The sequence below is a fragment of the Pongo abelii genome, chromosome 4 (genome assembly GCF_028885655.2).
Source record: "Pongo abelii isolate AG06213 chromosome 4, NHGRI_mPonAbe1-v2.0_pri, whole genome shotgun sequence".
Classification (NCBI taxonomy): Eukaryota; Metazoa; Chordata; class Mammalia; order Primates; family Hominidae; genus Pongo; species Pongo abelii.
Genome location: NC_071989.2, coordinates 110,546,429 through 110,690,607, shown reverse-complemented (window position 1 = coordinate 110,690,607; position 144,179 = coordinate 110,546,429). Strand labels below are relative to the sequence as shown.

Sequence of the window (144,179 nt, the reverse complement as noted above, 5' to 3'; positions counted from 1 at the left end):
ACACTAGGAAGATCAGTTTTTCTTACTTTATTTAAAAGGTGAATTTCCACTGTGTGGAACTGCAAATATCCAATCTCATTGCCCAAACTCTGGGATGACATCTGGGAAATAAATAAACATTTTGGTACCATGTCAGATTCCCTGGTTGCAGAGGCACAGATCGATCTATGAGTCCTAGACTATTCACTGATAAACCTGGTTCCTAACATGGATTGCGGGTGACCTTTGGAGACTGACTTCATGAAGGGCCCATGGAGTTCACAGACTTAGCTACAGAGGGTCCAACTCTACTGGTGTTGCCCTCACTAACTTGAACAAATAAAAACTGGTTTGTACAGATCTCAAATTACCTCCTGATATGAATGTCCAGTGCCTCTTCCAAGGGCCCAGATCCAAAAATCTGTCAACAGATCACAGGAGTTTTTGCTGAGGCTGGTGGGTATTCAGATTTGTTTGGATCATTTAGAAGCCTTTAAACAAAATATCACAGGCCTCTAAATCTTCAAGTATAAACTAAACAAAATAACTCATGGTTAATAAACTCCAACAAAATGTGTGTGACAAAATGGAAATTGTAAAACATTTCAGGAAAAAATGCACTAAACTCTCTGATAATGAGGTTGGAAAAGATTCCCTTTTCTGCACCCAAAACAAAGGAATGTAAATCCCTGCTTTAACTGAAGAGAGTTGCCATTTATTTTATGGTTGAAGACCAAATTATACATATTTTTGTGATTTTCAGTTAAGGATCAAGGTCAATCACCAGATTTTCTCTCACACCAACAACACGGCAGCAGCACAAATACGTATGTTCCTCATCCCTTTCACTGTGAATTTTTAATTTTGGTTTTCCCTCTCAGAGCAGCTAAGATTTCTTCATTTGTCAAAAGGGTAGCCATTAAGAAACTCATTTAGTTAATAAACAGGGAAATTAGCTAGCCTGATACAAAACAGATAGTAACAACACTAACAGCAATCTGTACACACAAATTAAAGCAGCGAGAGTTGCTCTGATAAGCACTTTTAAACTGTTAGTGGTATTCCAAAAACGGCATCAACAGTATTAGAGATTAGACAGCAGTTTAAAACATTTCTTCCTGTCTCATTTGGTTCCTGCAAAAATCTCAATAGTAATTTTTGAGTTTTACCTAAGGATGTGCAGAGAAAGACATCAGCAGAAAGAGGAAACAAGAAGTATCAAAGTAGGATAACTCATCTCCCATTCCATTCCAAGCACTTTTTCTTTTTCTTCTCTTCTTTTTTTTTTTTTTTTTTTTTGAGACATTGTCTCACTTTGTCACCCTGGCTGGAGTGCAGTGGTGCCATCATGACTCACTATGGCCTCAACCTCCCGGGTTCAAGTGATTCTCCTGCCTCAGTCCCACAAGTAGCTGGGACTATCAGAGCCCACCACCACTCCCGGCTAATTTTTGTATTTTTCGTAGAGATGGGGTTTCCCTATGTTGACCAGGCTGGTCTCCAACTCCTGGGCACAAGTGATCTGCCCGCCTCAGCCTGCCAGAGTGCTAGGATAACAGGTGTGAGTCACCGCACCTGGCCCCAAGCATTTTCCTGCATCTTCTTTTGTTACTCTTTGGAACAACCAGCTAATGCTTGTTTAAGTTTGAGGAAAGCCAAATAACCTAAGTAAACAACACAATGGACACAGGACTTGTAAATCTCATGCAAGACAATGCCAGATTTTAAAGTACATAGTCATCAAACAAAAAAATTAGCATCAGAATGTTCATAGCCACATGTAAATGTTCTATATTTTTTAAGCTGATAATCTCTATTTAATTTGTATATGTAATAATTTTTTGGTGGTGGAATCAGCATAAATATAAATATCACTGTTTCATATTGAATCAAAATATCTTCAGTTTTCCACAAAAAAATAAATCTTTTTTTTTCACCTAACCTTCCTTGGTACAAAAATTAAATCTTTCTTAATATAGAATAGGAAGAATCTGCTAATTCAATAATGCTAATTTCTTTTTGCTGATTAAAAAAGGAATGAAAAAAATCTCCTCATCTAGTCACTTCTTATAAAATGCTTGAAATGCTTTGTTCACCATTGGCTTTAATAATTCCTTCCTTCAGTTGGTGGAAAACGTATCTGAATCAGTTAAGAACCTACTTCTGCCAATTCCTTTCAGGAAAACAACCTTCCACCTGCTGAAATCATACCTCCACTCCAGGCTATAACCATTCCCAGCCTCCCTCCTTCAGCTCAGTGGGACCCTGTTATCCTGATCCGCACAGCATTATGCTGAACTCCCAAGATAAGGGGAACAGAAAATAACCAGTAACAGGTATTCATGTTTAAACTATCATTAAAATAGTTCTATAAAATAGAAAGCCAGAGTCTCAAGGGGGTAGCTGGCCAAGGATAAATAAACCACTTCAAGTATAATATAAATACAAAAGTGTTAAATAAATAATAAATTTTACTTAAATTTACCAAATAAAAAGATCAGTAGTTATATAAATATGGTCAATACATTTTTAAAAAGAAAAAAATATGCATTTAATTTGTTAAACCAAAATACTCAGATAAATATAGCATAATATATTCAATACATATTTCACATATTGCTGACTTTAAAAGTTTTTTATTCTAAGTATAAAAGTAATCTTCTCTTACTATAATCACTACAAATTGATAAATTAATTGTGTATATAAACTTAGGATAAAATACTTGCTATAATTACTTAAAGCATTTAATATTTTCAAAATTGTTTTAAAATCTATTCCTGGCTCAGTTTCTTAAATGACCAGGGATATTTCTATATTGCTGCTTGTCTGAGCTTTGAAAAAAACCAGTACTTAAAATGCTGCATTTAAGCAATAGCTGTTTTAGTTAAATACATTCTAATAGTTCCAAAATTTCAAACATTTCCACTGACAAGTGTCTTTGGTTGTTGTTGTTTTGTTTTGAGACAGTGTCTCACTCTGTCACCCAGGCTGGAGAGCAGTGGTACGATCAGGCTAACTGCAGCCTCCACCTCCCAGGCTCAAGCAATCCTCCCACGTCAGCCTCTCAAGTAGCTAGTACCACAGGTATGTGCCACCATGCTCAGCTATTTTTTTTTTTTCATTTTTTTTTTTAAGAGACAGGGGTCTCCCTTTGTTGCCCAGACTGCTCCCAAACTCCTGGGCTCAAGGGATCCTCCGAACCTGCCAAAGTGCAGGGGTTACAGGCATGAGCCACTGCACCCAGCCCACTTACAATAAGTCTTTGACTTCAACATTAGAAATGGAAAAGCCTAGACACTTTGGACTTAATTTATATGGAGGGAATTTTAAACGCAAAGAATCTTAGGTGTTCTATAAAAAAAATCACACATTCAGAGAAGGTATCTTACATAATTTTTAAAGGAAGAAAGGAAAAAGTATGAGTAAAACATTATTTTAGTGGAGAATGTTGTGCTCCTATGAGGCCCAAGATTCATAACCAACCATGATGCCAAAGGGGAGATTTTTTTAGAGGAATGAAAAAATTATTCCAATGTTACTCGATCAACACTAGACTCCACTAGGAGGCACTCTGAACTTAGATGCTACTGTATGACCTAATACTTTCGTGTCACTTTTTGTGTGTGTATGGCTGCAGAAAGCACATTTCCTGCTCATAATCAAAGTGTCAGCCAGTAAGAGGCCACCATAATAACTGTGGTAGGAGCCTCAAAAACTGAAGCTGTATTCTGATTTGTAAGAAAACCAATGGTAATCATGTGTTACAAACTCTTCACTTGATAAAATGATGGTTTCAGGGTTCCTTTAAATAGGGAAGACTTCTAATGTACTGAGAAGAGATTCCAAATTACAAATACTAAATTTGTCATCAGCCTTTCATGTTATTACACTGCCCCATTCCAACTCTTCACAATGCCAGTCAGTGGCAAATGGGTTACCATGCATTATGTTTTTAAAAGCACAAAAGAGTGCACACAAAGTGCCCAAAGGCAACCAAAAAGACATTAACAGTCAATTGCTTGGCAAATAGATAAAGAAGAAAAAAGTTTATGTAATTGCTACCTGCTTTTTATACAAATACACGCATTTCCTGGAACATGGTAAATGTTTGTTTTGAAAGTAACCTCCATAGTCTTTCCCCATGTCGTTTATCAGTACTGGATTGGAGAGAAGTTTACGACAATAAAGATTTCATTTATCTTTAATATTTTTCTCAACATTATGATTTTAGATTACTTTTGTCACTTCCTATTCCCTCCAGCATATACACAAACCCACATATACACACACATTAATGTTAACCTTCATATGTCTAAGGTGAATTTCCTAAATTCCATACATACCCACGTTTAAATATAAATTACAACCCCCAAACAATAAATGGCTCTAATCTCCATTCGTGAAAAAAAAGGATCAAAGAGTTTCTCAAACACTCCACTGTAAAGAACACAAATCTAAGCAATAGTCCATTTTTTATTTTCACCCTTATTAGTATGGGTACACCTTCTCTCAATGTTTGTATATTGCCCAGTAAAGATGACAACTGGTGTTGTTTCAACAATATTTGGAGTAATGAAGCAGATCCAAATTAAAATGTTCCCTATAGCTATATTTTCCTTCAAGAAACTCCTACGACGTCCTAGATTAAACCCTAGAAACAAGCTATGTGAAACTACCTGGTTTATCTATTGTAAGACTAAATACAACTAATTAATTGACAGGATTCAACCCAGGGTTGAAAAAAGGGAATTTACTACAGTATGCCTATATTGCATTCAGAAACAAACCCCAAATAAAGTTAGCTATCTAAAGAGGTTTTTTGGTTTGGTTTTAAAATTTATTTTACTTTTTCTTCAGTAACACTTGGCAAAATGTTGAAAACAGAAGAATCTGCTGGAGAAAAAGTAGTTGCAAAAGAAATAACATACAACTGGGTTAATGTCTTTAACACATAAATAAGTCTTACAAATATAAAAGAAAAGAGGAAAACATCAACAGAATAACCACATGTAGAAGTAAAAATAATATAAAAATGTTCAAAAATAATATAAAAAATGTTCACGTTATCAATCCAAATTATAATGTATTCTTGAATTGGCAGTTAAAAAAAAGAAAACTAATTTCAGGTTGGGAAATGGGTGTTCTCATACAGACTGCCACAGAAATATAAACTGTCACATGGCTTTTTTAAAGAACAATTTGGCATATACATATCAAACACATAAAAATATCCACACTCTTTTACTTAATTTTACTTCTAGAAATTTATTTTAAGAAAGTAGAGATAGGAAAAAATTAATCTAAAAGTATTTTCATCAGAGTGTCATTTATAACAGCAAAAACAAATTTCTAAGATCCCAATAATAGACGACTGATAGAGGCATAAAATAAAATGTAATGCAGCTACTTAGATGCAGCTGTAAAAGAACACTTAGTGACAGGAGAAAATGTTCACTATCTAATACTCAGTGAAAAATATTGCTCAGTTATCTTAATTTTATGTCTTATGGTTTTGAATCTCTGTATATGTGCATATATGCATGAACAGAACAGCAGAATGGCTGACACACAAACAAATGATATCAGTGCTTATCGTTGGGTAGTAAAATAATAGGTAACTTAAAAATATTGTCTTCTTTGTGCTTATGGTTTTTTGCATTTGACAATTTTTCATAATGAACAAGTATATTCAAGAAAACAATAGGGGGAATATAATTGCTCAGAAAAATAAAATTATGTGACTTCTCATATCTGATGCTCAGTTTCTGATAACTAGAATAGCACTGCTGAGAATAATGAAAATAGTGTTTCTGTAAGAGGCTAAAATTGATTCTATGCCCACAGAAATGAGAGGCATCGCTTCTCTACCTGGCAAAAGTATCTCTGTCTAACCTAATACCGTATGAAGAAGCTCTATCTAACCTAATACCACACTATTAGGAGAGGTTTCTCATCTTATCACTTAGATCTATTCCCAGGATAATAGTCAAATCATCCTCATAAGAACCATAGGTTTATTGAAAGCTACTGTCATTGTAAAATAAGCAGTAAGATGGCTACAAGCTCCCCTGTGATCTCTCTAAACCTCTTTGTGCATCTATACAATGGGAATAACAGCACTATCGATCCTAGAGGCAGTCTTTCAGCCAGACCAACTGCCCATTCTCAGATAAAGTTACTGTTTTTTTATATCAACAACAAAAATTTGTGGCATAGCCAGGACACATTCATTTCCATAATCTACTATATCGGACAGGACATGTTTTGATTATTTGTATTTTAAATGCTGTGTTTTCTATCTGTTCACTGAGCATATAAGCAGACTTTAAGAGTTGCAGTTAAGCTGATTATTTTGCACATGAAGCTGTGACTATAATTTCCTGAATAAACAAATAGCAATCAACAAATATTTACTGAGCATCTTCCATGTTCCAAGAATTATGTCAAGTACTGAAATAAAATATTTTTTAAATATGGGCAAATCATTCCCCAGATCACATACAAGATAAGAAAATTGTATTTTTCCCAAATTTAGTCTAATGATAACTACTGAATATTTATGAATATGAATAATTAGCTAACCCTTACATTTGTCTTGTTAGTTTCTTCTCTAAAGGACTGGAAGCATTGTATTACTTTACAATGCCATTTTAGTAAGTTTTACTATTTTATTGTGGCAAAGTATACATAACATAGAATTAGCCACTTTAACCATTTTTAGGTATACAGTTCAGTCGCATTAATTACAGTCACACTGTTGCACAACCATTACCACCATCCATCTCCAAGAACTTGTTTATCTTCCCAAACTGAAACTCTGTACCTATTAAATAGTAACTCCACATTCTCTCTTCCTCCCAGCCCCTAGCAACTAGCATTCTATCTTCTGTCTTGAATCTGACTACTCTAGTACTTCAAGTAAGTGAAATCATACCACATTTGTCCTTTTGTGTCTGGCTTATTTCACCTAGTGTAATGTCTTCAAGGATCAGCCATGTTGTAGCATGTGTCAGAATTTCACTCCTTTTTAATGTTGAATGATATTACATCATATGCATATTCCACATTTTGTTTATCCATTCATCTGCTGACAACCACTTAGGTTGTTTCCACCTTTTGGCTATTACGAATAATGCTACAATAAACATTGTCATACAAATATCTATTAGAGTCTCTGCATTCAGTTCTTTTGGGTACATATCCAGAAATCAAATTGCTAGATAAGTTTTGCTTTTAAAATTCCCACTTCCAGTAAACATGTCTTCTGATTTTTAAAAAATCAATTATCATCAAATTCAGTCTCTATACTGAATTTTTAACAGCCAAGGATCTATTTCATTATCTTTCACCATATGCTTTTAAAACCCAGATTAAAAAACAAAAGTGCTGTTTATACCTATGACGTAAGGTATAACTCCCAATAATGCCAGTATTAGCTAACTTTTCTCTATCAAAGTTCATCACTCTTTGATAACGTCATCCATAAATACTCTTCCAGTTTCTTCACACCTAGTCTCTGACCATTAGTGTCAACCAACAGAGCACTGAGCCACCAAATTTGTCACTGCATCTGACATGTTCCCCTGACAATGAACACATTTTATCTCCACTTTCAGATGACACATATGTATTTTAATAATGCCACCACAACACTCACAACTTTGTTATTAAAATAATAGTTACTTAATAGGAAGAATTCCAGCCAAATGGAATAAGAACAAAGCAATATGTCTCAGGTAAAAGTATGACCCTCCTCCAGCTAATATTTAACTTCATATCATCAAAAATCAGATGTAACACCGTTGGTCCATAATACAGATGTTATGATCTGTTACTCAGTGGTGTCAAAAAAGGATTCCACTATACTTAACAAAAATTAATTTGTGAGGATCCTTTGTGCTTTTTAAAATTATATAAAAATAGGTAAGGCATTTCATCTCTATTGTGAGAGGAAATATAATCTAGAGACACAAAGCAACCATTTTAAAATTCTTAAATGTGAATTACTGACCAGTTGAGGAGAGAAATGTAGTTTTTATAAAAAATAAATAGAGTTATTATGTCTTGCATACATTGCATAACTTTATGACACCAGTGGCATGAAGAAGCTATTAAAGTCTTTCTGACAAAGTAAAGACCGTAATAACTCACTGCCACCTTCATCAATGCTGGTGAATTATGGAGTATATGAAGGGTAATTACCCTTCAAATAAAGTATGTGGGCAGTTTCTTATCATAAATGTTTATTTTAAGTATATAAATTATCACACCTTGTTAACAATTCAAAGCAGGCTGTGGTTAAATTATAAAAGAAAATTACTTCAGATCTGTTCATTTCTCATCCCAGATATCAAATATATGATGATTTCTGTTACTAGATTCCAGTGAGTTGTACTGAAGTAAAGCGGAGCTGTGTGAGTGCAAGTGAACGGAAATAGGACTTTCCTCAAGTATTTTTACAGTGAGGAATAGCAAAGGATTTTTCACAGATATGATACTATTTTAGTTCTTAAATCAAAAGCAAATTGATCTATTTTGCCAAATTTGCCAATAATGATAGCAGCAACCTGGAAATATCTACCATACATGAATAATTTAATAAATCCCAAGCTAGAGACTCACTATAATGGCTTAGAGAACTCCAGTTCCATAGACGGGAGATATGAATACTGGAAATACCCAACATTTCCTGAGAATAGCCAACATTTTTTTCTCTGAAATGCTCTATAATTGGTTGGATCTTTCATTCACTCACCAAGGGATTCGTAACTCTGAAGGAACTACGGGTCCCCTAGGAAGTATCAAATACAAATTTCCTTGCTGAGAGCTGCACAATAGTTCTCTTCCAGGAGTGAAGCTGACTGGGCTCTTGTTCAAACTGAGTTCAGGCATTTAGACCATAGAGTAGCCTATTTTCTGTACCTTTCACTAAGCCCAGGAAATCTGTCCCCATAATTGGGCACAGATTTCCTGGGCTTAGTGAAAGGTATAGAAAAATTTACATTCACGTTTTAGCTGTTAAAGGAAGCAGTTTTGTCCCCACAGTTGGGACAGATCTGTCCCCATAGTTGGGATAGATTTCCTGCGCTTAGTGAAAGGTACAGAAAATATGTCTCAGGTCCCAGAACATGAGAACTCTAGACAGCACGGGATGATGGTAGCTACATTTAGAACATGGCTGGAACATGCTCAAGTCAGAAGAGCTGTGTGGGTCTGGCGGGACCTAGAGATGCAAATACCAAGAACTACATCTATTCTTCTTCTGCCAGCTCCCAACCCCACTTGAAATAGATTGAAAAATAAGGATGGTAAAACTATTTTGAGGAGGATAAATAAAATGCTAAGGATGAAGCATTTCTCCTTGGCCTTTCCACCAGCATAATGATTTCTAAATTAAGAGATTTTAAGTGAAATTCAGATCATTATAATTCAACAGCAGTAATGAACAGCCTTAATTTACAAATCTCAGATGGAAGAGTAAGATTTTTTTCTGCTTCCAGAGGTGTTGCCTTCTTCTCATTACAGGGGTCAAATATATCTGTTGGGATTTATCAGTATTATTATTAACTATAATCACACTTTGCTTGGTAGTTATCTTATTTGTAACTTTTGATATAGAGTTTTTAAGATATATTCTTGACCTCTATACCACATATCAAAAGAGTAGTAAGTTACTTGTTTCTTTTCAGAGTAAATTATTGATTTGCTACTGACTATGCTCAGAATGATGAATGAAGTAAGATTTAAAGCTGTGAAGAATTTGGAGCCCAGTACCTTTCTGACCCACAACTTTGAGCTAAAAAATGGCATGTGTCTAACTTGGAAAGTAATTTTTAATTGCTATTTATTTAGAAATTATACTACATTTTTGATGCCTTTCTCCATTTTCTCCATGAATGGTTCAAAATTTAATTCCTAGAAATCACTAGCTTATAATCATTCCCTTTGATGTTCAGCAGTTCATAAAACTAACAGAAACCACATTTAAAAACTCAGAAACTGTTAATAGCAACGATTTAGAAAATAAGACTAAGTAGAGAATAAAAAAATTGATATTAATAAGAGCTTACATTAATGATTGTGAATTAAATTCTAGGCACTATTCAAAGTACTTTTACAGGTTTTAACTCATTCAATGCTTACAAAAAGCCTGAGATGAATAATACTAATTTCTCCATTTTGCATATTAGGAAATGAAGACGCTGAGAGTTTAAGTAACGTCTGTTCAAAGTCACACTTTCTACATGTGGACAGAGCTCAGTCTGGCTCCAGGATCTGTGAGCTTACATGACACAAAACTGCCTCCTTTAACAGCTGAAATGTGAAATGTATTCTTGCTTGTGTCCTCTCAGTTCTTTCTCTGAAAATGAATGTGTTCACTGTACACTTGACCCAAGAATGGAACAGTAAATTTACAAAATGCAAACTTTGCTTTACCATAATTCTGCTAACATATTCCACAAATTCTAATAATTATTAAAAATAACTTCATATAAATGATCCAATGTAAGAGATTATAGTTTGTGTAAAGTTCAACATCTTTGGCTCAATTTGAAATAAAACGAACATGTTAAAAAAATAATTTAGTACATATATAACCACTTGAATGAATGATTTTTAAAAAGTTAAATACAATGGTGAGAACTCCCAACACCACACTTACTCCCCATTTGTTTCCAAAGTTCCAGAAACCAAATTTCCAATGAGGCAAAAACATCTCTTACTAGATGCTTGAAGACACCTTATATTCAATACTTCTATGGCTTCCCCCAACTTACACTTTCTAAACACATTCCTGCCTTGTTTCATGATGTCACTTAACTAACTCAGAAAGAAACTATATTTTCTTTGACCTCGCTCTCTCCCTCAACCTCTTCAAGCCAATCAGTTACCATATTTCACCATTTCTGTTTTTGAAACATCTCCTGATCCCACCACCTCCCTTCCTTCCTATAACCACCACTCTAGTTCTTATTGCCATCTTCTTACCTCCACATGATACTTCTAAAGGTAACAGCTCTAACAGGTTGCCTTACCCTCTGGTTTGTCCCTTATTTATTCAGTCTCCCACATATCTACCGAAGTCCTTTTGTAAAACACAAAAGTACAAAGCTTTTTAAGTTTCCAATTGTTTATAACAGAGGTTCTCAAACTTTAAAAGGCATGAGATTCACTTGAAAGGCTTGCTAAGATACAGATTGCTGGGGACTCCCCCTCCCTTTTCTTATTAAGTGAAACTGGGAAGGGGCCCAGATATCTGCATTTCCTACAAGTTCACAGGTGGTGTTAATGCTGCTGGGCTAGCAACACTACTTTTTAGTGTCCCAATCAGTGCCGTGCATTAAAACTACTTGGGATACCTATGTAACAAACCTGCATGTTCTGCACATGAATCCCAGAACTTAAAGTATAAAAAACAAACAACAACAACAAAAAGTCTATTTGGGAAGTTTTATAAAATGACTTGCTGAATCCTAAACCAATTACATGCGGGCATTGCTTTTTTGTTGTTTTTAATCCTCCAGGTGATTCTGATTTCCAAAAGTATGGAGAATCACTGATGTTTAGTAAAAAGTTCCAAATCCTTAACATGGCATTTAAGACCACTCGCCTGGTGTTTATGCACTTGCTTTGCCTAAAAAATTCCTAGTCAACGAATAACAACAATAATAAAGTTTGCCTATCTAAAAGCATGTATTCCCAAATGATTTTGTGAGAATTAAATGAGATAATATATGGTAAATGCCCGCCAGTGACTGACACAAAGTCATGTTTCACATAAATGTTAACATCAATTCAATTCAACAAATATGTTGAATATATTTTTAATTCAATTCTACTTATATGTATGGCTCACCCTTTATATGGAAGAGGCTATATTCCCTGCTGGGAATGTCTGGTTAGATAAGACAGAGACGGTACCTGTCCTCAGAAAGTGAACAGCACAACAGTAATCAGAGTTTAGGGTAATCAGTACCAGATGTTAGTGACTTTTGTAGTAAGTGCTGTACAAGGAGGAGGCCAGGGTCGTATGAGAGCTTACAACAGCGATACCTAAATTTGTCCAAGCTTAGGGTGCCAAGAAAACCTGAAACCTGAGGTGTGTGGATGCAAGAGGGGAAACTGAAAAGCGCATTCTAGGCCACCAAAACAGCTTGACCCAATAGCACACAGGCAGGAGCAGCTAAGGTGTGCTAGGGACAGAAAGGCTGGTATGATTGGAGCTTAGAGGTTACACAGGGAGCAGAGAAGCACGAGGTAAGAATAGAGAGAAAGATGGTGGGAGATCAGCCGGGCGCAGTAGCTTGCCTGTAATTCCAGCACTTTGGGAGGCTGAGGCGGGCGGATCACAAGGTCAGAAGATCGAGACGACCCTGGCTAACACGGTGAAACCTCGTCTCTACTAAAAATGCAAAAAATTAGCTGGGCGTGGCGGCGGGCGCCTGTAGTCCCAGCTACTCGGGAGGCTGAGGCAGGAGAATGGCGTGAACCCGGGAGGCGGAGCTTGCAGTGAGCCGAGATCGCGCCACTGCACTCCAGCCTGGGCGGCAGAGCCAGACTCCACCTCAAAAAAAAAAGACGCGGGTAGATCATGAAGAATTTTGAACTTGATCCAAGAGGAGGGGGAAACCATTCAAGTGTTCTACAATTAGGTCTTCCTGAGGCTGTCACCCTCCAGCTAGTATGCTCCCTGATGGCAGACGCTGGGCTCTATTCATCTTCCCCTTTTCCATCCTACTCAAGTGGCCCTCATACTGCTGCATGTACATCCCAAGGGATACTCAAAGACATTCCAGTATGCAAACTGGCACAGAGGTAGTTTAAAGACAATTAATTTCTAGATCTCTGGTCTTCATATATATTCGTTCCTAAAATTGTACTGAGACTGAATTTGGAATCTGCAAATTATTTTCTCCCACCCAGGCCTTCAGGCTTAGTTTTACTATGAACCTTGTCTTATGGTGGGAAAACTTCAGGGGGGACCAATAAAGGGATGATTCCAAATACTGGTGTTGGTATTGAAAAAATCAATGATTCTAGGCAACACCTTCTATTGCCAACTCAGATGAGTTTTAACCTTTGCTTTCACTGAAATTGAAGACAGATCTAAGCAATGGTCATTTAAACTAATTTATGGTGATAGAACACTGAATCATATTTGTCCCAGGATATTCTGGACATAATCAAAATTATTTGTTGTTTATTTGAAATTCAAATTTAACTGGGCATCTTTTTTTTTTTTTTTTTTTTTTTTGCTAAATCTGGCAATACACCCACATTTTCATTTTGAACTGGGTCCCACAAACTGTGTAGCTGATCCTGGTCATGAAAACAAATATAAACATTCATTTCATGAGAGAAATAACTGGGTAATTATATACGACACCAGCTAAGATCATACTCTATGAAAATACCTCTTATTTGAGCTTTTTTTTCTTTCCTGCCCTTGCAACCCCACACAGAAATACACCCTGCCATACAATTTTCCTGCCAAGTTTCCATCTTCAAACTGTAAAAGTGGTACTGCCAACTGGGAAATAAAAACTTGAAAATGAAGGCCCATTAGCATCTCAGATACGCCAAAAATATGGGGAGTATAATAGAAGGAAAGAAAACTTTGAAAAGGCAGATTTTTCACAAAAGCACAATTTCTCAAAAAAAAAAAAAAAAAACAACTGATTGACAAAAAAGCCAACATGTTGCCTGTACCAGTTTCACCAGTAATAAATAAAATTACACACACACACACACACACACACACACACAGAGACAGAGAGAGAGAGAGAGAGAGAGAGAGAAATGGAGAAAGGAAGGGAGCAAGTGCTCTGGGAACTTAACTGATTCTGACTTTTCCACTACCTGGAACTTAAGAACCAAATATTGACTTTGGGAATATCTCTAAATCCTATGATGTGATTTTCACTTTTAAATATTATGTTTGAAAGATTTGCATCTACTTCTCACTTCTCAATAAATATAGATGTTTTCCTTTCAAGTATCTTTCTAAAACAAGAGCCAAGTTTTTTCCTTCTCCTCTATAGCTGTCAATCATATTTATTATTTGTATCTATTTCAAACTCATTTTGCAATAAAGGATTTCAAAATCTCTCCTTCCTCTGGGGGAAAAACAAAGGGTGAAACAAACAAGGAAGATGACTTTGTATAATCCTTTCATTTCAGATCTGGATTCGTTCCTGCTATGAACTTCATACCAGAGTTCTGCTTTAAGTGCTTCAGATATGGACAAGATGAAAGAAGCTCTTATATCCTATAAAGAGCAAATTCACCTTTGGTGTAAATGTTGGAGAAGTGTGAGGAATGATTTACTCTTTGAAGAAAATATAATGTGTTCAAAAGTGTTCAGGTTTGAAATTCTCCAAATGTTGAGCTCCTAGGAATATCCATTTCAAAGGCAAGGATACAAAACCAGTCCATCCTTATTCAGTTCAAAGTTTAAGGCTGGAGTAAGTAGTGGACAAGAACATGGATGTGGACTGCAGACTGGCTGTCTTCAGATCGCAGACCAGCCACTTATCCTTATGACCTCGGGCAAGTTTTTTTAAGTTCCTGATGCCTCATTTACATGAGGGAGATGATTATAACAGTATCTATTTTCATAGGGTTGTTATAAGCATTAAAAACATATAGTTCTTAGAAGAACATGGCTAATCCACAAGAAGCACCATGTAAATTGTTGTTATTACATTAGTATTAAAAATATTTCTGGGCTTAATCTATGAATGCAAGTCCCTGTATATAATAACTGACCTTCTCACTTATTTTTCCTGGCATGCATTCTAAAGATCAAGGCTTTAAAGAAAAATGTTATTTTGTCTTTTATTTCCTATCAAGACTTAGAGCTTGCAGAAAGCTAAAAATATTTTATAAATATAGCCTTGCTGAGCAGCATTGTAATGTGGTAAAAGGAACAGCACAGGGGACACCAAAGCCATGCATTAAAGTCCTGATTCACAACTAAGCTGTGAACTGCACTTTAGCATTTAGGTTTTTACTCACTTGTAAAATGAGAAGGTACCCACTAAATTTCTATTACTTCTTACAAAACTAAAATTCTGATTTTGTAACCTTTAACATGAATGTCAAACTTGTCAGAAAGGAATTCAATGAACTCTTACTTGCCAAAGGACCTTCTTGGAATAGTCTTTCTTGAAATTCTAGTTCTCCTATGCTCTCATACTACAAAATTTATCACCCTATACTGTACATAACTTCAACCCTTCTAAAGCCAGGCAATAATATAATCCCAGTGTTAAATGACCAAAAAAAAAAAGAATGAGTATTTATTAAAAGCTTTTCTTACTGGCTTCACCTGGCACAAAAATATTAACAATATCTAGAAGTATAGTATGCAATGTTTGCATATTAATGAATACTGTATCATTCTCATCACAGATTTTTGGAGCTGATAGAGATCTCAGAGTAGTGCTTTTAAACTTGGGGCAACTTTACCCTCCAGGAGACATTTGGCAATGTCTGGAGTCATTTTTGGTTATCACAACTTGAGGAGTAAACTGACATCCAGGGGGTAGAAGCCAGAGATGCTGCCAAACAGCCTCCAATGCACAGGACAGCCCCCCACAACAAAGAATTACCTGACCCAAAATATGAAAGGAGAAAGAAAGAAAGAAAGAGAGAGAGAGAGAGAAAGACCGAGAAAGAAAGAAAAAGAAAAGGAAGGAAGGAAGGAAGGAAGGAAGGAAGGAAGGAAGGAAGGAAGGAAGGAAGGAAGGAAGGAAGGAAGGAAGGAAGGAAGGAAGGAAGGAAGGAAGGAAGGAAGGAAGGAAGGAAGGAAGGAAGGAAGGAAGGAAGGAAGGAAGGAAGGAAGGAAGGAAGGAAGGAAGGAAGGAAGGAAGGAAGGAAGGAAGGAAGGAAGGAAGGAAGGAAGGAAGAAAGAAAGGTGCTGAGGTTAAGAAACCTGCCTTAGAGCAATGATTTTTCATGGGATGCAGTACTGCCCCCTAGTGTGAGATTCAGAAATCTGGTTGTCAGGGCTGGTGTGGGGAGAGCTGCCAGCAAGAGTAGGCAGGAGTTCAGTCCGGAGGTACATCATGCAATGTGCACGACCTTTTCTTAATGAAGTATGGCACCACATCCTACTTAACTCTCAAATGTCCTACCAATCACATAGGTAATAAATGTCTTTATGATGAGCTAAGCTTATGACCCAAATCCATTTTACATAAAAACACAAGTATTTTTTACATGGTTTAAAACCCCTTATGTTTAGAAATGAAGTTACTACATGAATCAAGAAAGACAATATTTAGTTCTATTTGAAATTTTGCCAAGAATTGCTCATCATTTTGGAAAAATCACATCACCAACAACAATGCCAATTGTGGTACAGTAGTCTTCCCTGATCCTCGGGGTATATCTTCCAACACTCCCAGTAAATGCTTGAAACTGTGGATAGTGCTGAATCCTATATATGCTATGTTCTTTTAAAATTTGATAAGCCAGATGGCTAACAGGTGGGTACCATATGTAATGTGGATACAGTGGACAAAGAAATAATTCACATCCTGGGTTGGATGGAGCAGGGGGCACACGTTTTCATCATGCTATTCAGAATGGTGTACAATTAAAAACTTATAAATTGTTTGTTTCTGGAACTTTCCAAATTTTTGGACCATAGTTGACCAAGGATAACTATATTAGGATTCCCTAGAGGGTCAGAACTAATAGGATATATATATAGATAGATAGATAGATATAGATATAGATATAGATATAGATATAGATATATAGAGATATATACATATATAGATATATATATGTGTATATATATATATCTATATGGGAGTTTATTAAGTACTAACTTACATGATCACAAGGTCCCACAATAGGCCGTCTGCAGGCTGAGGAGCATTGAGAGCCAGTCCAAGTCTCAAAACTGAAGAACTTGGAGTCTGATGTTTGAGGGCAGGAAACATCCAGCATCCAGCATGGGAGAAAAATGTAGGCTGGGAGGCTAAGCCAGTCTCACCTCTTCACATTTTTCTGCCTGCTTTATATTCGCTGGCTGCTGATTAGATTGTGCCCACCAGATTAAGGGTGGGTCTGCCTTCCCCAGCCCACTGACTCAAATGTTAATCTCCTTTGGCAACACCCTCACAAGGACAATACTTTGCATCCTTCAGTTCAATCAGGTTGACACACGTATTAACCATCACAGCAAATGAAACCACAGATAAGGGAGGACTACTTTATCTGAGTGGTCAATATAACAAAGACATCAATCTGCATTTGTAGCTGTCACACACACTGTTATTCTACATATAGGCTCAAGATTTTGAACACCTCATTAGGTCTTACGGTGTAATCATAACAAAACATTTACATATTGAATGAAATACATGTTATCTTATTATAAATTACTTATTCCTGTATTGCTGTTTTATATTAAAGTTAGGAATTTTATATATATATATATACATGTATATATATGCATATTTTTTAATTACACACTTAGGCAGGTTATATTACACATAAATTTCATTTATTGGTAATAAAGAGGGCACTGCAAAACATATGCTATGAAAAAGGAGACACTGGATCCAATAGGGTTGAGAATCTTTGTATTATAAAGTACCTCACTCAATTCCTTCACTTTGCAGAAGACAAGTTAGAGGCACAGAGAGAAGCCCATCAGGTTTTCTGAGGGGAAATCCAAGGAGTTTTCCACAAAAGGTAATTCTATTCTATTCTGATCTTATATTCATACTATCAGTAGATCTCTGAGAATTAAGGACTGCCTGATTCAAATGCACACGAAGTATTCCCTCCAAAAACACAAACAGGTAAACCTGACCTGTATAGCATCTACATATAAAATATTACCATGGGAACCATGACAACTACAAATTGAGAAAACTGTCATCACCAACCCACCAGAAAACTAAGCTTCGTTCATTTGGTTGTTTGTCTATGCAATCTTCCATGTAAAAACGAAGTGAATGAAAATAAAAATGACTCATTTCAGAGGTTTCTAATTTGGTAAGATTTAATCACCACAGCTCTCAAGTTTCCTCTGGAACAAAATGCCACAGACCAGGCTTTGGAAGGAAAACAATAATAATAATCTACTTGAGCAGTCCCATGATTCATTTTATCCATCATATGGGGTCTAGTTTTTATTTCATTCTAAATGCCAGGGAGACCAAATGCCAGTTTTGATTATTCTGAATCCTTAATATGATTTTTGGTAATGTTACAATCTCTTTCCTGAAACCTTAATTTTTCCTGTTGTTTACTTGTCAGGTAAACATTAATTGAATGCTCCTTGTCTAAAATACTATATAGAATGCTCTGGGGAATTTTAAAGTAAAGACAAACTGTTTGCCTTTGACAATGTTACCATCTTATGGGGAAGACAGAACGAATATAAACATATAAATACAAGTATAGGGCAAAATCAAGGAGCATGCAAAAGTGCAAATGCAAGTATTACAGGGGAACACAAATCAACTCTTCAAAAAAATATACGTGGGGAGGTGAGAACAGAAAGGCAACTCTCCCACCTCCTTTTTAATTCTCTATGATGCAGGCTTTCTCCTTTAATTTTTTTTCTGTCTAATAGGGGTCCAAGAGGTGCTTACTTGATCTCCAGCAGGCTGACCCCAAGACAGCACAATGCCCATTCAGGTGTTAAGTCACAAGTAACACAATTCCGCCTGCAGAAGAAATGATTGCAGTTCTCTCAAGGGCAAACTGAAATTTGGCAGGTGACCTTTCATTTACAGCATCACAGAAGAAAAATACATAGAACCATCCCATATTAATCGCTAATCTAGCAAACCAACTTTCTCTCTTTTTATAATCCGTAAAAATAGAAAACAATAGCTTAAATGACCTCTGCTTTGTAGGGAAAATTAAAAAGGGCTTAAGCCAATATGCTCTCTATTTCTGGGGGAAAATAAAATACCTCCACAGAGGAAAACAGGCCCGGGAATGAATGGTGACATTCCCTGTTCCTCACATATTCAAGTATAAATCACTTAACCTCTTAGCTGAAGGGCTGTTTTCTTATCGTGAATTTTACCTACAGATTCCTTCTGGGAAGAAAGGGCCTCGTTTAGGCTAATTTTTAAATTCTCTAGTAGAATCCCTCTCTCAGACAATTAGGTCATTTTTTTCCAGAAACTCCCACTTAAATACTTGATTTTACTAGAAAGTTTTATTCATTTAACTAATATTTATAGAGCACCTGGTATGTCCCAGGAAACTGTTGTGAAAATCCCAGCCTAAGGAGCTTCAATTCTAGTGGGAACAGATAATAGGGCTGGGGGAGTAAATTATATGTTAGATAATAACAAGGTTTATGGGGAAAAAGGAGAGCAGGGCAAAACAATCAAGTAGTAGAAGTGAATGTTTGCAATTTTAAACAGCGTAGTCAAGGTAGATCTCAATGAGTAACAATGAGATTTGAACAGTCTTCAGTTCCTAAAAAAACTCCCCTTTCTCTCTAGATTATATCCATTCATAATGTTGCTTCACTTTTTCCATATTTATATTACCCACTTTTATTGCTACATGGTGATTTTGAAAAAGATCCATTTCGAGTAAGATAAAGTCCCATGTTCAGAAAACTGCCCTACAATACAAATATCCCTGAATTCCAGTATTAAGTAGTTAAGAATAAAAAGGTGAAATTATAAAACAATTAGAATAAAAAACTTTTCTGCATACTTGCAAAAACAAATCAGAAAATACAAGGAAGCAGGGAGGAAGAAGCACCCATTCACAAAATTTAAAAACAAAACCCCCAAAACACCACTAAATATGAAGAAGTAACCCTAATAAGAAATGTGTGACATACAAAAGGAAAACAAAATTATTCTGAGAACTATAAATGTAGTTATAGTTACATAACAATGTGAAATACATATTGTTGGCCAGTATTGTAGTACTATAAAAAGGGTTCCAGAGATATTCTGCAGAACAATGTGAAGAAACCTAATACTACTGAACTGTACATTTAAAAATGGTTAAGAGAGTAAATTTTATCTGTTTCTTTACCACAATTTTTTAAAGTTCTAAAAATAGACAAACCTGACAAAAACAACAATGGGGAAAGTGTTCCCTATTTAATAAATGGTTCTGGGAAAACTAGCTAGCCATATGCAGAAAATTGAAACTGGACCCCTTCCTCACACCTTATATAAAAATTAACTCAAGATGGATTAAAGACTTAAATGTAAAACCCAAAACTATAAAAACCCTAGAAGAAAATCTAGGCAATACCATTCAGAACATAGGCATGGGAAAAGATTTCATGACAAAAACATTAAAAGCAATTGCAACAAAAGTAAAAATTGACAAATGCAACCTAATTAAACTAAAGAGCTTCTGCAAAGCAAAAGAAACTATCTCAAGAGTGAAAAGATAACCTACGGAATGAGAGAAAAGCTTTCCAATCTATCCACTTGACAAAGGCTTGATACCCAGAATCTACAAGGAACTTAAAGAAATTTACAAGAAAAAAAAACCCCATCAAAAAGTGGGCACAAGACTTGAACAGACACTTCTCAAAAGGAGATTTATGTGGCCAACAAACATATGAAAAAAGCTCAACATCACTGATCATTAGAGAAATGCAAATCAAAACCACAATGAGATACCATCTCATGCCAGTCAGAATAATGATTATTAAAAAGTCAAGAAACAACAGATGCTGGCAAGGCTGTGGAGAAATAGGAATGTTTTTACACTGTTAGTGGGAATGTAAATTAGTTCAACCATTGTGGAAGACAGTTTGGCAATTCCTCAAGGATGTATTACCAGAAATGCCATTTGTCCCAGCAATCCCATTACTGGGTATATACCCAAAGGAATAAAAATCATCCTATTATAAAGATACATGCACACATATGTTTGTTGCAGCACTATTCACAATAGCAAAGACATGGAATCAACCCAAATGCCCATCAATGATAGACTGAATAAAGAAAATGTGGTACATATACACCATGAACTATCATGCAGCCATAAAAAGGAATGAGATCATGTCCTTTGCAGGGACATGAATGGAGCTGGAAGCCATTATCCTCAGCAAATAACACAGGAACAGAAAACCAAACACCACGTGTTCTCACTCATAAGAAGAAGCTGAACAATGAGAATGCATGGACACAGGGAGGGGAATAACACACACTGGGGCCTTTCAGGGTGTGGTGGGGAGGGAGAGCATCAGGATAAATAGCTAATGCATGTAGGGCTTAATACCTAGGTGATGGGTTGATAGGTGCAGCAAACCATCATGGCACATGTTTACCTATGTAACAAACCTGCACGTCCTGCACATGTATCCCAGAACTTAAAATAAAATTAAATTAAATTAAAAAAATAAAGTTCTAAAAATAGACAAAAATTCTTAAAGTAACACAAAATTCTTCATATTACACCAAAGTACCAACACTGCAGACCAAAGAATAGTGTCATATTGACAACCTTGCTTTAAAAATTTTTTTTTAGGCCATATTCCATTTAACCAAATTATCTAAAGTACAATAAAAGTGGTATTTTAAATCAATAGGGAAGGAATAATTATTCAATTAATGATGTTGAATCAATTTGTAAAATCCATGGAAAAAATACATAGATAATATATCATAACATATATAAAATTAAATTCCAGAATTAAGTAGTTAAGCATAAAATGTGAAATTACAATACAACTAAAATAAAACTGTAGGTAACTATTATCTGACCTCACAGCAAGAATATTTTTATAAAAATAAAAACAATAGAGGGAAATGAAAGAAATAAAAATGAGAAGATATTGAATTTATCTTCACTAACTGAAATAATTATCTTTAATAATTGAATTACACAAAAATTAAAACATTAAGTATGTTAAAAAATAATCCACCATGTATAAAACCAAAAGGCCAACAAAGAGACAAAATGAATTGCAAAATATCTGACAATGGGTTGATAACCTTTATAAATAGTTCACATGTAACAATAGGTAAAAAACAAATAACACATATGAATACAGAAGTCACAAAAGAATAAAAAAATTAAGATGTTCAGTAAGTACATGAAAAACTGTACCATCTCAATAGTAATTAAAGAAATAGCAACACTTATGTACAGACTTCTTACTTCGTATCATACATAGCTTTAACTGTTGTATGTCTGCTTTCTATCTGCTTTCTAATTCCATCCTCCCACAAGTGTTTTAGGTAGAAAGAAATTTTCTGCTATTTTCCAGATGAAAAAACTGACTCAGAAAGGTCACATTCCAAGGCAAGGTAGTCTCACTTTGGAGTGGCTCTGTTAATCCCCACACTATACTGCTGCCATAAATAAAGATAAGGGAACACTTACACACTTTTGGTGGGAGTGTAAATTAGTTCAACCATTGTGGAAAGCAGAAACAGTATGGCAATTCCTCAATGAGCTAAAAGCAGAACTACCATTTGATCCAGCAATCCAATTACTGGGTATATACTCAGAGGAATATAAATCATTCTATCATAAAGACACATGCACATCAACGTTCACTGCAGCACTATTCACAATAGCAAAGACATGGAATCAACCTAACTGTTCATCAATCAGACTGGATAAAGAAAATGTGGTGAGATACACCACGGAATACTACGCAGCCACAAAAAAGAATGAGATCATGTATTTTGTAGGAACACGGGTGGAGCTGGAGGTTTTAACCTTACCAAACTAATGCAGGAACAGAAAACCAAATATCCCATGTTCTCACTTATAAGTGGGGGCTAAATGATAAGAACTATGAACATGAAGAATGAAACAACAGACACTGGGGTCTACTTGAGTGGGGAGGGTGAGAGGAGGGAGAGGAAGAGAAAAGATAACTATTGTGTACTCGGCTTAATACCTGGGTGACAAAAAGTCTGTACAACAAACCTCTGTGACACGAGTTTACCTATGTAACACACCTTCACATGTACCCCCAGAACCTAAAATAAAAGTTAATAAAAAGTAAATAAGTTAATTAACTAATGAATTAAAAATAAAAAGGAGAAACCTTTTTACTGTATTAAATGTTGTCTAGGGCTGGCCTCCACAACTAGGCCCACAAGCCAAATGCCCTGCTCACTGTTTCTGCACTGCCTGCAAGCTGAGAATGAATTTTTTTTTTTACATTTTTTAATTGTTCAAAACAAATTTTAAAAAGAGCAATACTTTGTGACACATAAAAAGCATATGAAATTTAATTTCAATGTCCCTAAATAAAATTTTATGTATTGTCTATTGTTGCTTTTGTGCTATAAGAAAAGAGTTGAGTAGTTGCAACAGAGATCACATGTGGCCTACAAAGCCTAAAATATTTACCACCTGGTCCTTTACAAAAAAAGTATGCTAACTCCTAATACAGGATATGGTAACTGTGAACTCCTCTACGTTGTCACTGCACTGTAAATAGCAATCAAATACAATACAAAGCAACAACTATATATCTTCATACTTGTAGACCCAGTAATTTTAGTTTATCACAACAAAACGTAAATTTCATAGGAATTTGTATGTAAAAACACTGTAGCAACTGTGAACCCAGGAAGTCTGACTCTAGGCCTCCTAAGCTCAGGGCTGGGTCTAGAATGAGATCTGCACTTAAATATTGAGCCAGTGTCTTGACTCCCAAGGAAGTAAAATAGTTTTCCAAGTTTGTCAAGTAACATCCATTAAAATTGGCATTCCTGAAGTCCTATTGCTCTGAACTGCCAAAACCTTGATATTATTACCACCAAGGTATATGACATATTTATTTCAAAATACATTGTTTTGATAGGTTGAATCACATGAAACTCCAGATATTTGAAAATCTGTGATACATTAAAATCATGAAATTAAAAGGTAGATACAGTTTGAACATAAAATCTATCCTAACTATGGATGAACCCAAAATTGAAGTTTACTTTCAGCAAAATATCCACATCTGTCACATAAATTAATGTAATTTCTCAAATTGTATGTGTTATAGTTTTGTTGGCATTTAATTTGTAAATGTGTTTTATTTTATAGCTGTATAAGTGCTATAAACTAAGACATTTACTCCAACTTTGAATATATTTAAGTAATACTATGACAAGTATAATTAAGTCAAACTGGAAGTGAGGGTATTTTCCTTTGAAAGGGGCCTGTATAGTTTACTTATTTGAGAACCACGTGCATATCTCTTGAATTGCACAAGCATCCTATCACATAAGTTTGAGAAAACACAAAATGCAATCCCCTTTTGCTCTGTTTCACAAGCTCAGTGTTAGTGGAGAACCACAGAGGGCAAGAATCAGGATGAGGAAGACAGCACAAAACAGGCCATTTTCAAACATCCTCACATGCAAAACAAAACAATTACCTTTATGAGCCTCAATTTTCTCCTCTGTAAAATAAGGATGAAGGTTTACACTGCAGGGTTATAGAAAACATTAGAGGTACTCTAGGTAACGTATACAACATATAATAATAATGATATCCAACATTTATTAAGCAGTTAACCCTGTGCCAGGCATTTTTTATGCATTTTATGTGCACTAATCTCAAGAATAATTACAACCACCACACTGTATGAAGTGGCACCAATACATCCCTGTTTCAAAAAGGATAAAGCTGAGGCACTCAGAGGGTTTTTCAGTAATTTGCCCAAGGTCACACAGCTATTATAGTAAGAGGCAGAGTTAAGACTTGACCCAAATGTCTAATGCCAGAAGGAAGCTGGTTTTCTTCTCCACTCTACAAAATGACCTCAACAAATGGGAACAATTATTATGATTCCGATGTCTATAGTTTACTAGGACAAGAAAACATAAACATTTCTTCTTTTAAACCCAGCCACAGCCGTTCTAGCATATCACAGACCCTTTAGGGGCAGGTGCGTGGCAGGGGGATCCAAGCCACTGGGGTGACAAACCATTACAAAACATTACTTTCAACTTGGCACTAGACTTCTCTCTATAAAATCTGGGGCATATGGAGCAACTTTATTTTTGAAAGGCTTCAAAATTCTAGCCAACAACAGTGTAAACATCCATTTCCTCCTCTCAAGAATTTGAAAGGTCACTCCCCCAGTTTCCTTCCTTTGTGATCCTGTAGTTGAAAATGCTAGACCAAGCCACCAGATATGAAGACAAAGTATTTAGGAGAAGGAGCGAGACATATCTTCACCAAGGTTGTTGTACAGATGAAAAACTGCTTGGTAAACATTGTGAAGTTGGTAGCTTGAATACCAGGAGGGCTGTGCTTTCAAAACTAAGACTACTTTCTTCCTATCTTCTACGTTTCCCCTGTTTAGAATGCAGCACTAAGAATAAACTTCAACTTCATTCCCACTTGGCAAATGGGTTTGTTTTCACTTTGAAAAGACAACCAAAATGATTACTATAACAGAACTATAGAACGTTTAGCAAGGGAAACCAAAAAGGTTATTAGGTGACATAGTTCCCAACCACCCCTAAACTCCATGCCCTGGAATCAAGTATATATTGTAATGAAAAATAAAGGTTTTAAATTTACAGTACTGACCTCTCTCAACTTCTCTGAAGAGAATCTAAAATGGCCAATAGGAGTTTATAACTCCCAAAATGCTTAACGAAAACTGGCTTTTTTGCTTTCTCTACACAGCTGCAATCTTCAAATGGTGCCACTGTACGAAATATTATATAACATGCTGTAACAGCAGGTTTAAAAACAAATATAAACCCCTTCAGGGATCAATACAGCTCTTATCACCTTAAAACAAACAAATGAAAAACCTAGAGACACAATCAAAGCTATTTTTCATGGACTACAGAGAGTATTTGGGGGAAATTATTAACTATTATTAAAACACAGTTCCAAACTCATTCTGTGATGCCAATATTACCATGATACACAACCAGACAAAGACACATTAAAAAAAGAAAACTATAGGCCAATATCCCTGATGAACATTGATACAAAAATCCTCAACAAAATAATAGCAAATAAAGATCATTCATCATGACCAAGTGGGATTTATTCCAGGGATGCACAGAAGATTTAACATACACAAATCAATCAATGTGATATATCATCTTAACAGAATGAAGGACAAAAACCATATGATCATCACGATTGATGCTGGAAAAGCATATGATAAAATTCAACATACTTTCATGATAGAAACTCACAGAAAACTGGGTCTAGCAGGAACACACTTCAACATAATAAAAGCCATATGTGACAGACCCACAGCTAGTATCTTACTGAATAGGAAAAAACTAAAAGCCTTTCCTCTAAGATCTTTATGACAAGGATGCCCACTGTCACTATTGTTATTCAACATGGTACTGGAAGTCCTAACTAGAACAACCAGACAAGAGGCAGAAATAAAGGGCATCCAAATTGAAAAGAAAGAAGTCAAATTATCCTTGTTTGCAGATGATATGACCTTATACTTGGAAAAACATAAAGACTCCACCAAAAAACTAATAGAACTAATAAACAAATTCAGTAAAGTTGCAGAATACAAATCAATATACAAAAGACCAACATACAAAAATCAGCAGCATTTCTATATACCAACAGCCAAATAATCTGAAGAAGAAATTTTTTAAAATCCTATTTAAAAAAGCCACAAATAAAATTCACTACCTATGAATTAATCAAACATGTGAAATATTTCTATAATGAAAACTATAAAACATTGATGAAAGAAATTGAAGAGGACACACACATACACAAAACGGAAAGATATCCTATGGTCATGGATTGGAAGAATCAAAATCAGTAAAATGTCCATACTACCCAAAGCAATCTACAGATTCAATGCAATCCCTATCAAAATACCAATGGAATTCTCCATAGAAGTGAGAAAAAAAATCCTAAGATTTATATGCATTCACAAAAGACCCAGAATAGCCAAAACTATCCTGAGCAAAAAGAACAAAACCAGAGGAATCACATTAACTGAGTTCAAATTATACCACACAGCTATAGTAACCAAAGCAGCATGGTACTGGCATAAACACAGACACACAGACAGATGGAACAGAACAGAGAACTCAAAAAGTCATTCAAGCATCTAAATGAACTCATTTTCAACAAAGTTGCCCAGAACAAACATTGGGGAAAGGACAGTCTCTTCAGTAAGAAGAAAACTGGATACTCATACGGAGAAGAATGAAACTAGACCCGTATCTCTTACCATATACAAAAATCAAATCAAAATGGATTAAAGACTTAAATCTAAGACCTCAAACTATGAAACTTCTACAAGAAAACATTGGGAAAATGCTCCAGGACATTGGTATGGGCAAAGATTTCTTGAGCAATACCCCATAAGCACAGGCCACCAAAGCAAGAATGGACAAATAGGACCACATCAAGTCAAAAAGCTTCTGCACAGCAAAGGAAACAATCAACAAAGTGAAGAGACAATCTGCAGAATGGGAGAAAATATTTGCACACTATCCATCTGACAAAGGATTAGTAACCAGAATACATAAGGAGCTCCAACAACACTGCTGGAAAAAAAATCTGATAATCCAGTTAAAAAATGGGCAAAAGATCTGAATAGACATTTCTCAAAAGAAGACATACAAATGACAAATAGGTATATGAAAAGGCGTTCAACATCATTTATCATCAGAGAAATGCAAATAAAAACTACAATGAGATGTCATCTCACCCCAGTTAAAATGGCTTTTATCCAAAAGACATGTAGTAACAAATGCTGGTGAGGATGTGGAACAAAGGGAACCTTTGAACACTGTTGGTGGGAATGTAAATTAGTTCAACCACTATGGAGAAGTTCGGAGGTTCCTCAAAAAAACTAGAGCTACCATAAGATTCAGTAATTTCCTTTCTTTGGGGTAAATATGTCCCACTACTAGGTATATACCCAAAAGAAATGAAATCAGCATATTGAAGAGGTATCTGTACTCTGATATTTACTGTTCACAATAGCCAAGATTTGGAAACAACCTAAGTATCCATCAACAGATCAATGGACAGAGAAAATGTGGTACATATACAGAATGGAGTATTATTTAGCCATAAAAGAGGATGAGATTCTCTCATTTGCAACAACATGGATGTAATTGGAGGTCATTATGTTCAGTGAAATAAGCCAGGCACAGAAAGACAAACTTTGCATGTTCTCACTTATTTGTGAGAACTAAAAATACAAACAATTGAACTCATGGAGATAGTAGAATGACGGTTACTAGAGACTGGGAAGGGAAGTGGAGAGGTTAGAGGGGGAGTTGGGATGGTTAATGGGCATAAAAAATGGAAAGAATAAGTAAGATCTAGTACGTGATAGCACAACAAGATGACTATAGTCAATGAGAATATAATTATACATTTTAAAATAACTAAAAATGTACAATTAGGTTGTAACACACAAAAAATGTGTGAGGTAATGGATGCCCATTTTACTCTGATGTGATGATTACACATGGTATGCCTGTATCAAAATATCTCATATGCCCCATAAATATATATACCTACTAGGTATCCACAAAAATTAAAAATTAAAAAAAATTAGAAAAATTTTTAAAAGACATGGTTAGGTATGAATCAGAGGGGAAAATATTAATGGTAATAACAGTAGTTAACAACATATAGTAATTATAGAACTAGCAGTAGTCTTTCTCACTGTCATCACAGTAGTAGACTGAGTGCTTGTTGTGTACTGGTCTCCATTCTAAGGGCATTACATCGATGAGCTTATTAATTCCCACATGACAAGCTTGCCAGAGTGACACAGGCCCCCAAGCCAGAGTCTGTGGATTCAAATCCTGCTCCCAGCACTTACAACCTATATGACTTTGGGCAAACTACTTTAACCTCTGTGAGCCTCATTTCCCAACATCTACTTGAGAGTACACCAAGAGGAAATTTATTTCTACAACAGCAGTGAAATCTAATATGTCTTTTTCCTTAATTTTTTTCTACAAAAAACAATAAACAGAAATAAACGATCTATGGCTGTTTTTCCTTTAGTGAAAATCTTGATGCAGCAATAATAGTGAAGCAATTTAATGAAAGTACAGCAATTAAGAATCTAGCTATTTGGAATATAGCGGCTGTACTAAGAAAGCTCTTCTGGTTGACAACAAAACAGCAACTTTTCTAGATAAAGGTCAAGTATTCAATTTCTATTCACTAAATCTGGGTGAATTCCTACAATAGGCTTCTTAAATATGCTCTGTGTGCCACTCTGTTAGGAAACTTAAAATGGTGAAACTTTTAAACTGGCAAGCCAGGTACATAAGGAAGCAAAACAACAGAGTCAGATACCTTCTTCAACATCAAGCAAAGGCTGTCCTAACACCAGAATAAGAGGCCAGATGAAGATTAAAGCATGCTCATCTGATAAAACGGGACAACTTAATGCCAAATCTAGATAAAACGCCACAAAAGATGCACTTATATATTCTTGAACATCAACAGTTCAAAATTTGTCCAAGTCTTTTCTGCACTATCAAAAAACAGCAATGCAAAATAAAAACAAAATGAAAACTGATGAGAAAAAAATGTATATAATATTAAAGAAAGTTTTAATTCTAAGAGAAAAGTAAATTTTTATAACCAAAGGCTAGGGCATTTAATAAGATAAAAACCATAAACCCTTCTGGTTGTTTAACAGAGGGAGGTCAATCTGTTTCATGAAACCACATGTGGCCTTCCAGAAAGTCAAAGGGTCTGCAGGAACTAGATTTTACGGAAAAAGAAAAGAAAAGACAAAAGAAAGACCAGAAAGTCAAAGGGGAGCATGATAGCCAAAAAAAAAAAAAAAAAAAAAATCCACAACTGAAGCAATAAAATAAATCACACACAAAGTCCACATAAAAATTATATGAATAAATACATGAATTGCATATTTTTTCACTAATATCAGTATAAAAACTGAATGTACTATTAAAATTTGGAGGAAAAATTAATGAGTACTTTTGCTCCTTCTCTTGGCTGGCCTGCTGTACTCTAATTTAGACCAAGTTAAAATTAACAGGAGTTGTTGAATTCTAAAATAAGTTACGTGAATGTTCAGAATTTCACATGCAACTTTTATCAAGTACTTCATTTATTTTTCCTTATATCAGGTGTTCCCAGCCCCCTGGCCACAAACTGATACTGGCCTTGGTCTGTTGGAAACAAGGTTGCACAGCAAAGAGGTGAGCAGTGGGCAAGCAAGCTAAGCTTTGTCTGTATTTACAGCCACTCCCCATCACTCACATTATCACCTGAGCTCCACTTCCTGTCAGATCAGCTGCGGCATTAGAGTCTCATAGGAGCAGGAACCCTAACGTCAACTGCACGTGAGAGGGATCTAGGCTGCAGGCTCCTTATGAGAGTCTAATGCCTGACGATCTGTCACTGTCTCCCATCACCCCCAGATGGGACAGTCAAGATGCAGGAAAGCAAGCTAGGGTTCCCACTGATTCTACATTATGGTGAGTTGTATAATTATTTCATTATATATTACAACGGAATAATAATAGCAATAAAGTGCACAATAAATGTAATACACTTGAATCACCCCAAAACCTTCCTCCACCCCAGTCCGTGGAAAAACTGTCTTCCATGAAACCGGTCCTGGTGCCAAAAAGGTTAGGGGCTGCTGCCTTGTGTCATATGGGAAACTAGCTCTACACCTAATTTACCATTTAGTAACACAGAACTAATTCACCACATTTGTGATTACCATTTCTTGTATGTGTATTGTATCATGCCGATATGGGTTGAGTTGTGTCCCCATAAAAAAAAAAAGATGTTCAAGTCTTAACTTCCAGTACCTGTGAATGTGATGAATTGGAAATAGGGTCTTTGCAGATGATCTAGTTAAGATGAGGACATTAGGGTAGACCATAATCCAATATTACTGTGTCCTTATAAAAAGAGGAAACTTGGACACAGAGACAGACACACAAAGAGGAAGACAGGAAAGATGATGTGAAGACACAAGGAACCATGTATAGGCCAAGGAACATCTGAGGCTATCAGAACAGGTTCTCTCTCACAGCCTTCTGAAAGAACCAACCTTGCCGATATACTGATGTTGGACTTCTAGCTTTAGAACTCTGAGACAATACATTTCTGTGGTTTAAGCCACCTGGTTTGTGGTACTTTGTTACAGCAGCCCCAGGAAACTAATATGCAGGTTGTAGATGAAGTCGGCCCAAGCTTGCATAGTGTGGCTGGAAGCTTAAGAATCCTCACAGAGTTCCTGCAGCACACACATACATGACTCTACACTGTGTGAAATGGTGTGAAGAACCTGCAATTTAGATGAGGATATGGACTACACCCACTTAAAATATTAAAAATAATGTCGTACATTTGCTTAAAACACTTTGTACATGTTTTACTTCACTTTTTCTTCACAACTACACTGAATGAAAGAAGGGAGGCTTGGTATCTTCATCTTATTGACAAGAAACCTGAACGTTGACTGTTTTGGCCAATGTCACATATATACATGGCAGGGCAAGTACTGGCCCCAAATCTTTTCTAGGAAAAATGAATACGATCATGAATATTTTAACTTGGAACAAAGGTGGCACTTTAAAAGTAGTGCTTCTTCAAGTGACTCAAGGAAGAAGGACAAAAATAACATCACATAGACTGAGTAGGCTGAGGGGTTCTGTGATCCAGGTAAGCTGGAATAAATCAGAAGAAACTGGTAGAAAAAGTAACTCTTGAAGAAGTGACGGAAATAGGCCAATAGAAAGAAAAGAGACTTCATGATGAATAAAAACAATGCCAAAAAAGAAAAGAATAAATTATGTGGAAAGCCTAAACAAACATTAGAGGGAAGGCTTCAACTGAATAAGAAGTACAGAAAGGTTTGTAACAGCATGTGGGTTTGAAGTAAGATTGGGGACTTTTAGCTGGGCTGATGAAGGGGTTGTCGTTGACAAGATAGACAAGCAGTTACCACTGACAGTTTTCGAGCAGGGTTTGCTGTTGTGGTAAAGAAAGCTGTTCTAGTAGCTGTGTTAAAATCAGTTTAGTGGCAGAGCAACCTGGGATTGCAGCTGATATAGTAAGGGACTTTGAAAAACTGGTCAGGACTGGAGATAATTACCCCATATAGGTGCTTTAAGTTTTAGCTACCAGCAAGACATTCTTGAAACTTTTCTTCCCTCACCCCCCATATCTCTGGACATACTGGCCTTCTTGGTATTCCTTGGTGGTGGAGGTGTAAAGGCAGAGTTCCTTTGTTCCAGCCTCAATATCTTATACCTGTTACCTCTGCTTGGTAGAGAATCTTTGCACAGTTAGCTCCCCGACTTCATCTGGGTTTTTGCTCAAATGCTACCTCTGCAAGAGGTTTTGTTGACCATCCTGTGTAAGAGGACCCTCTGCTATCATTCTCCATTCCCTTATTTGCCTAATTTTTCTTTACAGGACTTAATAGTACCTGAAATTATATATATATTTGTATATTATATATATGTTTTCAATATATATATATATATGTTACACTTAATGATTATCTGTCACTCCCATTAATAAGTAAGCTCCATGAGTCCAAGGACATATTATGTACTGTTCAGAGTTTTATTCCTAGAGCCTGGCACAGAGATTAGCATAAAGTAGGGAGTCACTAAATATTTGTTGAATAAATAAAACCCCAACTTATTCCTGAGTTCAATTAATGGTATTTCCCCCAAAACACTTTCGATCCATCTTCACTGCCACTTCCCAGTATCCACCACCAGACTGGTATACACTGTCATGTCAAATTAAATTAATGCAAGAGCTACCCAAATTCTCCCCACTGACACTCACACCCCAATCCAACTCACACCCCCACAGATGATCTTACCAAAACACAAATCACATCAAGTCCCCAGCTCCTACCTAAAACACTCTCCTATGTTCTTATGAGGAAAACCAAATTCTTCACGTGGCCAGCAAGACCCTGTGTGGACTGGCCCCAGCCAAGGGGTCCAGCCTCACAGTAGCTCTTCTCACTCCTTGATCTTCCTCAGTTACTTGATTTCATTCGTTCCCTTCTGTAAAGGGCCTCTGCACAAACGGCAGTTCTCTCTGCTTTCTGGAACACTTTTCTTCCTACCCTATCTCACATTCTCCTACTCATACTTCAGATGTCAATCAAGTGTCACTTCCTCAGGTTCCTATTATATAAGCCCACAAAACTGTACTGTTCTATTCAGAGCATTTACTTCTGCTTGTAATTATACATAATTATTTGTTGTTGTTGTTGTTGCGGTCATGTGTATATTTTATTAGGGATTGTCTTGCTCCTATACTCTTCACTCCATGATAATGCAGACCAGGAATTTTTGGCTCATTATTGGATCTCTGGGGTCAAGAATAGTGCTAGGTACATGGCTGACACTGAATGAATATTTGTTGAATAAGTGAAACCCAAGAGCTAGAGGTCACTGTCAAATACATAGATAAAAAATTTTTCCACTAATACTGACGTAAAGCTGAAGGCACAGATATTAGAGAAAATCTATAATAGGACTTAGAGCTATTATTAAAACAGAAGGAGAGTGGAGGAACCCAGGACAATGCAAACTGAAACAGTGCTAACTATCTACTGGATAATCATGGGACCAAGAGAGTCTGTTTAATTAGGGAACTAGACAAGAACTAGTTCAAACAATTTACTGACACCAGGTAGTTATGACTTAGGTAGTAACAGTAACTAGGTGAAAGGTTACATTTACATATCCTATTAACAGCTCCTTGACTCATCATCAGTCTGCTCTGGAAATATTTATCTGTGCAGAGAAACAATTAAAACTTTCCTCTCCTTGGCATTTTCTATTATAAAAATTCTGCAAAAAGTCCTTAGTTCCCTGGAAAATGTTTTAAAGACATTTCACTCTGGTCGATTAGGCATACAGTAATAGCTAAGTGAGGCAGGGGCCACAGAGGAAATGGCATATAATAGAAAGAACCACTTCACTCCTGATTAAAGTTACTCATGTGCAGCTTGAGAAAATGTACATACCAGAAAGCTCTGAGCACTACAGGGTATCACGGGTTAAAGGACAAGGCCTAATTTTTTTTAACCCTCATTGTTACTGCTTTATTCCCCAAACACTAGAACCAATATAATTCTAAATTCTCCCCAGGGAAAGAAGGAGTTTATTAGCTTACTTTTATTTCCTTATTTCAGGCTTCTTTTAAAATAAGATGTAGCATTGATGAGCATGAAAAAAAATCTAATATTGCTTCCATTCATTGAAACCCATCAGTGACTCATGCAATAAACAGCAAGTCTCCTGGTTTTGTTTCTGAAGAGGGCACACCAACAGTTTCAACAGCATACTCCAGTTTTACTGGAAACAGTTCTCAAAAGATGACTTACCACACCCTGCCTGAGAAAGGACAGCATGAAACTGGGGAAAATTCTGATCTTCAGAAATATAACAGACAATGAATATTTCCAATTTCATGCTGTTTATATGAAGAGAACAGAGGCACAAGGCAAGACAAGCCTGAAGCACAGGTAAGAACTGTGGCAAATAAAAGAGAAAGGAAAAATGAAAGCACACTGAACAAGTGACTTTAACAGATTCAGAAGGGCTGAGGAAGGGGAATTTGGGGGAGATAACCAGCGTTTTCTACCCCTACAAAAATAATATTTCAAAACTCACAATTAAAAGAAAAAGACATTTAACAAAGTAACGTTTTTAAACTAAATGGGGAAAAATCTCACTAGTTAACAAATGCCTGCTTTATGCAAGGGACTCTACCTTTATACAAACCCTAATAGCATATGACCTCGGCTCTCCCAGAATTTACTGAATTTGAAAGAAATGTCTATGAAAATAAGGATTTGTTGATGTAATTAGTAATGTAAATAACAGGCATACATATAACCTACAAAAAGTTTTCTTTAAATACTATAGAAGCCTCCAGTTACATGCAACAATTATCATGCTATTCAAAATTAACTAATATCTTCATAAAATTTCCTTCAAAAGAGTTCTAAAAGATAAGTGCTTAAAAATAATAAATTCTATCTTTAAAATATTCTAAACTTCAGACTTTTAAAAGCTTGAATTAATCTTTATATAAGTAAAATTTTACTGCACTATAAATGAATACTATTTTAAAACAAACTTTGGCATAAATAAGTGAAATTCTCAAGATATGAAATTTATAAGGCATTTTTAGCCACGGAAAAAGCAGGTAGTAGTATCATTCTTCCATAAGGGCCCCAGACTTGACTTTTATTTATTTCTACCACTGTTTTTGTTTTGCTTATGTTGTACATGCAGCAGTGAACTGTACACTCAATGCAGGTAAAAACTGTCCTTTGTTACTGCAACTGTTGGCTGGACCTATTACTCTTTGTGCATTCACTTCCCAGTACTTGTGGTCCACACTCTCCACAAAATGAGCTTCTCCTATCTGATAGGGAGCAGATCTGCTGCTTTGATTGTTTCCTTAATTCTGCGGTGTCATTTAAAGTTGTACTTTAAAGTATTATGTTTTCCATTTTTTGAGTCCAGTTCCCTCCTGTCTTGAAGCTATCCTCTTAAATTCCCTGAACAAGAGCCATCTGGAAATCCTGTTCCTGTCCTCCATCCTTTCTGTGAAACCACACCAGCACAGCTGAGTTGCAGCAGGCACTGCCTAGGTGCTGCTGGACTGGCTATGCTCCAGACCCTCACTGTTAACGTGCAACTCTTGTCCTTTTGTGTTAAGCATGGTTAGTAGATGAAGCTCAAGACAGTGTTCAGCAGTTCAAGCTCCTTTGGGCACAGATCCTAATCTCACAATCACACATGATTTGAGTAACGCCGTTTATATGTACAACTTCTGTTGTCACATGGTCCCAGTCTGCCCAGTCTCCAAATTGACAGTGTAGATACTTTTCCACTTTTCTTTTCCCCAAGAGGCCTGAACTAAGTACTGTATAGGTTATCCAAACAGAAATATTTTCTTTGTATTAAAGGGACTCCTATGAATCTAACATGAAGCCTAACATCATTTTTATGCTGTCAAAATCAACAATTTCTACTGTTTCTACTCACTCACCAACACAACAAAATTTGAAGCTTTAAACCAGCAATGTCCAATAAAACTTCCTGCAATGATGGAAATTTTCTATATCTTCTCTGCCCAGTACAGTAGCCATTAGCCTTATATGGCTATTAAGCATTTGAAATGTGGCTAGTGCAACTGAGGAATGGATTTTTAAAATCTTATTCCATTTTTAATTAATTTATACTTAAATTTAAACAGACAATGTGGCTAGTGGCTCTCAATAATTAAGGGTCTGAGATTTTCACCCTACTTGCAAGCTAACGAAATCAGTGTGCCAGTTTCATGGGGATGCTGGAAGAAGACAGAAAATTCTAGGGTGAGAAACAAAGGACTATACTACTCACAAAAATATCAGTAGCAATAGTATCAGCATAGTTGTGCCAATCTCCTGAAACTCAGTTCCCTCCATGTGATGTGAAGCGGATACTCGATGATCTGCATTGTCAGAGGGGAACCCTGAGGTTAGGGTACTTGAATCTTTTAAACTGGACAGTAAAACCTACCTGCCCTTTGCTTCAGAGGGAAAGAATACCTCTATCTTCCAAAACTACCTACCATACAAATGTCTTTAAGAGAGTCTGGGATGAAAGCAGTAAATGCCTTTGCTCACAAGACATGCAAAAGTCTGAGTGACTAATGGAGAATTGAATCCCAACATAGGGGTATCATACATATCTCTGAAATCCACTCATCTCCCGCCTGCTTGAATACCTTGCTTTTAGCCACACTTAATTTCTTCCTATGACCACGGTAAGCTTCCAAATGGTTATCTTTCTTCCACCACTGCCTCCTCCCACTCATTCTCTATATAGTAGCTAGACTGCATCTTGTCACACAAATCTCATCTTGTTTCAGTCTTCAATGTCACCCACTGTCCTTAGAATTAGGCCACCCCTCCTTAGCAAGTTCCACAAAGCCAGTACTTCCCTTGCTTGTCCGTTTAAGGTTTATGCCTTTAGCCACATTAAACTCCTCTCATTTTCTTACATGTAGAGGTCACAAAGTGGTGGCCCTAGGTTGAATTCCAACTACAGATTTGTCTGGTTTGGCCCACAGAATAGTTTTTAAAACATTTGGGCTATTTCATATTTGAGAGATTTCATATTTATAAAATATGAATTTTAAGCTCCTCTTTAGAAATCAAGGCATCTGGCAACACTTGGCCTGCATCCCAACCTGACAATACTTGGCTGAAACTGAGTATCTACTTTTCCCTTTAGACAGCTTGGATTCTCCAGATTGCCACGCCTCTCCCTCCTGCTCTTACCTATGTATTGTTTAACATTTTCTGCCTGATTCCATTCTAAGGCGTCATGCTCCCTTTGGTCTCTTTCAATCTTCCCACTTCTTCAGCTGCTAACTACCACTCATGCTTCAGGTCTTCGTGTATTCATGCCACAAGGAAGTTTTCCTTCACCACCACCAACCCAATTAGGATGAGATGATGCACTGTGTGACATTCACCTACCCAGGACCCTGCCATCCTATCATATCTTCTGAGGTTCTCTTCACTACCCTTATCGTGGCATGAATCATATGGCATTATAATTTTTAAACAATTTTCTTTATAAATTTATAATTCTCTGTTTACAGATCTGCATCCCTCTCTAGACCTTTCAGTCATAAGAAAGTGACTATGACTGTCTTGTATACCATTGTATGTCAGTGCCTAGGAAAAAGCCAAACATTTAGTGTGGGCTGAATAAACACTTGCTGCATAAATGAATGAAACAAATTAGCTAAGGAATGGCTACTTCAAAATATTGGGGAAGAGTGTATTTATATTTTTATATATGTATTTATTTTTAAAATGTGGACCACTGAAATTCCATTCCTTCCCCATCTCCCCCTACCCTGGAGAAACTAAAATAATTACTTGAGTCGTAGAGCAATAGCTATATACTGGCAATGTGCTAAGAACCACACATGGATTAGCTCATTTAATGCTGACAACAGTCCTTTCAGGTTAGTACTTAATTATTCCCATTTTGGAGAGGTAAACATTCAACCCCGGATAAGATGAAGGCCTTATTCTCCACAACACTACAGTAAATTGTAGGGATACATGATGACTGAAATTTCTGCCAGGATACCTGAGAGCACATGACACCAAGAGCAGCTTTATTCACAGCCCATCTTTTGAGCTACTTTTATGTGGTTTTAATAATTAGCTTTCACATTCAAATGGTAAAGAAAGTTCTTATACACACAAGAAGCGTTAATGGCTATTATACCAGATGACACGGCTTCCAGGGCAGTAAGAAGGATTTTTAATCTCATTTCACAAATAGAAAAACAAAGGTATGGAACAATAAAGCCAAGTGTAAAGTTAACGTTATGTCCCTCAGGCTGCCCCTCAGCCTGCCATGCCTTAATGTGAGAGTCCAATCAAAGCCTCAAAGCCCAGTATGTAAAGCCTAATACATTCTGCACATAGCAGATAGATAAATTCTTCCTAGGAGGAGGAAAAGAATCAGAGATGTCACTGAGTCACACAAAATACAACCTAGACAGAAAGTCAAGATCCCTGGTCAATCTTTTCCAGGTGGAATTCTTGCTCATTCTTTGCCCCAAGCAAAAAAAAAAAGCAAAATTCTAAGTCTTTTTTTTTGAGACAGGGTTGGAGTGTGGTGGCATGATCACAGCTCACTGTAGCCTCAACCTCCCAGTTTCAAGAGATCCTCCCTCCTCAGCTTCTTGAGTAGTGGGGACTACCGGCGTGCACCACCACACCTGGCTTTTTTTTTTCCTTTTAATATTTTTTGTAGGGAGAAGGTCTCACTATGTTGCTGGTTTCAAACTCCTGAACTCAAGCAATACTCCCGCCTCAGCCTCTCAAAGTGTTGGGATTACAGGCATGAGCCACCACACTCAGTCTCACCAAGTCTTGTAACTTTTAAAGTCAAATTTCCAGAGTCATTTCAGGACCCACTAGGACTTTAAGTCACTTTAGGACCCACCAGGTCTTAAGATCTAGCTTATTAAAAATCTTACATTAAATCTCTGTATATTTTTTCTAGGCATTATAATTTCCTTCCTCAAGGAGTTGAGAAAAAAACTGTATGTGGGAACCACAATTTTACTGACTTGTTGAATGAAGTCAGAATTAAAATTTCTATAGCTTTTAACATTTGATTAGCACATCATACATATGTAGAATGTTTTCCTAAGCTTTCATTCTAAAAACACAGAATTCATTTTATTTCCAAGTGCACCTTGATGAAGTAGAAGCACATGGCATTTTATTTTAGAAAGCAATGTCTTAGCAAATTTGTTATTTCTTCCAATTATGTAAACTCACCAAATGATTTTTTATCTATTTATTTATTTAGTTTTATTGTTTTTTTGAGACAGAGTCTCACTCTGTCACCAGGGCTGGAGTGTGTGGAGTGATCTCAGCTCACTGAAACCTCCACCTCCCAGGTTCAAGCGATTCTCCTGCCTCAGTCTCCCAAGTAGCTGGGATTACAGGTGCCTGCCACTATGCCCAGGTAATTTTTTCTATTTTTAGTAGAGATGGGATTTCACCATGTCGGCCAGGCTGGTCTCGAACTTCTGACCTTGTGATTTGCCCGCCTTGGCCTCCCAAAGTGCTGGGATTACAGGCGTGAGCCACCGCAGCCGGCCAAATGATGATCTTAAAGGGCCTTTGATAATGCATTCTTGACCTCATTCTACTTGCCATGTATAGTCATTAGAAAACTGTTCATATAAAAATATGAAATAAAACTACATAGTCTTTAAGTTACATTGGAAGGCCCTTTAGGACAAGGAACATACTCTATATCTTTATATCTTTAAAGCATATAGCAGAGTGCATCGCGCAATGAAAATGCCTATTAAGTCAGGAATGCAGGAACGACAGGGCTTACCATTTAATATCAATTCTAAAGCTGATTATTTATTTTTGAGACAGGGTCTCGCTCTGTCACCCAGGCTGGAGTGCAGTGGTATAAACACAGTTCACTGCAGCCCTGACTTCCTGTAAAACTGATTTTTTAGGCCATTTACTTGCTTCATAAAGTAACTAGAATGGCATGAACTATGCTTTTTTGTGCCTGTGATTATAAACTGAAAATTTACAAACAATATGTCACATGTTATTTGAGCTAAATGTCTGATTTTACCAAAATGAAAGTATCCTTCCTGGATTATTAGAATTAGCAGTAAATTTAAGTTTGCACCTAGAATAGAAAAGCGATTGTAAAGAATGTAAAACATCTGAAGCAAACAAAGTCCAATAAGATCTTCCTTCTACTTGAATTTCTATGACCACAAAGGCACAGGATGTAAGGTCCACAGCTTTGTACACAGGGATTGGTGGGGACGAGAGGATTTCAACTCTGAACCCTAATGACCAGCTCCAGGAACACACGCCTTTTTAGCCCCGCAAAGCTACTGACCAAATCACCCAGAGAGATAATCACATCTCAGCCAAAGGACCCGAACTCAGACGATCAGAACACAGGACCTGCTGCCATCAGGCAGCTGCACGAGACAAGAGACCGTGCTCAAAATCACGTAATACCCTAAGTCATCCCAAGGGAGCCCCACAACTACCCTCAACGGCAGGCAGAGCTGACGCATATTTTGCAGATGACAACACAGAGGTTCCGATGGGGGGGGGGTCCCAAGGCCACAGAGCTGGGAAGGTGACTGAACCTAGACTTAACTAGTATCCCAAGTGGTGGATACTTCCCATTCTGCCTTGGCGATCGCCCTTCGCCCGCGTTTTACACTCCGAGGCTGGCAAAACGGCAGGAAGAGAGCAAAGCTGGGCAAGGACTGGAAAGAAAGAGGGGAGGGAATTTCCACTGCTTCCTGGCACTCGCCCCTACTCCACACCCCAGGTTGCTACTCCGCGGCGGCCTCTACTTCCCCAAACTAGACTGAAGGGCGGGCGGAGAACCGAGGAGGCTTTCTAGGCGTCACGGAGAGTTCTCCAAGTTGGGGGCAGAAAAGCCGAATGAACAAATTGTACCCCCTAGGGTGAGGGCACAAGGAGAAGTGCGGAGGTGAGAAGGACCGGAGGGGAGGGCGACCCCTCACAAAGTGGCCAGGGACTTAATAATGGTGATGAAGGGTCGTGAGAGAGGTTTGGGAAATGCGAGAATAGCTCAGTCCCCAAAATCCCCTCTGGCCACAGCGCTGGATCCCCGCCCCATCCCCCCACCCCCGACCCGGGCAGCCCGGGAGAAAAAGCAACAACCTCCTGGGGCACCAGGAATTGGTGGCAGCAGGATCCCGAGCCCAGGCCCTCTTCCGCGCCCCCACCCTCACCCTTGCCCTGACCGCCTCGCAGTGGCGGCGGCGGCGGCGGCAGCGACACCAACCTGCGCGGCCACGGGCTCTGTCCGGGACGGAAGCCGGAGCCTGCGGGCGGCGGAGCGGCGGGCGGAGTTAGTTGGAGGCTCCGGCTCCCTGGGCGGGGACAGGCTGAGCACGCGGAGGCAGCGCCGGTGGCGGGGGCTCCCTCCCCTCGGCGCGCGCGGGGCCCAGCCGGGTCCGCCGCTCGCCCTCGACTCCTGGGGCAGGTCTCAGTCCTTCCCCGGGGACGGCTCCCGGGCCAGCCCCGCGCTCGCCTCTTCCACGCCGGCGGCCTCTGCTCCGCCCTGCCTCTTTGGGCGCAGGGGGCGCGGAGCTTGGTAACTGGAGCCCCGGCGAGTCCCCAGCGATTGCGCGCAGCTTCCCGGGGTTTCCCTGCGGGGGTCGCGTGTGCTGGGTGTCTGAACTCACGTGCGGGCCAGAGGTAGCCAAGAGCTGGAACTCTTGCCCAGGTGCCCCGGGGAAGGGAGTGAAGGCCCGGCCTGAAAGTCTCTGACCCTCCCGAGTCTCGTGTCCCTAGAAGCAGCCCTGCGAGGCGGCCACGCCAGCTGCCCGGAGAGAGGCAGAGGAAAATGTCCGACTCTCCCTCCGCCCAGCTTCGGGCCAGGAGAACGTTTCCCGAGAGAAGGAAGGACCCGTTGACCCGCCGCCCTTGCTCCAGCCCGGAGACCTGGCTGAGTGCTTGGAACTGGAGGGATGGCAGAGCACCGGGGCTGAACGGGTGGGAAATGTGCTATTTCTATTCACACCACCCCCTTGCCCGGCCCCTGGATTCAGGCCACCTCGCTCAGGTCTGCGCAGTGCTTCCCAGTTCACACCTCCGACCCGAGGAGGGAGGTCGGTATCCCTTTTTTAGCGTGGCTTCCCGCCTCCATCTGCATCCCTTTCTGCTAAACCTTTTTAACTCGCAGAGTGCCCAGCGCGCACACACCGATCACTTCGCCCCTAAACTGCAGGCAGGGAACTGTGGAGCCACCCACATCCCCAGCCTCACCCCAAAGCAGGAGAAAGCAGGGAGCCGCGCGTGGGGTGGTGGGGGCGGGGCTGGAGAGTTCCAGTAGGAAGGTTTTATACCGAAGAGGCTTGATGATGTGCAGTACTGACCCCACACACAAATTGATATGCGTTTAATTGAAGGCAGGTATTTGCCACTGTCTCTCCCTGTCTGCAGGTAACCGCTTGAGTGCGTTCACCGCGCCTCTTTCATCCCCAGCGCCAGCCCAGACGCCTCTCTTTCTCCCAGAGTCCCATCCTCCTCTCCCTCACGCTCTCCCATCCCAGCTCCCCGCAGCGCGGGTCCCGAGCTGCTCCAGATCCTCGGCACCCAGCTCTGGTCTTTCCAGACAACTCCTCCCCTTCAGAACCTGGTGTGGTAGCGGGGAGGTTGGGAGAAGGGACACTGAGGAAGATAAAGAAGGAGAAGCCAGTGGACTGGTAAGAAGGTAGGAAAGTGCGAACTGAAGGGGTACGCGGGAGAGGAGCTATGGGAAACAAGGCAAAGCCTTCAGGCTATAGGGGGATTCCCAGAAAGAAAATCAGTTTCTCCATAGGGAAACCACCGATGCTCGCTGTAGACCAATTGGAAAATCTGTTGTGCAGCCTCCCAACAAAATTCCTAGCGAGCAGTGGCGAGACTGGTCAGGGCCTAGAGCATGTGTCCAGGAACTCCATCCACTTTCCAACCCAAATTCCAAGGCGGGCCGATGACCCTCATTCTGGAAACTGATTCTGAGAAGGTGCGAGAAGACACGGAGCTGAGTCTGTTTAGGGATCCCAGGCTGTTCTTCATCTTTAGGCATCTCCTAAGTCACTTTCTCTCTTCCTCCTGGTCTGGGTTGTTAAGGAAAGCAAGCACTTGAGACCCTCCCTCAAATACGTCTCTCCTCTCTCTCTCTGTGTGTGTGTGTGTGTGTGTGTGTGTGTGTGTGTGTCAGAGAGAGAGAGAGAGAGTTTGTGGTGTGTGAGAGAGAAGAAAATGTGGAGGGGCAGGAATTCTAGGCTATGGTGTTTTGTGTTTTTTCTCTTTTTTTTCTTTCTTTCTTCAGTTCAGTACATTTTTGTGCCAAGATGATTTTCTTGTTTAGTGGTGACTATATTTTTGCCTTAAATGTGGGAGAGTAGTTGGGACAACACTTCTAAATGTAACCTGATGGTAACCTCTCATACTCTCAAGGTCTTGGTGTGTCTGGAATTGGTGGGTTCTTGGTCTCACTGACTTAAAGAATGGAGCCACAGACCCTCACAGTGAGTGTTACAGTTCTTAAAGGCGGGGTTTCTGGAGTTTGTTCCTTCTGATGTTCGGATGTGTTTGGAGTTTCTTCTTTCTGGTGGGTTCCTGGTCTCACTGGCTCAGGAGTGAAGCTGCAGACCTTTGTGGTGAGTGTTACAGCTCATAAAAGCAGCATGGACCCAAAGAGTGAGCAGCAGCAAGATTTATTGCAAAGAGCAAAAGAGCAAAGCTTCCCCAGAGTAGAAAGGGACCCCAGCGGGTTGCTACTGGGGCAGCCTGCTTTTATTCCCTTATCTGGCCCCACACACATCCTGCTGATTGGTCCATTTCACAGAGAGCCGATTGGTCTGTTTTACAGAGAGCTGATTGGTCCGTTTTGACAGGGTGCTGATTGGTGCATTTACAATCCCTGAGTTAGACACAAAAATTCTTCAAGTCCCCTCTAGATTAGCTAGATACAGAGTGCTGATTGGTGTATTCACAATCCCTTAGCTAGACATAAAGGTTCTCCAAGTCCCCACCAGATCAGCTAGACACAGAGTGCTGATTGGTGCATTTACAAACCTTGAGCTAGACACAGGTTGCTGATTGATGCATTTACAAACCTTGAGCTAGACACAGAGTGCTGATTGGTGTATTCACAATCCCTTAGCTAGACATAAAGATTCTCCAGGTCCCCACCAGATTAGCTAGATACAGAGTGCTGATTGGTGCATCCACAAACCCTGAGCTAGACACAGAGTGCTGATGGAGCAGGGGGCAGCACTCCTCTAGGAGGCTCAGGCAGGCTCGGCAGTGCAGGAACCCACAGCCATGGGGGAGGCTCAGGCATGGCGGGCTGCAGGTCCCGAGCCCTGCCCGGCAGGGAGGTAGCTAAGGCCCGGTGAGAAATCGAGCGCAGTGCCAGTGGGCCAGCACTGCTGGGGGACCTGGTGCACCCTCCGCAGCTGCTGGCCTGGGTGCTAAGCCCCTCACTGCCCCAGCCCGCAAGTCCGGCCGGCCACTCCGCGTGTGGGGCCCGCCAAGCCCATGCCCACCCGAACTCTAGCTGGCCTGCAAGCGCCTTGCACAGCCCTGGTTCCCGCCTGTGCCTCTCTCTCCACACCTCCCTGAAAGCTGAGGGAGCCGGCTCCGACCTCTGGCATCGCAGGAAGGGGCTCCCACAGTGCAGCGGCAGGCTGAAGGGCTCCTCAAGCGCGGCCAGAGTGGGCGCCAAGGCAGCAGAGGTGCCCAGAGCAGGCGAGGACTGCCGGGGCTGCCAGCACGCTGTCACCTTTCACTGGTTGGCACAGCCAATTTTAGCTGTGCTGTCAGACACCCAGTAGTGCACCTCACCTCAGAGCCTCAGACTTACAGCCTCAAGGCATTCCATTCTGTGTGCAGGCCAGCTTGGGAATGGAGCCAACCACCTCCACTTAGGTGAGGAGAAGCCTCCCTTTTCACTCTCCTCAGGGCTCCACCCCACCTGAAGTTGTCTCTGCACTCTTGGGTGGTTACAAAACTAGTCCTTCGTGTCCCAGTTTTACTTTCAAAAACACTATATCGAATTTAATTTAAAAATCTCTTTCCCTGCCCCCTGCTTGTTTCCTCTAATGCTCAAAAGGCTAGGCCATTGAAAGTTCAAGAGGGTAGAAATTTCTCCTTTTCTTCTCATCAAAAGAGAAATAGTCCTTGAAAGAACCTTATTAAACTTATATCCTTTCTGAACATGGTAATCCCTTGGTATTGATTAGTTATTTTAATTTTATATTAATGGTATGATCTTATTGCAAAAGGTGACCAGTCAGCTGATGAGCATAAAGGGTCTAGTTTCTTCCTGGAGAAATTCTGACAGCTAAAAGAATGGGAGGGTTTATTTACAGACAAGAGAATTGTTCTCCGGTAGTGTTACAAAGTAGATGGAGATGGACATTCCTTTGTAAACGTCTCTCTTTTTTCAGTTTTATTTCATAGCAGCCTTTTCCAACTAATACTGCCAGTTCTCCAAGCCAATTTACCTCACACAAAAGTGTTAGGGACTTCAGATGCTACTTCCTACTAGTGTTTGCCTTGAAAAAGAGTGACATTTCAAGCAGAAGTCAGAGAGTAAAGGAGGATTCATGGAAAAAATTTCCTGTACCCTTTATTTTTAGACTTTTCTCATAGTCATTTTGTGTAAAGATGGGTCCGATGGACAGAACTTACTCTGAACAACTTGGCAACTGTTCAGGCCTACAGGCTTCTTTGAAAATTAAAAAAAAATGCACACTTTCTCATTTCCCAGCGCTTCCAACATGATCTAAGAGTACAGAAGATTACATTCAAGTAGCAGAATAAGCTTCAAAATGGTTATATCAGTCAAATTTGCTTATGCATATTCAGAACGACAAGAGAAAATATTAATTTCAATTTAGAAGTCATCAAAAAGCACCTTGTGGGCCATATAATGAATAGCCCCATGTTAAAGTAATACATGTTTGTTCTTTAACAAATAAATTTTCCTCTGAAATACAGACATCTGTCATGGAGTCAATTATCTTGCACAGCATGTGCTATAAAAGCACATAAAAGCAATAATATACTACATTGCTTATTTGAAATTGATCAGGAATAGGCAGCTCCTTGCTGGCATGTCTTTAATTTCATGGTGTTAAGAAAAGACTATAGAAGTATGAAATAGCAAACCCTTTCCTACTGGAGTACTAATTCAATTACCTATCATGGTGTATACAGGAGGAAAAATTTTCCTCATTAGCTGGCAGAAACACTATGGGACTATTTTCTCGTCTTACTCTGCTAACCCCTGTAGCCAGAGTGTGAACAGAAAGTTTCCTTTGAAAACAAAGGGATCACCACACTCTGATCAGCTCCAAGGGTGTGCAGAAGAACAAAGCTAGAAATGGTATTCTAAGGACATAAATTATCATTTAAATGAGGTGAACATTTATGAAATTTATGCATCAAATAGATCTCAAGATTTGAAAAGTGGAATAAGGGGTAGTTAGACCAAGTTGAACCTCCTTGATGTAATGCAAATGTGAAATCTCTTTCTTTTCTCAGGCCGACTCACATTCTCCCCTCTATCACTGCATGATGAACACATAAATAAAACAACAAAATATTTTGCAGAAAGCTCTGCCAGATTAAGTATACAGAGCCTTCTTGAATATCCCATATTACTTTCTCTTGTGACACTTTAAAATAGATTTGAAAAAAAAAATCTTAAGGGGAGTATTTTAATAGCTTCCCGGAGAGTAGAATGTATTATCATTATGGTACAAAGGGTATCATTCATTTTTAATTCCTTGCTCCACAGGTGTTCCCTGCCCAGACTGTGGTTGATACTTAAAGGGCCTAATTATGATTCATATATCCCACATTCCCCAGAAACTGGCCCCTCTAACTTCACACAATGCTGTTATTCAGAGGAGAAAAATATGTTTCAGTACTACTGGCTAGACATAGTGATTCTCAATCTTGTCTACATATTAGAATCACCTGGGGAGCTTTAAAAATCCTGCCACCTCAGCCCTGCCTCAGACTGGCCTCAGACCCAATAAACAAAACTCTCTGGGGGTGGGGCCTGAGGATAGGTGTTTATTTAATTCCCCAGGTGGTTTTTATGTATAGTAAGGGCAACCATCTGTAGGGTATAAACACTTAGCAAGTAAAACTATTCTTTGTTAATATACTATTAAATATGAACTACCTACCTACTAGATGCAGTTAAACTTTTTTTTTTTAATTAAAAAAGTTAATTTGGTTTGACAAGGTAAGTTCTCCATGCCAAGTTGTCTCTACCTACCTTAGGTTTCTGGCTGTGCTAGCAAGGCTGATTCACAAGGAAAATCCATGACTTCTCAAAAAAAGACACAGCAACATATTCATGACCTACCCTTATTTTGGTGAATCTGTGACTGGAATCAAAGCCATAGATCACTGTAGGAAAAGAGACATGGGGCAAATTGAATCTTACAGGTCTTAAATTCCCACAAGTAATCCCCTTGAGCTATTAAGCCATTATCCAATTTCGCAGTTAAAAAACAGATACATGCTATAATTAATTCTTTCTATAAAGTCCAGGGTTTAGAAACAAAATAATTACAAGGACAACCAGGGTAATCAATTTTATGTAGATTCAGCACTAATGAAGAACCAAATATTTGATTCTGAAAAAGGAGTGTTAAAATGTTGCTGGCAGTTTCACATAAGTAGTTAATACACTCAGTATGCTTGTGGAATGAAAATAGCCTAACACAAAGAGAATACATGATAGTTTATATAAATAAGATAATATAAACCATAAAAACTTTGTCCATACACAGTTTAGTATGATGAGATAAGGTGGACTGAGGTGAAGTAGGAAGATACAAGGGGAAAGTCTGTTGACAGAAAGTGGATATACTGGATAAATTGAATAGGCTAATGTTATTTGACTGGACAGTTGAGATTACAAGGTCAAGTGAAGTCTAAGTAAATACTGCTTTTCTCTACTGCCTGATATGAAGAGATTACTAGCAGTCTAAGAAATTGGTATGATGGTGATGAAAGCTAGAAAAATCATGGAATCACTAGAAGTTTCTGGAAATCAATGTCTACGACACTCAAAGCTCCAAAAGCTTTGATTTTTTAAATAAGAAATTTACTTAGTTTTTCACCAGATGGATGAATTTAATTTCCTAATAAAAAGGGAAGAAATCCCTCATATTTTTCAAGTGAAAAATGGAAAAATGTACAAAAAGGTATTCATGTGTATAAATTAAATTGGAAGGATTGATAGATTCCTTTAAAATATTTGAGTGGTCTCAATTTTGTGAAATTTAGAAAATGCATTATACTTTTCTGGATTTTCCCCAATAAGCACGTGATACATTTACTGTTGGAAAAAAATGATGAATTTTATGTTCAAAGGACACAATCTGCCTCCTTTGTCATAATCTATTTCTTTTCAATAACTTGAAAACTGAAAATGAAGTATATATGCAACACAAATGTAAAACTACACAAATAGTTTTCTTGCTTATCATATTTGTATTCTTTTTTATTTTGCAGCTTTAGATTTGTGTCTGTATTTTAGGTTCTTAATGGGATGGCATTGGAGATTTGTTTTCAACAAGAAAAAAAGCCCAGATGTACAAAGAATGACATAGATTTTCCAGTCATATTTAGCAGCAACAGAAAACCACATAAGGGTATTGAAATTTTTTGGTTTTAACACAAATAGAAAAAAGCTTTTCAAATTAGCACACAGGAAATCAGAATACCTGCTTCTCATTATTGTACATTTATTGGTAATAAGCTGTGTGACGTATACATTACTTCCCTCTAGGTGTCAGTTTTTTCATCATACATTGAGGTGTTGGCCTAGAGGACTGCAAGTTTCTTTCAACATAAAATTATTCTATGAGAAAAATAACATAAAAATTAATGCAAGGAAATGCCTTGAGATTAGAGCTCTGTTTTCAGAAACACTGACGTCTTAAAGAAACAACCATTTTTAAATGCCAGTGTTTTCTTAATGCTTGACCTGCCAGCCGTGATGCTGTTGCCTGTTGTGAGAGGTTGTTGTGCCTGGGGGCTATTCACCAGCAGGAGTTTGACTCTTCAAAGATAAGGGTCACAGCTTCCTCAGGAAAGGACACCTGAGAAATTGGCTGCTTGTATACTTGAAGCAGCTATAGGAAGGGATTGGTCAAAGTGTACTCTGGCCATTAGCAGCCAGGTTGGTCCCAGAAGCAGAGAGATAAAAGAGAGATGGTCACTAGGGGAATCATTGTGTGGGGGTATGGATGAATGACTCTGTGGACAGCAATAATGAACATCCAAGTTTATATTCCCTGCCTGCATTGTATTCTTTTTCTCATTCCTGTATACTGGTCTTTGCTGAGCTTAGAAGAGCAAAAAGAAAGGTGTGGGTCAGTCCTTGCGGAAGAGATTAAGAGCTATTTGTTACCAGCCATGGCAGTAGGGAAATGTTGGTGACATGATCTGACTTACAGAGGAGCCTGGGGTAGCAGTGCAGAGGGAGAAGCAAGAAAGAACACTAGAACTAACTTGTGGAACATGTCATGATCTTTGTGAATTGCCTGGGAAGGGGAATCTGATAAAAGGCAGGTCTTCTTATCAATCTAACTAGGTGGAAGATTGGATTACTGCATGAGTATTAAAGGGAAAACACTGGAGGGTGGTATTAGTGAGGGCGTTTGGGTTACAGGAGATCTTCTATTTGTTGAATGCCTACTATGTGTATTGTTGAATGCTTATTGTGCTATGCCCCTCACTTATTGTAACTTTCTTTCCAGAAAAAGAAACTGGAGAAATACACTACATCAAATGGTAGATTTCATTCATTCCTGGCATGGTTGCTCCATTAATCAGTGCTCCATGGTTGCACATTAATAAGCATGTAGCTTTTATTTTCCATTTTAGTTTTTTTTTTAATCCATTGTAGCAGTAGATTAATGGCCTCCAAAGATGTCCATGCTCTAATCCTTGGAACCTGTAAATATGTTACCTTTAGTTACCAAACGAAAGAGAGTTTGCAAATGTAATTAAGGTTAAGGACCTTGAAATGGGAAGATTATCCTGGATTATCCGGGTGGGCCAAGTCTAATCACATGGGTCCTTCAAAGTAGAAAAAGAAGGCAGAAGAGTTGGCCAAAGAGATTCAAAGATGGAAAAGAGGTGGGAGAGATGAGACATGAGGTGGACCAGACTACTATTGCTGGCTTTGAAAATAAAGGGAACCACGAGCCAAGAATTGCAGGTGGGTCTAGAAGCTGAGAATAACTCCAGGCCAACAGCTAAAAAGGAAACAGGTTCCTTAGTTCCACAACTGGAAGAAACAAGTCTGCCAGCAACCTAAGTGAGGAAGGATATGGAAGCGCTTCTAGAGCCACCAGAAGGGAACACAGCTCATCAACATTTTGATTTTCACCTGGAGAGACACACTTTGGACTTCAGATCTACCGAACGATAAGATAAAAATTTGTATTGTTCTAAGGTGCTAGGTATGTTATTTGTTAAAGCAACAATAGAAAAGTAGTATACCCACTACATCTAGTATGAAAGCTAAGACGCATGCCTCTTCACCTTTGGCTCTCAGTACCTTATACAGGATTGACATTTAGTTTGTGCACAGTCAACACTGCAGGAGAAAGGAAGGTAAAAACAGAGGGCAGGAGAGAGGGAGAAAGACCATAAGCCTTCATTTTCTATAAATATTTTTGGAAAAGTGAAAGAGAAATTCTATAACTAGTCAGGGAATCAATACCTGGTATGGAATTAGTGGGACAGAGGAGTGGGATGGAACACCACCAGGTTGCAGCTCATATTTTGAGAAACTTACTGCATTATACTTCTGAGTGGATAAATACACGCTAGCATGCCTTAGTAGTTCATGCCTGCTATCTATCTACCAGGCCACCCTTTGCCAAAAAGCCTAAGAAAAGATTATTAGAATTCTTACTCTTTCATTCCAAATCCAAGTAATAGTTTTAGAGCATAACTGATTTGGAGCATTTATCCTCTGCACTAGTATTGCCACTTCAAAATTGACTCTTGCAATAATCTTATCCAAATGATTGAAACGTGCATCTGATGACCGATGCGTTCCCTTACATGTCCACAATTATCATTCTAGGTCACGTCTTTATTATTTGTTTTAAACATTTTAACTGGTGAAATATATCACAACTACTAAAGGGTATATAAAAGTACCTATATTATATAAATATATATGGTAAATATATAGTATATATTATGTATATTTATATTAAATATAGTATATATTAAATATAATATAAAATAGTATATTGTATTAAACATATATAATATATTTAACATAGTATATAAATCAAAAAGTGAATTCTTATAAAAACCTCCAGCTTAAGAAATGGAATATTACTAGAACCTCAGAAGGCCCTGCCACTTCTTAGTCGTGCACTCCTTTCCTCAGAGGTAAATGACGTCCTGAACTTTATTATCATTCCCTTATAGGGTATGCATTTGTATGTATTCCTAAACAAAATATAGCCATTTTATGTTTTTGAAATTCATAAGCATGAAATAATCAAGCAATCCACATTTGTATGTATTCCTAAACAAAATATAGCCATTTTTTGTTTTTGAAATTCATAAGCATGAAATAATCAAGCAATCAGTACAATTTGCAAAGTTTATATATGTGTACACATAGAGATAATTAACAACATAATTAATATATATAATTCTTTTGTGAATTTTTTTTTTCAGTCAACATGTTTTGGTGGTTCTTACATGTTGGTGTAGCTGTAGTTACTTATTTTCATTGGTCTGTGTGCATACACTGCAATTTATTTATTCTACTCTTAATGAATATTTGGGTAGTTTCCAGGTTTCTACTGATACAAATAATGCTTATATACATGTTTTCTGGTGCACCTGTGAAGAGTTTCTCTAGGAATGTACCAAGGAACAGAATTGTTGGGCCATAGCATATGTGCCTGTGCAGCTTTACCAGGTAATCCCAAATTGTTTTTTAAAGTGTTTGCTGATTTCATCCTTATTACTTTTCTAATTGAAAAGACTCTTAACTCGTGTTTCTGCCTTCAGTTTTTCTCCAAATTAGGCTACCCTGTCCACCACCATTAGTCTGGTCTTCCTAAAATGCTGTTTGCAGAGTATGTTTTCCTCACATCCTAAACTCCAGTTTTACTCAAGAGCCCACTGTAACAACTTACTCTCTGCATCAGCAATCCCCAACCTTTTTGGCACCAGGGACTGGTTTTATAGAAGACCATTTTTCCACAGAGCAGAAGGGAGGGTAGGGAGAATGGTTTGGGGATGATTCAAACACATTACATTGATTGTGCAATTTATTTCTATTATTTTTGCATTGTAATATATAATGAAATAATTATACAACTCATGATAATGTAGAATTAGTGGGAGCCCTGAGATTGTTTTCCTGCAATATGACAGTACCATCTAGGGGTGATGGGAGACAGTGACAGATCATCAGGCATTTGATTCTCATAAGAAGTGTGCAACCTAGATCCCTCAAATGCCCAGTTCACATTAGGGTTTGCACTCCTATGAGGATCTAATGCTGCAGCTAATCTGACAGGAGGTGGACCTCAGGCAGTAATGCGAGTGATGGGGAGCGCTGTAAATACAGATGAAGTTTCACTGGTTGCCCGCTGCTCACCTCCTGCTGAGTGGCCTGGCTCCTAACAGGCCACAAGCCAGTACCAGTCCGTAGCCCAGGGGTTGGGGACCCTTTGTCTACATCAAAAAATCCAAACTCTTAATATTTTTCAAGGGTGTTCACATTCACTGTTCTCAAAAACTTTGTGCTAATAGGCTGATCTTAGTAGGTTTTTCTCCTTTAATGCATATTTTTTATTGTCTTCAAGCTTCAAGCTCATAAAATCTCCTTGCCTAGAAACTTTCCCTTTCCTCTCTGCACTTAAATACTACTCGTGATTCAAAACCTCATTGAAATCCTCTTTTTCTGTGATACCACCCCTAGCTAGTTCCATCTGCTTCCCCTGAAGTCTCCTAGCACTAAATGTATGTTATTCAGTCAGCTTTAAACCCAAATTTGAGAGTTCATGGTATATGAATTCCTGGTGTATGCAAGGAAAAAATATGAGGGCCTTAAGAAAAGTAAGGAGTTTGCTTCAGAACAATATAGCCAGCAGTTACACGCCTTTCTTCAAGCAGACTGGGTGACGATTTGTCATGGGTGCTTGAAGAAGGAATCACAGGTAACCTAGTGGCTTGGACCTGTTCATCACCACTGTTGTGTGTAATGTGTGATTCTATGAATCACAAGAGATTCGGCATGGAAAGCCCTTCACATTCTGATCTCAGCCTTCCCTTCCTCCTTTATCGGTCATCAGGCACTGACAGGACCATTTGTTCTAGTCCAGCTGATCCACTTCCTATCTTCCAGAGACATCATTCTGCCTTTTTTCGAGTTTCTGCATGGGCACCTCCCTCTACATCAGGGACGTCAACACCACACCCTGCTGAGTGAAGTGCTGTCCATCCTCCGAGAATCATTTAGGAAGCCTTTCCAGACCACTTTAGCTTACTGTGATGCTCTTCTCTCAGAAAATTATTGGTGCCTCACATATATTGCCTTATATTGTATGTGTAAACCTGAAAATAAGGAATTATCACTGAAACTCAGCCTAGCACAGTGACTACAACAGTGATGTTATTTAAAGACTAGCTCTTGATTGACACATGATTGATACTGCTGAAATAACTCTGATCTGTGTTTCTATTTTGGTTCTGTAGATGGCAGATCCATTTTGCATTCAAAGAATATTATCTTTTCTATGCTGAATTTACCCTCATCAGCAAGATTTATGCTTGAATTCTTAACCGGAATATTGTTTTGTGATGATTATTTTTATTTTATTTTGTTTATTTTTTCTTTACTTTTTCAGCACACCAGTATTAAATACAGAATAAATATCAGGATTTGTGGTAGATACAATCCATGGATGTTGCCAGACTTCTGTGTGTTCCTACAGTAGAAATACCTGGCATCTGTGATATTTCAATATGATATAAGTTTCCTATTTCTGACCTAATCTTTAAGTTGTTTGAACATTTTCTATTGTTGTTTTCTCTGTTGGACCTAAGAAATACCTGTTTGTAATGCAAGATGGCATGACCTAAGATTATTGAAAAAATTGTATCTTCATTTTCAAATCTTAGTATTTTTTGATGCATAAATTTTCTTTTAAGCCTAGCCTCATTTAAATGCTAATATCTGTTTTCATGCGGCCAGTTTCTTGTTCTCCTCTATGTACCCTCAGAGCTGATCTGAGTGTGGAGATTCCGTTCACTTCAAAGGAAGCTTCACGCTTGGATCTTCTCCACAGGGGTGCTTAGACTAAGATGAGAAATGATCCCTATAGCTTTTTTCTCCCTGCATTTGTGAAAAAAATAAAATGAAAATACAGAGATTTCCCAATAGATTTATCATTTTAAGTAATTGAATCAGTACTCTGTACTGGATTATTCATACACTATTGCTAGTTTATAGTTATGAAAAGCCTTTTTTAACACTGGGATATTAAAGGTATGTTGGGATGGTAGAATATGCTAGTGTACCTGTTACTTTCAAACTAACAGTATAGTGTGTTGTTTCCTTCATGTGCATGTATTGGGAATGGTCTCATGCTGTAAGAGATAATTGACTGCATGAGAGACAGACATAATTTATATGCAAAAAATATTTTAAATGAAGGAAAAAATATATTACTTTAATGAGGTCATTAAGTGCCCAATAAGATGTTTTTTCAGTGGTTTGTAAATTGCGATTAATGCTTTCTTCATCTCTGATCTTAGATCTTAATTTTTTTTTCTGTTTTTATTGTGAGCCTTAGAACATGCATGATTTTTACAGCTGATTAGTATAGAGATAGAAAATGATTATCTAAATTTCCACTACTCTTTTTTTGAAAAATAAAAGGCATTTTCCTTTATTTTTAATATTTATAATTAAGACTGTTTTCCCAATATTAACATGCCTTAAGAAGACTTTAGGTGTAACCAGACTTAATTTGAATTGGAAAATGGTAATAAATATAACTATCAATTGAATTTTTATTACAATTTGTAAACCACTTTCACATACATTACTTCATTGGAAACTCACAGAAATTCTATGAAATTAAATTAATTTTATTCTTTTCCTTTTATACATGAGGGAACTCAGGATTATATAAATCAAACTCATCCAGGTACTTACAGATCTGAAAAGAGCAGAGCAAGGATTCCAACCCGGATTTTGTTTCTTTTAACCCCAAATTCTATTTACTATTTATTGTTGCCTATGAATGGTATGTGTGTTATTCAAAAAAGCAGGTTTTGAGTCTTGCTTTTTATTCAAATAACTACATTGTATAACTATCTCTATGTCTTAGGTGAAGAAGTGGCATGTTTTGGAATAAAAATATGTATATAGTTTAGTAAAGAATAAAATTGAACATACAGTGTCATCTACTCACATTAAACCTATAACAAAAATAAAGGTAATCATAATAAGTGTATTAGATGTTTGAGTAATAATGCTAAAGGGATACTGTTTTAGACACTTTTTTCTCTCAGAATAATCTAGTTTAACAGACTTTTCTAAAGTAATCATAAAGCTCGTATTTTTATAATGAATTTATCATCTGATTCATCTTAATGAAAGGGTTACTGCCATTTCCCTTTGGACTTGCATGGACATTTGAGATAAGAAAGAACCCATGGTTTCTATGATGCCTTATGAATATCTCTGTCTTATAGCCATAATATGTTTACTTCTTTGTTTACATCTGCTTTTATATACTAAACCTCAAACTAAAACTATTCTTATTGTTTTCTTTTTTGAAATATTTGTCTTTGTACATTTCTGGGGTGGTAAAGAAATTTCAATCAAATGTCCACAGGGTAAATTATTTCTTTTCTTTTTTTAGAGGTGGGATCTGGTTTTGTCACCCTGTCACCCAGGCTAGAGTGCGGTGGCACTATCATAGCTCATTGTAGCCTTGAACTTCTGGACTCAAGCAATCTGCCCTTGTTAGCTTCCTGAGTAGCTAGGAGTACAGAAGCACACCACCACGCCCAGCTCATTAATTCATTCTTTATTCAACAAATATTTATTGGGCACCTACCATTTGCTACTTACTGCTGTAGGAGATGGTAAACACGAGTTGAACTAAAGAAGGAAAAGGCTTGTTATAACAGAGCAGTGGGCTGTCAAAAAGTGATCCCTAGGGCCCTAGGGGTCTCATATACTTTCAGGGTGTCTATGATGTTAAAACTTCTTAAATAATTTATTATGACATTACTTGCTCTTTTCACTGTGTTGCCATTTCAATGATGATACAGAAGAAATGGTGAGTAAAACTGCTGGTGCCTTAACAAGAATCAAGTCAATGGCACCAAACTGTGTTAATAATCATTGCCGTTTTTTATAGCTATACACTGGCATTAAAAAAATTAATGCCATTTCCACTTATGGATATCATAGATGTAGCAGTTAAACTAATTTTATTGCATTTTACATGTGAATACCATTTTTTCATGTTCTGTGTGACAAAATGCAAAGTATTCATGAAGCACTTCTGCACACGAAACACAACTAATTATTGTCTTGAGGAAAAGCACTTGTGTGATTATTTGAGCTGTAAGCTTAAATAGCCACTTTTCTATGCTGCCCCATTTTTACTTGAAAAAAATTACTGACAGAAAAAATAGTCATTTAGGTATTTGGCAGATGTTTTCTTCCTAATGAACAACGTGGGCCTGTGATTTCAAGGAAAATAGAAGTATTTGTTGTTGATAAATACCAAAATTTGAAACAAAAAACATAATTTGGGAAAGCCTGTATTTGCCAATGCTTAAAGACAGCTTTTATAAAGTCAGTGATGATATTACGCTGACTATAACGGAAGGTGTCAACACGGGAAGATTTGCATAAAATAACTCAGTGAACAAATATTTTTCAAATTACCATTCACGATGTTACAAAGTAACTCTTGGGTGAAAAGTCTAGTTAAAATGCAAGATGAACCAACTGATTTTAACTAAAGAGTACAAAATACTCATTGATATTATTAGTGATCTCATAATGTCACCAATCTTTAGGAAGCTACTTGTTGAGTTTTGGTACAGTATCAAGAAAGAATATCAGCAATTAACTAAAATGAGTATTAAAAATACCCTACCCTTTTTCAACTATACATCCATGTAAGACCACGTTTTCTTTTATTCTTCTACCAAAACTAGATAGCTTGAGAAACTGAGTACAGAAGCAAATAGGAGAATCCACCCATGTCTATTAAACCGCATGAAAGAGATTCGCAAATATATAAAACAATGCCACTCTTCTTACTAAATTTTTTGTTCTAGAAAATACCTTTTTCATAAAACTTGAAATGTATGTTAATGTGTAATGGGTTTATCATTGCTAATTTTAAAGATGTGATGAACATTTTAAATTTTTCTGTAATAACTTCCAATATGATAAATATTAATAGATATAATGTATATAAATGAGAACTCTTAGTGAAGTCAACCTAAAATTTTTTAAATTAAACTTTTTATTATTTATTATATTGATTCACATACAGTTATTAGAAATAAGACAGTACCAACGCACCCCCAATTTTTTCTGTAATGATTTCCAATATGATAAATATTAATAGATATAAGGTATATAAACAAGAACTCTTAGTGGTGAACTTAAATTTTTTTTTTTTTTTTTTAGATGGAGTCTTGCTCTGTCATCCAGGCTGGAGTGCAGTGGCCCAATCTTGGCTCATGGTAACCTCTGCCTCCCAGGTTCAAGCGATTCTCCTGCCTCAGCCTCCCGAGAACCTGGGACTACAGGCGCCCGCCACTACATTTGGCTAATTTTTCTATTTTTAGTAGAGACAGGGTTTCACCATATTGGCCAGGCTGGTCTTGAACTCCTGACCTTGTGATCCCTCCGCCTCGGCCTCCCAAAGTGCTGGGATTACAGGCGTGAGCCACCACGCCCGGCCTTAAAATTTTTTTAACTTAACTTTTCATTATTTATTTATTATATTGGTTCACATACAGTTGTAAGAAATAAGGCAGTACCAATGCACCTCTTACCCACTTTCCCTGATGATAACATGTTGTAAAACTACAGTATACTATCATAATGATAATATTGACTTCATTGCAGTGAAAATACAGAATATTTCCATCATCACAGAGATTCTGCATGTATTTATTTATAGGCGCACCCACTTCCCTCCCACCCCGCCCTCTCCTTAAGCCTTGCTAACCACGAATCTATTCTTCATGTTATGTAAATAGAACCATACAGTATGTAACATTTTGGGACTAGCTCTTTACACTCAGTATAGTTCTCTGGAGAGTCATTCAAGTTGCTGTATGTATCAATAGTTTATTCTTTTTAACTGTTGAGTATTCCATGGTATGGATGTACCACAGTTGGTTTAACCATTCACCCGTTGAAAGACATCTGGGTTGATTCCAGGGTTTGACTATTACAAATAAAGCTGCTGTAAACATTCGTGGAATTTCTGAGAACATATGTCTTCATTTCTCTGGGGTAGATAGATACCAAAGGGTACAATTGGTGGGTTGTATGGTTTTGCATGTTTAGTTTTTAAAAGAAATTTACAAACTGTTTTCCATTCAATTCCACCTAGCAATGTGTGAGTGATCCAGTTTCCATGCATTTTTTGCCAGCATTTAGTGTTGTCACTATTTTTTATTTTAGACATTCTGATGGGTGTGTGAAGATAGTCATTGTGGTTTTAATGTGCATTTTTCTAATGGCTAAAGATACTGAACACCTTTTCATTTGCTTATTTGCCATTTGCATATCATCTTCAGTGAAATGTCTCTTCATTTCTTTTGCCCATTTTGTAACTGGATTGTTTGCTTTTTTACTATTGAATTTTGAGATAGTTTACTATTTAATTTTGACTATTATTTGTGTATTTTTTATTACTAATTGTGACTTCTAAAAAATCTTGCTTGGATTTTGATAGGGATTGATTAAGCCTGTAAATTTGGGGATAAGTAACTTCTTTACTATGTTGAGTCTTTTAATCCACAAACATGGTCAGAGAACATATCTTGTATGATTTCAATTCTCTTAAATTTGTTGAGATTTGTTTTATGCCCAGGATATAACCTATCTTGGCATCTGTTCCATGGGTACTTGAAAAGAGCTTGCAGTCTGCTATTGTTGTGTGAAGTGTTTTATAAATGTCTATTAGATCCTGTTGATAGATTGTGCTGTTGAATTCTTCTGTATTCTTGCTGATTTCTTTCTAGTTGTTCTATCCATTATTGAGAGAGACATAATGAAGTCTCCAACTCTGATTTTGTGGATTTGTCTATTTCTCCTTCCTTCCTTCCTTCCTTCCTTCCTTCCTTCCTTCCTTCCTCCCTTCCTTCCTCCCTTCCTCCCTCCCTTCCTCCCTTCCTCCCTTCCTTCATTCTTTTCTTTCTTCTCAGTAATCTCCACAAATCTGTGAGCCAATAGTTTATTTTATTGTTATGACAGTTTCAATTGGATTTCTGCCACTTACAATCCTAAGAGTCTTGGCTAACTTTCTACCTGAAATGTGATTTAAGTCCTAGACTATAGAGACATTCCAACTAATCATTTCATGGTAACATTATTTCTCAAACTGTGACCTACAGACCTGTTCGTAAGGTGTCAAGAAAACTGTATATTAATTTAAGCATTTTCCTTTCAATTCTAACTTTAATTAATTAATGTAAAAATAGTCTGATTAATCTGGATGTTTCCCCTCATTAACTGAGGATAGACTGCCGTGTGATTTCATCACTTGTGTTCATCGCGTCATTTTGTGAACCAAAAAGAAATAAATAGTGGTGGTTATAGTTAGAGTACAAGCTCTGGAACCTGACTGGCTGGATGTGGAAACTGACTGTCTGGATCTGAATCCTGGCAATACCTCTTGCAACTTATTCTACCTTCAATTATCAGCTCTTTGTCTGTACAATAGGAAATAAAAATGATAGTAACAATCACATAGGATTGGTGTGAAAATTAAAGGAGTTGATATGTGGAGAGCTCTTAGAATATTGTCTGCCATATAATAAATATTCATTAATGATTGTCTATTCATATTCATAAATAATGTGTTTGAGTCAAGTGAAGGGCATTAACATCAGGTATGCTATAGGTTTTGCTCTAGTTTGAATAGAGAAAAATGGTAGAAGAAATGACCTATTTTACACATGTACACGAGGAAATGTAAATAAGAATATTCAGAGCAGCACTGCTCACAATAGAAAAAAACAAAGGAAACAATCCAGTGCCCACTCATAAGAAAGTGGATGAATTAACTGCCGGATATCCACATAATAGAATATTATACAGTAGCCAAAATGGATGAAGTGCAGCACCATGCGGCAACATCATATGGATGGATTTTAGTGATACAATATTAAGTGAAAAAAAAATAGGCATCCAAAGAGAGAGGTATATATACATACACATATATATATTTCTCTTTCTATGAAGATAACACAATAAATATATATATATTTCATTTTCTATGAAGATAATGCAATAAAAATATATACTTTTTTGGAATATATAAACACTTAAAGGAATACATGAGATTATGTATATGAAGTAAAACTACATTTAAAAAAAAATAAAGCATGATACACAAAGAATTTAGGATTATGATTGTTGTGGATAGGAAAAGCCCAGGAAATGGAATGGGAGGGCCCTATCATTAGACGTAAATTATTGTTGGGGTCCTCAGTTTTATTTTGGGCAGTGGATTTAATGTTGTTTATAACATAAAAATCATAAAACCTAATTAACTTGATAAATAAATAAGTGAAAACTAAATAAAAGAGGACCATGAATTGATCAATGATGAGAATGTGTCCTGAACTGAGGACTGTGATTTATCTGATTTGGTGCACCCAAATTTCAATGAGAGACAGAGAAAGAAAAGAAGATGTGTTACATATGGCACGTATTACTACCTACATGTTGATGAACCTGGCTGCTAGAGCAGTGAGTATTATATTCTTGTTAGAAGGAGCAATTTCGTTTCAGCAAAACATCATCTGTTGCATTAAGCTAATGGTAACAATTTGAATGACATTAGTTTTATAATTTTGTTTATGTATGCTTTTTAAGTTTATTCAGTTTAATAAACTTGTATTCAGTTTAATATTTGTCCCAGTGCTTATGCAATGTGATTTCTAGCTAGTTGTAGTTTATACTTATATTAGAGATTATTTAAGTAACCATTGGAGAATCCATGGAATTATTTTTACTTCAAAGGGATTCCATTCCTTATTCACCTTTAGGAGGCACTGCACTATACTCTCAACAGTTCCTTTCTCGGGTTTCTTTATTCCAGAGATTCTCAAAATGTAATCCAGGGTTGCTTGACATATGCCAAGACCCCTTCTGGGTTATGTCACAGAAATTATGAAAGACCCCAGAATCAGTGAGGTTAAACTATAACAAGACATTTATTTGCTCTTATCACTCTCTCACAAGTGTACAATGGACTTTTCCAGAGACTATATGACATGTGATATCCAAGAGATTAACTGCAGAAACAGTAGGAGAAGCCAGAATTAAACTTAAATTCTGGCTGTTAAGTCAAGCATTAGAGACATTTTCCAAAATGTAAAATAATGACACTTTTCTCACTAACTTTCTTTCATTGTAGAAAATATAGTTTTTCTCCCATAAATATATTATTAGAGTGACCAAGTAATGACAACAGGGGAGAGGGGAAACGAGAATATGGTCATAGATGGCTGCCCTTCATTTGGCAAGTCACCATGCTTTCCATGGCCTGCTGAGTGATGTCTGGTGGAGGGACTGTGGTCAGTTTGCCAGGAGGCCCAGAACATTGAGAGCAGGGTAGCATTTTTGTTTCAAATATATGTGCATGTAAACACACACACACACACACGAACACACAGACACACACACAGACAGTGAAGAATGGTCAGATCACTACCAGATACATAAGAATCACTTTCCATAAACTCCTGGGGGAAAAACTGGATTTACTAGATAATCTCTATTTCAATATTTGATGAAAAATTAAATGTCTGGATCTTTCTTCTTTTCTTTTGGCACTCATGTCACTGCAGTGAGACGAGCCATATTTTAAGAATTTATAAAACTTTCTAGTTTTATAAACTAGATTAAACCCCATGGGGATATAAATCTGGATAATAAACTCAACAAGAAATGCATTTTAAAGGGAACTGTATCATGTGTGGAGGGTTGGATAATGAAATCTGTGTATGGAGGAGAAATATATATATATATATTTTTGTTTTTGTTTTTGTTTTTTGTTTTTGAGACTGAGTTTCGCTCTGTCACCCAGGCTGGAGTGCAGTGGCACGATCTTGGCTCACTGCAACTTCTGCCTCCTGGGTTCAAGTGATTGTCGTGTCACAGCCTCCTGAGTAGCTGGGATTACAGGCATGCGCCACCATGCTCAGCTAATGTTTGTATTTTTAGTAGAGATGGGGTTTCGCCATGTTGGCCAGGCTAGTCTCAGACTCCTGACATTAGGTAATCCACCTGCCTTGGCCTCCCAAAGTGCTAGGATTACAGGTGTGAGCCACTGTGCTCGGCCATTTTAGTATCTAATATGAGCTTAAAGCTTTTTATTTCATGAAACTAGTTAGCATCAGTACCATCCCACACCCTGCTTTTTTGGCCCTTCAACTTTGTTGTTTCCTCAGAAAAAAAATAGACACTGTTCATTTTAGGAAGATTTGTAATATTTTTAGACATGTGCATCCCATTCCTCATGTAACTGACAAATTACTTCTGACTCAGAATTTTTAAAAGAAGTTATGCTTCCTTGGGTACTTTGCCAGTAAACTTTGGTTACCTTTATTGTGTTTTATGTGATTGTTTTACACAGATATTAGTTTTAAGCATACAAATACCATCCACATAACTGAATATATGAGAGGATTCAGAGTCCCTGGCATGTGCAAAGTTTGTCACTTTTCTTTGTCCTCAACTCAGGTTGTCATTCTGTTTGATATCTAAGAAGGAATGTGTCAACGTGACTATTTTTTCCTCTTACTCCTTGGAGGTTTGCAAACACAGAAATTATCTTATTTCAACAGAAGACCCCGCTGGCAACAAGAAAGTGTGAAAATCTTTAAAGATCTCGTTTAAGGATGGAAATTATCCCATAAATTCCTGCAGGCTTAAGAACCCTTCAGGATATTTTCTCTGGCAATCCCTCACACTTGCCTCCCTTTGCCCACCTCAAGCCCCCAGTCCTAATAGCTCATCCTAAGTTTCATTGCTTTTAGTAGAAAGAGAATCTTGCTGAGATCCAAACTCTCCATCCATCAGGGCACATTTCTTTTAAACTGATGTGCTGAGCCTCTAATATCAAAGAGAGGAACAAATTGACTTAAAAAGTCAATAAAATACCAACTATATGAATTCTAAAGCAGTGTTTAGGATTTCTATATTCCATTACATTTTTGTATCTGCACAAACAAGGCACTGCAGATAAAGTCGAGTAGAAGAAGGTGCGATGCTTCTCATCTGTATCTACCATAAACAATCAGAACAATATTTTTTTCTGTGAAGCAGTTAATATAGTAGTTTTCAGAATTCTAGTTTTGTTTTAAAATGCACTCAGTGGAAAACTGAAGCAAATATATGGAAATGGTTGGAAAATGAGATTTAAAAAAATTGATACAGAATTGTAATTGCCCATCTAACTAAATGCTTTTCTTTCTGCCTCTTGTCAATATATATTTTTATATTTTTGTCTCATAAACTCCATTCAAGTAGATGGACTTGAGAGCTATTGTTTTGATACTATACTCTTCTCTAATTATTTGAGAAAAGAAAAATACTTTCACTTAGACAAAGAGTTTAATTGGTTCTAGGATCTCTATGTTCACAGATTATTTTGAGCTTCATTAGCAACCTGCTCCTTCCTGGGTCTGGTTTTCTTTTTTCACATATTGTCCATCAGAAAGATAAATCATCCCTTGTTTTTATTATGATGATTCAAGTTTAAGTTGTATTGGTCAAAATGGTAAGGCATTCATCGAGAATGCCACATAAGAGATTATTTATTTCCAAGATGTCCCTCTGAATTAATCTAAGAGCTTGAAAAGAAAAGTATGTTTTACTGATAAGGTTAAATAAAATGGTGACATGTTATGGTAACATACTCTGTTCCGCTGGAGACTTGTTAACATAACTTAATTGTGTGTAAGTGTGTGTGTATAATGAAAATGTAAATGACCTTGCACGATTTCTAAGTTTTTATTTATTAATTTTTTCAAAAAATCTTTTAAACCAAAATGTCAATAATCCTTATACTGATGTTGCAAATGAACCAAAACCATGTTTTTTCCTGTAAATTGCATTGGCTGGGGTCTTGGATTTGCAGTGGTTTTTAATGTACTTTCTTCTTAAAGTACAATCCTTTCTTTCTTTTGGAATATGCCTGTAAGATAAAACCTACTTCGTTTTGGGCCAAGGATAGATGGGCCAATGCAATTCCAATACCAGTCAACATTTATGGAGTGTTTGCGGGTGCAAATTGCTGTGAAGATTCAGGAAGGGGACAAGAGCAAGAGCAATAGAATTAGATGGCTATGTGCAAAGCCTGGCTCCATCCTTACTATCTTTGAGAATTTGAACATGTTAGTGAATCTTTCTATTCCTCTGTTTTCTTATTTGTAAAACAGTGACAATAATAGAACTCATTTCTTATGGCTGCGGTAAAGATTAGATGAGATAATGCATTCAAAGTGCTTAGCAGACTGTCTGGTACGTAGCTGTCCAGTAATTATAAACTCTAGTAGTAAGTTATGAATTGTTGATGTTACTCATTATCGAAAAGAGAGAGTCCTTACTATCCAAGAGTTCCATCTAGTGATAGGGGCCTCCAAATACCGAGTTAACTAATATCTTCCAAACCAAGAGTCACCTTCATTATAGGAAGAACAAATAAGTGCAATTAGAGAATAGAGAGGTCCCGGGAAGGTCATATGGAGAAAAGGAAAGTTGAAAATGTGCTTAACACATTAGGAAACAGTAGACCTTTAACAGAAGAAGCAGAGGAAATACATTCCTGGAAGAATGAGATATAAACCAGGATAAGAAAGGTATTTATAGAACTTAGGCCAAAAAAAAAAAAAAATCATGCGGCTAGAACACATACTGACTGTTATGGTAGAGTGGACATTCCTGGTGTCAGTCCTGAGAAGAAAGAAAACTGAAGTTGACCCCTGGAAAGGTAAGAGAGGAAACACTTCTCTCTGAATCCCACTGTGATATGGTTTGGCTGTGTCCCCACCCAAATCTCATCTTGAATTGCAGTTCCCATAATCTCCACCTGTAGTGGGAGGAATCTGGTGGGACATAATCGAATCATGGAGGCAGTTCCCCCCCATGTTGCTGTTCTCATGATAGTGAGTGAGTTCTCACAAGATCTAATGGTTTTATAGGGAGCTTTTCCCTGCTTTTCCTTGGTACTTCTCCTTGTTGCTGCCATGTGAAGAAGGACTTGTTTGCTTCCCCTTCTGCCATGATTTTAAATTTCCTGAGGCCTCCCCAGCCACGCTGAACTGCAAATCAATTAAACCTCTTTCCTCTATAAATTACCTAGTAGTCTCAGGTATGTCTTATTAGCAGCGTGAGAATGGGCTAATACACAGTGCCTTGGTCTATTCCTGAGGAGGGCACATATTCAGATGTATGCTCCTGAATGCTGTTGGTTTCTGTGCAGAGCCCAAGAACCCAAGAAGATGGGACCCCATAGTGGGCCATAAACTGAAGATGAGTCAGTTATATTGCAAATAAGATTCTCCAATTACACATATCTCTTTGGAATTTTTCCCTTTTATTATCCCCTAGCCTTCGGTAAAATCAGGTTTAAATATTTCGACTTTGTTTCTGATGTGCTATGAGTTGTAAAGTGAAGACTTGCTTGTTTATGCAGAGTAAATGTTACAGGTGAAGCAATGTTACTTCTTATGTGCTGGAAAAATTCACCTTGGAATAGAATGATATCTCGTCCTTAAGATCACAGAGGAATTAAAAAGAATACGTTTCTGAGAAAATCTGAAATGATGAATGAATACCAGAATAGGAATTTGCTTCAGAAGGCTTTGGTCGTCTTTGTAATTTAGGTGTATGGCAAAGTTATTTACTGAGATTAAGTATGACAGGTGTGAGTTAGGTGCCTTGAGATGCATTTTCAAACAATTGCTGTGGCAAGTGCAACAGGGAATCAATTGGAGTTAAATAAAAGAATTGCTGAGTAGCACTTGGGGCCCAGCTGAGGACTATGATTCAATGAATTTAAAAAAAGAGCGAGAGCCAGAAAGAAAGTACACAGTATTCTTTACATTACTGATAAAGACAGTGAAGATATAAGAGAGATCTTTCTAGAAGGGCTCAGTTTAAAGCCAAAAAGAAGGAAACTGTTATCACCAGTAATCAGGGCTGATGTTGAAGAGGTATAATAAGAGAGTATAGTTTTCAGTTGAGATTAGGCAGAAGGTTACATATTGGCCATACATTTAGTGATATTTTAAAGTAGGATAATCTAAAATAAACTGTCAAAGTCCATTGAACAAACAATTAAGTTGCTTAATGGTCTGTGCCTTTGTTTAATTGGCTAATTTCTGAAGATACTCTACTGTAGGTTATAGGCAATTTCAAGGGAATAATAAGTATAATGAAACTAGTAGCAGGGATATGAAAAAAATGAAATACAATTAACCCATTGAGATGTAAGGATGATAATTAAAATTAGCCATTGAATTTTAAGGTGGGATGAAAGTTTTATACGTTATTGTTCCTACTGTGTTTTGCTTTTTCTAAACTTTTTGAAGCATTGCTGTGGAATGTGAACATAAGTGGGAATAAATAGACATGGGAATAGTCAGAAAACAATAGGCTACTTTACAGTTTCTGTGTGGTTTCACTTATTAATCAGGTAGCAGGAGCTATAGGCCATATATAGGCTCCACTGCTGACCTTATGAATCGATTTTGGAAGCAAACCAGGATTCATGTTTCAGAGATTCAGAGATGCCTTGTGGCATCATAGGACCTTGAATTCTACCATTATTCCTTCGTTCCCTGTAGGTACTGACAGCACCAGAATTTTAAAGAGAAGCCTGTTAAAATGAAACTATCTTGGTAAAGAACAACCTGGCGTAAGGAAAAATTGCATGTTCATTTTCTAACTCTAGTATAGAGCAAATCCCTTTGGAGAGAGAAAAATCAAGAGAATGGGTACTGGTGGAGAAAGTGTTAGTGCATCAAAAGTAAATTTCTCCTTCACGTATTTTCCTAGGATTGGGAAATATGAAGGTTCTTTTGTAATTCTTTTGCTAACATAAGAATGTCAGCAAGCACATCCTTCAGTACATATTGTTAGAATCTCTCTTTACCATTTAAAAATTCATTCTTCGGTATCAAATTGTTCTTTAAAAATTGTTTCTTCATAGATACACAATAGATGTACATATTTTCAGGGTACATGTAATAATTTAATACATTCTTATAATTTGTAAAGATAAAATCAGTATGATTAGGATATTCATTACCTTAAATATTTGTCTTTTCTTTATGCCAGAAACATTTGAATTATTCTCTTCCAGCCATCTTGAAATATACAATCAAATTATTGTTAATGGAGAAAAAGAATCAGTTTTTCATTGAAGTTTTTGATTTTATATATTAAAAACCATTATAATTGAATATTAGGACTAATACAAAATTGTAATTTAACTTAATTTATACAGTAATATATAATAGTATGTACAGTAATGACAAAGGCTTATGATTTTGGGGGGTCACCTGGCTAAAAGCTGTTTTTTTTTTCAAGAATGGCAACATCTCTATTTTAAAGCTGTCAAATATGCATTCATCTCCCTGCTTTCCAATACCTTATTATAAAATGTTTAAAAAATATAGACAAATTTAAAGAAATAACGTAAAATGAACACACGTATACCTATCTGTCAGATTCTACAATTAGCATATTGCTATTTTTGCTTTATTATATATATTTACTACATATATAAATTAGATCAGTATATATTTATTTATAGATATATATGTGCCCATCCTTCTATTCATCCATCATTGCATCTTATTTTTCTTGATTATCTGCATCATTTCATAACATAGGAATATAATTACCAGTATGTGCAATTACTTTGACATTAACCAGAAGGACTATAAAAAGTATTTTGTATTATTCAACAAATGTTCCTTATAGAGGGTTGTATTAGATTCCCATTGCTACTGTAAAAAATTACCACAAACTTAGTGGGTCAAAACACCACAAATTTATCTATCTTACAGTTCTGGAGGTCAGAAATTTGAAATAGGTTTTATATGCTAAAATCAAGATGTCAGCAGAGATGCATTCCTTTTGGAGGTTTTAGATGAGAATTTTTTCCTTACCTTTCCCAGATTCTAAAAGGACTCCTTCATTCCTTGGCTTATGGTCCCTTCCTCCATCTTCAAAATGTATTACTCCAGCCTTTGCTTCCATTCTTAAATCTCTTCTCTCTAATTCTGATCTTCCTGCCTTCCTGTTATAAGGACCCTAGTGATTTGAGAGTGCCCACCCAGATAATTCAGGATAATCTTCCTATCTCAGGGTCCTTAGCTTAATCACACCTGCAAAGTCCCTTTTGCTATGTAAGGTAACATAGTCACAGATCTTGGGTATTAGAATGTGGACATCTTTGGGAAGCTGTTATTTAGATTAACAAGGAATATTGTGATCTTAACTGTGTGTTTTGCTATTAGTATCCCTTAGTACTAGGAGAAAACTTACACTGAGATTAATTCTTTGTCTTTTTGACCCATTCCATAAAATAAGTAATATGATCTTATGAATGGCTCTTACCATAGAAGACAACAAAAACATCTTCATATAAGACCACACTTTATGATCTCAAAGATGTACTGTTATTTTATGTCTCAATAAATAAGAAAAAGTAAAGCACTGCCAATTAAACTGATTCACTACTTACTGCAAAATGCATTCCACCTTGATGGATTTAAGAGACAGGGTCTTGCTTTGTCACCCAGGCAGGAGTGCAGTGGTGTGACAAAGCCACTGCACCTGGAACTCCTGGGATCAAAGGATCCTCCTGCCTCAGCCATTTGAGTAGCTGGCACTGGAACTACTGGTGTGCCACCATGCCTGGCTGATTTTTTAAGCCTTTGTAGAGAAAGGTGCTCACCATCTTGCCCAGGCTAGTTTCAAACTCCTGGGCTCAAGCGATCCTCTGGCCTCAGCTTCTCAAAGTGCCGGGATTACAAATGTGAGCCACAATGCGTTTAAAAATGTGATAAAATGTGTGTCTTAGATGAAATATTTGATATATTTTTTCAGTGAGCTACATAGCACAGAGATCCCCAAGAAGTTTCATCATTTTCCATTAAAAGTATGACTGCTACAAAGTTCCTATTTGCTATTATTTGAATGTGTTCCCTCCAAAATTCACGTGTTGGAAACTTAATCTTCAATGCAACATACAGTGTTGAGAGGTAGAACCTTCTGGAACGTGTTTAGGTCTTGAGGGTAAACTCCTCATGAATAAATTAATGCCATTAGGAAAAGGGCTTATGGGAGTGGGTTTGCTCTCATCTAATTTTCTGCCACGTGAGGATAGAACTTCTCCTTTCTTGCCCTTCTGCCTTTTCTGCCTGTGAGGATGCAGCAAGAAAGCCCATGCAAGATGCTGACACCTTGATCTTAGACTTCCTAGCCTTCAGAACTATGAGAGACAAATTTTAGTTCTTCATAAATTACCTCATTGGTGCTATTCTGTTATAGCCACACAAATGAACTAAGACACTATTTCAGGTAGGAAAGGCTAAGCTGCTAAAATGCAGCGTTTAGCTAAGCTTTTATATGACATAGTGCTTGCAATGACTAAATGTATGTTCATTTCCACTTTACGTTGCATTTAGCAGTTTCCTTTATTCTAGTACTTTGGATACTAAAAGTAAAAATACTAGTTCTGTTAAGGCCACGTCTTTTGAAAATGGACCTATTATTTTGTACCTCCCAGTGTTAAAATGACAGTGCAATCATCTATAGCATGCATTAGATACCTAAAGGGCACCAAAGTAATTAAATGTACATTATTTAACTGGAGTTTCCAGATCTTTGGGTTGAGAGTCACTTCATAGCCAGGATGGATAGGACTGGAATGGAAATAATTAAAAAAAAAAAAAGGCTGTATCTTGATTGTCTTTATCTGCATTTCACCTTTATCGTTTCAGGAGCAATTCGTTCAGCGCATAGCACAAGTCCTTGTGTTTTCACTATTTTCTGCCAACAATTTCCCTCTTTTCCTGGGAGAAACACCTAAAGTTAATAAAAAGAAAACTTATTTTCTCCTAGCTGTGTTTTTTTCAGATTTTTCAATATTCAATTAAGAAAGAGCAAAAGTTGGAGACCACCTTAGAAGAACACTGTTAGAACACTCTGAATTATTTTGCCTTCACTTAATGGTATTTCTCCACTTGCATTGTGAAATGAAGCCTTACCTTGCTCAGCTAGGCTGTGAAACAATGATAATGCTTCTGAGTTCCAGGAATAAAAAAGACGATTCTCAGTTCTCAAAGCTCTGCATTGTGGAAGGCTCCCCTATGCTCAGGAATATATTTCTGAAAAGCCTTCTTAGCAGGAAGTACAGCTTAAGGCCGTATATTTTCTGTCTACGGTTGTGAGTAGCATGATTTGAGATGTTTGTCTTGTAAGTAAGGACCTCCCAGGCTCAGAAAAAATGCAGCTTTGTTTCCTAGCCCAGCTGGGAGGAAGGAGAATCATAGAATGTTTAAGCTAGTGAGAGCTGTAGAATTAATCTAATCCCAAATCTTTAATTTTACAGATTTAAGTAACCGTATCAGAACTGGTGCTGTAGATCAGTGTTTCCAATTTTGAGGTAAATTCTCATTTATTGGTTAATTTCTTTAAGTTTTTGGACACACAGAGCTAAATTTGTACCTCTAAATTAAGGCCACTACCAAGAATGAAATCAAGGTATCAGATATATACTGAGGCAGGTTTGGCTTATTTACTTTGCACTTTCCAGAGGAAAATGTCTACTGCAGGAATTTCACTAGCTGAGAGTTGTACACAACAGAGTCAAAAGCACTTATGTTGTCTAGGACTGATATACAAATGACTTCTGTGAAAAAATGATTTTTTTCTCTACCTCAGAATTTATTTGGACTTGAGGCTAAAAAAAGTTATTTTGCTTGTGGTGCTTTATGGTTTCAAATGCAAATATCCTTCTTCTCACTAAAAAGTAAAATATATTTTCAAAGACCTGGGCTTTTGTGTCTCAGTTCATGTCCTAAACAAAAGGGATGTGAACAGCTGAGGTCCTTCTCGGGTTAATGTGTCGGCGAGCCCTTGTACTTCCTGTTTCTATAGCAGAAATTTCTAGGATTTGTCTCTCATATTGTAACAGTGTAATATAAACAAATTAGAAATTGTAGATTGAACATCTTTTTGAGATAACTAGAGCACATTTGCTAAACTTGTTCCCTTCTGCAATAAACGTGACCATAATATTCATATATGAGTCACATTCCCAAGATGCATTCAGCTTATGGACTGCCCTACAGCCAATAGAGGCTGAAAGTATGGCACTTCCAAATTCCTAGTAAGCAGTTGTAACTGCTCTTCTTTCTCTCCTACTCAAGAAAGCACAACAGATATTAAGTGCATGAGAATGTGTGTGTGGTGGGGGGGAATTGGCTCTATTATAATTTATTTTAAGAAATCATTCTCAACATGATTTAAAATATCAATGCTCCTTTTAAAAAGCTAACACAGTTATATTACTCAAAAATCAGAGCGGTATAAAACATATACATTGAGAAGTTTCCTTTCCAATTCCATTCTCATTAACTCTTTTCCTTTCTTGCCCCTTTTAGTAAGCATTTGTCTTCAGTTTCTTACTTGTATTTCTTTAAGTACAAACGTATACAAATGTATATTCTTACTTTTCCCTTTTTCACAAATGAAAGCTAATATATTCATTGTTGTGATTCTTAAGTTCAACACTCTATTCTAGAATGCTTTCTATATCATACATTGATGTATCAATGCAGCAATATTTTACTGTAACATAGTTTATACTATAAGCTATTTAATCAGTCCAATATTCATGGGCAAGAGATAATTCTAATCTTTTGCTATTATAATCAGTGATGCAATAAATAACCTTGTATATATTTTATTTTGTATGTGAGTGATATAAATATTTTCGTATAAAAAAGAGGAAGTGATTCAAATGCCATGGGTTTTTGAGTCCAGGAAGTTCAAAATCTGAAAAAAAAAAAAAATTCTGATAGCTCAAGCCCTTTTGGGGTTCAAGATAGGATAAACTCCCAGAAGTGGGATTGCTGGTTCAAAGGGCATATAAATTTGTAAATTTTTTTATATTGCAAAATTTGCTTCTTTAAGGTTTTAACAGTAACATAAGATTTCAAAGTTTTCAAACATTTGCATTTTCGCCAATCTGTTGTGTGAAAAACAGTATCTCGGTATATATTTCATTTGCATTTCTCTTGTTATATGTGAGGTTTTATATCTTTTTGTATATTGCTTTAAGAACTAGCTATATTTTCTTTCTTGTGAACTGTCTATTAATAATCTATGCCTATTTTTATTAATTGTTATTCATATTTTTATTGAGTTTATGGATTCTGGTACATATTGGGAGATTAGCTCTTTGTGATATGAAGAACAAATGTTCTTTTCTAGTGTGTTTGTTCAGTCAAGTTTCCTGTGGTGTGACTTATCCACATTTAATGTAAAGGTTCTTCTTTTCAGGGTTTTCAGCTCTTTCTAATTTCTCCACCTTTTCTCTGGACCCCATGATTGCCAACCCCCTGCATTAGCAACCTTCCCTCTCCATCTTAAATCTCTTTGTATTGAGAGTTTTTAAGTTACCCTTAGTGCATACACATATTTACAGATCTCTCATCTTCTAAAATACCTCCCCTTTATCCTACATTGCCCATACTTCTATAGAATTTCCTTTATAGCCAAGATTCTTAAAAGAAGAGGTTTTTCTCCATGTCTCCAGTTTTTCTTTCCACAGCTCTTAGCTTGGGGCAAGTTCCATCAGCAAATAGCCCCCTAGTTATCAAATGATTGTGTACTTCCCCTCTTCATCCTACTTAATCAGTCCTGTAGAATTAGACACTTCAACCACTCTTTCTTGAAACTATTTCCTCCTTTGGCAGTTTTCATGCTACTCTTCCTTCAGTATTCTTTAATTATTCTACTCCATCTTCTTCTCTGTTGTCCTTATGATGTATGTTCAAGCATCTGACCACTACCTATAAGTCAAGGACTCTTAAATCTCTGTCCACAACCCAACCCCCTGGTTTCTAAGATCCAAATATACATATCCAAATAACCTTGTGATGAACATGCCACAGACACCTCTCGCATGCTCAAAATTCGGTCTCCAAAGTTTATGTCTCCTGTATAAATAAATAGCATGATCATCCAACTAGTTACTCAAGCCAGAGGCACAAGAGTAACCCGAGGAATTCTCCTTTATTGTAGTCATCATTTAGGCATTTCCTATTATCTTTTTGTCATCATTTTACCTCCTAAACATTCCCACTGTCACTAGCACAACAAATATTTTTACCAGATTTATTGTAATAGTCTCCTAACTAGTCTACTGCCTCTAATATCACTTCCCTTCAACTCTGTCTTCAAAGCATTGTTAAAATGATTATTATTCTAAGTATAACTGTGTTATTACCCTGCCTACATTTTCTTTGTGCTTCCAAATAGATTTTAGAATAAAATTCCTACTTTTGGGGTTAGCCTGTGAGGCTCTTCGTACTCTGGCCTTACCTATGTCTTCAGCCTCATTCTGAAGTGGTCAGGTAACAGAGGTGGGTTTAGATCATGGATTTTGGAATTGGCCAGACCTCACTTGAATTATTAACTTTCTCACCTTCGGCAAGTTACTTAGCCTGTCTAAAATAGTTCTTTCATCCATAAAATCAAAATAAAAATAATAAGTCTCTCTCAGGGTTGTGGTGAGAAAAAATAAAGTAATTCTTACAAAGTGATGACCACAATCCTGTCTCAATTACATGGTAAATCCTCAATAACCACATACGTGGATGGTATTAATGGCAATCCTGAGCCATAGCCTATCACGCTCTGCTTGAACTAATAATGCTGGTCCAGCCCTCCTAAATGTCTGGAAGGTATGTGCGATTGGCTCATGCCTTCATTCTCCTGCCTGGAGCACAATTCTCTCTCCTCTGCCTCTCTCTAACCACTCAATTCTGTTTCTAGGGTAACTTCGATCAAGTTACCTAACACCTTTGCATTATGACCTATTAATTTGTAAAACAGGGTCCAAATTGTTACCCACCTCATAAGGTTATGGTGAGGATTAAACAAGAAAACAAATGCAGAACACCAGCAATTAGCAATCCCTTCATATTTCTCCTTCTTTGTCTTCTTCATCTTAATGTTTTAATTATTATTAACACGTTGTTACTGTTAGTGGTTTTCAAAATGTTGTCCAAATTTCCATTGTCTCCTTCACTGGAAAGTTGTTCCTGGCAAGGACTCTGCTGACAGTGATTCTACCTTCAAGGAATATGTCTGGTGGAGAAAACAGATAAGAGAGCTAATCATTCCTGTAAGATGTGAAAAGTTCTAGGTTAGAGATAGGCCATGGAGGGCACAGGAAGCTTTCCTAGGCTAGCAATTTGTCTGGCACATAGTAGGTGTTCAATAAATGTTTGTGGAAGGAACGTCGATTAACAGGTGATTATTACCATAAAATGCATGCTAAAATAATGTAACATACGTACAATTATGTGCTGTGATTTTAAAATCTACTTAATTTTCATGATATTAAGATGTGTTAGTGTTGGTTTTTTTACTTTGCTTCATACTAATGTTTTGGGGGCTATGTTAAAGGAAGTTTAAGTTATTTTTTCTCCCTTTGTAGAATTAAAATTAACCCATTATCATCAGAACCTTGGGTTTGTGATAAACGCTGACAAGTTAAGCAACCAGGCATTTTCTTTTTCTGTGAGTCACTGAAGTATTTCTTTAGTACTGGAATTAGTTTCAAAAATCATAAATTATGTAATTTGTTGAAGCAAGACATTTTATATCTTGAATAAATGGCATTTCTTCTCCCCCTCCCTATCATTCACTTTTCATGTTACTAGATCAAGGAGACAAAAGGCACTCTACAGTAAAAGCTTTCAGAATGTCTCGTAAACAGGGTCTTGTGAAAACCAATAAGCTAGAACTAAAAGGAGACATAGATATAATTGCTATAAAGCTGTTTGAATTTCTCTTTAAATCCTAGGGTTTATTTTCATGTCTATAACATAATATAGACAGAGCAATATGGTCTTCTGACCATTGCTTATTGTTATCTCACATTTCCCAACGCTGAGAAGCATAATCTCTGTGTTGATAATTTATCTTTGAAATGTAAATCATTAAATATTTTTGGGGTAAAAGTCATACAGTTTAGAGTAACAGGAAAGTCACATCAGCATTCCACCTTTATAATGCATAACTGGGGTTTATTATTATTCCATTGACCTATGGAGATATTTTAGAGAATTAATGTACTGTACTGCGTGTGTTATATGCTAGATTTCACATATATAAATATCCTGAAAAGTTACTCATTTAGTTAGCTGGATCATTTAACAGACTTAGCAAAAAAAGATAATCCTTTTTTGCAAGTATTTGTTCATATTGGCTAAATATTTGTTTAAATATTTGTTAAATATGTATGCAATTTGAAAATTCTGGTATCTGAAAAGATGATTAAAGCAATCATATTTTTGTAACAAGTTATTAATATTTTATATCTTCTTACTATATCTTCAGTTTCTGGTATACATAAAATGATTCTTATCTTTCTTAATCTTTAAGATTATATTAAATAGCTTACCCAGAATAAAAAAAAATATGATGTCTGGCAGTAGCTCATATTTAATCCTTAATTGCAGTTCAGAAACAAATTTGATCCTTGGGTTAACATTCAAATGTGGTGGATTCCTTTCAAATGGTAGTGTATTCCTTTCTAAGGAATAACATGAAGAATCATACAGTCTCTCCAAGTTGAGGATACCAATATTCCAAGGACAATAGAGTCCCCTTTTTATGGTTTTTAAAAATAACCTTAAGAAATTGTTTTCATACTGTTTGGGAATCTTCAAAATTAAAAATAAAATGGAATTATGATTTTCCCCTCTACTTCTAAATAATAAAAAAGAAAGAATACAAATTATCTCATTACTTCTCAGTTGTAAAATACTGAAGTTAGAGAACTAAAATGTATATAACATTCTAAAATGGGGTGTCATAAGGAGGACAGAAGTATAGTATTTAAGCAATATAGTTCCAGGTTTGTGTGTGTGTGTTTTCAAATCTACCAGGTCCAATTCAAGATGTCACCTCTCCTCAATATTGTCAAGGGGAAAAAAGGGCCCTAGATTTTAAACAAAGAAAAGGATCTTATTATGAGTGGCTATCGCCTGAATGTTGGTATCCTTCCAACATTCATATGTTAGAATTTAATCCTCTCTTAATGTTATAGAGAGGAGAGGCATTTGGGAGATGATGAGGTCATGAGGGCTCCACTCTTATGAATGGAATTAATGCCCTCATACAGGGGCTTGAGGGAGCTTACTTGCCCCTCCTGCTCCTTCTGCTCCTTCTGCCCCTTCTGCCATGTGAGGACACAATGTTGGCCTCTTTTGCCATGTGGAAACACAGCAACAAGGCACCATCTATGAAGCAGAGTGTGAGCCTTCACTAGACACAGAATTTGTTGTTGCTTTGATCTTGGACTTTCCAGCCTCCAGAGCTGTGAAAAACAAATTTCTACCACTTATAAGTTACCCAGTGTAAGGTATTTTGTTACAGCAGCCAGATTAGACTAAGAGAAGTGTCAAGCTTGAGTCAAATCTTTAATAATCTCAGTTTGTGATATAATCATGCTACGTTGGAGGTTTTAATAATTATTATCATCTTACTAACTAGCAGCCCAGAAACTGCCTTTAATTGAATGTTACTGGCAGTTTTAGCTTTTTTTCTCACATGAGTACACTATAATATACAGCACAGGTGAGGGCAATTAACTCCTTGGTGGCAGGAACATGTCTTTTTTTTCTTTTGAAAGTTTGCAAACCATAGCAGGGCCAGTTGTTGGGGAATGTACTGTGTATAGTAAAATGTTCAGCAGCATCAGTAACCTTTACCAACAAGGTATCAGAAGTACTAAGCCAGTTGTGATAATTAAAAGTGTCTCCAAACATTGCCAAATGCCCCACTAGGAGCAAAATTACCCTTGCTCAAGAATCACTGCTCTATTTGGTTGATTTGATGATGATTTATATTTGAGTGATTCTTTTGCCAAATATGTAGGTGACATCTTCTTCGGCCTGCATTTCTTTAGCCGTATGTGTAAGATAATTCTGGTTTTATACATCTTCGCCATGCTGTTACAAAGTCTCAATAAAGGTATAAATAAATCTAGACTGCTAGTAAAAATGTGCTATGCCATATTGTGCAGAGCCAAGGAGATACCTTTACCTGTTTCTACAAGAGTCAGAACTATTAAGCAAATCACTTATTCCACAGTGACCGATACCTAGACAATGACTCATAAATTACAACGACCTTTGTTGTTAAACTTTTATTGTTAATAAATTTTAGAACTGTACATTCCTTTCACTTCTGAAATCTGGAGTATCACCAAAAGTATGCTTAGCAATCCTTTGGAACAGAAATGATCTCTCTCTGTCATGTGTCCTTCGTCCTATTTAAGAATACTTAAGTGTTCCAAACAGCTGACTCGGTAATGAAGTTAAGTTGCCTTTCCTTCACCTAATGACAAATGGAAAATGGTGGAAATTCCATTAAAAAACCAACAAATGGAGTTTTCTTCTAGAGCCACAGTCATTTTCTTAAACATTCACTGGATTTAAGAGTGAAGAGTTCAGCTTTCTAGGGAAATTTTCTAATTTCTTAGGGTACTTTTTATGGCTTTAGAACTGTTGTCGGTAACCCTAGCTCAAGAGCAGTTTCCAGATTTTCGACTTGGCTGAGCTTGTTGTGTAATTGTGGATTAATGCATATTTGCTGGTGAATGAATAAATGATTAAATATTCTTCTTTTTCTAAGACATTTGATTTAAAACTAAATAAATTTCCTAACAATTTAATAGCAGATGTGCTATTTTTATCCCTTATCTCCGTGTCAGAGCATTTAATTGAGGGTAAGTGCCAGAGGCAGAGTAAAAAAAAATCATATGTATAAGCTTTCTTCTGCCCCATTTCCTTTTGCTCCCATTTACTTCATAATAACATACATCCATCACTGTTGGGGTTGACTCTTGGCTAGTTTCTCAGTACAGGCTAATGTGAACTTGCTACAAACACTTACTGAGTGATGATAACAACTTAATTTTTCTAAACGAATAATAAAAGTGTAAAACAAGTCCACTCTCATTCACACTTAATATAAGAAAGCAGTGGGACTGTGCTTCTCAAGAGAAAATAGCATTTCCTATGGAAAGGAAGCACACATATAGTTTTTCTTTTTGAAGAGATATTTTATGGAAGCAAACTAATGTGTTCTTTAATTGGCAATGTTATCTAAGTTATTTTCTTAAATGTATTAATACTCTCACATCTCATTCTTTGAGGTAAGTTAAATGCTAAAATTTACGTTTACATATGTGAGTGTGTGTGTGTGTGTGTGTATGTGTGTGTACTTTAGAGTCTCTCTCTCTTTCCAAATTCCTAGTTTTCTTCTTTAAGCCTCTGCCATCTACAAAACTAAACAGCATGTAACACAAGGTCTGCCACATGATAAGAGTTCTGTAGATATTAATAGCTTCTAATTTTACTTCTACCCTTTCACCGTTATTGTGCCTACTCCATGGTTTAGTGTTTTCTGTAGAGAGAATACTAAAAATGAATCCAAGGCATTTTCTTGAGGGTTGGCTCTGTTTATGCCAGCAGGGAAAAAGCAGTTTTAGAAACTTCTATTTTGCCCTGGTTTAACATCTTCTCCTGTCATTATCTCAACCCTCATTACTTCGAGTGGAATACAGAAATAAGAAAGCAAAAGCAACTTTCCTTTTAACAAAATCTACCTTTATCTCATTACATTCAACATTAAAATAGAAATGCCAATAATTTAAAAAATTAAAATAGGCAGAAAACTAAGTGTGCTTTTATTAGGGCATTGTATCCTTTAGTCCCATTTATTTGCAGTCAAGCCATTGCTCAGGTACGACTGCCTGCATTAGCTGACTTGAGGTAACACACTATAATGTTTACTTAGAGAGAGGTGGCTCATGTATTTTGGGCTTGTAGATACTGTGGGAGTTAAAAACAAAGACCATTTCCTTTACTACATTTACCTTAATGTCTGAAAAGAAGAACAATGAATTTTCATGCATAGCTTTCCATTCTTCTTCTTTTCTAGACATTGGAAGTCCTTTCTACCTTTTTTCTCCTGCCAAGCTCACAAGACAAGACAAGGTCAAGGCCACAACCCGAGTGATTTGACTGGTAAATACTATTCAATTTTAGGTTTAGAGAGTTTATTACTTATGTAGACAGCAAAAGGAAGAATAATTGAAGGTGCTATCTACTGGGTCCTTTTCCATAGGCCAAAAAGGACAACACTGAAATCAAAGGAGTCTAGGGACTGCAATGATAATGCAACAATGTCCATTGCTGGGCAGATGATTCTAGACTACAGGTGGGCAGTTTTATAGTTTGCCTGTATACCCGGAGGGGGGAGGGATGAAAATCCTTCTATATCATTAAAACCCCAAAGGCAATGAGAGAAACTATCAGTTTCCTGGAGGAAACAGAAAGGAGATTGGGAGATTTCCTCAAAGCAGCACCTCACCAGTCGCCCATCCTCCCATGTTCTGGGAGGATCTCATTGCCTCCTGCCAAGACTTGTATAGGTTGTGGTTCAAGCCTTTGTCTGTGTGGTTTGTGTGGATATGTGCAAAGTTACCAGGGCACCATGAAGGAGCCATTCCACTACATTTTCTAATTCTTCTTTTGCTCCAAACCCTTTTCTACTATCTATTAGGGAGCTGTATTCATGTCCTTTCCTTTCCTCTTACAAAAAAAAATTTGAACAATATTCTCAGTTGTAACATGGGCACTGGGTATAAATTTTCACAACTGGATGAAAAAAATGGTACGATCTTTCATTTTTCAAAACCATATCTTATGTAAACCCCCCATTCTTCAGGGCTAGCTAGAAATTAATTCATTGAAATGAATGTGACTCCTTTGCCTTCAGCGCGTGCTAAAATGAGAGGATTTGAAGCAGATCAGAAGAGGACAGAAGATATTCTCCACTTTTGCTCCCCACCATCGGTCAATGAGGAGACCTTCACTAACCAAGCCTCCATGGGTGCTCGGCTCTTTGCCTCCTCTGCTTGTGCATGCGATTTGTGATTGAGATTGTCAGTCTCAGCCTAGTTTTCAGCTTTTGCAGGGGTGGCAGTAGTTGGAGGGGATGAGGAAGATTCTAAATCATTTTTCAGGTCCTGGCAGCTACCCTGGGTGCAATATCTGCTATTTCCCTAAACCCAGCAAAACCTTTTTCCTATACCTTCCTTTTTTGCAACTTCCTTCCCTTCTCCTCTCCTCATGAGTATATAATCAATATAGTCTCTCTTGAATGAGGTTTTAGGATCACCATATTCTGCTTTTTATGAATAGTTGTGAAAGAACTACAGGCTAAGATCAATAAGTATTTTTCTTACTACCTACCCTGTTAGACATGTTATCAGGGGTGTCCAATCTTCCCCGGCTTCCCTGGGCTACGTTAGAAGAATAATTATCTTGGGCCACATATCAAATACACTAGCACTAACGATAGCTGATGAGCTAAAAAAAAAAAAAAAAAGCAAAAGAACTCATACTGTTTTAAGAAAGCTTATGAATTTGTGTTGGGCCGCGGGTGAAACAAGCTTGCATTAAATCATCAACACATCACGTGGCACAGGAGTGACATACTTACAGAGAATTGACCTCATTCCAGACGTTTATCCAGCAGTTGCTAAATAGATGAACATTTCTAGGGCTCGAAGCTTATTATTATGAGTCATTTTTAGAGGTATGACATGACTCATGGAAATGTTATTCAATCTATTGTTTTTATCTCCAGATTTTTCTATTTTTTTCTAATTGCTTAGGAAGAAAATGTTGATTATGACATCTTAAAGCAAGACCTCACTCTAATTTATTGCAATTTGCTGATAACTATGTTAGTTCAGTGGCTGTGTATTACTGTAATCAGTGCTTATATTCATGCTTAGGGTATATTCATGCTTAGGGTGAGGTTAATATAATTATGAGCTAACATCTGGGATTGGGAAGATGGAGAACCTTATAAGGACAGTCTTAGTAGATGCGTGTGCAGATGCAGTCAAGACTCTCAAATTAAAATATGGAATCCATTTTGACTTGTAGGGTGGTGGTCAAATACTGAGAATGAGGAGATAAAAACCTAAGCCAAGGGCAATACGCTTGTGGATGTGGAGAGATTCCGGACACAGTTTTGCCACATGCCAGTTTTTGCCTTTCCATATCTTGTTCAGCATTCACTGAAGGCTGCAGACAGCTTCAAACCACTTAGTTCTTGGGCCAATATTGGCTCAGCCTGAATGTGTGCATGTATGTGTGTTTGTGTGTTTATACACACACATACACACAGATATTTGAATATTTCTGCTTCCCACAAGTGAGGTTTAGAATTTATCTTGCTACTATAAGTTGGGGGTGCCTGCCATGAGCTCTTTAGTGTCCACCTGATCACCATATGCAGCTCTCTTCTCAACCCACACAGTGATATGCTCAGCCTATTGGATGTTCTGTTTCCTCGTAGATACCCCCCTGGAATAGAGCCCTAACACCAGCTTATTTATTTGAAGCCTAAATGTCTTGATTATCTTAAAGCTCTGGCTTCTTGCACCTATGGTTACTGGCCCAGATCTTCCTCTTTAACCAGAATTGTCACCCACAGCCTAGAAACTCCTGTCCTTCATGCCATTTGTTCTAGTGTTAATTCTGGTCTTGCTAGACCCTAATACTTTGGCAGTCATAGTTTAGAGCACTGGTCACTCTTTGAGCCATGAGCCATAGTCCTCCCTGTAATTCCCTCCCTGACCCCATTTCCCTAGCATACATCATGGCTAAGCCCACACACACCATGTTCCCGAGATTCACTGGGCTGGCTACCATTCCACCTATTCAATTTGTCCTGGATATGCATATAACTTCTCTTCAGAATTTTTCAACCTTCCTTTCCAACAAATCTAAATTCAGAAACTACACTGAGAGGAACAACCTGTTCTAATTTTTGTAGAAGTAAAAGATTTTGATTTTTTAAAAAAAACTTACTTGTGATTCATGAAACATCCTACCATAAACATTTTTTTCTTTAGTGATTATTTCCAGGGAAGATTTCAAAATATGGTCCCTGCTGAGAAAATTCATTGTTTCCTCTCCATGGAGAAAGGTGAAGAAAGTTCAAGACAAGGACAAGGCTCACTGATTCTAGTTGCCTCCCACACTGATCTTTGACACCAACAATCTAAAGAACTAAAAATCATCTCTGAAATGCAGCCACAGATTTAAACTACCCTCAAATGACCCCAGCGCTTGCAGTGAATGCTAAGATATAGAAACATCAATCAGGGGTTTTCGATGCACAGGTTTTGTTTTAGGGCCATTCGTATTCTCACTTGCATATGTGTTTAGTTAGACTCAGTTAACTGTTTAATCTTCAACAGGTTTGGCTGATACAGATGTTTCCTTTGCACTGGCAGAGTCGCTGACAGTTAACGATGCATCTCAGCTCATGAATCTCTCCTGCCGCTCACCCTGACAAGTTGGAGAGGAAAAGAATGCCTGCAGATGGTGTTTCAAGTGTGTACAATACAGTGGGTTCCAAACACATGGGGACTGTGTTGAGGTTGCCAAACTCACTGTGCTCTCACATGTAGCATGATGCATTTGATAAAAGAGATCAATTTATTAGCAGTGTTTTATGATTACAGGGAAAAATATTGGCTTGTTGGCTAAGGAGAAAAATTTAAACTGAGCCCCTGTGGAAAAGTGAGAAAAAAACTTCCTAATTTTAAAGGAGTTGCTTGTTTCAGATCCTCTTTTTTGGCACTTTATTTCTTCAGTACTGGAGGTCTCCCTGATGTGCTGTTTTAGGTCACAAGCTACCATGATTGTGGACAATAACACTAAAGCCCTTGTCATTGCCAAGCATCCCTGTTCCTTAAATTCTCTGCAAAACTGTTCATTCGTCATAGTTATTGTCCCCTCACCACTGGCAAAGGGACACAAGTTAATCTCCATGTTGAGTGAAGGGCTCAATATTGGAACATGGATTTGTATAACACGGAACACAAATTTCTATCAAAGACGTATTTTGAGAAAGAACTATTATAATATTTGAGGATGGCTGGAGTGGACAGAAATTTCAGTTTTTGAGAAAATTGGGTATTCCTGGTTGCTCCAAAAGACAGAGTTTCTCAGAGATATCCTACTGTGTATCCACAGTGTTTCATTTACAGTGGGCACTCAATAGATGCTTGACTATATAAATAAAGAAGTGAATGGCATCAAATGGCATTGACTATATAAATAAAGGAGCGAATGGTCTAACACAAGGATTCGCACTGAATTTAGAAGACTTTTCTCCACTATCGTTCTCTCTGGAGAGTATAAGAATGAGATTAAAATGGAAATTTTAGAAAGCAAAGGGGTGCAGTGACCATTTAGACTGATCCTCTTATCTTGGAGATTATAATGACTATATTTATTTAGTATTTATCCTGCCAGGTATTGTGCTAAGAGTTGAACATGGCATATCTCATTTAATCCTCATAACAATGCTCTAAGTAGGTATTAACCCATTTTATAGATAAGAAAATTGAGGCATAGAGAGGTCACACAGCTAGTAAGCGATAAAGCTAGGATTAAACTTGGGCCCTCTGGCTTGACAGCCAGCATTTTTTTTTTTTTTTTTTTTTTTTTTGGGAGACAGTCTTGCTCTGTCACCCAGGCTGGAGTGCAGTGGCGCAATTTCGGCTCACTGCCAGCTCCACCTCTCGGGTTCATGCCATTCTCCTGCCTCAGCCTCTCGAGTAGCTGGGACTACAGGCGCCCACCACCATGCCTGGCTAATTTTTTGTGTTTTTAGTAGAGACGGGGTTTCACCGTGTTAGTCAGGATGGTCTCCATCTCCTGACCTCGTGATCCGCCCGCCTCAGCCTCCCAAAGTGCTGGGATTACAGGCGTGAGCCACCGCGCCCGGCCACACTTTTTTTATTATGCTACTTTGGCTGCCACTCAAGACTTAGAGAGGTTGAATTATGTATCCAAAGCTGTCACAGGGTTGGGTCTCAGACTTTATCTCATGATTTCCCATCCTATGGCTTTTTCTTCTACCACACATTTGATTGAGTAAAAAGCCTTTCGTATAACATATGGTCCTCAAACTACAACATAAATTGCAGAGATAACTGGTGAACTGGTGAAAGCAATTGCCAAGATTCCCGAAGCAGGATCCTGCCATCTTTACAGCTGATCTCAGGCAATCAGAATTCTAAATCCCATGGCTAGAGACTAGCATGTTTAGGAATTTAGCCTGGGGAAAAATCCCAAGGAGTACAGGTTTTTGACCTGATAGATTCTTATTCTCTATTCATGCAAGAGTAAGGGTGACTACAAAATAATTTTAGCTAATTCACACAAGTTGAATATCTTTAATTTTACCAGTGAAAGCCCGATTTTAACATTCATCATGCTAGTCAACAGGCTGCTATTTTTATCACTAAAAGCCCTTTTCTGACATTTAGTATGCTAATTAGCAAAGTGTAAGTTATTGAGCAAGATACATGTAACAGAAGTGCTTGTAATAGCTCTTCTGGAGTATTGACTTCTTGATGAGAATGCCAGCAGGCTACTCCTGTGTATGTTAACCACTACCGGACAGGGAATCTTTGAGTAGAATGCTTACAGCCTCTGGGTGACAGCTCATGCCAAGCTAAGTGCACATAATATCACGATGTATATGTTGAAGTATTTTAAAGTAAATTATAATCATTGGAACAGGTGACCTCAAGATTGGTTGATTCAGTAATTAAATGAAATCTTCAAAAACACAAGCGTTCCTCATTTCTTTTCTGCCATCTCACTTTGTCCTTGACTGGCACCCCAATGGTAGTGAAATGATGCTGCCCATCATATACAGACTAGACACCATCTAAAAGAATATGGGGGATAATAGATGTCCCTTTGTGTCTCCTCTTCTTAACACCAAGGAAACTTCACCCAGAAGCTACTCACCAGATTTCTCCTCACCTAATTGGCCAGAATCATATCATATATTCATCTTAATCTAATTACTGTGAAGAACATAATGGGATTTTTTTGACATTGGTGAACTTAAGATAAAACTGTGAGTCATATGAGAAGGAGTGGATACGTGGAAAAATCAGAGCTTCATGAACAATAATAAAGAAGGAAGAGGCAATTGGGACAATGATCAGCATAGTCTGCTATGTGTGGAATAATTACTTCTTCTTCAATGTGACTACTTTATCTTTAAGGCCAATGTTCATCTTTCTCTGACCCTTTATCCATCTTTTCCCTTAGCCCCAGATCTCTTTGTCCCTTTCTTGGTTGATTTGTCTTTGCTGTTGTGCACACGTTCACTGAGTCTTCAGCTAATACCCCAAGATCTTGAATTAGAGTAAGGAAGTTATAGTTTTAATGAGGATTCCTCACTTTGATAGTTAACCTGGAGTCATTTCAGGCTCCCTGATGTATTCTCATCTCAGTGCCTGCTGTTTATCATCTTAACTCTGCGATAAGTTCTTCAAGGCATATTCCTGATTTGAGAATACAGAGGCCACAAGAAATAGATTAGCTAGGGCATTGTAAATACTGAAATCATCCCTTAAGAATGCCACTGCCAGGTTGTTTGCTTCCCTTATCTGTCCAGTCAGAGTCTCACTCAAAACAAGTGCTTGACATTTTTCAAAAAATGATGTTCAATTTATAGTGATCACTTCCAACTTCTTCCTCTCCCCTGGCTAGTTTTAAGATGAAAGAAATGGCAGAGTGTTTTAAAACCACAGTAGAGAGCTTGTGTTGAATGATAAGGACATATTCACCAAATATTTACTTCTCCAATGCCTTTAGAGAAAAGAAAGAGATGGCACAAGTCAAGAATCAGTTTTCTAGAAATGACAGAAAATGAACTAAACTTTGTACAGATTTAGAAATTGGTTCTAAAAGCTTAGGCTTATTTAACGTGAAAAAAGCAGTAGTTCTAAATTGCAAAGGTCCAAGACTATTAACAAGATGCAGGAAAAATAAATAATGGGTATTAGGGTTAATCTAATTACTGTGAAGAACATAATGGGCGATGAAATAATCTGTACAACAAACCCCCATGACACAAGTGTACCTATACAACAAAACTGCACCTGTACCCCTGAACTTAAAATAAGAGTTAAATTAAAAAAAACAGATAAGATACGGTTAGGGAAATAAAGACAGATTTAGTTGGTATTTTTTGAACTTTCATTTTGTTTGAGTCCAATACAGAGTTATGTATTAGTCCATTTTCATGCTGCTGATGAAGACATACCCAAGACTGGGCAATTTACAAAAGAAAGAGGTTTAATGGTCTTATAGTTCCACATGGCTGGGGAGGCCTCACAATCATGGCAGAAGGTGAAAGTCATGTCTCACATGGTGGCAGACAAGATAAGAGAACTTGTGCAGGGAAACTCCCCTTTATAAAACCATCAGATGTCATGAGACTGATTCATTATTACAAGAACAGCACAGGGAAGACCTGCCCCCATGATTCAACTACATCCCACTGGGTCATTCCCACAACACCTGGGAATTGTGGGAGCTATAATTCAATATGAGATTTGGGTGGGGACACAGCCAAACCATATCAGTTAGTAACTAGAAAATATAAATAACATTTTTTAAAGTGTTAATATTCTGTAAATTGTATCCAAACATTTATACCTTGCAGAAAGTTATCTTTTTCAACTTCCTCCCACAGTAATTTCCCATCATCCACTTACTTCATCTGTGCTGTAAGTGGGGTCTTAACTCACCCTTTAGCCATGTCACTTTCCACTAATACACACAAAACAGGCACCCGCCTACAAACCTGACCCCCTTCTGCTTCATCAATGGCATAATCATTCTCCTAAGTACCCAGTCCCGAGAATGTTATCTGTTTCTCAATTCTCACAACCAATTATTGACAAGTGCTAGGAATTATATCTCCAAAATGTTTCCTGCTTCCAGTTTCTCATTTCTTTCTTTTATTACTTTCTTTGTTTCCACTTCTATCATACTCAGAGTTTTGTCATAAACTCCCAGTGAGATTCTTTGCTTCTTGCTTGTTTCTTCCAATCCATCTTTCACACTACTGCCAAAATATTCTTTCTATAGGATAACTCTGATCATGACCTCTGCAGAGGCTTGAAGTTCTTCTTCAATTGTTCCTCTTTGCCTGAAGAATTCGAAATCCCCAGCATGTCATCCATACTTTATTCACCAACTACATTTACAGCCTCATCTTTTGTAATTCTTTCAAGCATCCTACTCTCAAGCTGTTATTCACCAATTTTATCCTCTTTGTCTTTGTTCTTTTACCATAAACACCGACCCCATGATCTCTCCTGTCAAGATGATCCCCATCCATCAAGGCCTAGTTCAGATGCCACTTCTTCCATGAAGACTTCCTCTGTGACTTTCTGTTCCTTCTTAATTACCTGTCCAAATCCCTCCCTCCCTGACCTTGGAACTGCATCAGTGTTTCTGTTACTGTACTTAACATGACCTTTTTTTTTTTTTTTTTTTTTTTTTGAGACAAGGTCATGCTCTGTCACTCAGGCTGTAGTGCATTGGTGGGAACATGGCTAACTGCAGCCTCTAACTCCTGGATTCAAACCATCCTCCTGTGTTAGCCTGCAGAGTAGCTGGGACTATAGGTGCACACTACTATGCCTGGCTAATTTTTTGATTTTTTGTAGAGACAACATCCCACTATGTTGCTTAGGCTGGTCTCGAGGTCATGGGCTCAAGTGATCTTCCCACCTTAGCCTCTCAAAGTTCTAGGATTACATGTCTGAACCACTGTGCCTGGCTCATGTTCTATTTCGAATTATAGTTGGTTATGAGTCTGTCTTTTTCATGAATCAGTTACTGCTTAACAGTATATTTCACAGATGGTTTGGTAGTTGCTTTTGGTTGAATTTGGGAGTGCAGGCTACCTTCTATTAGCTTATTTAATGCAGAAGCCAATAGAATGTAGCGTTTTACTTTCCATAGAGACAGGAATCAGTGCAAAGCCCAATTCAGGATAAAAGTCATAACATTTCTCTGAAACCTCACTATGACTTTTTAACATCTGTCATGGCAAGAACACCCTTTATACAATACTGCAATTTTTCCTTTTTCCTCTTACATGCTTTCTGCACCTCCTAACCTAACATTTTGACCTAATCTCCCCTCACTCATATTTTATAATTTCTATCTCATTCTGCTTATTTATATACCTCTTTCTATGCTGTGGTGGGCAACTTTGGCTTTTGCTTTGTTAGTGTTATTCTCTCTTCATTAATAGCAGAAACTGATTTTTCTTTGGAGGAGGGCTAGCATTAGGATTTAGGCATGTGATCCAGTTCTGTTGAATTATATTCAAGGTCTGTGGCCACAGTGATTGGCAAGAGATCCAGTTTGCTCCAGTGAGACTCCAACATGATAATAGTATTTTGATGACAGGAATAAAAAAATTCTGTCTTTGGGGGAATTGCTAAAGTGACACATTCAAAGCCTGTGGTTGACTCTCTTTAAACCTCTAAGAAGAGCTGGCATGAATGAAACTATCATAGAGAAAAATAGACCCATAAGATGGAGAGAGACCAAGTGCTGAAGACATAATTTGAGCCCCTGGATCCAGGTTTTGGATTATATAAGCCAACAAATTTCCATTTTTATTAAGTCAGTTTGAGCTGGGTTTTGTTTCCATGTGGCCAAGAGTCCCTACTCTTACATATACCAAAGATAGTCTTCCTCTTTAAGGCTACTCCTCTTAGCCTTTCTCTTTTTCATTGATCTCATAAAATTCAACTTGCCCTCTATCACCCCCAAGCCTTTTATAGAAAAAGTTTTAAAAAAGGCCAATAACGATATCTGGTACCTGTATCATATGACTTTTCTGAGGGCCTAATAAGTGTAAAATGCTTGAAATGGTACCTGTCATATTGTACCATATGAGTATTTGTTATTTCCATCTCCATATTATCATCACTATTTTCATGTTACTCATTTACAATAATCAGGTCACAAAATTAGAGACTTAAATCCACTGATACCTCAATTTCTATAAGCATTTACTTATAAATTGACTTTTTTGGCCAGGATATCATCTCTTAGTATGTCCCGCATTGCTATTTGTCTGAATGACTTTTCTATTTGTTTGACAGTGCATTCCATTTTAAAAATGTATAATATAAAGTTTGTGTCTGTTGAGTCTCTCTTGGGAGATGCATACCAAAAAAAATCACAGAATACCATTTGTAACTATCACTGGTTCACAATACTTGTACTGTGAATCTTTATATGCCTTTTAGGTGGCTGAGAAGACTATTTCTTTCACTTTACAAATAAAGAAACTTGTAAAAATATTATTTCTCAGGGTAATACATTAATGGGAATGGAACATAAGTCTCTAGATTTCTAATGCAAGAAGTGAATAATTGCCTCCTAAATAATTTCAGTATAATTGTTTCTTAGTACAATATTGTTTTGACTTGGAGTTAAGTTCCCTGAGTTCCAGTTTTTGCTCTGACATTGATTAACTGGATAATTCTGAGCAGACCATGGATCTATCGACCACAGTTTCCTTCTCTGTAAAATGAAGAGTTTATACTCTACATTTAATGCACCTTTCAACCCCAAAATTCCCTGAATTCATTTCAAAGGATGATTTATCATGAACACATTTTAGAATCGTTGTTTTCTATGAGACAGGAGAGCTACAAAGAGAGACGCTGAAACTCTTCCTTCAAGTATGCAAATGATACTCATTTGTAAGATTCACTTGGAAGAAATAAAGAGGTATAGCATGTAAAATGAAAAAGGGTTTAGATCAATTTAAAGTAAGAGTATAAAGGTGGAAACTTCAGATCATTCTAGTGAAAGGTAAACTAATTAATCTGGGAGCTAAGACACAAATTGGGAAAAAGGTGATGAGCTGTGCCATCATCCAGCACAGTAATTAGGAAGAGGGTTTGGTGACTGAGACAGGGACCACTGAAACTATCTCCTTGTGCTAGAGAAAGGTAAGGAGAGGTGCATCTACCTTTTCAAGATTACTACTGGTGAATCTGTTAGACATCACATACTTATCCAGAACTGGTAAGGCCTCTGAGACAGATGAGGATTTTGCTTGAATCTCCCTTCTGAGGTACACCCAGGCTATGTATCACTTGGCAGCCATTCTGAGTCAGAGCTCTTTTCCCAAAATTAGCTCTTGGACAAACACACACAAAAGATTTATTTTTTCTGGGTCCGGGTTAATTAAATACAGCCAAAGTGAAATCAATTCTGTCTTAAGGGTGACAGGCCTGCTGCCTATCAGAAGAGCTGCAACAATAAGCTTAGACCCAACAATTGAAAACATTTATTTGTCTACTGGATCACCTGTACCAGCAATTCAGTAAATTCAATATCTATATGGAAAGGTAGATAGATGTAAATATAAATTATATATATATAATTATATATGTAGACGTATAGACATGTTTTTAGATACAGAGTTTTGTTCCCCAAAATTTATATATTGGAGTCCTAACCCCCAATGTGAATGTAGAGATAGGAACTTTATCGAAGTAATTAAATTTAAATGAGGTCGTGAGGGTGGGGCCTTAATCTGATAGGACTGGTGACCTTATAAGAAGAGAAAGAGACACCAGAGAGCTCTCTCTCTTTTCACTTGTGCACAAAGAAGAGGCTCTGTGAGGACACAGCAAGAAGTCAGATGTCTGTAAGCAAGAAAGAGAATCTTCCACCAGAAACCAACCCGATGGTACCTTGATCTAGGACTTCTAGGTTCCAGAACTGTGAGAAAATAAATGTCTGTTGTTTAGGCCACCCCATCTATGGTATCTTGTTATGGCAGTCTCAGTAGACTAATTCATCTATGCATCCCTATCTATCTATGTTTCTTGTCTTAGCTCATTTTTTGCTGCTATAACAGAATACCACAGATGAAGACATTTATAAAGAATGAAAATGTATTTCTCACAGTTCTGGATGCTGGGAAGTCTAAGACCAAGGCACTAGCATCTGGTGAGGGCCTTCTTGCTGCATCCTCATATGGCAGAAGGAGGAAGGCAAAAGGGGACAATGCTATTTCCTCACATGGCAAAAGAGAAAACTCACTCCTGCAAGCCCTTTTTCTAAAAAATAAAAAATAATCTATTGTCAACAAAGGTGATATATACAACAGGAAAATAAATAGCAAGGAGAGAGGGAGTGAATAAATCCTCCCGGAGGGCTGCTTCCACCCTCTTTAGAGATGGAGCAGGAAGAGGTAATGGAGGCTTACTGGTTTAGGGACCTGAACAAGCTGGGAAGGAGGAATGTCCCCTGAGGTGGTAGGACTCAGTTCAAACCCCATTATGACCACCTATTTTGTAAGGTACTGTGTCAGGGGATGGTGGTGCAGAATTAGCCCATTCATGAAGAGTTTGCCTTCATGACCTAAACACTTCCCATTAGGCCTCACTTCCCAACACTGTTGCACTGGGGTATAAGGTACCAACACAGGAATTTTGTGGACACATTTAGGCTATAACATCTTTCTGTCTATATATATACAGCTACATTTTCTTATACAATTGAAAATTTTACTCAACCAATTTTCTTTGCCTATTCTCTACCCAGTTTTTCTATATTTAGTGCCTCACAGTGAAGTGTAATCTCATATGGATTTTTAATTCCAAAATAAAAAACAAATATAAAACAAAGAGTATCTGATAATTCAATTTGCTGTCACTATGTTGAGTGGTTCTCATTCTACAGGTTAATATTAGAATCACCTAGGAAGCTTTTTTAAGCTTTCAAACTGGACTCACTCTTTTGGGCAGTTTATCAGAACATTTAGAAAGGAGAAGTGAAATGGGATATGACTTTGAAATAGATAAACTGACAGTGTCTTCCCAGAATGTCTTCTCCCTTCTCCCCTAACTTCAGGAGGATAATCACTCCACCAACATGGTGGTATTGCCAGATCATAACCATTGGAGGCTTGTTCCCTGTCACTTAAATGACCTCCCCAGCAGAATTTCTTGAGTTCAGGTGTATGGTCTCAAATTTTATGTTTCTATAACCTGGTCCAGTGCTGTAAAAGGTGAGCAGCAATTTCTTGGGTGTGGAACAAATTCTTTAGACTTGTCCTGGTATCACCTCTTCTCAGAGCCTGACAGAATTATCCTGAATTGAGAGGATTAATAGTGTCGCATGTGTTAGACCAGCACTTTCTAGACTTGGTCACTTGCTCATGTCACCTGTATTATCACCTTCTGTCTGTTTTTACAACTGCTCTACTACAGTCTATGCTCATCATAGCATCAAGGATGATCCTTTAAAAGATCTGCAATGACTCTCCATTTTACTCAGAGTTTATGCATGCTGTTTTGGTGTAATTATTAAATGTGTCCTATCTTATTCTAATAAGTGTCGCAGATTGTTTGATGAGTTGTATGGTCATCCACTTAGAAGGCCCTATATGATCTGGTTCCCCGTAATCTCTCTGGCCTCTTTCTTTCTTTTCTCTGCTACTCTGGCCACCTTATTGTTCCTTCCACACAACAGGCATTCCTGCCTGGGACTTCTGCCCTAATTCTTTCCTCTACATGGACTATTCTTCCCAGATATCTACTTTGTTCTCTCTCAACTTCTCCAAATCTGCTCAAATCTTACCTTCTCAAAGAAGCCAATGCTGACCATCTGCTTAATACTTGTAGAATGACTATCAAATATTTTTCTTCAAATTGATATCTTTTTAGCCTTAAATATTTACTTCAATTTTAATCTTAACAAAATATCTATTAAAATGTGGGCATGACATGTTATTTTTAATACACAATTTTAATGTTTACAACAAAGTAGATATGTTAAAAGAAAAATATTTTGTGTGCCATGTAAAATTATCTCATGACCACCAGTAGTATGCACATTGGATTTAATGAAACAGTTAATGAAGGTTTCATGAAAACTCTGCCATACACGATTCTGAGACCCACAAGCACTGCAGTTATGCTGGAATGTCCTACAATCCCCACAAAATATGTAGTAGGTTTCAATTTATTATTTGCGATTGCATGTCTCCCAGATCTTACTAGCAGGCATATTATATCTTAATGGGCCCCAAAAGAACATATTGTAGTACATTTTAACAGATGCTCTTGCCCTACATGGGAGTTCGTTATGTCATGAGTCTTCAGTCTTTCAAAATCCGAGGGTTTTATTCCAGCTACTAGGTAATTTGATTATTTTTTATTTGCTTGGCCCAACCACCAACACTTTATCTGGCTTCTGTTTTTATTGTTGAATCAGCCAATCAATCTTAATTAATTCAGCTATCTGATCCGCTTGTAGATTTTTACGCTACAAGGTTCAAATTTAAAAACCTAATCTAGACCTTATGAAATTAAAAATAGTAGATCTGGGAAATCCAAAGTTATGTGTATGAGTCCACTTGAAATAAAAGTGAAGAAAATAAGGAATGAATACTTCATGGTATTAAAAAGCAGGAGTGAACTGCATTGTAGAAAATAAAGTAATGGGACTGATTTTCACCCATTTGAGTCAATTCTATTTCGAATTTGAATAAGAATTGCCATTTAGAAAGCTAAAATGATCCATAAGTAAGTTTTTCCCCCTAAATCATGGTAGTAGGTGCAGTTTGAGCAAGACGTTTTGATTGTAACAATACAGAAAGAAATTGCATGATAAGAAGAGGTCTGTCTAAATTTATTAGAAACACATTTTCTTATCTAGGTTCACTGTAAATGTTTAAAGAAATAGACTGTGCTAAAAATGCCCCAAATCTCTAATATGTTGTTTTTAATTAGCACACTTTTTTTAGTAATTACACAACTATCACTATGATAGCTAAGAATGTGAAATATATTTTAACATTGTTATTCAGGAGAAAATAAGCATACATAAAATGTTATAAAATACAAAGGATCTAATAATAACCCTGATGAGGTTCCACTATTTCCAATTACAATTCAATAATCTACTTTGTGCTAAAACAGCAGAGTGAAAGAAAATCAGAACTCCTTTATTAATGACAAATGAAGATATACTGTACACAGAAACTATAAAGCTCTGATAAAAACAACACAATAGCATTAAATATTTTAAGGTATCAAAGCCACATTTGAAGACATTTATTATCTTGTCTGTGTAACATCTCTATCTTTGGAGGACCAGCTCTTCCTACCTTTGAAAAACTCTCTCTCACTCTCACCCTTCTGAGTCCCACTATAGCTATCACCACGTGGTCTAAATTGGAGCTTCCCTTATTCCTAGGTGGCACTTCCTCCCTGACTTTAGTAATGAGGCAGAGGCAAATACATGAATTGTCCATTTGGAAGAGGTTTTAAACTAAGGTTGGGACAAGAGAGAATCAAGAATGGTAAAATAGAATTTCTTCCTTCTGGTGGTAAATCTAGGTTGATCTGAACCCAGAGCCAGCTGCCAACATTCAAGTATTCAACAGCATGGAACTTGCCCTAGGAGAAACTAAGTGACAGACAACATACAGAAAGAAGAAGCAGTGAGAGAGCAAAAGATGGTATATGAGCCGCTTGTTACAGCTACCATTGTCGTCTCCTTTGTGAGTTAATGATGTCTCTATTTCTGCCCAAGTTAGTTCAAACTGAGCTTCTTCACTTGAAATTAAGTCCTAATACACATCCTGAATTGCTATTTAGAAATTGTGTGTATGTGTGTGTATTCATGGGTGTGTACAAGTAAATTCCCCCAAGTGGGAGCATGATTGATTAAAGTGATTCTAGTCTCTTTACTTACTTGAGATTTCAAATCAGATTTCGGATAACCAAGAAAAAGTGGCTTAATATCTCTGCTGTGCAAGGAAATCCAGTATAACAAGTGTGCTAACAAAATATTTTTTTCTCTCACAAAAACAAACTTCTGATCTTCAGTCAATGACCCACCTATCCAAATTCCAAAAATAACAAAAGCATTGATGATAACTACACTCTTTGTAAGGGAATTTGATCTATCTCTCTTTCCATGGAATGATGAGTAGAAAGGTTTTCCTTATTTCCTGTGTTGGGACCTGAAAATGTTCCTCCCAGTTTAAGGAAGTGAAAGTCTCATAAATAAGATCAGCAGCAGGTCTTGACCTCTCATTTACAGACTTTTGTAACAGCTCTTTAAGTGCATGCACTGTTTTGTATGAGAGCAAGGATTGTGCATATTTTATTTGTGTGGCTATAGGTCTTATCACACTAAGTACTTCTAGTAGCTAGTAAAAAATACTTGTTAAATTAAAGAATGACTGGAAGATTGGAAGATCCTAGACAACTCATTTTCTCTTAAAAATAATTTAAATCCTCTCATTCTATAGCCTCTAATTGCATTTGCATTTCTTCTTTAGGAGGCACAGATACTATATAGTCTATACATGGTACAAATATACTTTTTCTGGGTTTTGTTGTGCTGCTTCCTTCTTGCTATTGAAAAATCAAAACAAAAAAGAAAAGAAAAAAAATGAAAAAGGAAAGGAGTGCCTTGCACTGCGGGTTTATTTACAGTCTCTCTGTGTGCTAGAAGGAGACACCAAGTCATGAGACTGATGTATTGGCAAGAGCTGCTGCCAGATGTTGGCCATGACAGGTGCATAATAAAAATGCTCTTTGTGGCTTTCCCTCAGAATTCTAAATATATTTCGAAATAAGGAAAACATCTGCTCATTACTTCTTTCATTGACAGGCTACTATAGCTTTTTAAACTGTGATTTTAAAAATATTGGGGGCATTATTTTTGTGACATTGTAAATGCTTTATCTAAATGTTCTTCACAAGCAAAATGCAAAATTCTAGCACACGCTTTTATGCTTTTTCACTTACTAAATGGCTGCATTGTTTCTGCCATTCCTGCCCATCTGTATTTTGGTTCAGAGCAAAGCCACAGATACTTAACAAAAGTGGAACAACCCTATTTATTATGATTTCAAGATTGCAAAATTGTGCTGCAACCAGAGTCACCATATGATTAGCATTCTTTTTTCAACAGCCTGACATGCAGTCACTGTGACTTGATACACAGTTCTTGGTAGTCAAATTAAGGATAGGTAGCAGTGCCCTATGAAAAGTCTTATATTTGGAATCAGTGGTTTTGCTATAACCCTCAGTGGTGATCAGTAAACAAGCACCATGACAAGCTTAAAGGATAAGAAGTTTCTCAATCTATATAGGTTTGAAATCTCTAAGGAAGAGCATATGGAAAGAAGTTCACAGCAATTTCTTTTTCCTTTTTCTTTTTTGTTTCGTTTTGTTTTGTTTTGAGATGGACTCTCACTCTGTCACCCAGGCTGGAGTGCAGTGGTGGGATCTCGGCTCGCTGCAAACTCCACCTCCTGGATTCAAACGATTCTCTTGACTCAGCCTCCTGAGTAGCTGGGATTACAGGTGCCTGCCACCACGCCTGGCTAATTTTTGTATTTTTAGTAGAGATGGGGTTTCACCATTTTGGCCAGGCTGGTCTCAAACTCCTGACCTCAAGTTACCTGCCTGCCTTGGCCTCCCAAAGTGAAATTACAGGCGTGAGCCACTGCATGTGGCCTGCAGCAATTTCTAATGGCATATGAGCCCAGTTTGTTCAATGAAATAACTGAATAAATAGAGTTTTACCTTAGAATTCATAGTGAATGGACAAGTGCAGAAGAGTAAGTTATGGATCCCTTACGGATGGTGGTGCTGTAGCAGGTGCGGTCTGAGTCTGGGGCTGAAGCAGGAGAGAAAGGGATAGTATCATGGTGAGAGGAAATGGTAAGTTCCTCATATGTAACAGAGGAAACCCCCAGGCATCTCTCACATTTTCAAGACAACCAATATTCATATAATCCCCAAAGTCCAATGCTATACTCCCTTTCTTTAGCCTTAACAGAACATTACATGTGGTCAAGAAAGCTTTGGTTAGAGAAAATTTTATCCTGCATTTCAGATCATAAAGAAATGATTGTTAAGGGTTATGGGAAGTACATATTACTTATTTCAGGCCATTAGTTCTTAACCTGAGGATCATGTAGAAAAGTCTGGGGCATTTAAAATTCGGAGAAAAAGAGTTTCTAACAAAGGTGGTAAGATTATGAACTATGGAAACAGCTTGAATTGGCCTCCTTTATCTTTTTTAATTCTTCCTTTCCCCATATTGGTATCTGCTGCAAAATCTGTAATTGACGCCAAGTCAGGGACCCTTAGGCTGAAATCTAGGTTGGGCTTTATGAGTTGTGAATCCCCTGATAAGACATTCAGAAGTTGGAATGAATGGCTATGTGTGCTGTTAAGCATACTTCCTTTCATAGCTTTCAGCAAATCATTAGAAATAATCCAAAAGAAAAGAAAAGGGGATGAAAACAATTGTTTTGGTATTTTTAAAATGCCTGTCACTTTTATGTCTTTAGCAGTAAAGTAACTTTGTAAGTTTCCCTTTTTCCTTTGGTACTTTCTACTAAAATTGCTCTCATGAAAGAACTTCATATTTGTCATTAACGTTTTAGTATGAACACTCATATGTTACTTCCTAGGAATAGTTGCTCTTTTTTCTTTTCATTTCTTATTGTGGAGCTAAGTATGTTATTGCCTCATTAATGGCTATAAGCTTTAGGAATAGAGAAGTGTTGATTTGGGTAGGAGAATTTTCTAGATTGGTTGAAATAATACAGCCACATTCTAGGAGAACATAGAACTTATAAAACATGTACAACTTTATTTTTTCTAGGGAGTTGGAAAGATCTTGATGTTGTGAAAAAGAACTGGACTTGGAACTGGCCACCTTTGAGTTTATTTTCTGGCTCCATCAATTATTAGTGGTGTGACTATGGGGAATACACTTAATCTCTTTGAGCTCCAATGGCATCATCTATAAAGTGTCAGCTAACAATACCTCTATTACAGGGTTGTGAGGGTTAGTAGTCATTTATACAGTGTGCTTTAACGCTCAATAAATGGTTGCTACAATGGGTGAAAATAACGCAAAGAAAATAATGTGGTAAGAAAAAGTAAAGGCAGCAATAGTGATAGTAGTAAGCTTTAGTGAGTGTTTTACATGTATTGTCTTGTTTAAACTCCAGAATATCTCAATTATTGCCCCACTTTAATTTTTAATTTTTAATTTTTTTTTTTTTTTTAGGCAGAGTCTTGCTCTGTCACCCAGGCTGGAGTGCAGTAGGCATGATCTCGGCTCACTGCAACCTCTGCCTTCCTGGTTCAAGTGATTCTCTGGCCTCAGACTCCTGAGTAGCTGGAATTACAGACGTGCACCACCATGCCCGGCTAATTTTTGTAGTTTTGGTAGAGACAGGGTTTCACCATGTTGGCCAGGCGGGTCTCGAACTCCTGACCTCAAGTGATCCTCCTGCCTCGGCCTCCCAAAGTTCTGAGATTACAGGCCTGAGCCAGCATACCCAGACTTATTTGCCCCCATTTTAATAAAGAATTGAGGCAAAAGTGGATCTGTAACTTGCTCGGGGCTATTCAGTTAGCATTGGTGGAGCAGGGATGTCAGTGAGCAGTCTCCAGAGCTTCTCTCAATCCCTTGTTCACGCCACTCCTCCTTATGACAACAGACATGGGTGTGAGGGGTACAAGTTTGGGAACCCAGTTTTGATATTTGGTTTTGTACTTTTGTGATGTCTAGAAATGTAAATCTGTAGAATATCATTATTATGTTCAACATGATCTTACCCACAAGTCTTTCCCAGATATTAAAACAAAATTTTCCCTCAATATTTGCTTTTCAGGTTAGTAAACAAACAAAACTTATTTGAAGTCTATTATGTCCTAGACATTGTACTCACCTCATTAGCCTTGAGGAGCTTAAAATCTAGAGGAAGAAACAAATGCACAAACAAATAATTTTAATATAAATATGGTAAGATGTAAAACACAGGTGTTTCTGGGGTGCTGTGGTAAATAAAGAAGGAGGCCTTAAACCAGCCTGGAAACACAGGCGTGCTTCCAAGAAAAGATGACACATAGTTAGCCTTGATGGGTAAGTAGGAACCAGCCAGGCCAAGGAGCATGAAGAAGGCATTACCATCATCAGATGGAACAACAAAAGCAAAAGCATGGAGGCAGAAAGCAGCATGGGCATGGGAGGTGAGGGGGGTACACGGTGTCAGAAGTTGGGCTTTGCCAGATGCAGATGGACATAGGGCAGAGATATGACCAGAGCAGGCACATAGGGTTCAGGGCTTGGACTGCCATGCCCCTGGCCCCCATTGAATAGTCTGGTTGACTGGCTGTCATTGTGTAGATAATGGGAACTCTAAAAATATTAAGAATGACTGAAACGGTCAGCCCTCCACGTAGCTCCACTGTGAAAAATGGAGAGGGGAAGGGAAAAAAATTCATCTCATTAACGCTCTTTTATTATTATTAGGTTTGGAAAGGGAAAGTTTATTAGAAAGGAAGAAGGCTGCAAAAGAGTGCAGTGGGGCACCTCAGTGAGAGGACTGAATGTGCCGCCGTGGATTTTTCCTTAAGGGTACTTATCCACCTTAAGCTGGGAGCTTACGGTTGTAAAATGAGTTTCAGCATGGCATTCCAGAGATGTATAGAAATGTTAGTTACTTATAAAAGTTGAAAGAGGCCTGAAACCAGATGCCAATGAAGTGGTCTTTCCTCCCTTCTAAATTCCTCAGAGAAGGAGTTTTTGTCTCCAGGGACTGTTCAATTGTTACCAGGTGATTTTTGCTCTCTTCATTTTCCCCCTGACAAATATTTTGGTCAAATCTTTGACCCTTGATACCCCACCATGCTCATCTCTACCTGCTGCCTATTGGGTTCTCAAGAAGAGAAAATGCCCACAATTAAGAGGGGCATTGAGTTTGTCTGGCTACTTCCTTCTGAAAGGGGATATTGAAGGGACAGGTTGTGTTTTTCCCTTTCTTGGTCTCTGTCATAAAGGGAATGAAGGGTCTTGAAACCCCGTTCATGGAGGGGAGACCGGATTCCAACAAGAGGCTCCATGTAAGTGGAAGTTGCTGTTGCAGGATGGTATTGGGATTGCTTAGCCATCTGTAGGTGGCATCTTTGTAATCTGGAAGATATAAATCTAATGAGGGTGCTAAAAACGCAGGGACTGAATATTAAAAGAAGAATAACAAGGAACAAAGGCCCAAGGAATGGGAGAAGCCAAGTGATTTTTGGAAACTAATCAGTAAAAGTTTTGGTCCTGTCTTGGTTACTTTGGGAAAGTGTATGCAGCCATTTGGCTTGTTTGAAAATTTATATGGCAGCCAGGTGCGTTGGCTCATGCCTGTAATCCTAGCACTTTGGGAGGCTGAGGCGGGTGGATCACAAGGTCAGGAGACCGAGACCATCCTGGCTAACATGGTGAAACCCCATCTCTACTAAAAATACAAAGGCTGAGGCAGGAAAATGTCATGAACCTGGGAGGTGGGGCTTGCAGTGAGCTGAGATCGCACCACTGCACTCCAGCCTGGGTGAGAGAGTGAGACTCTGTCTCAAAGGAACAAAAAAAAAAAAGAAAGAAAATTTATATGGCTAGAAGGTGAGGCCTTAGCTGTAATTTAGCTTGTAATTTTGTGAGTAAGTCATGACCTAACAATGGAACAGGACAGCTTGGCAGGACTAAAAGGAGTGGGTAAAGGAATAACCATCCATTTCCCAAGGGAGCAGTGGTGTGAAACAGCCTCATTGGGGTTTTCCATCAATACCAGTGAGGAAAATGGAGGACTGGCACATTGGGCCATAATAAACATTAAAAACTGAACCCTGTATCTATAAGGAACATTATCTCTTGTTAAGCCACAATCAGATTTACCTCATCAATAAAGGCTCATCTATACAGATGGAAAAGATAGGGGCCTACATGGCCTCAAAGCCCCATCACTCATCTAGAGGATGACTTTCAGAGGCTTAATCATAATCCAGGAATAGAGGTATTTGTTCTTGCCCTTGCCCTCACCCTTGTCCTCATTCTGCAGGACCCCCTTGTTGGGTAGGTTGACAAGGTGGTGGCTGCGACAGCCCAGAAACAAGTGGTGGCCCAACCCCTCCCCCGCCATGAGGGAGAGAGGGACACTCACTCTTCAAACGATCCTCTTGTTTACAATGAGGACAGGATCCCTGGGGCAGCTTGTAATCTGGAGATTTGGGACATTCTCTACTCCAGTGTCCTGGATTTCTGCAGTGATGACAGACCCTTGTTCTGTTAGTATTATGGGGTCTAGCCTTGGGGTTACTAGCTAACAAAAAATAACGTTCCAATGCTGTTGCCATGTAATTAGCTGGCGACGGCATTTTTCCTCCTCCCATTGAGCTTTTTAAATTTTTGATGTTTCTTCCAGGTTATGGAAAACCTTAAAGGCCATATTTAATAAAGCAGAAAAGGGAGTTTGTGGGCCTTGCTCTAATTTGGAGGTTTTTTGCCTAATATCTGGGGAAGCCTGACTTATAAAATGTATGGCCAGAGTGGACTCGCCTTCAGGGCTTTCAGGGTCTAAATCTGTGTATTTATGGATGACCTCCATCAGTCTAGGTTGGAAAAGGGCAGGATTATCAGATGGCTCCTGGGTGACTTCTCGTAATTTAGAAAAGTTAACAGATTTTGTTACAGCCTTTTTCACTTCTTCCAACAAGCAAGTTTATTTGACCTTGTCTGCTCCTGCCTCTGGATAGGCATTGGTGGCCTGGTATTGCCAGTTGGGTTCTGTATCAAGCACAGCTTCTGCCGCAGCTCTATTATCATTGGGATTACGAGCATGAGCTTTGTCTGCCCAAGCTCAAGCTAAGACCGTGTGCATGATTTTTCTTCATGGGAACAGCAAGTAATTAATACTATGAATATGTCTTGCCAAGTTAAATTGGAGGCAATAATTAAAGCCCAAAATTCTTGAATGATCTTAGAGGGACCCTGGCCAAAAGCACCCAGTTTGGATTGAGTTTGCAAAATATCAGACATTGGAAAATGGATATGAACTCGAATTGTTCCCAAATGCCCGTTTGCCACCTTGAGGAGAGGCAAAACATTTTTGGGATTTTCTGAGGACTGTGTACTACTAGTGGCATATGTGACTCCTGTGTGAATATGTGAGGGGGGTAAAGTATCTGGACAGGGAGGTTGATTGGGGGATGATGGAGCAGATGGGGAGGGTGTAGGTGAAGCAGGAGCAGGCTGAGGAGACTGTGACAGGTAAAAGGAAGGATGATCTAAGACATCAGAATCGGGGAGAGAGGAAGTTCCTTGGAAGCATACACGACAATTTTTATGTAACTTTGGGTTTTGGGATAAAGCCCAAAAGACCAGAACATAAGGCACCTCTGAATACAAACGAAAATTATACACTTCTTTTTGAGAATCTGTGGATCAGAATAAGACCATTTTTTAAGAATGCAACCCAAGGGTGAGTAGGAATGAATTGAAGATTGAATTGAACCCAAGTTAGGTTTAGGTAAGGGACTACAAGATTCGTGAGGCATCCCTGAGGAATTTGGACTTCACTTTTCCCTTTGGTGCACTCTGTTCAGGGGCGTCCCATCGTGGATAGAGGGCCTGCTGCCCTTGCCTGGATGACCAGAACAGGTGTGCCTGGTATGAGTGGTCAGCTCAAACCTAATGTAAATGGCAACTCACCGTAGCTTAGGATGTGGTGCCTGTGATGCAACTGAATCCAAAAGTGGGTCCACAACCAGTGGAGTGTGTCTGTGCAGAGTTGAGATCGCTGCCGCTCGTTTCCAAGGCACGGTTTATAGAGCATTAAAATGAAAGTGGACTTGCCACCCTGACGGGCCATAGTAAATTTGCTCTTTTGTCTTGGCCTTCAGGTAACACCGGGGAGTGCCCTCGACCAAAAACCCTCAACTGCCAAAGAATACTCAAGCTGGCTCACTGGCAGTCCGAAAATAGAAAAGAACCCTGGCCAATCTCTCATCTCTAAGAACAGCGACAGACAGGTATCCCTTCTCCAGGGCTTCAGCATCCCACCAAAGAGTGGCCTCAGCCAGGGACCTTCAATTCCCACGAGTAAAAAACCAGACCACCACGCCTGTAATCCCAGCACTTTGGGAGGCCGAGGTGGGCGGATCACGAGGTCAGGCGTTTGAGACCAGCCCCAGCCTGACCAACAGGGTGAAACCATGTCTCTACTAAAAATACAAAAATTAGCCGGGCGTGGTAGCGGGTGCCTGTGGTCCCAGCTACTGGGGAGGCTGAGGCAGGAGAATGGCGTGAACCCGGGAGGCGGAGCTTGCAGTGAGCCGAGATTGCGCCACTGCACTCCAGCCTGGGCGACAGAGTGAGAGACTCCATCTCAAAAAAAAAAAAAAAAAACCCAAAACCAGACCACTGAGGGAACAAATCCCACTGAAGTCCCCATATGGGCCACCAAGATGCCAAGCAAGGCATCAGAGCCCTGGCATTGGAAAGTTGTCGACTTGTGGGTTGGTAAAAAGAATTTACTGACAACAATATGGGTTTGAAAAATGAAAGTTTATTAGAAAGGAAGAATGCTGCACAAGGGTGCAGTGGGGCACCTCAGTGAGACGACTGAATGTGCCCTAATACCCTTTTATTAACCAACATCCTTTGTGGAAGCTTTTAATTCACTCATATTTCTCCTTTCTTTTTTCTCCTTGCTTTTGTATCTACAACCCAATGGGGAGATGAGAGTTTAATAACTAAATGCAGTAACTTATGATAGCTTCAGCCCCTTCTTCTATACTTTTTTCAGTCCTTCATCTGTATGTCTACTCAGATGTATTTGAACTTCCATTTTGTAGTTACGTCTAGGTGAGTCTTATTCTCTCACTAGCCCTAGAGATCTGGCTTATGTAAACTTCTGGGCTGTGTCAGATATTCTGCTGGAGTGCTTCCAGAAGTGGAATAAGAATTCCCAAATCCCAAATCTGAAAATTGTCTGCATTGTTCTTAGTAAAGCCCAGGAAAATATTAGAGCCAAAAAACTTAGGTAGAAGAGTCATATGAGGATATAAGAGGGAATCTGCTTTTCTCAAATAGAAAGCATGGGTTCCCTGGAGTGGAGAGCGTAAGTGGATCAATTTATACTTATGCTTCATAGTTTGCTTCTTAATCACCTTTCTTAATTATACAGGGTACACATGGAAACTCGTCCCACTTGCACAGCTTAATTCTGCATGGTAGACCTCCTAGTGGTTCTTAAGGGAGATGAAGGGCACAATATAAACCAGCTCTGGGCCTTTCCCAAATACAGAATTTTCTAAGTCCTCTGATACTTTCCCATTATCCATTCCTGCACACTTGCCTGCCTTGAAAGTTACTGCCAAAATGAGTTGCAATTACTGATGGAAGTATGTCACACCCCTCAGGCATATCTGGGTAAATAAAATGCAACTGTAGGCATCCTCTGGTGGTGTATGCTGTGGTGTGTAGGGAAACCTAAAAGAAACCTGGCATGATTGTACAAAGTTGGCTGCCATGTTTTTCCTGGTTCCCCACTGTCAGGTAGCTGTGTTTTCTTTTTGTGACAAAGAAATAATGACTTACAGTGTCATAAATCAAAGGCTGTTCTCTTACTTTTACTAGTTCCTAGAAGGCAGAGACTCTGTCTTATTTATCTTGTTCCCACTGCCTTGCACAATGTCTGGTGCAGAGCACTTGCTCAACAAATATAATACAAAATGAATGAGAAATGATCTTGGGAGGGCAATGAACTAACAGGCAAAGAGTTGATAAACTTCCAATTATTCAAAACACTACATTTTCCTACCAAAATATTTGAAGTGGGCCTTTTACACATTCAGCATTTGGCTTATTTGGTAATTATTATTCTGTTACCTCACATTTAGGAAACCCTAGCATTATGAATAAAACTAATTTGAGACCTTTGAGCAACTGTTGATTTTGAAATACTTTTCTTTCCTATAACAAACAATACTTTTTAGGGCATATTTTTCCCATGAGTTTTAAAAATCTATCTTGATGAACTAAACAACAATAATTTGACAGTGAAGACATTTAAATCATGCACTTTAGTGTAATTCCCAGAGCTAGAGAAGACAGGCCACTGTGACTGAAGCAATGGATTGAATCTCTGCTGCCAGATGACAGTTGAAATATAATGAGCTTACAGCCGTCAGCCACAGCTAGAGGTTTATATGCAAAGAGTAAAGATTTTCAGTGATGGAAAATGGAAAGCTGGGTGGTTACTTGAAATTCTTGCATTGTTCCTCATAGCTTATAAAGGATATGGGAAAACTCCATCCATGCAAATTCTGTTTAGGATAGTATTTGTAATGGAGCTGCATAAACATACTTCTTGCATCCTGGTACTATTGCTATTTTCTGTATATGTTGTGTGTGATTTTTAAACACATACATCTGAAATAAGGACCAGCATTATATTTCTCAATCTATGATGTTTATATGATTTTGCTCTAATTGTTCTTGAAAAACACAACAATCAGTGACAATTGGCTTCCCATGTCCCCAAGGCTCTTAAGCAGGGGATTTCCACATTTTCTGTAATGACCAATTTGGTTTTTCTTGTTGTGCTGTGTGTAACAATTGGTTCAGGGCAAAAGTATTTTGATTTTTCTACCTCATGTCAGAATAGCCTTAAAATAATATAATACTTGATACGATGAAGCTATTCTCCATGTTTCTATAAGTTCTGTTAGAGAATGCATCTGGGTCTATCCAACCATGTTCAATGTTTTCAAATGCCAAATGAGGGCTTAGGAAGAACCCCTTGAGGAAGAAGAGATGACATTTGCCATGCTCTGTTAATATCAACTCAGGAAGAATGTATCTGGCAACACATTTATCCTGATAAACATGATGATAGGGAATTTTTTTGTTTCAGCATTGGCAGCATGTATTTACTGCTACATCTGTATATGGGCTGTCAGGTCGCATAAAGAAGCCATGACAGAAGATAGTTGCAGGGAATAGGTTATGTAATGAGATCAAGCCAGTGAAAGTCTGGGTTCCAGCTGTAATATTACAGTGTGAAGAGTCCACTTATCTGCCCAAGTCAAGGATATTTTCTTCTCTTTTTGGTCACTGTTCATGAAATTACATTGTTATCCCCTTCAGCAGTTCAATGAGCCAATAGAAAAATGAATAAAATGTACAAAAATGGGAGGCAAAGAAGAAAGACTTCAGGCTATAGAATTTATGGCTGGATAACTCAAGATTTTTATGCAGGTAAATTTACTATATAGGAAAAAAAGCACCGAGTCTTGAGCCATTCAGGAATGAATATGCTGTTCTAAGTTTTTGATGTTCACAAAATCCTATAGTATTATAACTCTCATTCTCACAAATACAGGACACTAGTCTTTAAAACAGCCTGAAAAATCATTCAAATGAGGGAGATCTCAAGACCTATTGAAGCAGGGATTCCTTAAGTGTAAGTTAGTAGGTTTTCAATCACTTTAGTTTCACAATTTGACACTATTAAGGCTAATATATAGGTGCCTGCCAGCACAGCTAACATTAAGAGTCTATCAGGGTTTCAATTATATATCCCATTTTTCAGGGGTTAATAACTTGGTCATAAAAATTCACCATAGGCTAAAATCAAGTCTTGAAGGGAAATATTTTTTCTTAATCCCAACAGAAGAGTTTGCTCATGTTCCTGAGACTTAAGATGGTCAGAAATCAGAAAAGGTGGTGGAGCCAAGATGGCCGAATAGGAACAGCTCCAGTCTACAGCTCCCAGTGTGAGCGACGCAGAAGACAGGTGATTTCTGCATTTCCAACTGAGGTACCGGGTTCATCTCACTGGGGAGTGCTGGACATTGGGTGCAGGACAGTGGGTGCAGCGCACTGTGCGTGAACCGAAGCAGGGCTAGGCATCACCTCACCTGGGAAGTGCAACGGGTCAGGGAATTCCCTTTCCTAGTCAAAGAAAGGGGTGACAGATGGCACCTGGAAAATCGAGTCACTCCCACCCTAATACTGTGCTCTTCCAACGGGCTTAACAAATGGCACACCAGGAGATTATATCCTGCACATGGCTCAGAGGGTCCTACGCCCATGGAGCCTTGCTCATGGCTAGCACAGCAGTCTGAGATCAAACTGCAAGGTGGCAGCGAGGCTGGGGGAGGGGCGCCCACAATTGCCCAGGCTTGAGCAGGTAAACAAAGTGGCCTGGAAGCTCAAATTGGGTGGAGCCCACCACAGCTCAAGGAAGCCTGCCTGCCTCTGTAGGCTCCACCTCTAGGGGCAGGGCACAGACAAACAAAAGACAGCAATAAGCTCTGCAGACTTAAATGTCCCTGTCTGACAGCTTTGAAGAGAAGAGTGGTTCTCCCAGCATGCAGCTTGAGATCTGAGAATGAGCAGACTGCCTCCTCAAGTGGGTCCCTAACCCCCGAGTAGCCTAACTGGGAGGCTCTCCCCAGTAGGGGCGGACTGACACCTCACACGGCCGGGTACTCCTCTGAGACAAATCTTCCAGAGGAACGATCAGGCAGCAGCATTTGCAGTTCACCAATATCCGCTGTTCTGCAGCCACCGCTGCTGATACCCAAGCAAACAGGGTCTGGAGTGGACCTCCAGAAAACTCCAACAGACCTGCAGCTGAGGGTTCTGGCTGTTAGAAGGAAAACTAACAAACAGAAAGGACATCCACACCAAAAACCTGTCTGTATGTCACCATCATCAAAGACCAAAGGTAGATAAAAACCACAAAGATGGGGAAAAAACAGAAGAGAAAAACCGGAAACTCTAAAAATCAGAGCGCCTCTTCTCCTCCAAAGGAACGCAGCTCCTCACCAGCAACAGAACAAAGCTGGACGGAGAATGACTTTGATGAGTTCAGAGAAGAAGGCTTCAGAAGATCAAACTACTCCGAGCTAAAGGAGGAAGTTTGAACCAATGGCAAAGAAGTTAAAAACTTTGAAAAAAAATTAGATGAATGGATAACTAGAGTAACCAATGCAGAGAAGTCCTTAAAGGACCTGATGGAGCTGAAAACTACGGCACAAGAACTACGTGACAAATGCACAAGCCTCAGTAACCGATGCAATCAACTGGAAGAAAGGGTATCAGCCATGGAAGACGAAATGAATGAAATGAAGCGAGAAGAGAAGTTTAGAGAAAAAAGAATAAAAAGAAATGAACAAAGCCTCCAAGAAATATGGGACTATGTGAAAAGACCAAATCTACATCTCATTGGTGTACCTGAAAGTGATGGGGAGAATGGAACCAAGTTGGAAAACACACTGCAGGATATTATCCAGGAGAACTTCCCCAATCTAGCAAGAGAGGCCAACATTCAAATTCAGGAAATACAGAGAACACCGCAAAGATACTCCTCGAGGAGAGCAACTCCAAGACACATAATTGTCAGATTCACCAAAGTTGAAATGAAGGAAAAAATGTTAAGGGCAGCCAGAGAGAAAGGTCGGGTTACCCACAAAGGGAAGCCCATCAGACTAACAGCGGATCTCTTGGCAGAAACTCTACAAGTCAGAAGAAAGTGGGGGCCAATATTCAACATTCTTAAAGAAAAGAATTTTCAACCCAGAATTTCATATCCAGCCAAACTAAGCTTCATAAAAGAAGGAGAAATAAAATCCTTTACAGACAAGCAAATGCTGAGAGATTTTGTCACCACCAGGCCTGCCCTAAAAGAGCTCCTGAAGGAAGCACTAAACATGGAAAGGAACAACCAGTATCAGCTACTGCAAAAACAGGCCAAATTGTAAAGACCATCAAGGCTAGGAAGAAACTCCATCAACTAACGAGCAAAATAACCAGCTAACATCATAATGACAGGATTAAATTCACACGTAACAGTACTAACCTTAAATGTAAATGGGCTAAATGCTCCAATTAAAAGGCACAGACTGGCAAATTGGATAAAGAGTCAACACCCATCAGTGTGCTGTATTCAGGAAACCCATCTCACATGCAGAGATACACATAGGCTCAAAATAAAGGGATGGAGGAAGATCTACCAAGCAAATGGAAAACAAAAAAGGCAGGGGTTGCAATCCTAGTCTCTGATAAAACAGACTTTAAACCAACAAAGATCAAAAGAGACAAAGAAGGCCATTACATAATGGTAAAGGGATCAATTCAACAAGAAGAACTAACTATCCTAAATATATATGCACCCAATACAGGAGCACCCAGGTTCATAAAGCAAGTCCTTAGTGACCTACAAGGAGACTTAGACTCCCACACAATAATAATGGGAGACTTTAACACCCCACTGTCAACATTAGGCAGATCAACAAGACAAAGTTAACAAGGATATCCAGGAATTGAACTCAGCTCTGCACCAAGCAGACCTAATAGACATCTACAGAACTCTCCACCCCAAATCAACAGAATATACATTCTTTCCAGCACCACACCACACCTATTCCAAAATTGACCACATAGTTGGAGGTAAAGCACTCCTCAGCAAATGTAAAAGAACAGAAATTATAACAAACTGTCTCTCAGACCACAGTGCAATCAAACTAGAACTCAGGATTAAGAAACTCACTCAAAACTGCTCAACTACATGGAAACTGAACAACCTGCTCCTGAATGACTGCTGGGTAAATAATGAAATGAAGGCAGAAATAAAGATGTTCTTTGAAACCAACGAGAACAAAGACACAACATACCAGAATCTCTGGGACACATTCAAAGCAGTGTGTAGAGGGAAATTTGTAGCACTAAATGCCCACAAGAGAAAGCAGGAAAGATCTAAAATTGACACCCTAACATCACGATTAAAATAACTAGAGAAGCAAGAGCAAACACATTCAAAAGCTAGCAGAAGGCAAGAAATAACTAAGATCAGAGCAGAACTGAAGGAAATAGAGACACAAGAAACCCTTCAAAAAATTAATGAATCCAGGAGCTGGTTTTTTGAAAAGATCAACAAAATTGATAGACTGCTAGCAAGACTAATAAAGAAGAAAAGAGAAAATAATCAAATAGACACAATAAAAAATGATAAAGGGGATATCACTACCGATCCCACAGAAATACAAACTACCATCAGAGAATACTATAAACACCTCTACACAAATAAACTAGAAAATCTAGAAGAAATGGAAAAATTCCTCAACACATACACTCTCCCAAGACTAAACCAGGAAGAAGTTGAATCTCTGAATAAACCAATAACAGGCTCTGAAATTGAGGCAATAATCAATAGCTTACCAACCAAAAAAAGTCCAGGGCCAGATGGATTCACAGCCGAATTCTACCAGAGGTACAAAGAGGAGCTGGTACCATTCCTTCTGAAACTATTCCAATCAATAGAAAAAGAGGGAATCCTCCCTAACTCATTTTATGAGGCCAGCATCATCCTGATACCAAAGCCGGGCAGAGACACAACAAAAAAAGAGAATTTTAGACCAATATCCTTGATGAACATTGATGCAAAAATCCTCAATAAACTCCTGGCAAACCGAATCCAGCAGCACATCAAAAAGCTTATCCACCACGATCAAGTGGGCTTCATCCCTGAGATGCAAGGCTGGTTCAACATACGCAAATCAATAAACATAATCCAGGATATAAACAGAACCAAAGACAAAAACCACATGATTATCTCAATAGATGCAGAAAAGGCCTTTGACAAAATTCAACAACGCTTCATGCTAAAAACTCTCAATAGATTAGGTATTGATGGGACATATCTCAAAATAATAAGAGCTATCTATGACAAACCCACAGCCAATATCATACTGAATGGACAAAAACTGGAAGCATTCCCTTTGAAAAGTAGCACAAGACAGGGATGCCCTCTCTCACTACTCCTATTCAACATAGTGTTGGAAGTTCTGGCCAGGGCAATTAGGCAGGAGAAGGAAATAAAGGGTATTCAATTAGGAAAAGAGGAAGTCAAATTGTCCCTGTTTGCAGATGACATGATTGTATATCTAGAAAACCCCATCATCTCAGCCCAAAATCTCCTTAAGCTGATGAGCAACTTCAGCAAAGTCTCAGGATACAAAATCAGTGTGCAAAAATCACAAGCATTCTTATACACCAATAACAGACAAACAGAGAGCCAAATCGTGAGTGAACTCCCATTAACAATTGCTTCAAAGAGAATAAAATACCTAGGAATCCAACTTACAAGGGATGTGAAGGACCTCTTCAAGGAGAACTACAAACTGCTGCTCAATGAAATAAAAGAGGATACAAACAAATGGAAGAACATTCCATGCTCATGGGTAGGAAGAATCAATATTGTGAAAATGGCCATACTGCCCAAGGTAATCTATAGATTCAATGTCATCCCCATCAACCTGCCAATGACTTTCTTCACAGAATTGGAAAAAACTACTTTAAAGTCCATGTGGAACCAAAAAAAAGCCCACATTGCCAAGTCAATCCTCAGCCAAAATTAGAAAGCTGGAGGCATCCCACTATCTGATTTCAAACTATACTACAAGGCTACAGTAACCAAAACAGCATGGTACTGGTACCAAAACAGAGATATAGACCAATGGAACAGAACAGAGCCCTCAGAAATAATGCTGCATATCTACAACTATCTGATCTTTGACAAACCTGACAAAAAGAAGCAATGGGGAAAGGATTCCCTACTTAACAAATGATGCTGGAAAAACTGGCTAGCCATATGTAGAAAGCTGAAACTGGATCCCTTCCTTACACCTTATACAAAAATTAATTCAAGATGGATTAAAGACTTGCATGTTAGACCTAATACCATAAAAACCCTAGAAGAAAACCTAGGCAATACCATTCAGGACATAGGCATGGGCAAGGACTTCATGTCTAAAACACCAAAAGCAATGGCAACAAAAGCCAAAATTGGCAAATGGGATCTAATTAAACTAAAGAGCTTCTGCACAGCAAAAGAAACGACCACCAGAGTGAACAGGAAACCTACAGAATGGGAGAAAATTTGTGCATTCTACTCATCTGACAAAGGGCTAATATCCAGAATCTACACAGAACTCAAACAAATTTACAAGAAAAAAACAACCCCATCAAAAAGTGGGCAAAGGATATGAACAGACACTTCTCAAAAGAAGACATTTATGCAGCCAAAAAATACATGAAAAAATGCTCATCATCACTGGCCATCAGAGAAATGCAAATCAAAACCACAATGAGATAGCATCTCACACCAGTTAGAATGGCAATCATTAAAAAGTCAGGAAACAACAGGTGCTGGAGAGGATGTGGAGAAATAGGATCACTTTTACACTGTTGGTGGGACTGTAAACTAGTTCAACCATTGTGGAAGTCGGTGTGGCGATTCCTCAGGGATCTAGAACTAGAGATACCATTTGACCCAGCCATCCCATTACTGGGTATATACCCAAAGGATTATAAATCATGCTGCTGTAAAGACACATGCACGCTTATGTTTATTGTGGCACCATTCACAATAGCAAAGACTTGGAACCAACCCAAATGTCCAACAATGATAGATTGGTTTAAGAAAATGTGGCACATATACACCATGGAATACTATGCAGCCATAAAAAATGATGAGCTCATGTCCTTTGTAGGGACATGGATGAAGCTGGAAACCATCATTCTCAGCAAACTATCACAAGGACAAAAAACCAAACACCGCATGTTCCCACTCATAGGTGGGAATTGAACAATGAGAACATGTGGACACAGGAAGGGGAACATCACACACTGGGGACTGTTGTGGGGTAGGGGGAGGTGGGAGGGATAGCATTAGGAGATATACTTAATGCTAAATGACGAGTTAATGGGTGCAGCACACCAACATGGCACATGTATACATATGTAACAAACCTGCACATTTTGCACATGTACCCTAAAACTTAAAGTATAATAATAATAATAATAATAAAAACAAATCAATCACGACCCTTTCATGTGTGATGTGAAATCTTTAGTGTTGTGAGCCCTTAAAAGGGACTGAAATTGCGCACTTGGGGTACTCGGATTTTAAGGCAGTAGCTTGCTGATGTTCCCAGCTGAATAAAGCCCTTCCTTCTACCAAAAAAAAAAAAAAAAAAAAAAAAAAGAGATCAGAAAAGGTAGCATATTTGTATTATTCAGGGTTCTCCAGAGAAACAAATAATGGGTTAGGTACATAGATGGACAAACAGATAGAAAAAGATTTATTATGAGGAACTGGCTCACAGAAGTATGTAGGCTAAGTTCCAGAATCTGCTGTCTTGTCTGTAAGCTGGAGGCCAAGAAAGCCAGTGGTATAGGTTGGTCCAAAACCAGAGGCCTCAGAACCAGGGGAGTCAATGGTGTAAGTCCCATTTTGAGTCTGAAGATCCAAAAACCAGGAGCATTGATGTCTGAGGGCAGGAGAAAATGAATGTCCCAGTTTAAGGAAAGAGAGCACATTTGCCCTTCCTCTGCCAATTTGCTAATTCTCATTCTCAACAGATTAGATTGGATAGTGCCCACCTGCATTAGAGGAAGTTGATTCTTCTAACATGATCAATATCTGGACTTTGCTCAGTGGAGAAAGAGCAAGGAGTGTTCTATTCCATACTTAGGTCTGAGTCAGAGCTGTACATACATCCTACAGAAAATAAGCTCTGAGCTCCTTTGCCTTATCACTCTCTCTAAAATATTCTGCACAGAAACATTCTAAAATTTGCTTTATAAATTGGGAAGGCTGGAAGTTCTTTACTTTGTGGCTGAAATGAGGAAATCAATCTATCAGCCCATACATTTTTGACTAATCAGCAAAATATTTACTGTCTTTTCCTATATTTATCAAATGCATAGTAACTTAAAGGCATGTCAATGTAATATCCAGTAAGGAATTAAACAATTAAACCGTTCCAATTTTCTTATGCTCAAGATCTTTTAGAACTAGCTTTAATTTCTTTCAGGGCCTAGCTCTCTGGGCACATTCTAATAGGCAAGACTAGTCTACTTTTGGACCAAAGTATTTTTCTGCAATTATGGAATACAGAAAATTCTTCTTCTCTTTTCTGGTGAGAAAAACAGTCAAGCTACCCTTTATTATAGGCCACTGTACTCTTTAAGATGTTGTGGAGCTACTTTCCATGCAGGCTTGAAGGCATTGAGTAGAAGAAAAAGAAAAAGCACTTAGTTTTAACTGTGAGAAATCAGGACAGAAGAATTCTAAACATTATGGATGATTTTGTCAGATTTAGTAGGAGAATTAAGAGATGCTGACACATACGATTTCTAGAAGCGTAAACATCTCAGTTCCACTCCACACTTTCCATTGGCGTGAATGAAATTTTGATCTGTGTATTCTCACTATCTCCTCCTACTAGTGCCTCATCCTGATGTATGGATTTCTTTTTCTGCATATCTGATGTTGCCATGCCTCCTAGACACTTCCTAGCTAACCTGGCAAGTGTCACTAACCTAGCTAACCTCAAGTGTCACTGAGGGAGCTGGTGTGCCTTGCTGCCCCCTACTGGTGGCCAAAAACTTAAGCTGGGGCTCCAGTGCAATCTTAGACTTTTTTTGTTAATTAATGCCAGCATCTGAGAGGCACTGCTTATAGGAGCTTTACTATAAAGTTGTTTTTAAGCAAAGTAACTATTATGTAGTGATTTTTATTACTTTAAAATTAGTGGTTTTGTTTTTAAAATATTTATTTTCACTTCGTTTTTCATTGTAAATTTATGAGGCATTTATTTAGTTCTTTTTATGGTCTTTTTCTAAGATTGCCACTACATTGCCGAAACTGCAAGGCAAAAGTTTCCACTAGAATTGTGCAAATGTTTTATTTCTTTGCACTATTAAAACAAAAAATTGACTTCTTATGGCTTTGAACACAGTTGGTTCTCTAAATTGAAAACATGTCATTGGATTTGCATATTGCTTCCTTGAATCAGGCTTTTTTTTTTTTTTTTTTTTTTTAAGATTTTAGTGATGTAATAGTAGCCTTGGGCTACCATAACAAAATATCATAGACTAGAGCCTAAGTAGCTTAAAAAGCAGAAATTTATTTTCTGACAGTTCTGAAGGCTAAAAGTTCCCACATCAAGGATCAACAGGGTCTGTTTCTGGTGAGGGTTCTCTTTCTGACTTGCAGATGGCCACCTTTGCGCATATGGTGAAGAGGAAGTGCTCCGGTGTTTTTTCCATTTATAAGGACATCAGTCCTATCAGATAAGGGTCTCACCCTTACAACTTCATTTAACTTTTCCTAGCTCCTCACAGGCCCTGTCTCCGAATGTAGTCACACTGGGGGATTAGAGTTTCAAAATATGAATTTTGGGGGGATACAATATTGTGTCTCTAACAAATGGTGACATGTGGATTTTAATAATCTAACTAAATTTCAATTAATCAAATTAATTTAAAAAATCATAAAGCATGGGATAAGAATAAATGGAAATGGGCTTGGTATCAGAATCATAAGGCATGGTCCTCACCATGTGAACTGACAACACAGCTGAGAAAAAGGTTCTAAAATCAAGATTAACACAAGGAAAAAAAATGAGAATGTGAAGTACTAACTCATCATACTGTCTTTAATCATAAAAGAAGTTTAAGTGTTGCCCAGAACAACCAGAGAAAGGCTTTAAGAAGAAATTGTAATTAGCCTCATTCTAAAGGATGACTGAGGTTTTATCAACTTCAGTGAGGGAGGTATGAGGAAGAATATTTTACCACCAGGAAGGCACTGACTTAAGAATGAAGACAAAATGTGCATTACAGTTTAAGTAGCTTAGCCTGACAGTCAGAAAGGACATTTAAATGCCTTCTACAGTAAAATATTATCGTTTAATATTCCCTGTGTATGCATAGGATGCTGGTTCAGAATATATACATGGTCTTTGTTCTTTGTAAGTTTGCAATCAAAGACCAAACTTGTCAATACTCAAGTCTGACAGTTTGGTGCTTTCAGAATTTGCTTAAGTCACCTGTAAGTTTGGAATTAAAGACCATAAATACTCAAGTCTGACAGTTTGGTGCTTTCAGAATTTGCTTAAATCACCTGATATTTTCCCACTAGGCTATGGACCTGACAAAAGCAGTGGGTTATGTGTCTTGGGCTGAAGCATGACACAAAGAGCCATTGATATTGGGCTGAAAACAGAAAAAAACTCTTCCTTCCTTTGTTTCCTTGTTGTTGTTGTTGACTGCTTGGTGTGTCCAGAATAATTTTAGAGCATCCAGTGGAACCCCTAGTCATTCCATAGGGTAAGGGGTTAGAAACACCAATTGGTTTGAAAACCTTGATACTTAATACTTTCTGTGGCTTCTTTTTAAGTAACACTCAATAGTTTGTTTATTCCTCAAACCATGGGGAAATCAGGTCTGGAAACATCGAGTGATAACACCAAGTGAATGTTAAAGACACACACTGCTCTACCTACCAGCAGCGCCTGTGAGCAGAGTCTATCCATCTGTGGACATATGTCTAGTGATACCATCTCCAATCATATAAATGCCTTGGTCTGATCAGTAATGTACACCTGTAATTTAAACTGGATTCTCTACCACTATTAGACAAAAAGTTGTTTTCTGAAAAAGCCATTGTGATGTCAATCATATCTCCTTTTGCAGGGTCTGGTCTGGAGAAAAAACTCGTGTGATTGTTGAAAATTGTCTTTGACTTTGTCCTTATTTTGAGATCATTTTCCTCCCTCTGTAGACTGTCTTCCGGCCCAGGTTACCACATTGCACTTCTCCTGCATGTTCACCTCTGCTCTCCCCGCCATTAATCAAAGAAAGCTCTCTGTTATCAGTCCTCTAAAAGCTGGTGTGAATTTAAGTCATGGTGTTATCTCTCTACAGGGAATTTATATTTTTAGTTTATCTATAATTATAGAATAAATGCCTTTGTTCTTGGTAAAAGAAGCTTCAGGCATGAGCAGAGCAAACAGAAATGCTTTTAAAGTCAGGGGGACTTTCTGTTGCTGTTGAAATTACATAGAAGAGATAGCAGTCAACTTTATTGGAAAGATTGGTATCCAAATTGTAAAAGTACCTCAGACTTAGGGGTTTATGTAAAATGCAAGGTCAAAATTACAATTAAAGGCATATTACTAAAGTATTTTGGAGATGAGGAAAGTGAAACTGACATTTACTGGGAGTCCACATATGCCATGCAATGGTTCAGGCCTCCCCTCATCTTGTTAGCTCATTTTAAAGTTGCCAGTAATTCTGTGAACGCTTCACCCCACTTTACCAGTAAGGAAATGAAGTTCTGGAGGTTAAGTAAGTTTCACAAAGATCCCACAGTTAGCAAATGATGGAGCCACGTCTCTGTGGCTTCTAAGTCCATTATCTTGGCGCGGTGTAGAGAAAAGTTGTCCAAGTCCACGACATTTGAACATATGATTTTCTTTGTGCTATTAAAAGTTTGCTTTGGACATTTTGAATTAAACTCCTGTAATCATGAGGTGGCATGTAACTTTGCACCGCATTACCTTGCTGGTTTTTCGTATGCAGAACCAGGATGAATTGCCTTCAGAAAAAAATTTCTATTCATTTCTGTAATCAAAAACTGTCAATATAAAAGGATGGTGAGGTTATATTGTGGAAAGTTACAAGATTATTGACAAACTACCTCATACCTAGTTGGCATATGTTACTCTCCAACTAACTTCTGGATATTAATGTTTCTGCATCGATTGAAAGTAAGCCAGCCAAAGTCAAGCCACACAATCATATGAGTGGAGTAATCATGTATCTTGAGCCAAAAATTTGTATACATCAGTGAACTGACTATTTGAAATTATGGCTAGTCTTTTAAGAATTAAAGAGGCTAATGTTGTATTTTCTATAAATTAGATTTTCCTGTAGGTCTACCTGGGAATGTATTTTAATCTTTTGCTGAATGAATCTGCTCACTTTTTCCTTTTATTGAAAACTAAAGAGGAAATTAGGTGATAAATAGAAACTGTTACTTTTCTATCAATTTGCAGTGTACAAACTGAGTTAGTGACTTATTTGCCAATCTCATTTTCTTAGAAAATACATAGACCATCTTGGAATTCTCAAAAGTAAAAATGCCTAAGAACTATACTGAAGGGAATCAAAACCAATTCTTGTTCAGGTCAACAATACACACACTTGTAAAAATTGAGCCATCTTTATGAACCAAAAACAATTTGAAACCTCATTTTTGTGCTATGAAGACCATTTTGCATAATATTTTCAAAAAAATTTAAAATATAAAGTGATTGTTTCTCCAAAATCATTAAGTTACACTAAATCAATGTGAATAATAGTAATAAATCTTACTAATTTAAAAATGTGTTTTCTGTAGCTATCTATTTTAAAGTGGACTATATTTTATCAGATAAAAACATTAACCTACAAACACAATACAAAATATATTGTTAACTATAAATTATTAAATCTAATATGAAGATTATACATTCTTTTTGGTTTGCTTCTTTTCCCTCTGGTTATCTGCCTTTAGGTAATCCCCTTTGCTTATAATTATTGTGAACAGTGGTTGGATAGGAAAATGAAAGATTACAAAAATTTACTCAGAGCTTAATCTGTCTTTGTATATGATGGCAGTGGGGAAACAATTTGTAACAAGTATGTAATCTGATAGTTGGGTTTTTAAGGGTTCTATCTTAGTCCATTTGAGCTGCTATGACAAATTACCACAGACTAGGGTAGTTTATAAACAAAGAAATTCATTACTCGTTGTTGTGGATGCTGAGATGTCCAAAATGAAGGTGCTTGCAGATTCACTGTCTGGTGAGGGAGAGCTTTCTGGTCCACAGATGGTGCCTTCTCACTGTGTCCTCACATGGTGAAAGGGGCAAGGGGTCTCTCTGGGCTCTCTTTTTATAAGGACAATAATTCGCTAAATCCCCACCTTCTAATACCCATCACATTGGGGGTTAGAATTTCAACTTAAGAGTGTTGGAAAGACACAAACATTCAGACCACAGAAGTTTCATTTATATTTACAATTTGTATTTTCAATTTGACATAAATAAAAACGAGACTTGCCGAATGCAATTTATAAAACTCATCCATCCACGCTACTATAATAGTTATATCAAGATGTATTTTTAAATGCTGTGACAAAATATTCCTGCCATCTTTAAAAAATAGGTTTGATGATTTGAAAATGGACAGGTCACTTTAAAGAGATCTTTAGTAGTCTATGGAAAGTAACATTTATAACAGCTTGAAACTCAAAGGAAAGGAAACTCGGGGAGAAGCACATTCAATAATTTCCAAGGTAACATGGATGCACACTATGTGTGTGGCTTTCATCTCATTTCTTGCTGCCGTGGCCTTCCAAGGAAGAACACAATGTATTCTTCATGGAAAAAAATTGCAGAGAAGGCAGTGTAAGAAAGAGGTATTTTGAGAACTAATTGAAGTCTTTGTAAGGCACGTTAATGCCTTTCCGCCAATAACTTATTTGCGGATGTAGGAGGATTTTCACCCCTCCTCTTCCTGCCACCCCCATCCCCAAAATATCCCACACCTGGGTTACATTGGTTGAAAAAATAATTGTTCCAGTACTTTTCAAGCATTAAAAACATTGTATGTGAGTGGTTTTTTTGTTTGTTTGTTTTGTTTTGTTTTTCTTAGTGCAAGATGAATCAGGCAGTCTCAAGTCTATTTAAAAGTTAGGAATGAGGAGGGCACTGTGATGACCGTCATGGCCAGTAGAGGGCAGGAAACTGGAATGGACGGGGAGCGGGCCATGTACAAAGCGGGGCTCTGAACTCTCTTGTGTTTTGGTGCAGTTTGTATGGACTAGGTGGCTGAGAACTCCAGTAGAGAGGAATAAATCACCACCAGAATCAAAAGATATTGGAACAGGTGAAAATTAGAAAGCTGTTGTGACAAAGTCCAGGATACGATGTGAGATTTCTGAGGCAGGTATCTGGTGATGAAACCAAGAAAAGCATGCCGTTAAGAATTTGATCAAGATTGAATAACTTCTGGCAATTTACTTATAAAGTGACTTTTGCAGTCCTGGGTCATGGTACTCTTGCATGTACTAGTGAGAAGTCACATTACAAAATAAAAAATAAATTTAAAAAGAAGGAAAAAAGAAATTTAAAAATCTTTGCCAAGTATATAGGAGAAAAGCTGTATATAACTTTTTTGTCTACTGTACAAGAAGATGACTTTTTTTGTCGTCTACTAGTGAGTTTGGATATTTTTCATACTTTTAAAAACCAATTTTAATTAATTTTATTTTTCTTTCCCCTCAATTAAATACAGTCTTACCTTTAGTAAATATTATTTATATAATATTATAAACATATACATAAAGTAGTGCACCAAGATTCTGGAGAGGGGGCTGCAGGGAGATTAGAACAAAAGGCCCGGGCTGGGCACGGTGGCTCACGCCTGTAATCCCAGCACTTTGGGAGGCCGAAGCAGGTGAATCACGAGGTCAGGAGTTCGAGACCAGCCTGGTCAACACAGTGAAACCCCATCTCTACTAAAAATACAAAAAATTACCTGGGTGTGGTGGCTGGCTCCTGTAATCCCAGCTACCCAGGAGGCTGAGGCAGAAGAATCGCTTGAACCTGGGAGGTGGAGGTTGCAGTGAACCAAGATCACACCACTGCACTCCAGCCTAGGTGACAGTGTGAGACTCAGTCTCAAAAAAAAAAAAAAAAAAAAAAAAAAAAAGAATGTCCACAACAAATTCCTCCTCTGAAATTGGCATATTGGCTAGATAGAACAGCAGGTGCAGAATAATGTGAACAGAGAAGGAAGGGAATGGGGGCAGAAAGTGTTAAATGCAGACACACTGCTAGACAAAATCACCAGTAAGTGGAACTTATATACCTCCTTTGAATTCTGTCCCAGTGGTCAGTGTTGGAGAATTGTCTCTGGGTCAGGGGCAGAAGAGAAGCCTAGATGGAAGATCCAAGAAGCTCTCTGAGATTCAGGGAATGCTTTATAACATGTTTACCTGCTGGCTCACTAGTTAAAGATGTCAAGGAAATTTCAGGTTTCACTTCTAATGGTATAAAACAGTGTTTTGCCAAGAAGGCCCTGTGAAGGTCTTACTTAGGACTCCTGCCTTCACTCAGGAAGTGTGTTGGTGAACACACACTACAGCTAGTGGCTAGTCTTAGGGCCACTAGCTGAGAGTCATTTTCATTTTAGGAAAAGCAAGTTTTGCATTGAATAAAGGAGACATTTTATCCTATATTGTACCCTCCCTCTGGGCTTTGACAGTGCACCCAGCTTTCAGTAGGGAGACCCTAATTTGGTTACTTCTCTGCAGTCTTTGATTAATGCACAGGACCATTCATGTCATTCATGATCATGTTAGTGACTTTCTCAAGGGCTCTCAATTGGATAAGTCAGCAGATGGCTGAGAAATACTCACCTGCTGTTTACAGTCAGTATGAAGCTTGTTAATCTGGTTCTTCCAGGAATCTCATGTGAATGAGACTAGCCACTATGTTACTTTACACACAATTTCAAAAATCTGATTTTTTGCTCAAGGTTTAACTATCAAAATGGTTTAATAGCATAAGTAAAGTATTTTGCAGTTCCCTTTTCTGAGATAAAACCAGTTTGACATCTATAAAAAGACAGAATTACGTTACAGGATTAGAAGTGTTAATGCGGATGTGAAATTTGACACATCTGCTAAAACATGGAAGTCAATCCACCTATCAATCATTTGCATAGGGGAGAGAACACATTATTTTCCTAGATGTATCATTTATCACCTGGGTGACCCTGGGTTTTGGCAATTACCTATTCAATTACCATTTCCTTAAATCTGTTAAGTTGAGATTAAAAACAGCAAGCAAGCATACTTCACTGAGTTATCTTGAGGATCTAAGAAAACTACGTAAATCAAAGAATTTACAAACTATAAAGCAAAATACAGATGTGAAGAGTTATGGCCAAGAAGTGGCATGCATGGATCATCTACTATGTTTCTGACACAGCTTTGGAAGATACAAAATAGATCAAAGGTGTGACCCTTGCCCTCCACATTTGTATGGTCCAGAAAACTGAGAGCAGCACAAGACAGTATCTGATAAAGGTGTAAGGGGCTGCTGCAAAACAAGTGGCATCAGGGTTTAGAAGAGAAAGAGATGAACAAGGGTTAACACACGGATTAGCAGCATTATGGAAGTGGTAGATATTGACTTGCACTTTGAGAAAGGAAAATGGGAGAATGGAGAGGATTGATATCAAAAGAAGCTAAAAAGGGCTTTAAGTTCTAAGTTTATCATTAATCTCCTGTCCTGAAACATCCTTTTTCTACTATGTTCACTGTCAAACTCCTCATTTATAAGTTAACTTCATCCTTGTCCCTAGGAACTCCTCCCTGACCCTCCCAAATGGAGCTGATCAGTGTCTCCCTTAGTGGCTTCTAGCCTGGAATAATACACATTTACATTACTGAAATATCTCATCAACAATAGAGTAATTGGTATCATTTTTGAAGTAAGACAGACCTCGGTTCCAGTCTCATTTTGCTGCTACTGGGCTCTTTGACCTTGGGCAAGTCCTTTACACTCTGAGCCTGAGTACTTTCATCTGTTGGTTGTGAATGATAATAACAACATAGGGTTATTATGAGCAGTAAATAAGGAATAGTGTCTAAATGAGTCTTGCATGTAGTAACGAAGTGACTTCAAAAACAACATCCATTGTTAATGTTTATGAATCTGTTACCCTTGTTAGACAGTGTGGAGCTCCCGTTATGCTCTTTTTAGATACTAGCACCTAGCACAGGGGCCAGGTACCTAGAGAGTACCTGATAAATATTTGAACCAATATGAGTATTCAAGATGGAAAAGGCATTTTAGGACATGGCAGGAGCAAAGACACAGAAATAGAGATAATCTGTGTGAGGGAATAGTTGCAAGGGGTGAGACTAGGAAGGGAGAGGTAATGAGATAATTCTTCCGATCTGATCAGAGGAAAGGTTTGTATAGGGGAATAAATTATGCTGGCTGGATTGATAGGGTCCAGGTGCAGGATGACGAGGCCCAGAGTTTGGATTTGATGTAGGTAAGAGGGGGACTTTCTTGAGGAAGAAAGACACAATGAAAATGATGAATAAATTGCTTAGGACTTTTGTGGTCCAATAAACAAGTTATTTTTAGAATAATAGATAAATTCCTATTATTATTTATAACTTTAATTTGTTACATTTTTACTTTATTATAAAAGGAACATGTCAACATTTTTCGCTTGATGCCAAGTTTTAAAAGAAAAGCAAAGTAGGTATGGCTGTGTGGTAAGGACTCCTATAAATCAGTGAAGATCCGGCCTTCTGAAGAAATTAAAGGGTGTCTTAAATATAATGATTAATGTCTTTAAAATAACCATCAATCTTACAGGAATGAACAAACCACTATTAGAACCATATGTTGCCCTCATTCTTTGCGTGGAACTTCCATGAAAGTCACTAGGAGTTCAGTGGAATGATGAAGAGAAGCATATGGCACTAGATCTGAACTAAATTAATAACAGTATGAAAACACAGTTAAATAGTGATAATCTCCCTTGTTATCCAGCTTTTTTCTTTTTCAGACAACTCTTGGTGTCTAGTTAAGCACCAGAAAGACACTTGTTAATGGGGAGAGCTGATGTGTGAGGAGAAACCATGTGGCGTACCTTTTGAAACAAGCTGAAGAGGCAGTGATTTGGGGCTTCCGTGCTCAGGACTGCCATGGAGTCATTTGGAGATCAAAAAAGAGCCTAAACCTGATTATGCTTTAGGCATTCCATCTGGCTCTGACCCACACTGTTGCCATAGCCACCCATCTCCTAGCAACAATGAGCAGGGTTTTCAGGGCTCTAAAGTGACAAAGGATGTGAGCAAATAATATAAATGTAATCACAATCAGCTAATAATCCAAGAGGTTATTCACAGTTAAAGTTCACTGTGAAGAGCTACAAGAATCTGTGGTTTCATGATTGTATCTTTTTCTGCGATGGGTTTTGATAAGAAAATGCCTTGGCTTAAATTGAGGCGGCCCGACAGCTTGTTATTGAACATAAAGACTACAAATATCATTATAGGGAAGACAATAAAAGTTGAACTTCATTTTAAATCATCTAGAAAACATAATCATTATCTTGAATAAGCTGACCATCATCATCTAGAGCTCTGGGTAGAATGGACTCGGGGTGGAAAAAAACTGGCCTTGAATCTGAGAAGAAGAAATATTCCATCCTAACACATTCAGGCTCAAACAATCCATTAGTAGTCTTTGCGATGAGCAATGAGTCTCAATTGAGGTCACTAATCAGAAGCAGGAAGAAGCTGAAAGAAAGATAAAAGGAAAAGGTTATAAGCATCATGGTTGTCCTTGAAGCAAAGTGAAAAAGTGTGGCCATTTTTAGAGGATCTTTAGTTGTTTATTTCAAAATGTTTGTACCACATTTCAAATTATCTTTATTTAAATATTCTGCCCAGAGATATCCGTTGAGATACCAGCCTCATTTTTTAAAATGTCATGGCCTTGAATCCTAATAAACCTTCATTTTTATGCTGACCCATATGCATACAATGAAAACTCAGAAGAGCTTAGACATCCATAGGGATGTTAGTAATGAAGAAATCCATACCAGTTTTCATTTTAAAATGCCATTTTGTGCATTATTTACTAGTTCCATCAGCTATAGCCCATGACCCACCTCTCCTTTAAAAATAGGAGTTTATGTCATGGTTTGAATACTGCATTCCTGATTTTGTATCAGAGCCTGTGCATTTGGTAAATGTCAATGAAAGATGCACGCAGTGGGAAGTAGATTCAGGACTGTCACTGAGAGATTTTACTGGAGGGGAAGTAGAGCAGTGAAACAATGTTGTCTCCAAGAGGAAACAAATAATCCTCACACTTAGGGAGGGCATTGTAATATGTTTACACATTACATGGAGAGCTGGGTTTAACTGTGCTAACTGCTTTGTGAAAGGAAAATCCTCCTGAAATTAAATAATCAAAGAAGATAGGTGAGTGCTGATTTTGTGAAATAAACAGTGATTGAGGGAAGAAGAAAAACCAGCAGGACTCAGTGTGAAGCAAATTAATTCATGTTGGAGATTTACTCTCCTGAAGAAATTAAATTGCCTACTTCCTAATCAGTGTAGTTATTGGCATGCTGTTGCTTTCTCTTTCTTCCTAAATTTGTTTCATGTTAGAGCCCCTTAATTTTTCACCCTACTATTTTTAAAGTTACAGTTTGAAGCTCCAGTTCTTTGTGTGGTTCTGTGAAGTTTTGCACTCAATCACTTCATTTACTGCTTATTTGTTTTAGAAAGTCAAAGTTTTTCTAATCATCTTACTTGTCTATTTCACTTGCTTCTGCTTCAAAGGAGCATATAAGGCAACTCCATTACTGCATCTCTTCTCTATTACACTCATCCAATGGCTCGAGGGATAAGCATGTTTACATTATAGTAATTTGGAATAATTGAAGGAAAACCATATCTTAGTGTCCATGCACGGTGTATGGCTGCTCAAAGTAAACACAGATCGTTGGGTTCTTTCCCTGTTCTCACCCTTGTAGCAAGAAGGGAAAAAAAGCACAAACTGTTGTTCCTCCAGTTAATTCTGCACACAAAGATGTCAACACACATTAAAACTGAAACCACATTTGAGAAGACACATAGAACTTTGCAAATGCCATTGCTGTTTGTAGAGCTCTGAGCTGGAGAGGGTATCATATGTTTTTCAATCTGTTTTTTACTCTTCTGCTGTCTTAAAATAAACCATGCAATTCTTGTTCTTGGCCTTAGAACATGAGTTATGCTATCAGTCTGTTGTGATTCATTTGCCAAAATATTCCAATGATGAATGTCTCTTACTTCCTATAGTGAATGTTGTGGTGTCACTTTTGCCTGATGGAAGCCATTGTGCCTTTTGGAGGGCTGAGAAGTAGGGAAGGGCAGCTATGTGACACAAGCACTGGATGATAATGAAAGCTTGTAAGATCTCACATCAATCCTGTATCCCTTAAAGGCACAATTGGCTGGTAGGAAAATTCCATTAGCACCACCTGTACACCAAGTTGGATATCAAATGGTGAGGCCAGATTTCCAAGAGTAAGGTATTGGAACATGGCCATGCCTGAGAGATGAAGCCAGTATTACACTTTGCTCTATGACTTATGTAGGTGAAGGTAATCTTTTTGTGATTAACCTGTTCAGGCAGTCCTCTTCTGTCTCACATATCTGGATTGGACTGGTTTGCAGAAAGGAACAAGTGTAGTGTTAATACCTTTGGGGCATTAATCATGGCTTCCTATAACCATTAGAAGACAAAGGGCTATGCTGAATATCTAAACAGCTGAGTTACTGCCAAATATTCAAATTACTAAAGGCAAGGGAGAGACTCTCTTTGGCTCTTAATGAAAATTAATTCTGTTATTGCTATTGTGGTTTGAAGGTGTTTCAATATGGTAAAAGATGACTCTCCTGGTATGGGATCATTGATGGCAGCCATCCCTTGAAGAATAAGTGAAACAGGTGACGAAATAAAAAATTAAAAGGAGAAAGAACTTGATGGTCTTCGATATTTGAAATGTCAAGCGCTTCTATCCTTAAAATAATCTGACATTGGAAATACAGCTTGAAATAAGATAAAATAGAATAAAGGTCTCCAAATAAGAGATGAAAATTGTCTAGGACTAGATGTAAGGCTGTTGAGGTAATTATGTCCAGCATCCATGACACACGACTGTTAATGAAACCATGCCCAAATATTGGCTAGAACAAAAGGTAAAAGTTAGAATAAGCCTCAACAATGAATTTAGAAAAAGTTAGTAGCTATTACAAGTAAACTCTTACATTTCAGTGCTTAACACAATAGAAATTTACTTTTCCTCCTTGTAACAATCCATTGCAGGTATTTCAGGTAGGCATGAGTTTTTCCTCTACGTAATGGTTCAGAGAGCAAGGCTCCTTCCATGGGGTGACTCTACCATCAGTAAGAGGTCAGTAAGGACCTCAGAGTTTTCTGATTCAGCTAGTGAAAGGAGGTAAAAGATCATGGAGAAGGTGTACCTTATGCTACTTGTCCCAGAAGTCATACTTACCACTCCTGTTGATATTGCATTGACAAGAAGTAACCAGACAGCCTCACTGAGATGCAAAAGGGGATGGGAAATATTGCCCAGCAATGATACAATGCTGTGCCAGAGGAAGCTTAAATGTTGGTGGATAGCCAATTGGCAAATGTGTTTCAGGATAGTTAGACAGGAAAGAAAGCAAACAGACATGAGCAAATTAGTTAATTCTATAAATCAGAACCATAGTCTTTCCAGAAGAAAGATGATTGTAAGATTAGAATATGGCCATATAATACAGATCTTTGGGAAAAACACTTTGGGTCTCAGATGGAAGGGAAAAGTGCTTTATTACAAATTGTGAAGAACAAGGGCAAGGACAATATATGCTAGTTATATAGGCAGAAAAAATAAATTATCTTAGAGGAAAATAAAGTGAGTCAGATTTCTAGAAAAGACTAGGGATTCCATGAGAATTTCCAGCAATGCCAAAACAAAATTTTGTAAAGCAAAAGCTGACTAGCTGAGTAAAACATTACCAGAAAGGTTTTGAGATCAGATGTTAGGGGAATGCATACATTTACAAACAGAAGGGCCAGATTGACTGGAGAGGTGGGAGGAGCCACTCAAGGTGATAGGACAGCAGCTATTTGCAACCCACTAAGATTGTTTCTATAGTTAATCAACTGCATGATCATAATGGTTCATACTAGCTGAACATCACCCATATTCCATCCTAACGGAAGAGAGAATCAGATTCACAAAACTAAATAATTGGCCAAAGGGAGGAGCAATTTTGAGTACAATATTGTAATTGGTTCAATGTGTCTGAATACAAGGTGGGGACGTTTGGGGTAAACAGAGAGAAGTTATAAATAAAAACAGAAGGAAATATTTTACTACAAACTCCCCAAGATATTGAAGAAGAAGAATCATAACTTTGATACATCCTTTATAGAAGGCAAAACCAAAAGGAGGCCATTTAGCCCCAATTTTGTTTTGATATATCTTGGAAGCATCATTTTAGGTTCCAGTAGGTGGTTGTTTTTGGAGTTGGTTTCATTCAGCGGCAGATCCAGGTTTTGTGTGGCCTAAAACTTAATTTGGCAGGACCCTCTAAAAGAAAAAGAATATAACATTACAAGTAGAAAATTAAATCTGAAAACAAATATTTATTTAGAATGATAAAAGAAATTACAACAAACTACAATAAAAAACAGCTAATGAATATCACAAATATTTTCTTTTGGTTTATGTTTTTGACTTCTATCAGGTTACTTTATTTCTGGTGGATTTGAATTTTGGAATGCTCAATAATTTTGAGAAAAAAATAAAAGTAATTTGAAGCTAAAAAACACAAAAGAGGGGAAAAACATATTTTAGAATTGTTCATTACATACAACGTAATGGGCTACATAAGTACATAACATTGAAACGGGAAAAGTTCCCTTATCCCCTTCACAGAGTGTGCGATGCGGGTGTGGCTTGCTTCTTCAGTGCCCCGCTGCTCAAACTTCTAGCGGGGAACGTGCAGAAGAGCAGGTCATGGGGATCTGACCCCACAGCAGTGTCTGGGGTTGAGTATTTACAGCTCCTGAGGCCCCAGTGGGTATGTGTTACAGAGTGCTTTTTCAGTTTAGCTGTCTGTAGGTGGCTTGTGTTTGTCAGCTGAATTAGACCCTCTGCCTTATCGCAAGGACAGAGGGCTTTACATATCCTGGGTTCTTGCCTTAGAGTACTGGAAAAATCAGATCACACATGGGCTTGGAGAATGAGTACAAGGTTTTTTATTGAGTGGTAGTAGCTCTTGGCAAGGTGGATGGGGAGGCCAGAAGCGGGATGGAGTGGGAAGGTGGCTTTCCCCTGGAGTCAGGCCACCCAGCAGCCATGTTCTCCTCTGACCATCCGGAGCCAAACTCTGCATCATTCCGCTGGTCAGTGGCCTCCTGGCATCTGCCGGTGCCTGTCAGTGTGCTCTTTCGCTGGTGTGTTCCTCTCGATGTCCAGCTGCTTGTGTCTCTCTGCCTGCTAGGGTCTCAGGGGTTTTATAGGCACAGAATGGGGACACGGCAGGCCAGGGTGGCCTTGGAAAATGCAACATTTGAGCACGAAAACAGAAATGCCTGTCCTCACCTAAGTCTGTGGGTACAGGCCTGGGGGTGGAGCCCTAGCCAAGGACCCGACCTTCTCTACCCAGCACTTCCCTGCCCCCCTCGCATATCAACATGCATTGAACAAATTATACGTAGGAAATTGGTCATAGAAACACTTGTCTCTTCGGGGTGTTTTTGTTGTATTAGTAGCATTTTTTCTTGTCATTTCATCTGGAACCTCTGGTTTTCATCAGGACAGTGCATCGTGTAGGATTTGACCTAATACATTGGAATTTATAAAAACAAATCACTTCACATACAATTATATATATTTTTTGTAGTACTGCTTCAAGTTTGCACCTTAAAAATACAGAGATTTTCATGAATTCTTTTTTGCCCTAGTCCATAAAAATGTTCATTTGTAATTGTATATGCTGTATTATTGAGTATGTTTATGACAGGAGAGCACTTCAGCTTTGATTAGTCATTGATGAGAATTAGTTCTTATTACAATTCTACATGTCTGATAATTAGAAATTTTTCCATTGACTAATTTCTAGCTCTGAATTTTCAAACCTAATTTCTCCACTACTCTTATACTTAAACCACAATAAAACCTTTGGATTTGTACTTTCCTGCAGATTAACCATCATTCTGTCATTCCTGGCAGCCATTCCTGCACCAGGATCATTAGCAATGCACAAACATATGTATATACAGAAGTCACTGGAAGCCACAGTAAATGCATGTTAAGTGAATTTACATCTCAACTTTCCCTTAGCTGGATCTCGAAATGCCCATAACTGCTTCCGTATCACAAAATACATAGGGAAGTATGATGGAGAGGAAGTTGGAGTGGAAAGGGATGATAGTCTTGTTTGCAGTTAAAATAAATTAATTTGAAAATCTGCAAATCATCATATGAACATCTCCCTGAGACCTCTCAGGGTCACAAAAGTAAAGGGCTCTGAAGATTAAGCTTCACAAAAATCTTCCTATTTTTCCACAGCAGGAATAACTTAGACGGCTAGGCTCTTGATGGAGTAGCCCAAGTTTACTGTTGTATCTGGAACATCCCAATTTTCTCAGGTCACAAGAAATGTGAACAGCTGAAAGTGAACAAATCCTTTTATAGTTATAGCTAAAATGGGATAAAATGGCCCATCCAAAGCTCAGTTCCTGACACTGCACAAAACCCTCCTTTGGGAAACAGTGGGGGATATTGGGAAGCAGATTAGAACAGCAAGAAACTAAACAGGGGAGGCAGAATCCTGGAACCACTACTTTGTTGCTGTATAACCTTGGACCTCAGTTTCCTTATCTGTAAAATAAGATGATAAAACTACCGACATCATAGGGTTGATGTGCGAATTTTAAAAAAGGCTGCATGTTAAGTGTTTAACATTGTCACTGGTACATGCCAGGCATTCAATAAGTATTAATTAAATATAAATAGAAGGAAAGAATTCAGGACAATGTTCTGTTCACATTGCCACATTAATTGTGTAACAACCAGCCAATGTTGTGACTGAATTTTTCAACATTTGACGAAAGTACTCCTTTAATGAAAGTAATTCTGGGTCATAGAGATAAAAATTTGTGTTATGCTCAATAATAATATCTTATCACCAAAACCTTGCACAATTGTAGTGCCCATGCCTTGTTATCAAAGACTACCAGTGGTGATAGAGTGAGTGTGCTGATATGAAATTATGCTGCTGCTATGAACAAGACTAGAATAATTTTCTCACCTTAAATCTTGGTCAAATTTGCATCGCAAATGAATTTAGCATTCAGTTGCATCACAGAGACCTGCTCCTTTTTAACACCTGCTGGTCTCTATGTGGGGGACAGCACCACTTTGAGGCTTTTAGCTTCCTAACTCAGACACCACATTTAAGCAAAACCTGGAGAAGAAGCAAGTGACTGAAAAGAAAAACAAAGTTGGCCAAAGCGATAGCATTTACAAATGATGTAAAAGCAGAGCAAAAAATATATGAAAAAAACCTCCTCCTCTAATTACACTTATATAACAAAAATTTCTACAAAATTGAAAACCTTCTTAGTATTCTTTTAATTCATGGAACATATACCGTGCTGAGGGTGTAATTTTTAAGAGGTTTTAAAATCTATCAGTCTCTCTATGTATCCATCCATAAAATGGGATCGTGTCACATTAAGATTATGAGGGTATCTAGGTGGGAATGTGCCACTGCAGAGTGTTTGATGTTAAAAGTTGGCAGTATTTGAGCTGAGCTCACACTTGGGAGTTGTTACACAGTTAATCTGTAACTGTGCTGTATGATCATAGAGTTCCCATGACAGCTATTGCCTTAGGAGAGGAGCAGTCCTTACGTAGCTACTGCTTGCCCTACCGTCTTTGTCCCCATCCACATATTATTTATTTTACAGCATAAGAATCCTTGTAGACACAACCTAAAATGTGAGGGTGGCAATGCTCAATTTTTTTTTTTATCTTTCTGGTTCTTTCAAATAGCTTTTCAGAGAACAGTGGTGAAACAATTTTGTTAAAATTTCTTGCTCTTCTTGTTACCCTAAAAGCTGCCTCTGTAGTAGGATCATGAAGCATGGGCGGATTTAGGAAGATTTTACAAATAGCTTACATATAGCTGCCCAGAGATCAGGAAATTGATAGGCAAGAGCAATATCTTCCTCTTTAGACCTTGTAACTATTTTTCATGCTTTATTTATTTTTGTAGTTCTCTGTCTCTCTCTTTTTTTTTTTTTTTTTTTTTTTAGACAAAGTCACTCCCATTGCCCAAGCTGGAGTGCAGTAGCACTATCTCTGCTTGTTGCAGTCTTGACTTCCTGGGCTCAGGTGATTCTCCCACCTCAGCCTCCTGAGTAGCTGGAACCACCGACACGGGCCACCACGCCTGGCTAATTTTTGGTATTTACTAGAGACTGGGTTTTGCCATATTGTCCAGGGTGGTCTCGATCTCCTGGGCTCAAACAATTTGCCTGCCTTGGCCTCCTAAAGTGCTGAGATTACAGGCATGAGCCACCATGCCTGCCTATTTCTCATGCTTTAGACTGCAAAATAATCATCCAAATACTCACTGGAAATTTTGAAAGCATATCATGATTTTTAAAAGTTTTGCATTTGTTGAAGACCTTTTTCTAATAAGATCCAATCATAAAAGAGACATTAATTAAACTATGGTTAAGAGATAGATAAGGCAGGAACTACCTGGAAGGATTTATGTGTAAAGTAATAGAAGACTAAAGTTTTCTTCACATAAATCTTTCTATAGTTCTAAAACTAAAGTTTAGATGCAAGATATTGCAGAATTATGCATTTAAGAAACTTATAAATGTATAAATTGTAGAATGGCTATTAAAGACAAAATGGCTATTAATACTAAATACAAAAAATTAACCAGGCATGGTGGTGCACGCGCATGGTCCCAGCTACTCAGGAGGCTGAGGTGGGAGAATCATCTGAGTCCGGGAAGTTGAGACTGCAGTGATTGAAGATTGCGCCACTGCACTCCAGCCTGGGCTATGGGAGTGAGACCCTGTCTCAAAAAACAAAAAATTAAAGTTATTTTACATATAATTATAAAATGTAAATTATTAAATAAATTAGTAATTTATAAATTGTGGGAATTATGAATTAGGAAGTTAACAAAAAGTGCTCTTAGAAACTTTTCCAACTCATCCCTCTTTTACAGATGAAGAAATTATGCTTTATTTAGGAAATGCTTCACTAATTAACAAATTAATTCAATAAACTTTATGCTTAGTTTGTTTTAAACCAGTTCTGCTCTGTCCCCTGGCATTGTTGAGGAAAATACACTAGTTTTGCTTAATGCAAAGCTAAGTGTGGAATATTTGCTCTCAAATCTGTAAAAGTGGAGCAGCAGAGAGAAGAGTAAACCAGAGCTCTGTCTACTGTTTCTATGTGTGTTTTCTATAATGGAGATATAATTCAAAGTGGTATTGACACACTGTAACCTTTACAGTGAGCTCTAGGTTCCAGTCTCCACTCTTTCATAGCTTCTCCACCAGGTTCCCTCACCTCGGTCTCCACCAACTCCAAAGAGTATGAATTCTAAAGTGAGTCAAGCAAGGTATTTATTGGGAGGAAGAGACAAGACGTTAAACACTCTCTCTTCTGCAGGTATCCATTTTGTTCAAATTTCTGAGTATCTCTTTTGCTTCTTTTCTCCCTCTTCCTTCCCCCAAGGTACAGTCAGATGGTGCAACACTGTCCTGGCTTGGGACCTTCCCTCTCTTGCAGTGGGAAACTTATTAGAACCCAGGTAATACAGCTTGGACCTGACTGTGTACCTGGAGGGCCAATAAGAAGCCTCAAAGCTACGCTGGGTCCCCCAAGATAGAAGATAACCCAATGGTATGGGGCTGTAGTCTTAGCTGGTAATTAAGAAATCATTTACTTGAAGTGTTTTTTTGTGCACAGGGTTCCGGGGCATCCATGGTAGCAGGTGTTGGATACTGGGATTCAGGCTATTTGTCTTTACTAGAGACACAGTGAACCCAAGGCAGGCAGGTTGTTTTATCTTTGGCATGCCAGCCTCCTCTTTTTGTGGCTGATATCCAGTTTGGTGACCAGTAATCTCAGGGTCTTTTCTTCATCTCAGGTCATTAAGACCGACTAATAGGTAAGAATGTGGTAATTTATGAACTCTGAGTTATAACTGATAAGGAAGGCTATTTATTTCCTGTTTACTGGTTTTTATAGTAGGTCATGGCTTAAAACCTCTGATTATTCTGAAATATACATGCAATACACAAAATAACAAATTTTAGATTTTTAGGTATCTCCAACTACGTTGTAGGAGAAATCTCGAAAGCTTCACCTCACTTTGCAGAAGACTGCTAGCCATGGATGAGGCTGGCTTCATCCAGGAGGAGTTAGGGGAAGATGCCAGAGAATGTGAATTGCTTTGTTGCTCAGTGCCCTCGGCAGCATCTTGTGTAGGTGAGTTTCCTAAATTCTGTATAAAGTGAGGACGATGGAGAGTCTACCTACTGCCTTCATCAAGCATTCCATGCTGGCTGCAAACAATGTTATTCAGTAAAAATCTCACCACTGTTAAAGCAAACTAAATGTGGCCTGAGAAGGACTCCATACTTCTATATTTGAGTCCTTGTGGATGAACTGTAACCTAGCTTAACAGTCAGACAAAATTGGAAACCTAACTTAGTAGTATGCACCTGTAACAGTAGCTGAATGTTAGCCAATCCCAGCAGCCATACTTCAACCACTCATAGACTGCTGAATGTTCAAACTGCCTTCAAAATAAGGCAAATGCCGAGTTGTAACCAATCTCACTGTTTCTGTACTTCACTTCTGATTCCTGCACATCACTTCACCTTTTTTGTCTATAAATTTTTTCTGACCACAAGGCACCCTTGGAGTCTCTGTGAATCTGCTGTGATTCTGGGGGCTGCCCAATTTACTAATGGTTCATTGCTCAATTAAACTCCTTTAAATTTAATTCAGCTGAAGTTTTTCTTTTGTCACCACTTAGCAGTGACTTTGTAATAAAAAAAAAAACACCTTATAGAAGCTGGAAACAAATGCTTTGCCTTCTTCCTTGTGGTTATTTGTTACCAACCTGCAGAGGTATATTCATATTGCAGAAATCACGTGTAGCTGTGAATACACTGTGGTCTTATTCTTTGGGCCCAGCAGAAAATTCCTATTCTTTCAGGATATGTAGGCTGTATTGGAACTCTTCGTTCTCTCTGTAAAATAACCTTTTTGAGAGTAACTCTGCAATATTAGTTATTAAACTAAGAATGATTCCATTAAGGATGTTGTAGAAAATGTTGCAATCTGTCTAGAATCATGACTTAATTTTCTGGCAGTGGATGTGGGCAGCCTGGTCACAACATCTGCTACCCTTTTGATTGCCAGAGTTGATTCAACCAATTTTTTAGTTTGTGTAACTCTTAAATTTATCTGGTGTGGAATTAGTTTAAGGTGTGGGTGTCATGGTGATCAGTGAAAGTAAAATTAACTTTTCATATAAAACGTCTCTTTGGAGGCAGACCTTTGTTTGGAGAAGAACATAAATAACTTAAACCCAGATATGGAAAGTCTCTGTTTGTTCATTTTTAAATTAGCCATATCCCTTCTCTACATTGCAAGGTTGGGTAATGTTTGCTCATTAACTCTGTATCTGCTTGCAGAATTGTCAGTCAATTTCATGTAGTTGTCAGCTCCCAGGCAGGGCTCCCTGCCAGCCACAACAGAGTCCCATTTACCCTCAATGCAGCAGACCTATGGTACTCCACTGCAGGTACTCTGGGAACTGACAGTGGACTGACAGCAAATGTCTGGCATGGTAGAAGTGGAGTGGGCACTTACAGAGTCTGGGCTTGAGAGGGAAAAGATAGTTTAGAAAAAAAAAAAAAAACCCAAACACCTCAAGAGGGATCTTTCAAGTGAGCCTTACAGCAATTTCATTGATTGATTGCATCATCAATTAATTCACTAAATAAATATTTTTCATGTGGCTCCTATGTGTTAGCATATTGGGAAGCGTCATGTTTGAAAACTCACTCTTTTTTGGCTTCATTTTAAATTAAGAGCGCAACTTTTCTATAATGCTGTTTGTCTATGATTAAAATTTATAACTCATCTTCAAAACATTCGTGGGTTTAAGTCTGGGATTCCGCTTGAAGTATTAGCTTTCCAGCTATGTTTCCACTCTCTCTTAGTCTTGATTTTCTTCTTCCAACTGACATATGGACAATTGTGAATCTCAGCTCCAAATTCTCATTACTTGCAGTAAGCTGGAGATAAATTCAGTGAGTGGAGGAGAGGTCTTTAAAAATTGTGATGATGATAGATAAGGGAGAAAAGCCAAATGATTAAATTTGTATTTAACACGGCTGGAAACACTTGGAAATCATTAGGGGAGGTTTCTACTCCCAGCTTTGCTTCTAGGTAAGTAAGGGGACATGCCTTGGGTACTGGTGAGGTAATTGCTCTGGAAGATCAGAGTATTCTCTGATATGATAAGCTTCAGTAAGCTGAAATTGTAAAGAAAACTGTAACAGGGAACCAAGTGCTTGGCACCTGGAAACAGATGATCATATCGATTTGAAGGACGCATAAATCAAGAAAGAAAGGGATAATTGAATGTTTCTGAACTTATTCTTACTGGCCACAACATCCCCCAATTGTTTGAGCTTGTTTCTAGTCGTCTCTAGGCTTCCTTGCTCCTTCATGAATTCTGGTATCACTATCTGCCTGAAAGTAGCACATGATAGCTTGTCTAAGTGTAGCCATGAAGTGCTGAAAACACATTTCAATTAGACATTTGTTTTGCTGCAGGTCTTTTGAGGGGCTTTGAAATTTTAAGTCACTACGCAGGTATTACTGAGTTAATGTGTGTAGAGATGTGAGGTTCCTTGAGACTTTGGCAGGATACCCTAACTACTGTTGGCCTTCAGCCTCATCTGAAAATGAATTTAATTGAATGACTGAGGAAGTCTCAAATCAAAAGCCATCAGGGACCTGGCATTTGAGTGAAATTGGCCTAAAATAATAATGGGGAATGGTGGGGATTGGGGTGAGCTGGAGCAACACATTTCAAACTATCTATGTTATCATAGGTTAATTTTTAAAAATTCCAATTGGCGTGAACTGATACTTTTGTGAAATATAGTAAAAATGAATTACCAAGAAAAATAAAATAAAAAAACCAAAGACATAAGAAATATGACTCAATTTCTTACATTTGGATTCAACAGACATGTGATTACATTGCTAAATTGCTACAAAAGCTTCTAAAAGTTTATGCTCAATTTTTAGAGTTATCTTGTGGACCAGTAACTGTTCAAGGAACTGACACAAGTGGGTGGATGAAATTTAGAAAGAGCTGAGGACATTAAAATGTGGAAGTTTTAAAAAAAATATGTGCAGATGAGATAAAACCTACCTTGTGGCAAAATCTGACCAGCAGCCTCCAGTTGTGACCTCTAGATTAGGGAATGACTGGGGAATTTTCAGTTTCTTAATTTTATCAATTTTTCCTGAATTATGTAAGCATGGTCTAAGTCACTTAGTGTTTAATTTCACTTATGACTTACATTCAATCCCTCATGCCACTCCAGACTAATCCCATATTTTTAATAATTCCTTTAATTTCTCATGCAAACGTTTCCATCTCATAAAAATCTGAAAATGCAGCGACATAATTTTCTAACTTACTGGCATTTACTTATTTAGGCACTCACATATATGAAACATTTCTACAACAAATCTCTTTAAATGCAATCTTCTCTACTTCTTAAGTTCAATACAGTGAATAACATTTATTGGATGATTTTTAGGTCATTGTTTTGAACATCATCTAGTAATGTCCTCAGGGGCTATTATGTAGGGCTGGTGGGCAGTTGTCTTTCCAGAAAATAGCCTCAGACTGCTCCTTTTATGTCAATCAAAGATTTCAGATTTTTGTCTTGGAGGCACTAAGGAGCCATTGAAAAATTTTAAGCAAAACCATGAAAGAATCAGATTTACATTTTAGAAAAAGATCTTTCTGGAAGCTGTTGGGAACATAGGCTTTTAAGCAGGTGAGACAAGAGACCAGCTAATGTAAGAAATAAAACATTAAGGTACTTTAACCACATGTATGTGGTGAAAAATAACAGAGAAAAGAAAAGAATTGAAAATTTTCATTTATAAAAACCTGCAGCCATTTAATAATTGTTCAGTTATATTTACTGTATTCAACTTGAAAAGTCAAGTTAGAAAATTTACCTGTGCTACAGGACTTTCAGGTTTTAAAAGGTGGAGATGTTTATCTGAGAAATTAAACACATTTTTGTAAAGCACAGAATGAATTCAGACTGGCATTAGGAGTAGAATCTTGGACTCTGTTGCAAGAAACCAGGCAAAATATTATCAGAAGTTCTAAGGCACTGGTAATGGAGGAGGAGAGGAGACAATGGATTTGGAGGTTCAAGAACCATTAAGGAGGTAGAATCTATAAGATTCTATTTTCCTTTGGATATGAGGGTAGAAGGAGAGGGAATTGTCAAGGAAATCTCTTAGCTTGAGCAATTAGGTGTATGATATTGCCCATTAGTAAGGTAAGAGCTAGAAGAGGAAGAACAGATATGACGAGGTGATAGAAAAGGTAAAGCATTAATTTGGGAGATGTTGACTTTGAGGAAACTGTTGCATATTGAAATAGGGCTGTTCTAGAAGCAGTAAGATACATAGATCTAGAACTCAGGAAAGAAAGCTGAACTGGAAGGTAATTCTAGGAGTCATTAGCTCCCAGATTGTTGTTGCATCCATAAATTTGGATGAGATGACTCATCCTATGAGTAAATATTGCATTCGAAAAGCAGAAGGCCAAGTATGCAACACTGAGGAACATAAATAGTTTTGTTCAGGAAAGCAGTGTGGTATAATAGAGATATCCCTGTTGAAGCCTGACTTTGTCCCTAGTAGCTTGGGTGAATTACTTAACTTCTCAGTCTCAGTTTCTTATCTAAAAAATGAGAGTAAATAATGTCTGCTCTTAGGATAGGTAAAATGGTTGCCAGGATTATTATAGATAAAGTAACATTCCTGTCACAGTACCTAGGATATATAGCTATCATCAGCATCTTTATCATCATTATTATCACTACTGACAAAGATTGTTAGAAGTCAGTGCCAAGACAGCGTAAAAGCTTCTGAGTGAACAAAAAGGTGTTGTTCAGGAAACATAGGTTTATTTTGGGCACTCAGAAAGCATTTTTGCTAATTTCTATTTCTCAACCACTTTAGGATAGTTAAACTTACAGGAAATGTATTATTTTTATTGTATTTATTTATTTATTTATTTATTTATTTATTTATTTATCTTGAGACAGGGTCTTGCCCTGTCATCCAGGCTGGAGTGCAATGGCGCTATCATGGCTCGCTGCAGCCTCCATCTCCTGTGCTCAAGCAATCCTCCCACCTCAGCCTCCTGAATAGTTGGGGCTACAGGCTGCCACACCCAGCAATTTTTAAAATTTTTTTTCTAGCAACAGAATCCTGCTATCTTGCCCAGGCTGGTCTTCAATTCCTGGGCTCAAACAATCCTTCCGCCTCACCCTCCCAAAATACTGGGATTTCAGGCATAAGCCCCCATGCCAGGCCTGGAAATGTATTACTGCAATATTACTATGTACATATTTCACATGGATGTCATAAAAATATCAAATATTTGGCAAAAAAGACAAGAAGTTGACTACAGATTGTAGTGAAAAAGACAAGAAAATATTATCTGCATAGAATCAAAAAGAATGTATAAGATAGAAATTGTTTAACTTATTTTCTTGGCAAGTTGGAGAGATACTTCCCTACCTCATCAACATTCATTTTCTCCTATATTCACCTTATCAATGAATAAATATTTATCCATCATCCTAATAGGCATATCAGCAAGAAACCTTACAGTCACCTTTTCATGAATAGTAAAGAAAAAGAGGATCCTGATGAATTTGAGAACAGCCTTCTGAACAAAACCATGGCAATTTTTTGGTTATGATCCCTGTGACCCTTGTGAATTTACAGGTGAATACATCAACCACAACTCAATTTTGTGGTCAATGGCATTATTTTTCCCTGCCCTCACCTATTCAGCAGTCTGACTCCATAAGCCTGCCACAACATGTCCCTAGGAAGAGAGAATTAGGCAAAATTTGCAGTTGTTTCTATCACATGAAGATAAAAGCTAGTGAGTATACCATTATGTAATTCACCAAAATGAAAAGCTCTAGGACAAATTACCAGGCTTATCAATCAAAATAAATATGTCCAGCTTGATGAACAGGATTTAGGACATTTCCCTGCAGAAAACACCAGCTTTATACTGAAGCCTGTTAAATTAAATCACTTTTTACAAATCAGAAGCTGTAGTAACCTGACAGTTAAAATGCTAGCAAAATTTGTGAAAGGTCAGCATGTTCTGGGACACATAGGCACTTCTTCAGAGGGCAAGCTATTAAATTTAATTTCCGAAAGGGAGGAATGTGTATGAATGTTTTAGCATTCTAGTAATCTGACTTGTGAGTGGATTAAGTTGTGTCAACTTTCTCATGACTAAAGAATTTCTGAAGAACTTGGTGAAGGTTCAAGGATAAACCACAAAGTTGGTTAGAAAATAAGACCTTCATGAAGATTAATTAAACTGGGTTAATTCTGCCTGAAGCATGAAAAACTAGTGAGAAATTTATTTACTGTTTATATCTTCATTGCTTTTATAGGTTACAAAGGTAATATATGCTTGTATAAAAAACTCATGTGATGTAGTAATGTATATGCACAGAGTGAAGGATTCCTCTCATCTCCCAGCAACACCCACCAATACTGGTGCCATATTATATGTCTATATCTATCTATCAATCTATCTATCAATCTATCTATCTATCTATCTATCTATCTATCTATCTATACATGTGTATGTGTTTGTATGTATTCTTTCACACTTTCCTCATGCACTTATCAATATATTAATAATGCTCTTTAACAAGGATTTTCAAGTCTGAAGCTTCTTAGGTTGGTGGGGGTGGAGGAAAAGGGATAAAGAAGTGTCACATTCACTATGGAGCTGAAGAAAACAGTAAAAGATGTTTGGTGAACATCTCTCTCTATGACCAGTGACATATTGGGTTGCAGTGAGAAAGAAAAGTTGTGTATCTAAGAATATGGAGAATGCAGATTCCATCCCTATTCCCTGCTTTCCCAGACTTCAGTATGGAGGGAAAGGATAGATTTCACACCAACCAGGAGATCCCAAGTCACATCTTGGTTTCTGTGACAGACATTTGGTTGGCCTACACCACCCATATTTCCAACCTCCATCTCCATTGTTCACCTCTTAGAAGCTGGATACTCAATACTCATTTTGGCTAGAGGTGGCTAAAAAGATGTATTTAAAGTCTGCTGATAAAAGGGCTAGATGCAGTTTGCATAAACTGCTTTCCTTCTTCTTTCTATCTGGTACACGGCATGGTATGAAATACTGGTGGCCACTTTGAGATCATGAGGTCACAAGGTTGCTAAACACCAACACCCTCGAGATGGAGAGCCAAAAGACAGGAGAAGCCTGGATCCCTGAGAGCATCTCCAAGCAGCACTAACAGTGCCAGACCATACAAACTCTGAATGTCTTAGTGGTAGAAAAATAACCCCAATTAGTTTATGTTTCTGTCAGTTGCAATTTCTGTTACTGGTAGCTGAAAGTGCTCCTAACTGATAGATGTCAAAGCACCTTCTATTATTTGCCTGGACAAAACTTGTAGATAGAATCCCAATGTCAACATCTTTAGGGATTGAAATCACACTCATCTATCTTTTTTTTAAATTTGTATTTGTATTTTTTGTGGGTACATAGTTGGTGTATATATTTATTGAGTACATGAGATATTTTGATACAGGTATGCAATGCATGATAATCACATCATGGGAAACAAGGTATCCATCCCCTCAAGCATTTATCCTTTGTGTTACAAATAATCCAATTATACTCTTTTAATTATTTTGAAATGTACAATTAAATTGTTATTGACTGTAGTCGTCTTGTGGTGTTATCAAATACTATCATGCCCATCAGCCATCTCCACCTCCCCTTCACCCTCCCACTACCCTTTCCCTAGCCTCCAGTAACTGTCCTTCTACTCTCCATGTCTATGAGTTCAATTGTTTTGATTTTTAGGTCACACAAATAAGTGAGAATATATGATGTTAGTCTTTCTGCGCCTGGCTTATTTCTCTTCACATAATGAACTTCAGTTCCATCTATGTTGTGGCAAGTGACTGAATCTTGTTCTTTTATTATGGATGAGTAGTACTCCATGGTGTATAAGTACCACATTCTCTTTGTCCATTCACCTATTGATGGACACTTAGGTTGCTTCCAAAGCTTGGCTATTGTGAACAGAGCTGCAATAAACATAGGAGTACAGATGTTTCCTCGATATATTGATTTTTTTTTCTCTTTGGTGGGATCCAGCAGTGTGATTGCTGGATCATATGGTACCTCTATTTTTAGTTTTTTGAGGAACCTCTAAACTGTTCTCCATAGTGGTTGTACTAATTTACATTCCCACTAACAGCGTCTGAGGGTTTCCTTTTCTCCACATGTTTGCCAGCATTTGTTATTGCTTGCCTTTTGGATATAAGCCATTTTAATAATGAGGGTGAGATGATATCTCATTGTAGTTTTGATTTGCATTTCTCTGATGATCAGTGATGTTGAGCACCTTTTCATATACCTGTTTGCCATTTGTGTGTCTTCTGTTGAAAAAGTCTATTCAAATCTTTTGCCAATTTTTTTTCATTTTTTCTTTTTCTTTTCTTTTCTTTTTTTGAGACAGTCTTGCTCTGTTACTCAGGCTGGAGTGCAGTGGCTCAATCTTGGCTTACTGCAACCTCCACCTCTTGGGTTTAAGTGATTCTCCTGCCTCAGCCTCTCGAGTAGCTGGGATTACAGGTGCATGCCACCACGCCCTGCTATTTTGTATTTTTAGTAGAGACAGGGTTTTGCCATGTTGGCCAGGCTGGTCTCAAACTCCTGACCTCAAGAGATCCACCCGCCTTGGCCTCCCAAAGTGCTGGGATTAGAGGCATGAGCCACCGCACCCAGCCCTTTTGCCCATTTTTTAAGTGGATTATTACATTTTTTCCTATGGAGTTGTTTGAGCTACTTATATATTCTGATTATCAATCTTTTGTTAGATAGGTAGTTTGAAAATATTTTCTTCCATTCTATGGATTGTCTCTTCACTTTGTTGATTGTTTCCTTTTGCTGTGCAGAAGCTTTTTAACTTGATGTGGTCTTGTTTGTCCATTCTTGATTTGGTTGTCTGTGATAAGGGTATTACTCAAGAAACCTTTGCCCATACCAATGTACTGGAGAGTTTTCCCAATGTTTTCTTGGAGAAGTTTCACAGTTTGAGGTCTTAGATTTAAGTCTTCAATCCATTTTGATTTGACTTTTGTATATGGTGAGAGATAAGGGCCTTATTTCATTCTTCTGCATATGGATATCCAGTTTTCCCAGCACCATTTATTGGAGATTCTGTTGTTTCTCCAGTGTATGTTCTTGACATCTTTGTTGAAAATGAGTTCACTGTAGGTGAGTGGATTTGTTTTTGGATTCTGTATTCTGTTCTTTTGATCTATGTGTCTGTTTTTATCCCAATACCATGCTGTTTGGGTTACTATAGCTCTGTAGTATAATTTGAAGTCAAGTAATATGAGTCTCCAATTTTGTTCTTTTTGCTTAGGATGGCTTTGGCTATTCTGGGTCTTTTATGGTTTCATATTATCTGAAGACTGTCTTTGATATTTTGATAGGGATCACATTGAATCTTTAGATTTCTTTCGGTAGTATGGACATTTTAACAGTATTGAATCTTCCAATCATGAACATGGAATATCTTTCCATTTTTGGTGTCCTCTTCAATTTCTTTCATAACTGTCTTATAGTTTTTATTGTAGAAAATTTCCACTTCTTTGATTAATTCCTAGGTATTTATTTTACTTGTGGCTACTATAAATGAAACTACTTTTTAAATTTCTTTTTCAGTTTGTTCATTGTTGGCATATAGAAATGCTACTGATTTTTGTATGTTGATTTTGTATTCTGCAACATTACTGAATTCGTTTATCAGTTCTAATAGTTTTCTTGTA

General features: G+C 37.9%; 3 long non-coding RNA genes across 4 annotated transcripts; 1 reads left to right on the top strand and 2 right to left on the bottom strand.

Annotated features, from left to right (window-relative positions):
• Positions 1–45,574: 45,574 nt before the first annotated feature.
• On the bottom strand, positions 45,575–67,712 carry LOC129059483 (uncharacterized). The gene is made up of 3 exons (XR_008525411.2): positions 67,655–67,712; positions 47,326–47,459; positions 45,575–45,819 (listed from the first exon to the last, which is right to left on the bottom strand). It is a non-coding gene; the product is annotated as an uncharacterized LOC129059483 (long non-coding RNA).
• A 2,603-nt stretch (positions 67,713–70,315) lies between these two features.
• Positions 70,316–124,174, bottom strand: LOC129059481 (uncharacterized). 2 transcript variants are annotated; one of them, XR_010140006.1, is made up of 4 exons: positions 124,011–124,158; positions 97,166–97,259; positions 74,501–74,736; positions 70,316–70,443 (listed from the first exon to the last, which is right to left on the bottom strand). It is a non-coding gene; the product is annotated as an uncharacterized LOC129059481 (long non-coding RNA). The 2 variants fall into 2 exon arrangements; XR_010140007.1 differs by lacking the exon at positions 97,166–97,259 and having other exon boundaries at positions 124,011–124,174.
• On the top strand, positions 74,519–83,316 carry LOC129059482 (uncharacterized). The gene is made up of 3 exons (XR_008525410.2): positions 74,519–74,901; positions 79,606–79,691; positions 82,946–83,316. It is a non-coding gene; the product is annotated as an uncharacterized LOC129059482 (long non-coding RNA).
• Positions 124,175–144,179: the final 20,005 nt, after the last annotated feature.